The 144,179-nt window shown below is 44.3% G+C and overlaps 1 protein-coding gene, 1 long non-coding RNA gene and 1 pseudogene across 2 annotated transcripts; 1 reads left to right on the top strand and 2 right to left on the bottom strand.

The window, feature by feature from the left end:
• Positions 1 to 29,815: 29,815 nt before the first annotated feature.
• Positions 29,816 to 108,567, bottom strand: LOC120230818 (RING1 and YY1 binding protein). The gene is made up of 5 exons (XM_039230559.1): positions 108,437 to 108,567; positions 107,552 to 107,677; positions 34,429 to 34,605; positions 34,221 to 34,319; positions 29,816 to 33,784 (listed from the first exon to the last, which is right to left on the bottom strand). The coding sequence occupies exons 1-5, from the start codon at positions 108,466 to 108,468 to the stop codon at positions 33,532 to 33,534; spliced, it is 687 nt and encodes a 228-aa protein (XP_039086490.1). The 5' UTR covers positions 108,469 to 108,567; the 3' UTR covers positions 29,816 to 33,531.
• On the top strand, positions 98,801 to 104,412 carry LOC120230819. Its single transcript, XR_005528172.1, has 3 exons — positions 98,801 to 98,946; positions 103,133 to 103,310; positions 104,335 to 104,412. It is a non-coding gene; the product is annotated as an uncharacterized LOC120230819 (long non-coding RNA).
• Positions 108,568 to 122,210: 13,643 nt separating the features above from the next.
• Positions 122,211 to 123,085, bottom strand: LOC120230813 (annotated as a pseudogene).
• Positions 123,086 to 144,179: the final 21,094 nt, after the last annotated feature.

Below are 144,179 nucleotides of genomic sequence, written 5' to 3'. Positions count from 1 at the left end.
GGTGCTGAAGAGGTTGGCTGGCTGGCTGGTGGTCGCTGGCACTGACCGGACGCAGACTTTGGGAGCCCGAGACCAACCGCGACCGACTGCCTGACTGAAACGGCGCGGATGGACTGAGCCTGACTGTCGAGGTGACAGGCTGACCACGAGACTGACTCACTGGCTGCAAGTCTGACTCGCTGGCTGGTTGATAACAACGAGCTTGGTGGGTCGCCTCATTCGAACTGACTGGGTGACTGGGTGACTAACGATGGCTTCCTAACCAGTAGCCTTGACTGATGATCTTGCCTGGATGACCTTAGCTGGCTGTCTCCTTCACACTGACTAGATGACTGGATGTCTGGCCGCAGCCCCAGAGCCTCGACGGATGGCCTTTACTGCACACCTCATTCTCTGACACTGACCCACCGACTGGCTGGCTGTTGTCCCCTTGTGGCTGTGACGGACCAGGCCACACCGTAGCTGCCAGTGACTGACCAACAGGCAGAAAGTGACTGCCCAACTGACTGGCCTGACTGCCCGCCCTTACTCCATGAAAATCGGCTGTGGGGCTGCCCTGACTGCCACAGGCCGCCCGATGACCAGCTGCCTCAATGGCCGGTGTCAGGGAATCTCGCTGTAGGACGGCATCCTACCAAGAGACACACCTTAGTGTGCTGACTAGCTGACCGACTGGATGAGCTGTTGGGTGACAGGGGACTGCTAGGGGAGTGGCTGGCTGTTTGAGGGGGGCTGGCTGACCCCGCCGTGACTGACTGGCTGGCGAATAGACTGACACTGACCAGTTGGGGAGACCCGCCGGTCATGGCCGTGACTCACACCGTGAGTGGCCGAGTCTGACCGTGGAGCCCTGACTGTAGCACAGAGCCGGACTGTGAGACAATGAACAACTGATTGACTGGCGGGGACTGGCTGGCGGGCTGCGACTGTGACCCCCGGTGTGCACAGCTGTGACGGGGTGTAACGGAGCCCAGCTGTGAGTCAGCGGCCCACCGCCTGACTCGCGGGCTGGCTGAGGCTGGCCAGATGACTGGCTGACCGCAGCTGTGGCTCGTGTCGTGAGTGGCCCTGCCTCGCTGTGTGGCCCTGGCCGCGTGTCAGGCTCTGACTGTGAGACCTGGACAGACTGACTGACTTTTCCTGGCTGACTGCCTCGGGGTCAGCCTGTCGACACAGTCCCTACCTGTCCCAGAGCCATTCGCGGCCCTACAGGGAGCTAGCCTGGGCTGAGGGACAGGGAGGCTTCTGTGGAGCAGCTGGGGCGGGGAGAGATGCAGGAGCCGCCGGAGGGAGAACGGGAATGGGCCCTGCCCAGGGCCGGGCCAGATGGAAAGTTCTCCACCTCACCCTTGCGGGGGCTGGGTCACTGGCACGCAGACTCTGAGCTGTGTTTTTGGCTCTAGCCTTATGGCTCCTTTATTTGGGTGGGTGGGGGGAGCGCAGGGGTGGGAAGGGGGAAAGGGAGCTGGGGGAACCTATAAAAATATTGAGCCAATAACTCACCAACAGGACTCCAGTTACAGGAGCTGGTGTGGGGGAGGGGCGGGCTGGTGAGGGGGCTTGGACCGGGGGCAAACTCAGCCCTGGAAAATTCCAGCCTTGTACTGCGGGGCTGGGGAAGCCTGAGGAAGGAGCAATGTGTGTCTCCTCTTACTTCTTCCACTTCATAGCTGAGGACACACAGGCCCGCAGCCCTCAGGGCCCAGGGCATTTCCCAAAACCCAGCCCTCGGGGGGGCCTCCCCACCAGACCCAGGGAAATGGTGAACCCCTGTCCTCTCTGAACTGGCCCCCAAAGGCGCCGGGCAGCCGGTTTTCAGGGCTCAGAGCTGAGGACTCGGGGTGAGGCACTCCAGCCCTCGGAGCCTCAGTTTCCTCATCTGTTAAGCACGTTTCTAACAGGAGGGCATCTGGCTGAACTCGGGCTGGATTCAGCAGACGCCTCTGCCGTCTGCTCACTGTGTGGTTTCCTCACCCACCAACATGAATAATACCAATAATAATGGCTCTCACTTGATAAGCTTCTCGAGAGAGGGAAAAACAGAATCCAGATAAAGGCCTCAGCCCAGGGCCTGGGCCTCAGTAAACAACTAAGAAATGTGAACTTGCATAGTTATTAATACCGCTCTCGCGGGGGTATGTTGGGATTAGAGAATATCTTCCACGCAGGGGCTCCTGGGAAGGCACAAGGCTACGCTTCATGGCGACTAGAGGCAGCTGTCCCGCCTGGCGACCCCTCCTGCCCGGGCCTGGCCAGGCTGTCCCCAGCCACCCTGAAATGCCACCCCCTCCAAAGGATTCGACAGACTCTCTGGTGGTTTCAGCAGCTCCTGGAGCCTGGCCCCACAGAGACAGGGAGGTGAAAACAGGAAGAAATTCTCTGGGGTTCCCCTGGGAAGATCCACGGCCCCAGTTGTCACTAGTGAGCCCTGGTGGGGCCGAGGCCTGTTCTGGGAAGACCCAGGGTTTCAGGCCCACCAGGGCCACGAGAAAAGGCCAGCTCGGCTCTGAGCCAGGGCAGGCTGAGAGGCAGGATTTCCCCAGGAGCCTCAGAACCCAGGTACGGGCCCAGAAAAATCCCTCCCACACCAACCCCGCCGTGCTGTTCTCAAATTGCTGCTGAGGATGTGAGCTCATTTGACCTTCACAGCTAGCCCTATGTGCAGAGTAATACAAACCAGGTAATGAAGCATCCGCAAGGTCACGGCCGAAGAAGAGAAGGTCACCTCTGAGCTCATTCCCTCCTCACTCATTCCTTCCTAAGGCTTGAGACCTCAGGCAAGATGGCTTTAGGATCCCAGCTCAGCCAGTTGCTCGATCTGTGACCTTGGGCCAGGAACTTAGCTGCTCAGAGACTCGATTTTCCCATCTGTGAAATGGGGATGACTATGGCACCAATCTCACAGGTTCACGGTGAGCATTCAACACATGCTCAAGGAGCTGGGAGTGTCCGTCGTTGGCCCCACAAACTGCTTCCTCATCGAAAAATGGGTGCCGGGACCTACCACACAGGGTCACTGAGAAGAATTAACACGCACTTGGCATAGTTGCAGCCACCTGGCACAGCTCCAGGGGCCCGCTGCTCACATCCTAGGTGATCAGCCAGGGCCTTCACAGCTCTTCCCGGAGGCCCTGTCTGGCACGCCATCAGGGCTCAGTAAATAGAAACTATTTGTCTTACTCTTACTGGGTAAAGCAAAGAATGGAACAAGCATTTGAATATGAAGGGTGTGCTAAGGGCCGAGGGCGTGGGGAGAAGGCAGGAGAGGGGCCTCGGTTAATGGAGGAACGGTGAAGGAAGGAGGAAGGAATAGAAGGCCCCAGAGACTTCTAGGGCTAAGCAGAGGGCCAGACTGTATCAGCTGGGGGCCCCTGGCAGAGGGAAGCCCGTGCAAAGGCCTAGAGGCTGGAGAGGATGGGCACCCCAGATCCTAGTGGGGCTGGATTGAGAATCCCAGGGGTACACAGCAGGAAAAGACGCCCTGAACCCGTGTGCGGGGTGGGGTGGGGGCAGAAAGAAGGCTCTTATTCCTGACTCCCAGGAACACGAGCAGAGGATCCTTTGGGCTCTGGCCATGTTCTCAGCCAGTCCGAGCAGCTTTCCTGAGTGGGGCAGGGCCGCAGGGCTCCCTCCGCATCCCCACCCCCATCCCCTCGTGCTACAAGGTTCCAGTCAGGGGCTGTCACCGTCCCATTTCACACAAAAAGAAATGAGCCTGTATTCTTGTATTGGGTGTCTGTTGCGGCATTAGAAATTGCCAGAAACTTAATGGCTTCAAAAAGCACAAATGCACGGTCTTACAGTCCTGGAGGTCTGAAGGAGAAAATGTCGGGGGGTCGGCACCCCGTCTGAAGTCTCCAGCAGACACACTGGTTCCTTGCCTTTTCCAGCCTCCTTGGTGTGTGGTCTCTCCCTCTCATCACTCCAACCTCCTGCTTCCAAGTTCACGGGGCCTTCTGTCTCCCCGGTCTCGGGCATCTCTCTTAATACGGCCATCATGATTACACCAGACTCACCAGGATAATCTCCCATCTCTAGATCCTTAAATTAATCACATCTGCAAAGTACCTCCTGCCCCAGGGCCTTTTCACTTGCTTTTTTCATTGCTTGCAATGCTTTACCGCACACACACACACACACACCCTCCGCCAGTAATCCATGTGGATCATTCTTTTACCTCCCTCAAGGGTCTGCTCAAATGAAAGCCCTTATCCATATCCCGGTATTTCCCATTCCTCTGATGCCGCTTTATTTTTCTCCCTTCCACTCATGACCAACCGATGTATTAAAGATTTACGTATTTATTTTCTGTCTCCACCAAGAAAGTTAACTGCACAAAACTGAGATCTTAATTGTCTACCTTATTCGCTGCTTGTATCCTCAGCACCTACAATACCAAAATGAACAAATGGCTAAAGTTCAGAGAGGCACAGTTCAGAGAGGCTTATCCAAGGTCGCACAGCTAGGAAGTGACAAAGCTCGGGATGTGAACCCAAGAGGGTCTGACTCTCATACATTACTAGTTTGACTCAGTGGTGCCCGTCAGCCTCTTAAAAGTTACGTATCTGGGTACCAGGCCTCCAGGCCCTGCCCTCTGCCTTCTCCTGGTTGATGATGGGGTAATTGTGGGCTGCTGTGTGACTCACTCTAGAAAATAACCAGAAGAATAAAAATAGCTTCTGGCCCAGGGCATTAGATTTCACAACAGAATGAGGGCACGGCGAGAGCAGGGAGTGGGCCTGCTTCACTCGGCACTGCGTGGTCGGTGCAGACAAATGCCTGGCACACAGTTGGGGCTCATGAAATCTTTGATGACAGATGAATGGCGCTCGTGCAATCTTTGTTGATGAAGACTCTCTATCTCTCTCTCTCTCTGGACTCTGGACCACCAGCTTCCTGCCCTGAGGTCCTAGCCATAGTCCCTGCAACTCTGTACAGTCCTGTGGCTTCTGGGCTCTCTGGGTTTCATGACAGGGTCCCACCTGGCAAAGCTTCAGGAGGAGGCCCCACCCCTCCCCTGAGGTCCCCACTCTCAGACGTTAGTGCCCCTGACAGTGACCCCCTAACAACACGGTGGGAAAGGCCTCACGTTCGCCTTCCTGCTCTCAGCCTGGACTGGACCCTCAACACTGGCCAGAAGGTGAAGGCAAATGAGCTCTCTTAGACCCTTTCCACTTTTCTGTACCTTCTTCTCCCTTTCCCAGCCAAGAGTTTTCAAGAAAGACACACCCTTGGGGCACCTGGGTGCCTCAGTCGTTTAGGTTCCGACTTCGGCTCAGGTCATGATCTTATGGTCCGTGAGTTCCAGCCCCGCGTTGGGCTCTGTGCTGACAGCTCGGAGCCTGGAACCCGCTTCAGATTGTGTCTCCTTCTCTCTCTGCCCCTCCCCCGCTCATGCGCTGTCTCTGTCTCTCTCTCAAAAATAAACAAGCGTTAAAAAAAATTAAAGCTCAGCAATTTCACAGTGTTTCTGAGAGATAAGGTGTGTCCATTCTACACAGGAGGCTCAGACAGCCTGGGTCACCTGCTCAAGGACACAGTGTTCTTCTCATTTCCACTTTGGTTGCCCTGTAATAGGAATCTGCAAACCACTACCGAGAGGCCGAGCTAGCTGCTGCCTGTTTTTATAAAGTTTTATTGGAACACAGCCATCCCTGGCCACTTACGAATCGCTTCCGGCTACTTCTGTGCTATACGGCATCAGTCCTGATTAGTCACAGCAGAAACTACATGACCCTCAAGGCCAAAAACAGTTACTATCTGGACTTTTACAGAGAAATATTGCAACCCCTGTTCTATGATCTATTTGCTGCCTGTTCCCTAAAGGGATTCCTTGAAAAGCTACCTCAAGTCATGACACAGCCTGTTTAAAATTTTTTGAATAAAATCCACATCTCTTCCCACAGCCCACAGGGTTGGCAGGATTTGGTACCTGCTAACCTCTCCCCCTCTCAGCCTCAGTGACGGGTCCAACACCCTGCACGTTTTTCCATTTCTTTAATGTACAGGGCTCTTTCTAACCTCAGGCCCCTTGCACATGCTGTTCCCGTGTCTGGAATGATTTTCCCCCAGCTTTAAGTCTGAGTTCAAATACCATTTCCTCTGAGAGGCTTTCCCTGCTGTTATTCTGCATCCCCGTCCCCATTCTAGCAGCAATGACGGTCTGTCGTTACTGTGCCGATGCGTTCACTTTTTAAAAGTCTCTTTATGTACAATGTCTACACCCAGCATGAGCCTCGAGCTTATGACCCTGAGATTGCATGCATGCTCCAGCAACTGAGCCAGCCAGGCACCCCTGCATGTTCACTTTTCATCTCTCCTTTGCCCTTGGCTGCAAGCCTCGGGAGGGCAGGCACTGTCACCAAGTTGATCAGTGCTTTATCTTCTGCCTGGTACGTAGTAAGTAGATGCTCAGTGAATCTATCTACAGTTAGATTAGTGACTACACGGTGCCATCCAAGCCTGTGGGACTCCAAGCCACATCCTCAGGCAGGCACCCTGTCCCTTCTCCTTCCCATGAGCTCTCAGAACACAAGACTTGTGACAGTCGGCCGAGGAAGTGGACAGCTGGGCCCTGCCCTCAGAGTAATTCCCAGGGACCAAATCCTACGTCCTGAACCCCTTCCCTTCTTCCCAAATGGCTGGCCAGAGAAGAGAGACCCCCTGGAGGGGCGGTCCCCTTCCCAGGGAGAACATCGCTGCTCCACACTCAGGCCCCACCAAATGTCACCCAAGGTTCCCGTCTGCTGGGAGGCTTTGGGACATCACTGGGTTTCCCCCAGAGAAGGTGACACTTCACAGGGCTGAGTGGTGGCCACCAAAAAGGTATGTCCAAGTCCTAATGCCAGGAATTTGTGAATGTGACTGTATTTGGAACAGACGTAAATGAGGATCTCAAAATGGGATCGTCCTGGCATCCTGGGGTAGGTTCTCCATCAAATGACAACGGTCCTTTTAAGAGACAGAAAAGAAGAAGATGCCGACACAGGAGAAGGCCAGCATGGATAGAGATGGAGGCAGAGGGGGCGCCTGGGTGGCTTAGTCGGTTAAGCGTCCGACTTTCCGACTTTCGCTTAGGTCATGATCTCGCGGTTCGTGGGTTCGAGCCCCGCGTCGGGCTCTGTGCTGACTGCCAGCTCAGAGCCTGGGATCTGTTTCAGTCTGTGACTCCCTCTCTCTCTGACCCTCCCCTGCTCATGCTGTCTCTCTTTCCTAGAAATAAATAAAACATTTAAAAAAAAAAAAAAAGAGAGAGAGAGAGATGGAGGCAGAGACGGGGCCACATGCCCCAGAACACCGCACACCATCGGAAGCCAAAACTGGAAAGCAAGGATCCCTTTCCAGAGCCCTCAGAGGCAGTGCGACCCCTGCCGCCACCTCGCTTTTCAGATGCCTGAGCCCCAAACTGTGAGAGAACAGGTTTCTGGAACTATCAGCCACCCAGCGAGTGGCCAGTTTGTCAGCATAGCCCCAGGAAATGAAAACACCTGCGAAGGGCAGGTCACTTCTGGTCCAGCCCTTCAAGGACATGCTTCCCAGAACCACAGAATTCTCTGCTGGGAGGGACATCAGGGGCAATTCCCCAAAGCCAGGCACCCAACGGCTCCCCATGATGCTTTCCCTTCCACAACCAGCCGCTCTTCCTCCCTGACTAGTCGTCTTCATAGGGACCTATGTCTCCGCTCAGGCGTGTTTCCAGAGAGAACTTCCGTGCGTGGGGAGAAGCAGCATCCTCTGCAATTCGTCTCACCCCCCTCTATTCATGTATCCAGTCCACCACACAACTGTGAAGCCCCGACTCCACGCCGGACGGCATTCAGGGCTCTGGAAACACAGTAGGGGTGACACGGACCTGAGTCCCCATCCCCCTGGGCTCGGCGTTCTCCTGTGGGACAGGCTGGGGGATTCTTGCCCAAATAAATACGGAGCTGCGAAAAAATTCACAACCTGTATGGACACGTCCCCTAAGACTGTCTGTGACCCCCAAGTGGGGAAGTGCGGACAGAGCCCCGCCCTTCCCTCACAGGGGAGAGGAGGGTGGGGAGCAGGGCGGAGGCAGAGCCCAGGGTTTGAGTTCTGGGTGTGCCACTTCCTGGCTCTGTGCTCCGGGAGCCTCGGTCTCTCCCCCTCGACGAAAGCAGAAGGCGACCAGTTCCTGGGCCTCCTAGAGCTGTGTGGCCAAGAGCCTGGGCTCCCGTGAGAGGGGGGCCTCGCCCCGGGGCAGGGCGGTGCGCGGTGGGGCTGGCCCTTCCCAGGTGCTGAGCCCCCCGGGGCCCGGAGCCAGCTGGGAGGGCAGGGGAGAGCGGGGCTCTGGGGGAGAGAAGGTACAGCTCGCCAGAGCCCAGAGCCTGTGCCAACCCCGTCCTCCCACGGGCGACAGGAAGGGGTGTCGTGTGACTTGTGGGATCTGTGGGCAAACAAACCGTGAAGCTGGATGCTCGCCCAGGGAGGACAGGAAGCCGGCTTCGGCATCCTCTGGTTGTAATCAACACCACGCATCCAGTAGCTCCAACTTGGCCAGCCCAGGCGCCCCGGTTTAGATGCTCTCCGAGCACGCCGGTCGTCGGTTTCACAGACGAGATGGAGGCACGGCTAAGTGGCAAGGGCGGGATTTGAACCCAGGGCTGATCCTAGCCACCTCACCCTACTGTCTTTAGCTCTGTTTGTGAATCCGTAAGGTGTTTTTGACTGCAAGGGACAAACGAGGAATTGAAACCTAAGCCCACTTCTATCCCCAAAAAGGATTTATTGTAGAGTTTAGGGCTTTCAGGCACAGCTGGGTCTGGGTGCTCACACAGTGTTCCCACAATTCTGTCTCAGCCTTTGGCTTTGTTTTCCTCGCGATCAGCTTTATTTTACGGTAAGAGAGGCACAAAGACGGGACCTCTGAGACTAGGTTTCCACTCTGCTTTACAAACTCACAGGAAACCAGACCTCCTGCCCTGATTGTTGTAGCAAGCCCTGGGTATCATTTTCTTTTTTCTTTTCTTTTTCATGTTTATTTTTGAGAGACAGAGACAGAGCATGAGTGAGGGAGGAGCAGAGGGAGAGAGGGAGACACAGAATCCGAAGCAGGCTCCAGGCTCCGAGCTGTCAGCACAGAGCCAGATGCGGGGCTTGAACCCACGAACTGTGAGATCATGACCTGATCTGAAGCCGGACGCTTAGCCAACTGAGCCACCCAGGCGCCCCCGGGTATCATTTTCATTGGGCCAGGTCGGATCCCTTGACCAGTCATTCAGTCAAGGGGATGCAGCATTCCCACTGGCCAGAAATGAAGCAGGTGTCCCCCCTTGAAGCTGAGGACAGCAACCTCTCTCCCGACAGTCACAGAGAATGGAAACGGGAGGAGGTGATTCACCAACGGGAAATCAGGAATCATTTGCCAGCACAAGGGACTCTCGGCAAACAGAACCAACCGGCATCCGCTACAGCTTGTTTCTCCCTTCGGTCTTCAGTAAAGTTGCTTTGGAAAATCTCCAACTCGTCCTCATGGAAAGAAGAGGCCAAGCCTCCCCTCCCACCCCACCCCCACCCTCACCCCCGCCACCACCAGCAAGGCAAGATGGCCTTGGGGTGAGTTGCCTTTGTGTGGTAGACTGGACTGTAGACGAAGTGGTTGTACCTCTCCCTGAATCGCCGGTGCCCTTGGCCATGGGACGGCCTTTGGCCAACAGGGTGTGAGCGTGTGGGGACAGAACTGTTAGATGTGTTTGCTTTACTGAGTTCGGTCTCCTGCGCCTCTGCCTTTGGCCGTAGACACATCCTCAGAGTGAAGAAGCCCCTGGAACATACCTAGCCTAAACCAGATCTACCCCAGGTGACCCATGAACCCAAGAAGAAGACTCATAAAATGGTGGTTTTGGTTAAGTTCCTGAGATTCGGGGCAAGTTGCTTGTTATATGGCATTTTCACAGCAAAATCTGACTAGCGCGCTTGGAAAGTTTAGGAGGTTTTATGTTGAGGGAGACCACTATTCTCTGAAGTAAAGTCTTTCAGGAAGGCAGTGCTCTGGGCTGTGGCCAGTGTGTAGTCTACCACCATCCCTTGGGGACCCTGAAAGGCACAGCCGCCATAGCTTAACACAGCAGTCATATTTCCACTCTTACCCCAGGAAGGCTCCACAGACCAAAAAGAGTTTCGGCATCTTTTCTGGAGTCCTGCAATTTGCCTTACTCTCCATCTGGGGTCTTTCGGGATCTTTATCAGCTGTGTTACCTTGGGCAAATCACTTGCCCTCTCGGAGCCTTAGTTTCCTCACCTGCAAAAGGGAATAATACTAATCCTTGGCTTGAGGGAATTAATTGAGAGAATATATCTATAATATATATTGATATATTGATCAATATTGATTAATTGACATATACTGATTAATACATATAGTATATATTTTATGTATAAAACACAGGTATAGTGCCTGGTGCAGGGAAATTTTAGCTTTATATTTACTTGTTTAATTCTTTTTTTGTTTGTTTATTTTTTATTTTGAGAGAGAGCAAGCATGAGCAGGGGAGGAGCAGAGAGAGAGAGAGAGAGAGAGAGAGAGAGAGAGAGAGAAACCCAAGCAGGCTCTGTGTTGTCAGAGGGAGGCTGACTCAGGGCTCCGTCTCACGAACCGTAAGACATGACCCGAGCCAGTTAAGTGTTCAAGAGTCGAACACTTAACTGACTGAGGCACCCAAGTGCCCGTATATTTACTTGCTCTTGAATTACTAGGGAGTCCAGATGTATTTGAAGTGCAGTCTGTTCCTCTGAGCCTTGGGAGCATCAGGCAGTGTCTGAATCCCACCTCAACGGAGCTCTGGGGGCCCTGAACCTGGGGCCGGGGAGGCATCAGGAAACTGACAAGGCAGGGTTTTCTCCTGTTTTGTTTGGGTCTGTTTTGTTTCAGTCACTTGAAATCACCTAGCCAGTTTATTTATTTTGGTTGTTCATCTCACAAATAAAAATAAAACAGAGACATGTGCACAGCGACAGCATTTGCTGCCACTTGAACTTATGAGAAAGAACCATGGCTGGAAGAAAAGCCACAATTCCATTAATCGGGAGGACACGGAACGCCCACCCTCCATTTCAACTGGGAATTTACTGGGCGCTGGGACCTAAATGCCAGCTGGCTGACCCATCCCTGGTCCAGCCTTCTTTGGGCTCTGCGTCTCTTAGACTCCTGTCCCCAGCCCTTCCCGACTGCATGGCCGTGGGCCTCAGTTTGCCCATCTGTAAAACAGGAGCATACTGTTGGCTACGTGGTTTCCAGATGGAGGCGAGGACACCACTGGTGAACGCACAGGCAAGCGCTCCCGGGTCAAACCAAGGCTGGAGCAGCTGTTCCCCACGAGAGAGGTGGGGCCGGGCACGCCCAAGTCCTCGGGGCAACGCTCCTCACCTGGCTCATCCCCGAGGCACTGTCCAGCTCAGTCAGCATTCCGCGATTCTTGGATCTCAACACCTGCGCCCCAGAAAAGTCTCCCCAAAAGTGTTCATCAAGACCCTTGGGATCCAAGTGACAAGAACTCAGCTCAAACCAAGGGAAGCAAGACGGGGACTATACGGGCAGAGTCCCGAGAATTCCACGTCAGTTTGTTCCAACTTGGCAGGCTCTTGCGTAAAGCCTCCTTGAATGAATTTTGCAGCCTGGGCGGGCGGGGATGCAAATGCTTTCTGTTCGCCTCTAAGTCTGTGGCTGACCTGGGCCCTGACGCTTACCCCCTTATCCTGAACCTTCCTCTCCCTGCTCTGGGCCCTTGCACGTGCTGGGCCCTCCACCTGTGACACTTTTCTCCAAGCTTTTCCGCACCCAGCTCGTGCTCCCGTTCAGGCTTCACCTCGTGGGTCCCCTCTTCAGAGAGGCCTATCATGTCCACTCCAACTTAGGTGGCCCGCATTGCTCCCGTCGCCTCCCCTGGCCTTGTTTCCTTATCAGTCTGCAGTGGCCTCACCTGCGGGCGCCCTGGGCTGCTGTCCGTTAGAACGGCCACTGCATACGCCACTGTGAATCGCCTACTGGGGTCTCCCCGCCACCCGGCACGCCGCTCGCTGTGCACAAGCGCTCCATAAATACTTGCGGAATGGATGAAGAAACAGTTGGCGGCAACTCTTCACGCTTTATCAAGTCCAGATTCTTCGGCCTCAAAGTCAACATGTCTTTACACACCAGAGGCTCTTGCTTTCCTCAGCTGGGAGCCACACACCCCTGGCCAGGCCTGCAAGGTAGTGCACCTCGGCACCTCCCAGCCCCCTCCCACCAACCCATCTTCCCCCACCCCCACCCGCCCTGCCAAGTCTCCTCTTAATCTCCCCACGCCAACCACTTCGCCCCTCCCTACAATCCCCGTTGCAGCCAAGCTGCCGTTCGCCGTCCCCGCCAACCTCACCTCTGCAGTGCTGCTCTGATTGTGTCTCCCTCGGCTGAGAAGCTACCATAGCACCATGCGGAGGAAGCTCACTGCCCGCCTACAGGCCCCCCGCTCTGCATGGCTCGCCCCCCAGGGCCCATCGCGTGCCCTCCTGCCCCGCTCTGCTCCAGCCCCACGTTCACCAGACTCCTGCCCTCGGCTTCACAGAGCACTTCCCACTTCCCACGGTTGTTCACACCTGCTGCTTTGGCTCCTGGACCAAGTCTGCCTCCTCTGCCTCACTTTACACTCCAGGGGTGTAGACACTGCCTGGTTTTGCGTGCATAGCCCAGCCCTGCTCCTGGCATTGAGTGGTGCTTGGTAAATATTGGTAAATAAGTGGAGGAGTAAGCGCGGCTGAATACCTTCTGTATGCTAAATGTTAAGCTAAAAACGCAAATACGTTACCTAATTTTCCCAGCAATCTTGCAGACAAGGTCTGGTTATGTTTGTTGATTGAATACACGAGTGAGTGGACTAATAAATGAACTAAGGGGAGCAGAGCTGCATTCCCAAAGCATACAGAGGCCAGGAGGAAATATAATTTGTAAAAGGCACCCAACGGAAGGCCCTAGTGAGTAAAAGAGACCGTGGCAAAATGAAGCCCCATGGCATCTACAATAGGTTGAATTGTATTCCTCAAAATCCATAGGTTGAAGTGCTAACTCCCGTGGCCCAGAATGTGATCCTATTAGGCAATACAGTCTTTGCAGATTAAGATGAGATTGTTAGGAGGGGCCCTAATCTAATATGTCCAGTGTCCTTATAAAAAGAGGAAATTGAGACACAGAGACAAACACAGAGGGGAGGCCATGTGAAAGTGCACAGGGAGAAAATGGCCAAGGAGAGGGGTCCTGGGACAGAGCCTTTCCCCACAGCGCTCAGAAGGACCCTTGCCAACACCTTGATCTTGGACGTCCAGCCCCCAAACAGTGAAACCATGAATTCCTGCTGTGTAAGCCCCCGCTGTCTGGTACTTGTTTGCAGCTACCATAGCCGACGAACGCAGCCTCTGAAGGCGTTCACGTTTAAACACATTTTTCAACCCCGGTGGGGGCCAAATGAGATTTGTCCGGAGGCTGCGTTCTGCCCGAGAGGGTACAGGTGGCATTTCCAGCTGCCTCCTTGGGCCCAGCCGCACTCTGTCCCACCCCCCGCCCCGGGAATCAGCTCTGTGGGAAGCTGAGGTCAAGCAGATCAGATGGGAATTCAATTATGGTTTGGAGACAAGTCCTCGAGGTCACAGATTAAATGAGGGCAAGTACCGGAGCCCCAGTTTCAAGAAGCTGTGCAACGCCTCCAAGCAGAACCCAGCGAGGTCCAGCCTGTTTGTCAAGTACAGCAGAAAACCCGAGTTAAAAAGAAGAGGCAGATGGGCTTAGTTCAGACATGTGTGGACTGAGAGCCCCGGCTATGGTAATCAATGCTCTGTAAACCACATTGGAACTTCTGTTTACGCGTATCTGTTATTTGTAAAAAAAAAAAAAAAAATCTATTTTTTTTCCCCTCCATTTAATTCAGAAATCTCATGTTACACAGAAAGGTTAATTACGAACCGACTTCTAAGAACCTTTTGTTGGAAGCTTCTGTTTCATTTTCTCCAAGATGAGTCCTTGAACTCCATATTTGGGAATGCAGACTCGGGCTGGCTTAGCGAAATCATTTCCTCATTCTAGCAGCCCCCAGATGCAGCAAATCTCTCCGATGGCCTGACGGAGCTGGGATTAACCAGAAACCACTTCAAACCACCCCAAACCATCTAAAATGTGGTTTTGTTGCTTTTTCCATTTGGATTGAAGACCACCATCTTTTCAACATGTTGTCCCCATTGCAAAAGTAAGAGGGTCTCAAGTTCTGGGACCACAATGAGAGACATACAATATCCCAGTGGCTACACCAATTAGGTCAGTTCGCTCCCAGCTCTGGGGAAGGTAAATGGTCTATTCCTTGGCGGGTAATGCACACCACATGGCACGCCTCCGCCTCGAGGAAGCCTGAGAGGCCCTGTTTCTCTCGCTTGGTAACTACAGTGGCATGGTACAGAGTGGGGCCCCAGCACCCAGGCTCAGCCTGGTCCCCACCGTTAGCTGCGCCAAAAGCTTGCCACGGTCCCACTGCAGGCTTTCCAGAAAGTGTCTGTTCTCTCCAGCCATGCTTGGAAGCTTTCTAACCGTAGATGGGGGCAAGACTGGTTTTCATCTGCCCGAACACATGTTACTTCCTCTCGTATCTTCAACTCCATGTGACTCCCTGGGGTCTCAACAGGTGATCATGCTGGTACCCAGCCCCTGGGCAGCATGGCTGGGCACTCGGAGGATCGCATCCCCCTGGGTCAGGGAGGGGCACGTGACCCCCATTCCCTAGGACTTATAGCTAGTGTGTAAAGATAGTCCTCCTCTTTAAAAGAAACAAAACTGTATTCTGCCCTGTAGGAATGGACACCTAAGCTTCTAGGTGAATCAACATTCTTGGCTGATGGAGTGTTCCCGGCTGCAGCTGAAGCACAAAATAAATCCCAATGATAATAATCATAATAATTAAATACTTAGATATTACTGCCTCTGGCAAGCACTATTCTAAACACGTATATCACCTCCCTGAATCCTCACAACTTTCCTCGAGGTCAGTACTCTTATCACAACCCCATTCTACAGAGACTAGGAAAATGAGGCACAGGAAAGTTAAGTAACTTGCCCAAGGTCACAAAACAAGTGAGATGTGAATCCAGGTAATCTAGCTCCAAAGACTTCACTCTTAATGCTGCCATAGAGGGAACAACGGGAAAGACAGAGAGATGTCATCGGTTAAGCACCTGGATCTAGCCATGCCTGAAGCTATCCCTGGATTTCTTAGCATTACAAAGCAATTCATTCCCTTTGTTTGGTTACCTCCTGTGTTTTGTTGTCTGTCTTTTGCAACCAAAGGAGTCCTACTTCATGTATCCCTCCAGTATATTCTCCCTGGGTAGAAGACAGGCAAGAAGCATCCCAATATTGCTAGAGTCTATTTAACAGGGCTTTACCTACAAACATAAAATCCCTTCTTCTGGTTCTATTATTAATCTTAGTTCACCAACTAGGAAACCGAGGCTGGAAAAGGTCAAGTCACTCCTCCAAAACTGCATAGCTGGTAAGTAACAGGTATGCCTGAGTCCCCTCAGGTCTGCCTGACCCTATGTCCATGACCCCAACTACCTCTATCCCAATCCATAGTATCACAATGCTGATTTGTAATGCAACTACTTCCAACATCAACATAAAAGTTCATAATAGAAATGCAGATGCCAAGACAGTTAAAAGTGGGTGTTGTTAATTTTTTAAGTAATCTCTACCTCCCATGTGGGGCTTGAACTCACAACCCCTTGATTCTGAGATCAAGAATCACATGCTCTATCAACATAGCCAGGGGCCACTAAATTTGGTGCCCTTTTTTTTTTTGAGAGAGAGAGGGAGAGCAAGAGAGTGTGCGAATGCGGGAAAGGGGCAGAGGGAGAGAGAGAATCCCAAGCAGGCTCCATGTTCAGCACAGAACTCGACATGGGGCTCGATCTCACAACTGTAAGATCATGACCTAAGCTGGAATCAAGAGTTAGATGCTTAGCTGACTGAGCCATCCGGATGCCTCTAAATTTGGTGCTTTTTAACAATAATTTTATTTATAATACAATTCACATGTTACACAATTCAAACAGGAGAATGTATAACTCATTGATTTGTAGCATATTCACAGAGTTGTGTGGGCGCCAGCAAGATCAACTTCAGAACATTTCATCACCCAAAAAGAAACCCTGTAGTCATTCATAGTCACTTTCCATGTCTTTACAGATTTGCCAATTCTAGACATTTCATACCAGTAGAATCATAAAATATATGACATTTGTGTCTGGCTCCTTTCATTCCAGAATGTTTTCAAGGTTTATCCATGTTGTAGTGCATTATCAATACTTTGTTTCTTTTTATTGCTAACACTGGAAATTCTATGGATATGTTACATCTTATTTACCCATTCGTCAGTTGATGGATATTTGTGGGGGTTTTGTTCACTTTTTGGGTATGGTAAAAAAATCCTGCTATGCATATTTGTGCATGTTTTCCTGTTACCATTTCTTTGGTATGTACCTAGGAATTGCTGGGTTGGCTATAGAGTAACTCCATATTTAACCTTTTGAAGAACTTCCAGACTCTTCTCCAAAATTGCTACACAATTTTACATTCTCACCAACAAGGTATGAGAGTTCAAATTTCTCCACATCCTCGTCAACACTTTTTATTATCTATCTTTTTTATTCTAGCCATCCTAAGGGGTGTATCTTAACATGGTTTGATTTGCATTTCTCTGATGGTTATCGATGTGAGCATCATTTCACATGCTTAATGGCCATTTGTATGAATATATTGGAGAAATGTCTATTCAGATCCTTTGCCCAATTGTTAATTGTCTTGTCTTTTTATTATTGAGTTGTAAGACATCTTTATATATTCTGCAAATTCCCTTATCAAATATCATTTGTGAATTATTTTCTCTCATTCTATGAGTTGTCTTTTTACTTTAAAAAATTTTTTAAATGTTTATTTTTGAGAGAAAAAGAGGGTGGGGAAGGAGGGGCAGAGAGAGAGGGAGACAGAGGATCTAAAGCACAGAGCCCAACCTGAGATTCGAATCCATGAACTGTGAGATCCTGACGTGAGCTGAAGTTGGACGCTCAACTGACTGAGCCACCCAGGCGCCCTTCTTTTTGTTTTTTTGATGCTATCCTGTGAAGCATGAAAGGTTTTGATTTTTATGGAGTCCAACTGATCATTCTTTCTTTGGTTGCTTTCACGTTTGGCATCATATGTAAGAAATAATGACCTGATCCAAGGTTTATGAAGATTTATTCCTGTGTTTTCTTCTAAGGGTTTTATAGTTTTATCTCTTACATTCAGGTCTTTGATCCATTCTGAATTAACTGTGTATGTATATGGTGTGAGGTAGGGTGTCCAGCTTCATTCTTTTGCATGTGGTCACTCAGTTATCCCAGCAGCATCTGTCAAGAAGACTCTTCTTTCTCTGTTCAATTGTTTTGGCACAGTTGTCAAAAATCAGTTTACTGTAGGAGCGCCTGGGTGGTTCCATCGGTTAGGTTTTGGACTCTTGATTTTGGCTCAAGTCATGATCTCACGCGTTCATGAGTTTGAGCCCCATGTCAGGCTCTGCACTGTCACCGCATCTTGCTTGTCATTCTCCCTCTCTGCCTCTCACCCACGCTCTCTCTCTCTAAATAAATAAATAAATAAACTTGAAAAGCTGAATTGATGTAAATGTGAGGGTTTATTTCTGGATTCACAATTCTATTCCATTGATCACAATATCCTGATTATTGTTGCCCTGTATTAAGTTTTTAATATAAGAAGCATAAGTCCTTTGATTTTGTTGTTTTGTCAAAAGATTGTTTTAGCTATTCTGGGTCTTTTGCATTTCTCTGTGAATTTTAGGATCAGCTTGTCAACTTCTGCAAAGCAACCAACTGGGATTTTGATAGGGATTGCATTATGTCTGTAGATCATGGGGGAATCATTTAACAATATTAAGTTTCTGATCCATGGACATGGGATGTCTTTCCATTTATTTAGGCCTTCTTTTGCCTCTTTCAACACTATTTTATAGTTTTCAGAGTATAGGTTTTATATTTCTTTTGTTAAATGTATTCTTTCCAAGTATTTTCTTCTTTTTAATGCCTTTGTAAAACGAAATTTTCTAAATTTTAGTTTCAGATTGTTCTTGTTGGTAGATAGAACTAGTTGGTTTTTATGTATTGATCTTTTATTCTACAGTCTTGCAGAGCTTCACTGCAATAGCATTTTAGTGGATTCCTTAGGATTTTCTGTATATAAGATCATGCCAGCTGCAAATAAAGATAATTTTACTTATTTATGTCCAATCTGGATGCCTTTTATCTCATTTTCTTGCCTAATTAGCCTACCTATAAAGCATAGTATGATGCTGAATAAAAATGGTAAGAGCAGACATCTTTGTCTTGCTCCTGATCTAAGGGGGAAAGTATCTCGTCTTTCACTATGTAGTATGATGTGGGTTTTTCATAGATGCTTTTCATCGATTTGAGGAAGTTCTCTTCTATTCCTAGTTTATTGAGTGTTTTTATATCACAATGGTGAAAATTAGTCTTAAAAAGAGAACTTGAGGCTTTCAGATAAAGACAGAGCATTGAACACACATACCATTTGGTTCCCTCTTGGACATGGACACCATTTAATTTAAACTAGAGTAAAAGTTTTTTGTTTTATTTATTTATTTATTTATTTATTTATTTATTTATTTATTTATTTTGTAAAAAGCTACAGGTCTGAGAGAATGAAGAAGAGACAACAAAAGAAAATACTTTAAGTTGGGAAACAGATGGGGAGGTAGCCACTGCCTGGAGAAAGCCAAATCTAAGCCAACATGCAAATACCGACAACCAGCCAAATCCTCCAAAAGCCAGGAATCCATATTCATGTAATTCCAGAAGGGCAGCTGAAGGGTGGGGAGCACAGAATAAGGAAAATCAGTTAAAAGTCAGCAAAACAAAGGGGATGGCTTCCCACATCTGCTCCCTGGGTCACCCCTCACTCCAGGATGCAGGGCACCCATCCCTCCTCCACTGCTCTTAAGAAAGGAGGTTTCTTTACTGGAGAGTGTGATGCTGAGAGTGTGTGACTGTCCATGATGAAGGGTGAGGCCCCAGTCTGCTCCCTGCATGTCTCTACCTCCAGGCAGGAAGTTGGAAGGGTCTGACGAAGCCAAAATGGAAACACCTAAAGACATTTACATTCAGTGTTCCCCCCAAAAAAGTTCCCCCACAGTCCTTGGTGTTTTTAGCCTCTTAGCTCCCCTCTCTTGAACAGGAGATTTAGAGACACGTGAAAAGAGCCTTTAACAGGACATAAAACAAGGAATTTAACAACAGCAGATGAATCTGAGAAAGGAAAGCTTTGAATCATCATTAATTTTCTCTGATGAGAAAAGTACACTACAGACAAGAATTAAGAGGCAGAAATGACAAGACGGAAAAGTACAGAACAACAAAAGAATGGCTCCTGGAAACTGGAACCATGGTATAAGAAATGAAGAACTTAATAGAAGAAATGAAAGGCAAAGACGAGGTGTATTCGTTACCTAGGGCGGCTCTAACCAAGCACCACAGGCTGGGGTCCTTAAAGCAATAGAGATTTACTGTCTCACAGCTCTGGAGGCCAGAAGTCTAAAATCAAGGTAGTGGCAGAGATTAGTTCTCTCTGAGGACTCACAGGGACAATCTGTTCCTTACCTCTCTCCTCCCTTCTGGGGGGTTTGCTGGAAATTTTTGGCATCCCACGGCTTGTAGAAATATCACCCCAATCTCCGTCTTCATGTTCACCGGCCTTCTCTCAGTGTCTGTGTCCAAACTGCCCCTGCATAATGCTGCCAGCCATATTGGATTAGGACTTGCCCAGTTGATTTCACTTGCACTTGATTAGCTTTGCAAAGACCTGCAAATAAGGCCAGGTTCACAGACACTGGGGGTTAGGAGTTCAGTATCTTTTGGGGGACACAATTCAGCTCATAGCATGAGGTTGCTTCTAAAAAGAACGAAAGCATAAAAAGAACAGAAAACAGAAATCACAAGAAAATCAGAGGAGGTACAATATCTGGATAACAGAAGTTGTAGAAAGAAAAAGGAGAGAAAATGAACTCACCAGTGAAAAGGTTTAAGGAGATGTCCCAAAACTGAATGACTTGAATTTGGGGATTAAAAGTGTCCACTAGGCATTCAGCACAGTTGTGAAAAGAGACCCACGCCAAAGAGCATGGTCATGAAGTGTCAGTGTACGGGGGACACAGAAAAGCTTCTTGACTTTATTGTATTGTATTTTAGATTTTATTTTTAAGTAATCTCTGCATCCAACATGGGGCTCAAACTCAGAACCTTGGGACCAAGGGTCACATGTTCTACCAACTGAGCCAGCCAGAAGCCCCCAGAAAAGCTTCTTTAAATGGCTAGAGAGTAAAAAATATGTCCCGTGCACAGGCTCGGGGACCAGAAGGCTTTAGGCTTCTCAGCATCACCATATGTGAGGAGGGAAAATGGCTTCTGGGGGATTGTGCCACGGGGGTATGAAGGAAGAGAAAGACATTGCCAGTCTTGAAAAGTCTCAAAGGATAGAGACCCCCCCCACCCAACACACATCCTTTTGAGCTCCACCAAAATGAGGAAGTAAAAAACAACAAAGAGGAAAACCACGGTGACAGGAAACAGAAGATACAACAGAGAAGAGAAGGACATACCGGGATGGTGGTCAAGGGAGGTCCCACTGCGACAGCTGGGCCCCAGCCTGGATGGGGACAGGTCAGGAGACACTAGGAGAGATGTCTCTAAGAAGCTAAAATAAGACACCCGAAGCCAGTGAATCTGTCGGCAAGCAAAGAGCCAGCAGGCCAGTTAGTGTGCCGCTTAGCCGCCGTCTTCACCCTCCACCAGGTACTTCCGTTTTCTGACCAGCAGATTCAGGAGGCTATCCCTGTGGGTTGCCAACTCTGGCCTCCCTCGCCCTTGGCTTCCTGTTGGGTTGGCTAATGAGTAGCACTGGCAGGAGATGAGAGGGGATGAAGCAAGGGAGGTCAAGTGCATTTCACGCTCCTCCCTGCCTGCTTTGATGCCACCATTGTGGCAGTGGCTACATTATCCCTCCACAACCACAAATCCCACAAGACTTTCTCTCCTCCAGAGCTCTAAATCCACTGGGCTCCAGTAAGCGTCTTTCCCCTCTTTGCCCTTCAGGCCTGGCACTGGTAATGGCTTCCCACTGTTGCTAAAGTCTAGAGGGTACCTGTCCATCCCAGTCCACACCTCTCTCAATAGTTCATGCAGAGCCCTAGGGCTGAAACCTCTCAGTCACGTGCTCTGTATGACCAGGGACCTCACTTGGCCTATGTACGTTTGTTTTTGAATTGGTGACAAATGCATAGAGAAAGAAGCAGACAAAAAATAAGAACTCCAGAAAACAAATTGTGCAGAAAAGAAAAAGTCATCACAATTTTGCCATAAAACTCCCCTGTGATATACACTTCCATATATAGTCAAAATAATATACATACTGAAAGTGATCTCATCAAATATGATATATAGAAGGTGGGGCAGGGGTCAGGAAGAAGTTCACATTTGTAGATTGAAATGGGCAGAAGAAAAGAGAGTTAAAAAAATCTTCTCTCATAGTAGATGGAAAACAGGAAAGAGCCCACTGGGCATGATTCTTATGACATATGAAAAGAAATACCAAATAGTGATAAGGAATAAAAAGGAGTTTCCTCTCAGAAAAAGGAAATGGAAGAGAAGGGAGGCAGGACTGGAAGTCTGGATGGCTGTTACTCTTAATGTATTAGTCAGCTAGGGCTGCATAACAAAACACCACCAACTGGGTGGCCTAAAGAACAGATATTTATTTGTTCCCAGTTGTGGAGGCCAGAAGTCTAAGATCATGACATCTGCAGCAGAGGTGATCCCCATAGACAGCTGCCTTCTTGCTGTGGCCTCACGTGGCCTTTCCTCAGTGTGTGGGGAGAGACAGAGGTCTCTGCTGTCTCTGCCTCTTCTTATAAGGACATCAGTCCCCTTGAGGGACCCCACCCTTATGACCTCGCTTAACCTTGCTCTATCTCCAAATAGGTCACTTTGGGAGCTGGAGCTGCAACTTACAAACTTTGGGGGAACACAATTCAGGCCATAACACCTAACATGACCTGATCCAGGAGACTCTTTAGACTATGGGCATGTGGATTACCGTGTATCTAGGAAGCATCCACTGTGCGTTCAAGTGTCCTGATACAAAGGTCAGGATTAAGGGCCTGAAGACATAGGCTAATGTTATGCATATGCTTCTTACGAGTCCTGACTCTGGGTCACACGGAGACTTGGCATCAAGAGCCCCAGATAATGGACTAGACTCACACAAAGACCTTCCAGAGCAGAAGCAATTAAATGTGTAACTGAGACTTCATCCCTTCCCTAACCCACAACCTCAGGCCACAGAATTCCCCAGCTTTAGGAACATTTCCCAGGTTTCACTTTAGAGGAGGTGGCCTGGGAACAAAAAGATGACCGGGAACACAAAGTGAGGTTAATCTTCAGCCCGTCTCTCCCAGAGTCCCAAGTGCCTCTACCTGGCTTCAGTTCACTCCCAGCTTTAACAACACGGACAAAATGGGAAACCCGGTTTTTCTGATCAGAATCTCCCCTTGGAGATGGGAGGGTGAAGGGATTGGAATGGAGGAAGTGAAGTCGAAATTGGTTCTTTCTAATTCTTGGTCAATTTCTGTTTATGTTCTTACAGTCCAGTAAAATGGTGTGGTAGACTAGTTAATGCTCAAAATATTTGCTGCCCCTCCCCGTGGCACCCAGCCTGGAGGCGACGATACATCCCTAGCCTGTGTGCTCATGTGATTCTTTGGCTAATAAAAATGTGAGCAGAAGCTAAGCGGCGGCCGGAAGGCGCCAAGCCTGTTTTGCTGTCCCTTCTGCCTCCAGACAGACAACAATAGCTCAGAGCAAGCCTGGGTTCCAGAAGTAAAGAGGACAGGAAGTAAACCTGAGAGAGACGCATAGCCTGGGTAAGAAACCAACCTTTGCAGACCTGAAGTCGTGTTACAGCAGCAGAACACGGCCGGAGCTGCCTGATTCAGGAGGGGATTCCTTTGGCTTGAAGCCGTCCGGCAGCTGCCCACGAGCTCACGTGGCCATCACGCTTTCTGCCTAATACAGATCCTTTTTTCTTCAGGGAGAAAGTCGTTTATAGGAAGAGAAGTGAGAGTTGTGCCAAAATTGTCTGGGTCCTTCTTGGCCCGCAGTGGAGATATATACACGTCTCCTATGGTTCTTTATCTCTGGAGAGCCCTAACCAATACATAGTGGTTTAAATAAAAGAGAAGTTTATGTCTCACCTAGAGAGGTCAGGGGCTAGGCAGGGTGCCTGGGGATGACGTCAGGGACCCAGGCTCTATCTTTCAGCCCTTCTTATCCTCAGTAGGTAGCTTCTACCCTTAAGATGACCTCATGGCTCATGATGACCGACAGAGATCCAGCCATCACCTCAAGTTCCAAGCCAGAAGCCTGAGGCATCAGGCAAAATCAAAGCATGCTTGCCTCCCTCCCAGCATTCGAAGGCATTAAGAGTCTGGATTGCGTGATTGGAAGATGCCCTTGTTCTTACATTCAAACGTGGCCCTTCTAATCAGCCTCACTTCAGTCTGGCTGTACATTTCGCAACACTGGCAACTGGCTGTCAAGGTGTAAGGACTGTCGTGATTGCCTATGGTCTGTGGCGGTTGTTTCATGGGAGGGCAGGTCAGACTCATTTGCAGGGTGGACTCCTTGCAGGCAAAGACTCAGGGTGGGCAGAGTGAAGGCAAATATGCCGACATCTGACCAGCGACGAGAAAGCAGCCGAGCAGAGGCATACAAAACTCAGGAAACAAAAGGTTAAGCCCTCAGACGTCAAGCGTGGGGGGAGGCTGGCCCCCAACTGGGCTCCCCACAAAGGGCCTGCTGCCTCTTGGGATGCTGCCCCAGCTGCCTCGTGGCCCTGAAACGGGAGAGCCTGTTCTCCAAGAGTTGTAAGGCGAAGCCAGAATCTCCCATGTGGGGAGGACTCCGGGAAGGGGGTGAGGACCTCAGCCAGACTGCCATCGTGACAGGGCCTCCGGCTCGAGCTGCCAACTAACTGCTGGGGCCTGGGCACCGGCCTCTGCCAGATGTGCCTCCGTCCCTCCTCCATCCCGTCCCCAACTAGGCTGCAGCCAGGTCCCCCTCCTGCTCTTCAGGGGATGCGCGCCCGGCCAGGAAGGGGGGTGCGGTGAGTCCTGCCGTTGTGTTTCATTCTTAGCCACGCGGCAGGACTCGGCCACTCCACGTTTCTCGTAAGGACACTGTGGTCCAGCCGCTCCTGGAGCCGAGTGGCCCCCACCCCCGCCCCACCTCTCCAGCCCTTTCCCCGGCCCCCTTCCCCTTCTCCGTCCCCATTCCCACCCCCCCCCTTCTCGTCCCCCACCTTCTCCATCCCGGCTTCCCGTCCCTATCCCCTTCCTGCTGGCCCCCCTCCTTGACCCCGTCCCCGGGGCCTGTCCCCTCGCCAGTCCGGCCCAGGCCCCAGGGGCCCAGGAGCCTCCCCACAGGCCTGAGCCCCCACAGCCCTCCTCCGTGCAGCTGACTCTATTAAGCTTCATCTTCAGATGTCCGGGTTGCGGGCGGAGGGGACTTTCGCAGACACTGAAGCGGATGGTCACGTCCAGAGGCTGAAGCCTCACCTGCTGTCAGGAACAAAGGCGTGCGCGTCCGGGGAGTCCAGAACGACTCACTCAAGCGCAGGAGCGTGACTAAGATGAGAGCGGAATGCAGAGCCCAGCGGACAGCCGGGGCGCAGCGTTAGATCTGCTCTGAAAACCTACAAGGCGGAGCGCACGGGCTGGCCACGGCCACAGCCACGCTGCTGGCTCGCACTGCTGGAGCCTACTCTCCTGCCTGCTTCCCTCTCCCCCGGCGGGGGCTCCCGTTATGGCTCTGATGGTCCTATGCTTGTGACCAATGGGCATCTGAAGGTGACATAAGCTATCCCTTTGCAAAGCTACTGTGGTTCCACACTTGGCCTCAAAGGTAAGAAATGGCACGTGTGTCGGGTACCCGAGTTACCCTGTGGAGCCGGGAACTGGCATTTTGTACGTATCTAGGAGGACCCGGGAACTCATCAGCTCACTAAATCATTATGTTACCATTCTACAGAGAAAGAAACAAAGGTTCAGAGAGGCTCAATAATTTTCTAAGGGCCATGGAGAGGCCCAGTAAGTCTTACCTACAAATCTTTTCCACAAATGCTCCCCACAGAGTTCCATGAGCTGGTGGAATAAATTTTTAAAACACCGTATTAAAGGAAGTGAAGTGGGTTTCTTTCCAGCAGGACTTCTCAGAGCCTTTGATATACTAACGATCACTGTGAAACTCCAAGAGGGCTTCTATATTAAACGGGAATTCAACCAAAGTTATTTGGCCAGAGCTAGGCATCTGGCCTAACTCGAGTTCAAGGAACATACCTTGGAGGAAGCTGCCCATTCAGCCTCTTGGAGACTAAAAGCCAAGACTCTGGATCAGCCAGCCTTGATTCAAATCCCAATTCCTCCACTTACTAGCTGGGTGGCCTTGGGCAAGTTCCTTAAGATCTCCGTGCTCCTGTTTCCTCATTTGTAAAACAGGCAGGCAGCAGTTTCTTCATTCCACAACCATTTACCCAGCACAGACTGCCAGTAACCCTTCTAGCCACTGAGGGCTCTCTCGGTGCTCACCTCACAGAATGTGACAGACGGGAGTGTATTCTGGGGAGGAGTACATTTTTTTTCTCTGAGGGGCCAGATAATAAATATTTTAGGCGCCGTGGGCCACACGGTCTCCACTCCCAACAATTACACTCTGCCTTTGTACCAGGAAAGCAGCCACAGACAGTACATGAACCAATGGGCGTGGCTGTGTGCCAATAAAACTTTATTTATAGACACTGGAATCTGAATTTCATATATTTTTCACATTGCAAGTATTATTCTTTTAAAATTCCTTGCAACCACTTAAACATGTAAAATCCATTCTGAGCTCTCACGGGCTGTACAAAAACAGGCAGTGGGGAAGGATGTGACCCACAGGCTGCTGTCTGCCCATCCTGACTATATTCCATAGTGTTTCTGCGAGGATTCACTGAGTTCAAATAAGGCGCGAAACACAGTACCAAGAAAGTGGGCTGTTCTGGCTACTTAAGTATTTGCTGTGGTTATGTTGTTCTACATGGAGTAGAAGGGATTTACAGAGTCGGGATGAAATGCGGAATTGTCATAGAGCCAGGGACATAAAAAAGCGTCCTAGGTAACTGGTTCCTGGGACCGGCCCCTCACGCCCGCCATTCCGAGTTGACCGAGTGCTACTCGAGCGTAAGTCCCCACCAGGGATTTCTGGGAGAGCAGGGAGCCCAGGCAATGGTGCCCCTTTGTTTGCTGCTTCGTCTGCATCGTCAGGATGATCCCCGCACGCGGGAGTCACTTGGAACGTCACAGTAGAATTTACGAGAGGGTCTTGCCTCTTGGGAACGCCTCACAGTCACACGTTTTCCACCCTGGCAGATTGTTATAATTCCAGCCGATGAGATAACTCTCCTGTAAGACTTCTCCAAACGCGTACAAATTTCTTTAAATGTGAAGAGGCAATGAATACAATTTATAGATCTGCCTCGCTCTCCTGCACGGAGCTCTCCTCCTTCTGAGGCTGCTGTGATGGCTGAATGACTCAGGCTGGAAAAATGGTTCTTACGTACAACTCACTCTCCACGGGTGGATTTGTGGCCCATCTGATGGATTGTCGCTCAAACTTCTCTGTGCCAGGAGCTCGTGGCATTTATGCATGAATGAAAAATCCCACTGTCAATCAGGACACGTGCCCACATGCACCCATGACGTACACATACATACTGTACACACACATGCACATACATGTGCAGGTACAGTACATGTGAGTGTAATCCACAAGTAACACTTAGTAATCTACTGTGGACTGATGCCAGGTGCCCTGTTGACCTCTAATTCTCCCACTGACTCTAAACTTCTTCTTTGGTAATAATGACAGTGAACATCATTTTAAAAAAAAATCAACCTTTTAATGAAGAAAAGCCGTATTTATTGGAACACCATGTGTAGATACAGAAACACCAAGCAGCTGTCAAAAATACCACCGGACTTGATTTACATGTGACCTTCGCCCAACTGCTCTGGGCCAGGGGGAGGGGGAGGGGGGAATATATATAAAATGTAAGAACAAGATAAAACAATCACAAACCAAACCTTTCTCATTCCCACCGTTGACATGAGAAGCATTACAGTGAATGTTCAGGAAGTAAAGTTGGTACCTAGTATTAAAACCGGGACACTGGCCCATTGCCCCCCGGGGCAGCAGAGACGTGGGCAGAGTAGGGTTTGTTTCAGAGATGAAGAAAATGCACCTAGGGAGGCTGACTTGCCCAAGGTCCCCCAGTCAGGTAGAGGCGGGAGCCTCCCACAGGTCTGACTCCAAGAGTGTATCTCGCTGTTTTCAGGTATCACATCCGTTTGGTGTTTTGCCCTGTTATTTGAGAGTCCCTGGGGTTGGCAGAACCGGTGTGACAGCCTGGGCAGGGTCCGGTCTGGCCTACATGGCAACACCCATCACTGCCAGCAGGCCCGTGGTCTGGCATTTAAAGCTACAGAGCTTGGCACTGGCTTCCTCCTCTGGTCCCGTTTTAAAGAGGAAAGTGCAGCTTTTCGAAAAATTGTTGGATATTTAGTTTCCTTCTTTCCTGACTCCTTCAAGCCTCTCGGCCAGCCTTCCACTTAGAGCTCCGATGGCCCCAGGGGACGATGCTCCACAAGTGAAGAGCTGACTAAAGCAGCCTTGTAGGGTGCCCCGACTGCTCTGGATGGGTCGGGTCCAGGGAAGGGACGGCAGAGGAGTTTTGCCACACGGGAACACGGGGCCACCAAGACTGGAGAGCTGGGTGGAGGCTTTGGAGTCCGACTTCAGCTGAAGGAGAGAGGACTGGGACTGCTCGGTGATGTCTGGCAGCGCTCCACAGGTGCTGGGGGAACAGGTGTGGGTGTGGCCACCTGAAGGCCGGGTCTAGGTCAAAAGCACCTGCAGAAGGCGGGGGCCGCTTTCAGTCTGGATCCGCGTGCGCACGCCCGTTAGCTGAGTTCCGGCACGGCACTGGATCTGTCATCGGGACTAGACACACCCAGTCACCAGGTGCCCCAAGAGGGAGCCCCCGGTCGCAGCCTTGGGATTAACCCCTGGAGAGAAGGCAGGTTTCCCAGGCGGAACGGGTAACACCTGGGTATCTACTTTCGCTTCAGGGTCTGCCCTGACTTGAGCCCCTCCTCCCTCTTCCCAGACATGTTCTACGACCTCTTCTAGAAAAACCAGAGCCTCCCCTGTACTATTCAGTGGTCTGTTCCTATTGCCCTTAATAGAACTCTGACTGCCAGGGAGAAGATTGTGCCTTCCTGACAAACACTATTAGAAGCAGCCAGATTGGACTCTGGCTCCTGGGACGATTAGTAAACGGGACCTTTCAAGAGGACGGTTCGGAACCTTTCCGTGCTGGGATTGTGAGGCTTCGGGGGAGCTCCTCAGAACTGCTCGGAGGTCAGGGGCGAGACAGACCACGGGGCTCCCCGACACCCCGTCATCTTCTCGTCGCTGCCCCAGGCAGAGGCTGGCTGGCTGCTATGTCACAGCATTGTGAGAGCAGAGCAGAAGCGTGGGTACCTTCCGGCTTCAGAGACCATCCTATCCTCGCCCAGGATGAATCCTGGCAGCGTTTTTTACCATGTTGCTGTCACACCCCAGCCAGGCTCCTCAGCGGGGGTCTGGCTGTGTGTCAATGCGGGGTTTAGCCCAGGACAAGCCATTGCTTCCCCTCTTGTCCTCATGACCAGAAAGGCTCCAACTCCTTGCTGTAGGCCTTTATTTAGTGTGAGGCAGCTGCCATCGTCCTCAAAGTGTGGAGCCGGAGCCACCGGCAGTGGGGACCCTCACACAGGTCTCTTCCCGTACCAAAGCAAGCTGTGAGGTGGGGGGTACAACCAATCACCTGTAGCCACGATGGCCCCTGGGTAACAGGAGACGCCGCCATCTGATGCTTGCCCTTCCACCCTTCCAGAGACTTCTGAAGAGCCAGACGGGTTACAACTCCGCTCTGGAAACTAAGAACAAAGGAGAACGTAGCTTTAAGCTTCCTTTGACCAGGATGAGCCCGTTTTGCAGTTCGGGGTCCTGCACCATTTTACATCGTGTTCCTTTCAGTGCTAGTTCAAGTGCAGACTCAGGACAAAGGAGAGTAATCAGGGGTGGATCTTGAAGTGTCTCAAGTGATTTCCACAGCCTTTGGAAGGGTACAGCGACCGCCACGGCCACTCTCCGGCACGTGGCGGAAAGCGAGCTTTGTGTGTGTGGCGTTCAGGTCTGACACTGCGGTGAACTTACGTGGGACACACAGTTTACCTGAACGCAGCTGGACAGAAGCGGGTCGCCTTCCGAGAGTTTGCAGGCATCCACCGAACTAACTGTTGTCAGCCGCCATCTCCTTCTTTATAAATCGCTAGAACCGATCTCAAAGGATGAGCTCAGACGCACGAAGATGGTCTTCTTCCAAAATCTGGACATTCTTTTTTGTTCAATTAGGCTTGCTGCTGCAGCTCTGATCTGAGACACGTACACCTAAATCCACTTGCGCTCTTGGCCTCCTGTTCCCACCGCAAATAACCCACGAGCTAAAAATCCGCGTACAAAAAGGAACCATTTTCCTAAGGGCTAAAGTCTATACCCAAGGAAATAAAAGATTTCAGTGTAAATTTTACTATTTTATTTGTGAAAAAACTACAAGCAGAATTCATAAATAGACATTTCTATTTAAAGCAGGAAAATGATAAAGTGGCTTCTAATAACATAGTCGTGCACATGCCAGTAACAGGAATATATTAACATCTTTTATTTGCTAGACAAAGAGCAGTGTCCAATATAAATTTCCCCAAAACATTTAAGACCTGTGAATTTCTGACCAGTTCACAAAACCACCAACTGACACTTTAGCATGAAGAAAAAAACAAACCTAACAGACCGTCAGCTCTAAAGACGTTACAGAGCAGAAACTTCCAAAAGCGTTATACAAGCTGTCTTTCTGGGCAAATGAAAAATATAGCTCGTATAATACATTAACAAAAATTCACAAGATAAGATTATGTTTTGACATACTTAACAAGCATTCTCTATTTGTCTCCAACAAACAAAGCTAAGGAAATAATGTAACCATCTTTACACAGTAAATTAAGGTTACAAGTCATACACAAGAACAGAACTGCTTGCGCATTAAAAACTGTTCAGCTCCATTGTCATACTCTAAATGTTGGCTCTTAAACCATTTTCGGTTACATACAAGCAAAGGTTATTATATATTCAGCAATTAATAAATTTTCAATAATTTAAGATACGGTAGCTTAAAAAAGTAGACTGAGAATGGGTCCTGATAAGGCCGGTGAGACATCTTAGTGGAACTAAACTCACAGAAGCTTCTGCCAATGTTTTTAAATATCCAGATCGAAACGGAACGGTTTGATCAGAGTATTTTGTGGGTGTCGAGATGTCTTTCCCTTTTTTTTTTTTTAAACTGCATGACTCAAGCAAAGCACGTTGGGTAAGCTCTGTGTGTGTGCGCACGCACGAGTGTGACAGAGCGTGTGGGATGAAAACAAATGGAAACTTGCAAGCGTAACACTGTGCTTTTGTTTTTTTGTTTTGTTTTTATAACCTGCTTACTGTGCCACTGAATACCAAGTATTTCTGGTCCTCTTTTTAATGTATATCCTTATAAACTACACTAGTGTTTTTATGCGCTGCCTACGAATTTGTAGGGCAAACTGCAAATGCAGAAGGTAGAGGAATTCCATTTCCAGAATACACGCCTGAGGGAGGTCTTCAGTTTTGGAAATTCCAAGCGTAGAGTCCCTACCACCTCACTACCTCAACGCGACACTCCGCAGCGGCTGGAGGACTGGCCCAAAGGCACGGGACTGTCGAGGAGTCCCAGCGTCAGCTGCAGTTTCTAGCAAAATGGCAATCTCCTCTCACCTGTTCTAAAGCAACCCTCCCTTCCTTCGCCCCTCCCAATGCTTTCATGTGTTATCACGGAGGCAAAACTGAAAAACCGAGACATTGGCAATGAATTAATTAGCAGCCTATGAGTAGCTGGTTAATCAGCTTTTTCCACTAATCTAGGGGTCCAATCACTTTACATGAAACTGATTTTGAGAAAGTACACAGTGTTTCTGAACAAAGTGCATACCAACACTTATTGGTTCAAAAAGCAGTGCAACCCACGAGTTTGGTGGCATTTAAATTTTTTTTTAAAAAGTTAATTAAAAAACGTAGCAATTCCTTACATCTCTGGAAAATAAATATGGCTGACTAATTTACCCTCCCTGAGACCCTTAATAAAAGGAATATTAAAACTTTAGAAGGAATGTCTTTGCAATATCCCACTAATATTAAAACGTGGATTTAAAATTCATAGTCAAATCACTATGTATTATATATTCTGATGCTTACAGAAAGCATCTGATTTCCTTTGGTTCATTAATAAATACTTTAAAAATGTATTTAAAAAGATAGCATAGCTTGCATCCCAGATACAAGCCTTGTTTTAAAAAGAGGGGACAACTGTCCATGCATTTGAGAACAGGACCACAGCTACAAATGGCACTGCTTTATAGTCTATTACCTTTGAGGACAGAATTTAAATTACGGTACATCAGTGACTACAGAATAGTTTTAATGTAAATGTGAAAGGAACCTTTCCCCTTGGCTACTCAAATCAAGCTGTTAATTGTTTTTTTACTCGTTGCCTCCACAGACAGGTACTTCTGTTCTTAAGCAAACCAGGTTTTTCACACCAAAATGTGGCCGCCCTCCCGGGAGTCCCAGTATGATCGCATAAAGGAAGGTAACACCAAGTCCCCATGCTTGAAGTGGCTCTGAAAGCTACGAACCGTGTGGATATGAATCTAAGAGTCAGACGCCAGAGACCCTAAATCCAAACAAAGCAGAACACCACATCTGAGAAACAAGGAGGGGTGGAAGCATACTAGTGGTCTTTGTTTGTTTGTTTTTGCAAGACAGTGAAAAATGAGTGAACGGAAAAGTGAGAGAGACAAAGATCACACGCTCGCAGGAAGTAGGAGCTTCTCCCTGCAATTCTGGCCGCTAATGCTTAAACCATTCACCACTTGAGTTCCTTCCCACAGCAGGGAATCGAGAAATGTCTCTAAACACTGGAAATACTCCATGTCAGGACTGGATGTGCGTTTGATAACCTCGGTGCAGTAAAAAACAAAGAGTCGACTGTAAGAAAGAAAAAGAATTCTCATAAACTAAACTGGCAGGGGAAGGGGAGGGAGAGGACGCGAGGCAAACCAATTTCAATGACAAAACCCACGACTGCAATGTCACGTGCAAAGTGGGAAGAGGGAGTTGCTTCTTGAATGGACCAAAAACACAGTTTAGACAGTTTTAGTCCTAAGATTAAGAGATTTCCCTCAGACACGAGGGGAGGTCTGGAAGATGGATGGGATTCGAGTTACAGAATACCGTATTTTCATGAGTGCTTATGTACGAAGAGCAATGCTAACATGTAACCGGAACTTACACGAATACTTGGCATTCTGGAGCTAGGTTAGTGACTTCTGAAGCGTCCAGGCCCTCCCAACTAAGCCATGTGTGATTTGTCAGTTATTCCACTGCAAATGCAGGCTCTCTGGAGCAGTCTTGAAATTTGAGATCACATTGTGTAAAAAATATATATTTTTATATCGTCCAGTACTCTTTAGACAAATGAGAGCATCAAGTTCCCACGTGGGTTGGAACGTACTTCGTGTAGGACTGATTTTTATCTAATTTCAGCACTTTCCTAGAAGGGACTGTCCCAGATCTGTAACTGTTCAATGTTGTATTCACTTCACAGTGTATCAAGCACCAGCGTCGCCATGGATTGGTTTCAAATAACCCTTTATATATAATTTTATATTTATATATATATAGTTATATCAAAACTGATAGTACATAGTATAACTGGAAGAAAGAACTAAACTTAAATGGATATGCTGAAAGGATGGAGTCTGTGAACACAATAAATAAAAGTCCCCTCCCCCGCCCAGCCCCTCCCCCCGCCCAACAAAACAAGAACAAAAAACCAGTTGTCATGTACATGGAAAATTGTGCACAGCAGATTTTTTTTTTTTTTATAAAAAGTAGATTCAGGAGCACATCCAATTATAAATGATTGTTAGGAAAATCATATAAAACAATGGAATACATAAAAGTGTCAAGAGTAATCGTCAGGGTGCGAAATTCCTCGGTGGCCAGATGCCCATGGCAAGCAGCAATCATCCCGGCAGCTTCGCTAAGAGGCCGATGTCCACAGAAGATTCTCCAGGGGGGTGCAAGCAGCATGGGCAGGTGGAGGATTTGAATTTCAGACCCTGATTCATAGTTTTCACAATTCCATGTGCAATTTCAGAAAGATTCATCATTTACTGCTGACATGTCGCCCTTCGGCGTGGAGGAGCGCGAGGAGCTCTTGTCTGTGCTCTCCGAGCCCGAGCTGCTCTGGTTCTGCTGTTCGGACCCTGCACTGGAGGTCACTGTGGATGAGGACGTCGAGGAGGAGCGAGTCTTTTCCTTAAAGTCTGTGATAATGACGGTGACGTTGCCCACAGTCACTGCCAACTGCTGTGCGGTGCTCCTGTCCACGTTTTTCAGCCGGGGCCTGAAAGCAACACCCCGGGAACAGCCAATTAAATAAGCTATGGGTGCAAAGCGACTTGCCCGTCAATATACACACCGACCTCCTGCCGCCGTGGCAAGGAGTCGCCATCGCCACCACACACGCCAGAGCTTATGCCAGAGTCCGCTCATTAACTTTTAGCGCTAGAAGCCACCAGCAGTTACACAAAGCTTCTGGACCAACACAAAGTGATTATCAGTTGATCCTTCTCCTGTTCTGGCCACAGTGACAGAGAAGCCGCCCACATACATACCCGTGCGCTTTCCAGGAGAACAGGCCCGTACCTAGCTCTCCCCACCCCACCCCACCCCACCCCCTCTTGGCCTGCAAACCCCCAGGCACAAAACCACCCCCGGTTCTTGACTAGGACAAAGTCAAGCAGAGCAGCAGTGCTGCATTTCAATCTAGTTTCAAATACCTTGAGGTGTGATTCGTTTCACTGGTCTTTGTCGTAGCATTTGCGGACTGTATACTGTTTGCTTCGCTAGGAGGATCTTTCAGAATATCGGACTTTGGTCTGGGGGAGGGGGCGGAAACAAAAAGAGGCATTTAAACCACGGCTCGGATTCCCCAACCTCCCCCCCCCGGCAAACTAGCCTATTGTGTGGAGTTGGCTGGGCACTTACTTTGTTTTCTTGTTGGTGTTTTTCTTGGTAACACTAGGACTAATTTCCTTGTCCTTCTCAGGCTTCTCTTTGTCTGGCTTTTCCACTTTCTCCTTCTTCTCCTTCTTCGGGGGCGGCGGGGTGGCGTACTGCTGGGCCACCTGCTGCGCCACCAGCTGCGAATTGATCCGAGGTTTTCTAAAACGTTTAAGGAAAGACACATCACTATTTGCTTTATAGTATTTCTCTCGCTTTTTTCTCCCGCTTTTGGCTTATAATTTCTTAACGTATTTTATTACTGGCACCTCCAAACCCAATTGCTGGTCATGTCTACATTACCGTTCCCATGCAAAAGGTAGAGAACCCTGTTCTTCTTTCAAGTCCACCCCTGTACGTCTAGCTGTAACGACGTGCACACGTGTGCTCGCACCAACAGACACACCGCTCGCACGAGCAAAGCCTTGCAGCCCAGAAAACATGACAGTGTCTGTAAGAGTGCACAGAGCACTTCTCCTTGTGAGCTGTCAAGATTATACTGACTGACAGCTTTCAAATACTCCTGCTGCAGAGGGTTAATCTCATTTTATTAAATGGACACTAGTAATCCCCTGAAAGGAGAATGAAATTAGAAGTGTGACATTCACTCCTCAATCTAATTATTCCAACCTGGTCTGCTCCCCGCAGCTCTGTGATTGGCACGGACAACACACAGAGAGCAATGAAAGGTAACCAGGGTTCATACTAGCTCCCGGTGGGGGGGGGGGGGGGGGGGGGGGGGGATAGGACTGAAAATCACTATAAAAAACCTCAGACAAGTGATACATTCACTGTGCCATCAACCATTATGTCCGGGCCAATCTCCAACTGACACCGCCTCTTAACACTATTGTTTTCGAAATCTAAGTGCTGCCAAACACTGTGCACAATGCACGAGCATTCAGACCCAAATGGGAAAAGGAGAAAGAAGAGCCTATGCGTTATTTCTATACAGTATTAATTTTCAAAGATTTCTCATCTAAAGCGCCATCTATAATATGAGATCACCATTTATAATATAATAAAGTCTCCGGGAACACAGTAGGAAACAAATCCCCCAAACGGGTCGTTAATAAGGTGAAATGAGTGGCTGCCACATCGCAAGCATCACCTTCAGATCCTACAGCTCCTTCTCATTGTCAAGCGGGCTGGGGAAAAAGAACCGGCCACACCGGGTCTGGCTCATCACTGGGAAGCCCAGAGGGGGAACACTGGGGGGAGAGGGATGGGGGGAGTGAAACAAATGTGGGCGGGGGGAGCTTCCTTCTTAAATAATCCTGCCATTTTGGGACAAGAAAACAAACAGTGGCTAGATACATGACATGCTGAATCCCGAAGCTAACCCCTAAGTTCTTGGAGCTTCTGAGAGCAGGTGCCTCACTCCTGTGTGTTCCCCAAGGTGAGCCTGAGCGTGGAAGGCACTGGTTTGCTCTGAGCGTTTCAGTACTTGTACAGGGGTAGGGTGGCTTTGCCAGAAAACCTATCAACGAAGGTGTAAGTAATCTCAGAGCCAATTTCTTATTGGTCTCCAGCAACAGAGGCCTTGGTCATGGGGTGGTCACCAAGAAACCCAGTCACAGGTACACGTCAGCCTGGACCACAGTTTATTGTCACTGGTAAGAGAGTCAAACACAGACGTGAAGTCCCTCTAGAGAAAGGGAGGAAGGTACTTGCTGTAAGCCCCCAGAGGACCCCATATGAAAGGTGCCTTTGTTTTCCCACAGGTTCTGAGAAAGGCAGCAGCAGCCATTCTAAAGCATTCTACTCCTTCAAAGAGGAAGCACGAATGTGTTCACGCTTACAAGGCAGATAATCACCACTACAAAGATTTCATAAGCACTTGCTGGGGGGGCAAAGAGATCAGCCGTCTAAAGGGATTATCAGTTTAAATCAGTTAAAACAAAATGCCATATACTACACAATATGCAAGTATCAAAATGAAAGAAGTCAGCCAGAGTTAACACTGCGAATAAACCACAAAAACTTTATGAAAAAACTACACCTTGGGACGCCTGGGTGGCTTAGTCGGTTAAGCGTCCGACTTTCGCTTAGGTCATGATCTCACGGTTCGTGGGTTCGAGCCCCGCATCAGGCTCTGTGCTGGCTGCCAGCTCAGAGCCTGGAGCCTGTTTCAGTCTGTGACTCCCTCTCTCTCTGACCCTCCCCTGCTCACGCTGTCTCTCTCTCTCCTAGAAATAAATAAAACATTTAAAAAAAAAAAAAGAAAAAACTACACCTTGAGGGAGAATTTCATTTAAGCCAGCATGTGCAGTTGACTCCAGGGAAATGGGATGCGCAACAGGAGAGAGACCTTCCGCAGACAAGGAATCCAAGGCTAACTGCCAGCCGGATCGCCAGGCCCACCCAATCCGAGTCAGAGGTGCCTGTCTCTCACTCCAGGACACCCTAGAGAGTTCAGTCACTTACAACGGCTGTACTGTAACTGCCAGTCAACGGTACGCTCCTCAGTGGCAACCTCACATCTTAATCACTCCTGTCGCCGTGTCATTCAGCACAGTGGCAGGTGCTCAATAAAGTTATCTGCTGGATGAAGAAACGAACAGAGCAGACAAAGACAAAGTAAAATGAGGACGAACAAGAGGGCTCAAGCTTTGATGATCAGGAGGTCAACGCCGACCTCCATGAGAGCAGGCCACGTGGGATCAGCGGCTGCGATGACTGACGGACTGTCAGAGCACGAGTTCTGAGACAGCAAACAGGAGCCTTCTGAGGACTGTGGTGTGAAGGCGAGCGCGGCCCTGGCTATTGTGGGAAAGGGGTGAGCAGGGTGTGAGGCTGCTATAGGAAAAGAGGACTTAATGACGCTGTCTGCTGAAACGGACCGGAGGCGGGCCCCAGAGTTAATTCATGGGGTAAAGGGGAGACTGTGCAATCAAGACAAGTCCATGGAAAGGAATGGGGACACTTTCTTCTGAGGCAGGAGATGGATGCTAGGTAAAGGGGGGTTATGGGCAAAATCTGGGGAAGAGAAGTCAGAGAAGAGATTCAGAAGCCATGTCCGGTTCAGTGAGTAGCAGGCACTAGCATTAGCAGCAATGAGAGCTACCGATGAGCAGAGAGAAAAGGAAATTGCTTCTTTCGCGTATAGCTGACATACCAGTTACATGAGTTTCAGGTAACTCAATAACTCTATATGCTATGCTCACCCAAGTGTAGCTACCGTCAAAAAGGAAGCTACCTGTATCTCACGAATGGCCCATAAGGGTACGAGCGTGGGGACCATAAAGAAGCCATGAGCCAGCCAGACATGACGCGCCGCCCAGGACGGAGTGCTCCCCAACAGGGCCGGCCTGCCATGGCTCCGGGCAGACTGGATAACGGGCGAGGTGCCCGCGGTGTTTCTGCACCTGATGATCGTCCCCTAACACTTCAGCACGTGCGCCAGGACCCACTCTCCATGGACAGAAGGTGAAACCAGCCGTGACTCCTAATACGTGGCACACGCGCCCAGCCATGCGATGGCTTGTACCTGCTCCTAAGAACATGAACGTTGGACTAGGAGAGGGAATGCCGCTCTCTGCCAGGGGTTAAGCAAGCCTAGTACCTAAAGGACAAGGACCCAAGGCTACCTGGGAGCGGATAATAAGCAAATCAGCAAAGAGTAGGGGATGTCTGCTAAAAACATCGTGTTGTTTCAGAGGGGTTACTCGGTTTCATGTTATGTATTGCCAAAGTCACAACCTAACTCCTCAGTCATTACTTGACCCCTCCTCACAAAAAACCCTCCAAAACAACCGAGGAACATTTATTATTTAAATTATCATCGCAGAAAAAAAATTACTATCGCAGCTTTTTCAAACTCTCTCTCCTTGCAACAAGCCCTGTAGAATTCCTAGGATCAGGGTACAGAGAATGAAGTAGGAAATAAACCTAGCCAATTTTTTTTTTTTTAAAGATTTTAAGTAATCTCTACACCCAACATGGGGGTCCAACTCACAACCCCGAGCCCAAGAGTCGCACGCTCTTCTGAGTCGGCCAGGTGCCCCAAACCTATCCAAATTTTACAAGCCGCACAGTGTTTTTCTCAATAAAGTGCACACCAATACTTACTGGTTCAAGAAGCAAAGCGAACTTTTTGGAAGGGGAAGGTTAAGAAGTCTAGAAGGCCCACTGGTGTGAACCCGCCAAATCAAAGTGCCGCCGTGTCAGCACAGCACTGTTCAGGCGGCTCCCGCCATCTGTCCCCTGCTGCTTCCTAGGCTCAGTTCTGAACGCAGGCGGGAGAATGGGAATGTCCCCTCTCCAAGAGAGCTGCACACACTTCATGCCAGTGTTCGGCAACAGGACTACTTGGTTGTCCCCAAGGGCAATCGGGACTTCCCACAGATCGACACCGCTGACTACGTCTTCTAAGTGTCATATGCCACCGTGGAGACAGCACATTTAGTGGGCAGAACCTCCAACAGGTTGCAAAAAGTCGATCCTTCAGTATGCAGCTGCAGAGTCTGGGCCCTTCAAAATGATCTGTTTTCCAACGATCAACGTTGCAATATGTTAGATAGTACATGGGTTGGGGGTGGGGGTGCCTGGCTAGTTTCCTTAAGAAGAGTAAAGGTGACACCGAACAAGTTTTCTGTTATCTTACTCAAGATTTTTTTATAATAAAAAAAAAGTCGTCTTAAATTACTCTATGGGTTTACGGTTTCTGCCTCAGTAACATTTACAAATGAAACTCTGCTGTGAAATTCCGTCAGGAAAACTTGTGTTTTTATTTGCATTTAAAACAGCTTAATATTTCAGGGGCATCTGGGTGGCTCAGTGAGTTAAGCACCTAACTCTTGATTTCAGATCCGGCTGGGCGTGGAGCCTGCTTAAGATTCTCTCTCCCTCTCTCGGAGGCTTGCACACGCACTCTCTCAAAAACAAAAAACAAAACCCAGCTAATATTTCAGAAAAGTCTATTCCATAAAAAGTGAAGCAAGTCTTCATCTAGGGACAGCCTTAATTTTAGAGAAGGAAAATTTCAGAGTTTGAACACACACAAACGAATGAACACAGAGCACAAAACAATCTTTCTGATTGGTTTCTGTTAGGTGTACTCATGCCACCTAGGTGAGCACTGGTAGACCTCTCTCACCCCCTCCCTCCCTCCTTCCTTCCTTAAAAGGCAAACCGTATTTTAAGAGGTGTTTCTACCATATACCCTTTCCCTGGTCTGTCTGCGTACTCAGGGGAACCTGAGGTCTTACCATTCACTTCTCAAGTGCTTCTCTATATCTAAGCTACCAAACATGCAACAGGACAAACCACTTTCTTGAGGTTCAGGCAACAAAGAGCAAGAAGAATCTCTAACAAATTGTATCTTTCCCTTGATTATCTTCAGCTTCTCCTAAATTATCATTTGTACATTTTGCCAACTTAGAGAATTCCATCTGGTGTTTCACTTTTCAATTAAAATACCCTAAAGGCTCTGGAATCAGACAATCAACTCAGCCATTAAAAAAAAAAGCGCGCTTTACAAACTTGCAAAATCATCTTCACTAAGTCAGCTTATACTGTCCTTGAGTTCTCTAGCCATTTACATCTCCAAAACCTTCTCCTTGCCTTGGCAATCTAGTAGTTGAAGAACTACCAACCTCTAGGATTTAACTGCTCTGAGAATACTTTTCACTTAGCTCACTTCTATCAGGAGCCCAAGATTCTTCATGATAGACCACATGGCAATATAAAAGGAATGTTCACATGACCGATTTTCCTGCCCCTACATGCAGAAGATCATCCTATACACACTGTTAGGTCAGCTAGGATAGATTCTACCCAACCCAACAGTGACTGCATTTTTGTATTCATGATGCGCGCCCTCCTCCCCCCGCCCCGAAATACACCAGCTGGGAACACAGCAAGGTCTGTATTTATGTCAAAGGAAATATACACGTGGGGTCAACACTGGCCACTATACACTAATGGCCCCTGGCTTTGAGGACTAGTATAGAAAGGAGGCCCTACAAGAACAACCTGTTTTCTGTTCATTTTCCCTACCGGCTCCTGATCCATTGTATTTTTTTCAAATACCAAAGATAACCCAAAGTAGAAATGATGCAAACAGAACACAAGTCAGAACTCCAGTTCTAACATGATGACCACAAAAACTTAAAAGGTGATACAAAACTTTTAAAATCTAGAAATATATAGAAAAGATTTAAGGTTAACAGGCTACCGTTAGGGTTCTTCCCCCTCTGCAGATACTTATATTTTTTAACTGTTGCCTCACTTTGTATTTTCAAGTTCTAAAAGGTAAGTTAGAGAGAGAGTTAAGATTCTCAGTTTTAAAAAAATGAGAGGGTTAACAACTAGACCAAAGAGAAGTGTAATCTCCCAATTATTCATGTGGGCATCTTTCGGGCACATCATGTGAGGTTTTTTTTTTTTTTAAATACAAGGTTTTAATCTCTTAAAAATTTCTGTACTTTTTCGTATTTGTCTCACTGTTATAGAACAGTATTACCAAGAACCACCAATGTGATCAATGGGCCCAATGAAGAACAATGGGTGAGGAAACAGAGCAGATAATCTGGTTTAAAAGTTAACTCCCCAGGGAATTTCTAGGTATGTACTTTCTTTGCCACTATTTTAAAGACTGATTGTCTTAAGACCACTGGACAAATATTCGTATGTTCAGCTACAGGAAATGAAGCCAAGCTCCAACCTCATTCCTCCCTGATGCAGGACATCCACCAAGGAAGGTGCCCTTTCAGCTGGCTTCTTCACTGCTTAGACCTAGCTGGCTCTGCTCACAAAGATCAGTGTTCCTAGCTTCCCCCTGGGCTGCTCTGGTCACAACCTCCAGCCATGCCACGCCAGGATGAAAAGAAACCTATATGACCTGTGACCTACACTGAAGCCAACCATAATAATAAGGATAATTTTAATATATCTTTTTTGGAAAAAAAGTTTATTTTTGAGAGGGTGGGGTACAAGTGGGGGTGTGGGGGTGGGGGGGAGGTGCCAGAGGATCCCAAGCAGGCTCTGTATTGACAGCACAGAACCTGGTGCGAGACTCGAACTCACAAACCATGAGATCATGTCCAGAGCTGAAGTTGGTCAGCTCAATCAACCGAGCCACCCAGTTGACCCATAATACGGATGATTATAAAAGTCAACTATCACTTTACTTTGCTAGGATCACAGACGGCATGGCATTATTAACTTCTCCCTGCTTCCCAAACAGGGAAGCTTCTTCTTGCTGTTCTTTTTCTCCCACACCATTCTTTCCTCTCTCGTGTACATACCTGACTTCATGAAATTTCTCAAATCCTTTGGCTCATCTTTTAGAATGAGCCAGTACGTGACCCAAGGGGTCTTAGTTATCATTTTGGGTTGCTCCTTCCCAACAGTCCACATCCTTGACTCAGAGTAACCACTCTACTCTGTACCAGAAAACGAAGACGTTCAATTCTGACTCCAACAATCTTTTTTCTTTTCTTTTTTTTTTTAAAAACCAAACCATCCCCTTTGTCTCACTGTCTTTCCTTCTGCCATCTTTACTGTTGAGAAGGAGAGCATGGACTTTGGAGTTAGGAGAGCCTTTAAACTTTATATAGGGCCTGCTACTGAGAGCTCAGGAGTAGCAGTTACTCAAAAAGGGAATGGGGCTGTATCGAATTTAATACTGCTGAAGTGAAGATTAAACGAGGTGAAGTTCACTTTGCTTGTCATAGTACATGGACACTTGTAGAGACACTTAACAAAATAACTGCCCTTGAAAGTCATACATACGCTACCTTCCCAGCTGCAGATGTATCTACCCCCTTCCTCAGATACTGGGAGAAGTTGGCAAGCCTTGCCCTGAAAGAATTCTAGAGACCTATCTCCTTCACATATGCTGGCGTCCCAAAGCTCATCATGCCGTCTAGCTGCAAGAGCAGTGCTGAGGATCCTCACCAACACAGCTACCGACACTGCTGTGTGTTTCGGCGACCACTGTGGCTTCAGACACCCCTTTTAAAAGGGAGCATCTTTCCGGGAGGCTCCCAGGCTTCAACTGTACAAGATCTACGGCGTTACACAAACTCTCACCAGACACGACCTGGTCAGGGACAACAGGTTCCAAGAGAACTAACGTAAGCACCATCAATAAACAGCAGGCTCACCAATGTTCTATTCCAGATTTAAAATTGGCATTGTGAATGCTCAAACGTCTCTTAGGCCCTGAAAACACACTTACTTTACAAACAACCACCACCAAGTACAGGTGCTAGAACTTTCCTAGAATGTAGAAACATATTCAGTAGGTAAAAAGAGCAACAGGTGGTTTAGAGTCTCAAAAGCAAAACGTATATTTTCTAAACAAACCTGTGATCAGTGATTACCTTAGCCCCATGGTTCTCCAGCGTGGCCCAGAGACTGTGGGCGTCCTCCAGAACCTTTCGAGGAGGGTCTACCTGTGAAGGCCAAAACTATTCCCAAAAGACTTCTCTGTAATAATTACTTCCACAATCATTCTAAGACATGACGTGCTTTTTCACTTTCCGAAGATTACATGACACGTAATATCGCTGCTCTGACAGCTCGCGAAATGTACGTCTGTACAACTGCCCCTTGAACAACACAGGTGTAAACCACAGAGGCCCACTTACGCACAGATCTCCTGTGATACAGCACGAAACTTTAAGTGCATTTCCTTTTCCTTATGATTTTAATAATGTTTCTTCTCCAGCGTACTCTACCGTAGGAATACAGTATGAAACGTAAAATGTGCTAACTATTCATGTTACAGTAAGAGATGGTAACAGCAGGCTATTAGTAGGTCATCACTTTTGCGGGGGGAGCAATAGTCATATACAGATCTGACTGCAGGGGTGAGGGACTGGTGCCTCCGACCTCTGTGTTTTTCAAGGGTCAACTGTATAGCTTTGTGTTTTAAACTTTTCTCAGTTTTAATTTCTAAACATCTATAGGTACAACCAACAGGAGTGAAGGCTCCTGGGGACCCATAATACTTCATCAACAATGCAAGAGACCCACTGGCCAAAAACCGTGAGAAGCGCTATGCAAGGACCACGCCAAGTTATTTTTTTTTATTGCGCAAGTCTGCTTCATTATAGGCAAAGAAAGGAGAGACTTCCTCTAGATGGCAACTTCTAAAATAACTCAAGCTTAAATTCTTCCTCAGCAAAACTTCAAAAAAGAAACATGAATTACCTCCAAGTGCAGGTTAAAAAAATAGTTTGAAAATAAAGACAAATTTTAAACTTATTAAACATCAGTCAAGAAGTGGGCTTAAAAGTATTTCAACCATAGACTACAATAAATCTGGCTTCCTTCCATTTCCCCTCCCCTGTGGTGCCTAAAATAACAGAATATCATTGTGCTCATTCAGATATTGTAAGTCAATGTCCCATAATAAATATGCCCTACAGATCTCCCACAGCCATCTCTCCCACTGACAAAGAAGGTGTGAGCTAACTTTATATAAGGAAAAATGTTTCCTAAACTGTTTTTCAACTGGACCTTCTTTGAAGATAGCTGAACTCTTTTTATGTTTATTTATTTTGAGAGAGAAAGAAAACACCAGTGGGGGAGGGACAGAGAGAGAGAGAGGAAGAGAGAATCCCAAGCAGGCTCTGGGCGGTCAGCAGATCCTGATGCGGGGCTCAATCGCAAGAGCAGAGATTATGACCTGAGCCCAAATCAAGGGTAAGATGCTCAAGTGACTGAGTCCCCCAGGGTCCTCTAACTCAATTTCTTTTTGATACCTCCATTCATTATTTTCAACATGAATTTTATTCTACAGCAAAAGACCAGTGTTCAGACTGAAAAGCATCTTTTGCTTGTTGAGGATTTGGTGTGAATAGTGTTTCAGGGACTACTACTCACACTGGAGGCAGCCAATCACCGAAGCCGTTGGCCACGTGACTACAGGTGTGGGAGCCACAAACTTCTCTTCACCAGCTTGGTTTAGTGGAAGGCCCACAGGGGCATCCAATCCCTCTGTCCTGAGCCAGCATCCTTTCTATCTCTCAAACTTCATCTGAATAAAGGGGTGGGGACCTGGCATGCCTTGTGCTGTCTCCTTTCCCAGTAACTAACCTCTGGCGTTCTGGCTTTGTTTTGAAATTCACTGACTGTGTTTCTCCCTGCGCCTACCACTGGCTGAGGCAGGGTGCTGTGCACTTGGGATGTGGGTGGATATGTGCTCATTCTCCAAGGAGTTGGTAAGATATGACATAATAGTTACCAATGGCCCAGGTCGCTGGTGAGGGGCCCTCTGTGTCTTATGGGGCGCTCTGTCACACAAGCTGGATCACAGGACTCAGCAGGCATCTCACTTCTGAGCTTTGCCCTTCCTTGCTCTCTGTACTTATTTTGGAACCTAACTCAGTGACTTTGGATGAGTTACATACTTTCTCCAAACTTCAGTTTCTTTACTGGCAAAGGAGATTAGAGGTAAGTGATCTCTAAAGTTCCTTTAGCTGAGACACCTGTATTCAATATTTAATAAAGACAACTATACAGAGTACTGGTTCACAAGGAAGAGGCCGGTTTTCAGTTTACGCTGTTAGTAATTCATGTAGCCTTTTTTTTTTTTTTTTATGTTTTATTTATTTCTGAGAGGGGCGGGGGACAGTGTGAGCAGGGGAGGGTCAGAGAGAGAGGGAGATACAGAATCCGAAACAGGCTCCAGGCTCTGAGCTGGCTGTCAGCACAGAGCCTGACACGGGGCTTGAACCCATGAAGCGCAAGACCATGACCTGAGCCGAAGTCAGATGCTTAGACTAAGCCACCTGGGCACCCCTGTAGCCTCTTTTTTTAAACAGGATTAAACATCATGGGGTACATTCTACAAACTATACTGTTGGTCTAGTGACTATGATATGACCTCTCTCTCCTCTTGCCAAAGACATACGAAATTACCTTAAAAATCATGTCAATAATTTAAAATGAATCACGGAAACTACTAATCTCTAAGCAAACCACATTTTCAGATGCAAATAAATCCAATGATGAACCAAGTCTTTCTCCTAGAAATACTATCACTATGGCAATCGAATCTACTCTGCAAATTACTTTATAGCTGTCAAAGATCCCATTAAAAATGCATTTAAGCACTTCGAAATTACAGTTCACGTCACAGAACTGGGCACTAGCAAAGCACACAAAAGAATTACTAAACCTTCAGAGGGAAAAAGAAAGCAATTAGAGAACTCAAAAGAATCTGAGGTCTAACAAGTCGTCTTCAGGTCTTGGGTTTCCTCACCTGCAAAATTAAACCCCTGGGCTTCATTAAGGTAATCGTTAAGGATTCCTTCAAATCTAATCCTTAAAAAAACAAAAACGTACATGCTAGAAAACAATAGTTCTAACAAACAAATCTGGTTCCTGGTCAAATTATCATGTCATAATGGGCTTCCTTCATCACTGGGAATCAAAACTTGAGGCCCGCCATCACTTCGGAAAGCGGTCCGCCGCACGCTTCTCAGCCTCAGCACCGGGGATCTTGGGGACCTCGCACCTCTTTGCGGCAGGGGCCGTACTGAAGTGCTGAGGAAGACTTGGCAGCATCGATGCCAGCAGCGCCCCCATCCCCGAGTCACGACAGTCAGAAATTTCTCCAGACACGGCCAATGTTCTCCAGGAGGCAAAATCACTCCCAGGTGAAAACCACTGTTCTGCACAAGATTATAATATAGAGAAGCAGAAACATCTACAAATATGGGAAAGCAGCCCAGAATACAACAGCGCTTCTGTTAAAATGTTATCAAAAGATATCCACGAGAAACATCTGTGAAAAGTTCATCATCCCAACTGCTGGAGGTTACCAGACAGTGTGATTTAGGAAGAAGAATCTGGAGAACTCTGAATATATTAACACTGATTTTTTTTTTTAAATGAAATTGTATGAACGGTCTTCTCAAACCTCTTGCAATACTTTTCTTAAAGGTCTCTACCACAGAGCAACACAAGGGTTTACCCATAATAAGATGTATCATTTACACTGACAGTAAACAGAAGTCTTTGGTAATTTCATATATAGCCAAGCATCACACATTTGGTCAGGAACACACCAGTCGCTGAGATCTGAGTAACAGTGTTTTAATGCGTGGAACCTATTCTAAGGGGGGGAAAACCCAAGGTAAAATGTAAAGCGACTTCGGCATATTAATAACCACGAGACCAGTCTGACCAATCACCAAAGAGAAGACAGAGGAAGGACTATTTGACGGTCTCTACACAATTTCAACTCTATTAAGACCATTTAGATTTCAGGCATTTCAGGCGAATCACGGTTTTTTATTTCCAGTAAGGGAAGGGAAGTTTTAGGGTACCTCATTACAAACGGTTGAAAAGTTCGATGTGAATGAGGTGAGAACTCTGAAGTCACCAGCAGCTCTCAGCTAGAGAAACTAGCACTGGAGTTTGAGAACTCCTTCAACTCCATGAATACAATCTTGTTTTGCTCGGACAGTGTGGCAGAGGCTGGACGGGGATTCAGAGAGCAACTCCAACTGTACAGTAAATCTGTGAAGGAACTGTTGGTCCTACTAGTTATACAGGGATGAAACTTTTCTCAGAACCAGAAAATAATGGAAATTATCTGAATACGAACAGAAGTTTCAATAAAGACGAGAATATTCTGAGATACACTGTCAGCAGTCACGTATCACGCCCAAACAGGTCCGAGCATGCACCTTACCTCAGCGCCTAAGAAATTGGTGATGCAAGGATCAAAATCTGCGTTAGGTAAAGAAAAAAACTTGTGTTGGAAAATGCTGATAGCTCCTTTTTCTAGAAGGAAGCCTTTTAATTCTGAGGGAACCGAAGGAAGTGTTTAGGACACTGCATTAACAAACATTTCTATATAACAAGTTAATTCTGTGCACAGCCCCTACCCTTGAGTACTTATTTTCCTTGAGCAAAATTCTCAGAACAACTTTCCTAGCAATTAAGTGCGGTCACCTGAAGGGCACTGCCTAATGCTTTCAGGGTCGAGCATTTGTTAGCACTACGGTGAGAACACGTTCCTGGGAAGGCACCTTCTCTCCCGTCCTCATCTGAGCGCGCCGCCATTAACTCAGAACGGGGCCTGCTCACCTCGGTCTAGCCTCTCCCCACTCCTAAAGCTTCACGGTCCTCCCGCGATCTAGCTCAGGGCCCGAGCACCTTCCTCCTCGTGTCGCACCTGCAGCGCTCAGCCTTCCCTCCAGTTCATCTCACAGGACACTACTGAGATCGAGGGTGTGAAAAACAAAGTGTAACTGCCTAGTTCTCTGCTGACAACGTGCCCCCGCCTGTGGCTGACAGAAGTAAATCTTAACTCCCTAACTTGGCGTGGGGGGGCTCCTCGCAACTTGGTTCCAACAATCCTCTCCGGCTCGCCATGCCTCCACCACATAGGCCACCTAGGCTTGCTCCTGGGTTCTAGCTGAAGCCACACAAACTTGAACTCATCTTTTCCAGAAGCCATCTTTCACCACTTGCTGCACTCGCTCACCACCACTGATCCCTTAGCTTCTGGAATGCCCTTCCCCATAACTGAGGTGCGAGGCCCACACCTACTTAAGACCTCAAATGCTGCCGCTCTCCCCAGTTCTCCTGGCGAATCCTGGCTTCCCAAACACCCCTGGATCTACCCCTACTACTTATGACTCTGTACTATCATCCCTCTGTCTCTTCGTACTAGATTATGAACACCTGAGGCAGTGCCGACATTTTACATCTTGTCATACTCCCCAAACCTTCTTCACAGCAACCGGTGGCAGCTCAGTTAAGGCTGCAAGAACGCGGGTCCTCTGCACACTGTGGTGCAGACAGCAGGTGCCGGATCAGCACGCGACACAAGACTGTATTATTATCAAGCTGTACATAACCGTCTCTCTGGGACCCAGAACTGAGGGACTTTGTACAACTCGTCTTTCAAACTGCCATTCCCCAGCAAAGGCCTAGGACACAGGGGATTCTCAAAGAATATCAATACCTACCCCAGAGGCAGAAGAGCTCCCAGCTTAAAAGAGGGGAAGAAAGGAGGAAGAAAATGAACGGGTAAGGCAATGCGCCCTGTGAAGAGGCACTGTGTCGCGTGTCCTGCGTGCATTATCTCACAACCCTCACAACTTTTTGAAGTCACTGAAGGGACCAAAGCCTGAAGGTCCAACAGTAAACAGAAGGCTAGAGCCCGGAGAGTCTGATCCAAGTTTATGTGCTTTTCACTAACCCACAACCCGCCTGCCTAGTGAACCTCAAGAAGAAGGAAAAGAAGTGAACTGAAGCCAGTGAAAGTGAGAACAAAAGAGAAGAGCGTATCACGAGAGACACAGAGTCAGAGGGGGACGGGAGGGGGGAAAGGGAGGGAGATGGAGATGGACCCCAAGAAAGAATAGCCAATAGTATTTAAAGCTGCAGTAAACGAGGACAGATAAAACAGGTCTCCAAATCTGCTAATCAAGGAGGTGTATTTGCGAAAGGACTGTTTCTCTTCTATTCCTTCACTACATAACCTGTATGACCCTTCACCTCTCCTCCGACCTCAAATATCCCAACTATTTCAACACATCCAACCTACACTCACAACTAGATAGGTACGGAAAAAGCAGACTCTGACACTGTTGTATAGTGCCTGTATTTTTAAATATCTGGAGCCCAGGAATTGGTACAAAATTCTTGGCAAGTCTAAGGAACGCTCTTAATCTTTTCTGTTTCTCTAGTGAAGTAAAAAGATTTATGGATAGTAACAAATGACATCTCGAAGCATCGCACAGTTACTACTAAGTCTGCTTACTTAACCTTACAGTAAGTACATTATTCTCAGGAGTAATCATGATGGCATCAGGTGGGATCCTCATACTACCAGCAAGCCCTCCAATTACACAGCTTTATCTAAATCCCAGGCCTGTAAGAAAGGACATTTGGATAAACGGAGAGGACGGCAGGGTGCATACACGCAGGGCCCCGCCGCAGCACCCCGAGAAGAGCTGCCCAGCCTGGCACTCCGCTCCACATCAAGGATCTGCCTCTGGCATCAGAGTAAGCCACCCCACACGCCTCGTAGTAAGGGAAGGCTCCTAGGTAACGTAAGGCTCCTGAAGGTTCCAAAAATGACTCTTCAAGGTCTATTTGAAATGGGCTTTTTTCCCTTGTGAAAGCAAATTGCAACAACTGTGCTGTGTTCAAAGGTTTGCTGAAAATCTGATTCAGTAACTGGCAAAGATAAAATAGAGGTTTTTCAAATGCTTTGTTTTAGAAGTCTGAAAATACAAATGTTTCGTTTTTACCTAATTTGAGAGTTGTAAAAATGGTACTCAGTTAGCATCTACCCTTCCCCCAGCCTCTCCTAATGTTAGCTTTTTATATAAACATAATCCTTAAAACCTGAAAATTAACACCGGGTACAAGACTATTACCCAACCAGACACTTTGTTTTTATTTTCACCACTTGTCCCACCGAGGTCCTTCTCCTTCAGCACCCTGTCCGGGCTCCCGCACCGCAGCCCACTGCCAGCCCTCCGGAGCTCCTCGGCCTCCCGCTCTGCGACGGCCCTGAACCCTTTGAAGAGTTCAGGTCACTTATGTTGTGGAAATGTCCTTCAATTTGGGTTTGTTCCATGAGTTCTCATGAAGAAATGAAGTTATCCATTTTCACAACACCAGAGCCAAGATGTGTGTCCTCCTGTGTGCCTTTTATCAAAAGGTTTGTGTTTTCACGTCTTTGTTGTGTTGTTAACCATAACCACTTGGCTAAGGAGGCGCCTGTCAGGTTTCTCTAAAGTTACTGTCTTTTAAATAAACATCTTCAAAGAGGTATCTTGAGACTATATATAAAAATGTGTTGTTTCCCCTCAAACTTTCACCTGTTAACTTCTGCATCAAACTGTGGCCTGTGCAAAAATTACCATTTTGTTTTGGTTTTGCCCAGTAGTGGCTTTCTGGCTCCCTCTTTCTTTCTATACTTATTAACTGGAACTCTCCTGGAGGTAAGAGCTGTCTCTTCTCTCCCATTTATTTATGCAATTAGTTCTATCAGTAGGAATTCATGGATATTTACTTTATCCTTAGTGGTTAAGATCCAATAGTACCATTATTTATTTTGTGTCTCAAGTCACTCCAGCTTTGGCCATCAGGAGCTCTTTCTTCAGGCTCAGTTGTTCTGACAAGCCCTCATCCTTTGCTGAGGCCATCAAAGTCTAGAAGGTTTTGGGATCAATTGTTCTTAGGACTATTTTACATTCCTAAGCACTATACGCAAAGCCATTACAGCCCAGCCAGAAAGGAATAAAACACTCTGAACTTACCAGTCACGGAAAGGGATAAATCACTACATCCTACCCCAACCAGCATCATATTCCAGACAGCACAGCTATTCACAAAAATGGGTGACGTCCAAGCAAGCGGGAGCTGCAGGTATCCTCAGGAGTACACTTTCTCCGAAGGCACTCACTATTCTACTGCCTTTTCGAACAGAAGACTGCTGTGTTCTAAAAACACACTTGATCATCAAACATTTTGCGGCCAGAGGTAAAAACGCCAGATGGAACAATGATGGATTCCAGTTAGCTTGAAGTGTTCTCGAGAACACATTGGGGGAGTGGGGTTGGGGGAGTGGGGTTGGGGGAAGGGACAGACTTCAAACTCTGAAAGAAACTGGAAATATTCTGACCAGGAACAGGAAAGAGCACAAAAGGCAGAACGGAGCGCAGGCTCCAAAGAGCAAACAGCCTCTGGCAGAGCAAACAGAGAGGCCGCCCCTGCCCACTTTGTGAGGCCCTGTCCGTGGCCTTGGAGAAATAACCCGCGGTGCCTCGGAGGTAACTCCCCGCGTGCTTCCAGGTATATGACTGCCTGCCACCCAAGCAAACCCCAAGGAGGCAGGGAGGAAGAGTGACAGGTGCTGTGGTCTGCTAACCAGCACAACTTCTGCCGAGGATCCATTTTAAGAAGGCACAATTTACATAAAACAAAATGCACATAGTTGGAACAGTATGGTTTTAAGTTTTGACAAATGTATACAGCAGTCATCATCACCCCCAATCCGGATTCCTTTGCGTCCACCTTCCCAGACACCAGCCACTGCCAGCTCCATGAGGCTACCAATTCGTTTTTGTCACTACGGATTAAATCTGCCTTTGAGTTTCACGTAAGTGAAAGTATACGGCATCTTTGTTTGTACATAGCTACTTTGGCTGAACATATTATTTAAAAAATATTTTTCAATGTTTTATTTATTTCTGAGAGAGAGAGACAACGTGAGCAGGGGAGGGTAAAGAGAGAGGGAGACGCGGAATTTGAAACAGGCTCCAGGCTCTGAGCTGGCCGTCAGCACAGAGCCCGATGCAGAGCTCGAACCCATGAACCACGACATCGTGACCTAAGGTGAAGACGGACGCTTAATTGACTGAGTCAACCAGGCGCCCCTGAACATAATATTTCTGAGATTCACCCACGGTGCTGTATTTTGCTTATCCAGTCTCCTAATGACGGACATTTGGGCTGTTGCCAATTTTTAGCTATCACGAACAAGGCTGCCATTAACATTCAATGTACAAGCCTTTGTGTGAACATGTTTTCATTCCTCTTGGCTAAAATTCCTATGGCAAGTATATATTTAACTTTATGGCAAGCATATATTTAACTTTATAAGAAATCGTCAAACAGTTTTTCAAAGGGAACTGTGCCGTGTTACATTTTCTCCAGCCAAGTATGGTCATTCCAACTGCTCCACATCTTCAACAACCCCCGGTACTGTCAGTCTTTTTCATCTGAGTAGTGCTAGTGGGGGTATGGTAGTATCTCAGTGTGGGTTTAAGAGGCAACTTCCCAATGACTAATGCTGTTCAGCCAACTTTTTGCCTAGGATGTACTTTGATATGATGCAGTCGACGACTTACCAGAAACAGTAAGATTTTACAGTATTTGTGAAGATCAAGAAGCTTTCCAATACAGTAACTTGAAGCTGGGTGATGGATAGAGAGACTGTTGTCTCTACCTTTGTGTCTAAATTATGTTTATTAAAAATAAATAAACTAGAAGCCTGCTGGGTTGCTTGCTCAGAGAATGTCTTAATGTTTTAACTGAGGCACAAGAACTCAGAAGAGAATGAGGTAAAGACAATTACTTGTCTGATTCTGGCACAGAGTAATGAAAATAAAGCATTTCTGATCCTGAATTAAACAGCTTTAAGAAACTACTATGAACAAACTCCTGAAAACTACCCACTTGACCCAGAGGATTTAGCGGGTATGTACCACATATAAAGGTTTGGATAAATCAGCGAATGAGACGCAGACACACAGGAGGCAGGTGACAAGACGGGCAAGGAGAGCTACACTTCAGAGGACAGCACGAAATTCTGAAGAGGTTCAGCAAACTGCAATAATAGACTTGAGATCAGACCATAAGATTTCACAGGAGAGCAGTATTCATGGAGATTATCTGCTTCTTCTATTTCTTAATCTGAATGTGACTAGTCCAGTGAAAAGAGTCACAGATGTTAAGAAAATGGAATTTCAGCTCTGGTTCTTGTATCAGTTTGCAGAATAACAAGTAGGAACCACAGCCTTCCGCCTCGGTTTTCCCAGGTTTTGAAGAGAAAAGACCTGTCCTCCGTTCCTTCCATAAGGTTGAGGAGAACATGTTGGACCAGGTACACAAACACTTGGGAAGACAAGTGCCGGAGACCTATTTTGGTTTTCACATTCACACACACCTGTGCACACATGTTCAAGTTTAAAAACTTTAATTTTAGTAAAAATGGAAGAATATGCACCCACATTTCATAACAGTATATGCCTCAGAGGGCGGACGCTACATAAATACCCCAGCAAGAACATTTAACTCTTTTCTGATTATTTTAAGCGATTACAGAGAGAGTCCCTGGAAAAGGACAAAAGGTGGCTCCAGCTCCCTAGAGCCCACGCCACCGTTTCCATCACGTATGTCAATGATGGTGCCGCGGGAGTGCCACCTCTGCTACCGCAGCAGCTGTCCACTGTCCCCGCGGTTAACAAGGAGCCACGCACACTGACACGCAGGCAGCCTGGAACGCACCGACCAAGGAACAGGCTAGAACCGAGAATACACGGTTTTCAGAAGCAGATTACAATGCTCTCCACTCCTGACTGCGCATCTGGAATCTTCCCCAAATGACTTTTTCAACAAACTTGTTCTCTTAATTGAGTTATTACTGCACTAAATCCAGCAAACAAAAAATACATTTAAAACTTCCTCTTATACTTAACTGTTCTTACTAACAAGTCACAGCCATGTTATCTCACTGTGCACACACATCCCAAACCTAAGAAAAACTTGAAAAAGACAAAAACACACCAGTAGCCATCTTCATTCTAGAAGTATAAAGCACTATCTCACAAGAATGACAAATATGGTAAATTAAGTCCAAAGCTGTTCCCTTCAAACAGCAACATTTTTTTTTTTGAGAGCAGGGTGGGGGTGGTATTCTATTTTCCTAAAGGAAGTTGTGATTCGTTTCCTTCTTTTCTAATAATAAAAGTTAACTCCAAAAAGTGCTAAGTGTCTGTGACAAAAGTATGGATTAGTAGCCAACAGGGTAAGGAGTTTAAACATTTCACACATTACAATCCCCAGGGTAATCTTACTGTAGTTACAGGATTATAAATGCCTTCCAAAAATGTTAATGGGTAGGAGAATACGTACAGAGACTGCAGGAGTACACGCAACAGCCACTCTCTTGCTTCGTTTTGAAGAATGGCAGGACGTGATGGTGGGAAAGCAATGCGTGATCAGAAGAGGCCATCCTTCCTATTTTGAGAGTGGGTCTTTTCCCAGGCCGGGGGCAGGCGGGATGATCCTCTCCCGTGAGGCTGGGCACCTGTGCTTGCAGCTCCCAGTCAGCCCAGTGATCACAAGGGTAAAAACCGATACGCAGACAACCATTCTACTATTCACTTTCAGTACAGTATTCAATAAATTACATGAGATATTACTATAAAATATGCACATCCCCATAAAAAAGGCATTGTATTAGATGACTGTGCCCAACTACAGGCTAATCTAAATGCTGAGAGCACGTTTAAGGTAGGCCAGGCCAAACCATGATATGTCCTTGCAGGTTAGGTGTTATTACATGCACTGTAGATTTAAGATATTTTCAACTCATGGGGTGCCTGGGTGGCTCAGTCGGTTAAGTGACTTCGGCTCAGGTCAGATCTCACAGATCGTGGGTTCGAGCCCTGCATCAGGCTCTATGCTGACAGCTCAGAGCCTGGAGCCTGTTTCAGATTCTGTGTCTCCCTCTCTCTCCGCCCCTCCCCCACTCAAGCTCTGTTTCTCTCCGTCTCAAAATAAATAAACTATAAAAAAATTAAAAAAAAAATATTTCAACTCACAATGAGCTCATGAACATAACTCCTTCCTACATCAAGGAAGATCTATTAATTGTTTTTTCATAAAAGTAAGTAATTTCCTTTACTTTACAGATGGGAAAAGAGGCTTAGAGATAGCTAGTAATTTGGTCAAGAATCTGAGTGTGATTCACCACACAGTAACAGCCAAGCACTAACCAAGGCTCCTAACCATTTCCCCCAGTTTATAATAGAAGGGGGTCACTGCCTACCTAAAACTCTTGTTCATCTACTCCAAACCCCAAGTGATGTCATGTTTTCTTCATCTAACCAGGTATCAAAGGGAGATTTTTACACTTCCACTTTCTAACATCAACCGAGATGTCAACAATTTTAATATGTGTTACTATTTTAAAAAGATTAAAATATGGAAGGTGACATATCAGAATGGGCAAAACAGGGTATGATTTGATTTACCCCTATGGATCACTTAACTAGAACAGTTACCACTGCAGTGCATACGGTCCTTAAAAATTAAACTGCATTTACTTAAAAATACTCTAATAGTCTAGTTCTAAAGTCAGAATGGACCCCTCCCTCTCAATTCCAAAACAGTCAGTTCTTGTAACCTAAAGCTTCACTTCAGGGAAGTGGCTTATGTTACCACATGTCTATCAACAGGTATTTAAAAAAAAAAAGTACCTTAAAAAAATAAGTTTCACAATGATCCAGGACAAGTACTCTCCTTAAAACTGCATTTTATTCTGCTGTGCTGGGGCCCAAAGAAAAAAAATAAGAGTATGCGTTAGTGGATGGAATTACCGGACATCTACAATAATAAATTTTCGGGGGGGGGGAGGGACGACAAAAAAACAGACTTCTGTTCCGGAGATAGATTTATTCAGGGTGCTAAGTGCTAAGGAGACAAATGAACACTACCTCAAATCTCAAATTCTTCAGTACTTAACATCGGTTTTTGGATGGGGTCTTCTATGGAAGCTTTTGTGAATATGATGAAAAGTATTAACCTATTCGGAAAAAAGTGCACAAACAAGTAAATGTCTGTGCACAATTTCAGATTTATAGATCACAGTTATGGTTAGTACAACAAATATTAATTTATTTATATAAACAAGAACAACAGGGATGACAGGCCAAGATTCCATCTGGAACATGCACAATCTCCAAATGTTACCGTTCACACCGACTGATTCTTCTCTTATCTATGAGGAGAACTACAAATTCAGCATTTAAGGTAGACCATGCCTTTAACAGTATCCAAAAACTTGGCTAATTAAAATGACTGAAAATGGCCACACGCAAATGCCATCCTACCTTTTTTTTTGGTCATCCTTTTTCTGGTAAGATATAGTCACCTGTATTATTTCCATTAACGTGCAATTTAATCCTTCCGTCTTTTCCTTTCCCCAGCCCTGTCACTGCTATGGACTACAGAGAAATTAACAGAGTTTATATTCTTACACTCACTCATCTATTCTTGAGTTTTTGCCTGTGTGCTTAACTGCCCTCACTAAATTTTAAATATTTTGTGGTCAATCATTCACTTACTCTTTTCTGAAATGTGAGCCTGTGTAAAACATTGTCTTGAAGATGATTACCAACATCTAGTATTTCTGGACTGAAGATTTATTTCTTTTCTCCTATGACACCTTGAACATTAGCCCTGAATTCAAAATGTGCACTTTAAAGTTCTCTCAGAATAGAAATATTTTGGAATATGTTCGAACACAAGGGAGTAAGTCTTTATACAAAGGTTTAGTCAGTCTCCTTCACAGCTGAATCCACTGGGCCCACTTTGAAAATGTGAATATTAAAGGAATTTGGCAATACCTCAGCCAGATGCTTGAGTGAGTTGATGGGGGCCGACTAAAATGGGGTGGGCTAGGGTAAGGGGACGTCCACAGGCCTACGTAGCAAAACCAACCATATGGAATTCATGTGTGTATGTGCGCGTGCGTACGTCCAAATGAAATTTCAACCTGCCAGGTAACAGCCTAGTCTTTCCCACCAAACAGCCTTCTTTCTTCCAGGTAAAACAGTATCTAGGGTTAACTGCCTCTTGTTCTTGGCCATGGACGATAGCTAACAAACAGAAAATGACTTAAGTGACTTCTACCCAGAATATAAAAAAGTGTGGCTTCTCCCTTGATCTCTCTTGGACCATAGTGAAAAGCCTGCAGTCATGGTCATGAAGACTCTTACAAAGCCTTAAGGAGAGGTTCCTATGGTGAGCAACCAAGAACTCCTGTGCCATATGCCTGCCAACAGCCTGCAAGGAACTGACGTCTTCAGCAAAGTCATGTAAGCAAGTCATTTTGAGAAGCAGAACCCCCAACCCCAGTCAAGCCTCCAGATGACTGCAGCCCTGACCAACATCTTGCTACATACAACCTCATTAGGGACCTTGGGCCAGAACCACCGAGATAAACCATTCCTACATTCCCAACTCTTAAGAGAAGGTATGACAATTGGATAAAGGTGGTTAAAAACTACAAACTTCCACCTGTTAAGATTAAATAAGTAGTGGGGATGTAATGTACAACATGAAGAATATAGCAGTACTGCTCTATGGTATATCTAAATTACTAACGGAGTAAATTCTAAAAGTTCTTTTCACAAGAGAAAAACCTTCCTCCTCATTTTTCTTAAACTATATGAATTATTACATGTTAATTAACTTATTGTGGTAATCATTTCACAATATATGTAAGTCAAATCATGCTATACGCCTTAAACTTATGCAGTGCTGTATGTCAATTGTATCTCAATGAAATTTGAAAGGAAAAAAGGTGTGAGATAGTATATTTAAGATGCTATGTGGGGGTTAATTTGTTACACAGCCATAGATAATGCATACACACACACATTTCTCATATATACAGTAAATTTTTTTATGAAGTCAAAAAAAGATTATAAAACATCTACTATTTTCTACAAAACCTTTAAAGGTTATACACCCTAATGAGAGAGAATAAGGGTTAATCTGAGGAAGCCAGAAGTGAATCTTAATTAATATAAGTAACCCAGCTGACCTCATAGTCAAGTCCTCAGCTATTCAATCAAATACTGTCAGTAGTTACTGTATTCCTTTAGAATAGGGATCAGTGAACTTTTGTTGTAAAAGGCCAGATAGTGACTATTTTTGGCTTTGTAAACCAAGAGACAAAATTAGAGATTATGGACACACTTATATAACCACAATTTAAAAAGGTTAAGAGCTCCCATATCCTACAAATACAGGTGGTCAGCTTCATAGTCTAGACTACAGAAAGTACATGGTCTCTCATATTAAAGCAATCCAAAATTTTCAGGGTCTGTATTTCAAAGGACTTCCCCAGAGACTGCACATTATGCAAATATTGGTAAACCAACAACAAAGCTTGTAAGTAGAATGGCTGCTTTTTCACAAGATGGTAAGGCCTGCCATTGCAAAGTTAACAGTATCTCAATACCAGAGTCAGAAGAATAAAGATACTTTCCTGTCAAACTGGAAGATGCAAATGTGTTTCAGTAAGAATATTAAGGGCAAGAAAGCGGTAAGAGTAATATTGCCAGCAAATAAATTTATCATTAAACAAGGGATCTGAGTAGCAAAAATGACATACTGGCTGGCTAGCAAATACAACAAAGAAATCACACAACTTGGCCTCAACAATTCCCATTATCACATCGTCTGGCTTTAAAACTCATCAGGTTACAGACAGACAGACACATACACACACAGCTTTGTAAACTCAACTTCTGTGGATCAGTGGGTGCCTGGAATAAGGTTAACTGTATTAAATTACCCCTCATCACACTGTAAGAGTCAAGGGCTCTCCAGCATCTAGTGCTTATGCTTTGTGACAAGCTGCTCAATCTCTGCCCCGACATTTAGTTTCTCTGGGATTCATATTCCACATGATGGAACCAGAATTTATTATATCTCTAAATCTTGTGAATGGCAAAAATCCATGACTGGTGTATCTATTTATAACAAATAAAAAGAAACCTAAAATAACTTAATTCTGTCTCCTTAAGTGACTTAAGGCAGTTAGCAGGTGTTCTTCTACTAAAAAGAGGCAAAAAAATACTCCATTTGCTTAAGTTCTTAGAATTCTCTAAGCCAATGAAATGTTTTCTAAAGAGAATGCCCATCTCCTTGTTCATCTGTGTTAAAACAGTGTTTTGTCCCTGTCTCTAGCGCTACAGACCCATTAATCTTCTCCAATACCCACCCCCCCCATAAAAGCTTCCTGTTAAAAGCACTCTCTTAAGGAAAATATCACTAAAGAACTTGAAATCAGTGTGGCAGGCCAATCAAAGAGCCTGAAAACCCCCACAGGAAAATAACAGGATCAAGCTACATCTGCCACAGGACAGCCAGGTACTTACTAGGAAATTAGAGTCTTGCACTCAACCTGGCTACATGGGATCCTGCCTGGTGGCTGAAAGCACTGAGGGGAAGAGCTACTCTATGTTTAGCAGATGGTGACAGCAAGGATCCAGTTTGAATCCAAGCAGAAACTGTTCAAAGTCTTCAATATTTTAGATATACTTAGCATAAAGTTGTGAATGTACTTTAAAGAGTGTATACCGAAGTACAATTTTTTTAAAAACCTGAAAAATAATTAAGAACTTTAGGAAAATTGGATGTTTTTAGAAAACTTCTATTTCCTTACATTTTCTTTCTTCATAAATTTAGTGTTGTACCATGGCTAATCATCTTCTGGCTAATTAAATCTATTCCATATATTACTTTAATGAGGGTCAAAGAGAGGGAACAGAAAGACCTAAATGTTTCAAAGAGTGGAAATGAAACTAATATTTATTTATTATTAACAAAATGTTTTCAATGTTTGTCTTTTGGGGGTGGAGGGACGGAAGGAAACAGGGAAGGAGGGGCAGAAAGAGAGGGAGACACAGAATCCAAACTAGGCTCCAGGCTCCGAGCCGTCAGCACACAGCCTGACGTGGGGCTCGAACCCACGAACCATGAGATCATGACCTGAGCCAAAGTCAGACGCTTACCCAACTGAGTCACACAGGCGTCCCAAAACTAGTATTTTGATGAGCAGATTTGGGACTTGGGGGGAAAAAAAAACCCTAACCATTATTCTCCTTCCTCTGTGTTCTACAAAGGATGAGATGGCTTACAATTTTTTTAAGTCACAGATTAAATACTTACATATACAAAATCAATGCTAAATGAAAAACAAAAGCAGAAGAGGACGAGGAAAAAGAAGATAGTACAATGTTGCTATACAGTTAATCAAACTTCAAATTCTGTCTCCCAGTCTTCCAGGGCTCTTGGGCACATTTGAAAACCAGTGAGTCACCGACTCCGCGTGGAGCCACATGGTCCTTAAGGAAGGGTTTAGAAGCAAATACACTAAGGAGTCTCTCTAATCTTCCTGTAGTATCAGTAATTGTTTTTGCCAACCTCTGAGAGAAGCAAAACAGAATCTACTGCAAGAGATATTTTTGGCCAGGGCCTAGCTACTAACCAGCTAGAAGGGAAGTGCTGAGGCAGACAAGCACCAGGCTCTCCACCCACTTGGGGAGCGAACAGCAGAGACAGCTATAGGCAAAGTGTCGTTTTCCTGGTATGTGGCTGGCCCAGCTCGGCCCATGTACAAGTTAGGAAGCTGACCTCCCTCAAGTTCTGCATCACAGCCACATAAGGTGATCCTCACTTGGAAAATTTTCACAAGGGGCGCCCCCACTAGGATCACAGAAAGGTCTTCAGGATCAGGCCATAGATATTCCAGCTGTGCCAATGCTTTCCCAGGAGTTTAACCACTAAACAAGCATGAGCTGCTGCCAAAGCCAGTCATTAGCAAGGAACATTCATAAAGCTGTGATTTCATTCCCTGGACAATGAAAACCGGGGATAATTAAAAAAAAAAAAAAAAAAAAAGCACCAACCATGATTATCATTTTTTCCATAGTTTATATTTTAGAATGTGTCTTATTTTAAGCTGAGGTAAATCCAGACAAAAAACAGTAGGCAACCGTGTTCTATTGGTTCTTCACCATTAGAAAATATTGACACCAAATTCTTTTGTTTTATAGATAACAAAAAAGAAATGCAGGTACTTGTCATTTGCCAAATGTTTTGCTGCTATTTTGTTTCTCCTAACTGGTGGGGACAGTGGTCTTGCTTTTTCTATTCCATAGCACTACCTTTCTTATAAAATTCACATACATACCTGGAGTTTTTATAGATAGGTGAAAATACATTCTTAAGTATCAGAAATGTGTCCCAAAGATTCATGTGCTATCAACAAGCATCAAAACATTAACAAACAATCGGTCTGCCTGTGAAGTCTGGACTTAACAAAGGTATGGATGATCTCCATCTCTTACAAAACAACAACAAACAACAACAAAAACCCTCAACCATTCCCTGAAGTCACAAATACCTTATTTAAGTCAGTAAGTTTTGTGAACCATTTGCCTGTGGTTCTACTAAAAAATAACCGCTCGAATACTACTCCACAAGTGTTCGTACCATCCATCCCACAAAGTCCAAGAAGGACAAACGGCCAGCACCAATTCTTACTCTTCCAAACCCAGAGCAAACATGGCAGAGCCCAAATGAGTCTCCAGATTTCCTCAAAACTACATTCCAGAAAGCTGTAAGATCAAACCCATAACCTACTCTATTCTCCCACCTACTACTTCCAGTTCCTTTCTCTTCCACTTTAGCCTCTACACTAATGCCCAAATCATCTTTTAAAATACACCTCTGATCCTGCCTCTAAGGTCTTGACTGTCTTAACTACCTAGAAAGTAAATCCTAAAGCCCACAATGTAACACACAGTGTAAATTTAAAGACTGCCTTTCCCCAGCCTGACTGCTACGTGCTTAACAAACAGGTCTGGCTAATGACCCTGTTCACACCCCAAATTGACCACTATTCCCTGTCCTACCTCCTACCTCTGTTCCAAACCTTTCCTGACTGCTCCTGTCCACGACACGGTCTCCAGCCTCGGCAGTCTTCGAGTTCTCATTAGCTCTCCTATTCTTTACTTGGTTCTATAGGCACATGGCTAATAGAATTTTTGTCCAATTACTCTGCACTTTCATTTATTCTTTCATTCAACATATGCAGTAACTCAAGCACTGTGCTAGATGCCAGAAATACAATGATGGATAAAAACAGGCTGATCCCTGCTCTTTAAGAGCTTCATCTAAATAGATAGTCAAACCAGCATATAATCACACACAAATAGAAAATTACGAAGGAGGAAAGAGCTCAAAAGAAACATCACGAGTATATTAAAAAAACAAACAAACTGGTTTTGGGGTGAGGGAGTTAATGAGGGATGGGGGAGGTGAATGTCAAGGACAGCAGTCTCGGGTAGGAGAAGTCATGGAAAATAGCACTGTGGTAGGAAACAAAGTCTTTCGGTGTCAGGGAATACTCAAAGACCAAGGTGGCAAATTTGCAGAGACCAGGCAGCAAATGATAAGGCAGGAAGGGTAGGCAGGGAGCCAAAATGTCACTATTATTTAAGGGTCATGTATTCTGTTCACTACAAATTCCCTGTACTGTCTACTCTAGTATTATATAGTCAAAAACTTAACATTTACTTCCTGAATGGACTTAAATACACAGAAATGTGCTGAAATATTAAACAAAATAGGCACACTGCTAAAGAAATGAGCAGTCTGGTAGCCAATCCTATCAAATTTCTATCACTGATTCCCAACCATGCTTGCCCTTACAGATCCTCAATTTTCAAATCTAACTGCACCTTAGAATCAACTGGGGAGCCTTTAAAGAACAATTATGCTCCGGCCTCACCAACAGGAATACTGATTTAATCGATGAGAGATGGGGCCCATCTAAGCAAATTTTACTTTTTTATTTATTACTGAAGTATAATTGGCTTATAATATCATACTAGTTTCAGGTGTACAACATATTGATTTAACAATTTTATACATTACTCAGTGCTCACAATAAGTGTAGTCACCATATAATGTTATTACAATATTACTGACCATATTCCCCAAACTGTACTTTTCTTCTCCATGACTTATTATTTTATAACTAGAAGTGTGCACCTCTCAATCCCCTTCATCTGTTTTGCCCATTTCCCCACCTACCTCCCCTCTGGCAACCCCCAGTTTGTTCTATTTAAGTGTCTGGTTTTTGGTTCCATATACAACCATATCTTCTTTATCTATTCATCTATTAATGGACACTTGGCTTGCTTCCATATCTGGGCTACTGCAAATAATGCTGCAATAAACATAGAGGTGCACATATCATTTCCAATTAGTGTTTTTGTACGGGAACCCTTCTTGCACTGTTGGTGGGAATACAAACTGGTGCAGCTGTGCTAGAAAACAGTGTGGAGGTTCCTCAAAAATTAACAACAGAACTCCCCTGTGACCCAGCAATAGCACTGCTAGGAATTTACCCAAGGGATACAGGAGTGCTGATGCATGGGGCACATGGACCCCTATGTTTATAGCAGTACTATCAACAATATCCAAATTATGGAAAGAGCACACGTGTCCGTCAAATGATGACTGGATAAAGACAATATGGTTTCTATACACAATGGAATACTACTTGGCAATGATAAAGAATGAAATCTTGCCATTTGCAACAACATGGATGGAACTAGAGGGTATTATCCCAAGTGAAATAAATCAGTCAGAAAAAGACAGCTATCAAATGTTTTCACTCATATGTGGAATTTGAGAAACTTAAAAGAGGACCATGGGGGAAGGGTGGGGGAAAAAAAGAGTTTCAAAGAGAGAAGGAAATAAACCATAAGAGACTCTTAAATACAGAGAACAAACTGAGGGTTGATGGGGCAGGGGGAGGACAGGGAAAATGGGTGATGGGCACTGAGGAGGGCACTTGTTGGGATGAGCACTGGGTGTTGTATGTAAGTGATGAGTCATGGGAATCTATTTCCAAAGCCAAGAGCACACTGCATATCCTGTATGTTAGCTAACTTGGCAATAAATTGTATTAAAAAATATATAAATTTTTTTAAAATATTTTTATTTATTTCTAGGAGAGAGAGAGAGAGAGACAGCGTGAGCAGGGGAGGGTCAGAGAGAGAGGGAGTGACAGACTGAAACAGGCTCCAGGCTCTGAGATGGCAGTCAGCACAGAGCCCGACGCGGGGCTCGAACCCACGAACCGCGAGATCATGACCTAAGCGAAAGTCGGACGCTTAACCGACTAAGCCACCCAGGTGCACCAAAAATATATAAATATAATTGAAACAATGTATAAAAAATGAATTAGTGTTTTTGTTTCTTTGGGTAAGTACTCAGTAGCAGAATTAATAGATTCTATGGTATTTTTAATTTTTGAGAAACCTCCATACTGTTTTCCATAGTGGTTGCACCAATTTACATGAGGGTTCGTTCCCTTTTCTCCATATCCAACACTTGTTATTTCTTGTCCTTGATTCTAACCATCCAAACAGGGATACAGTGATATCTCATTGTGGTTTTAATTTGCATTTCTCTGATGAGTTATGCTTAACATCTTTTCATGTGCTTGTTCGCCATCTGTATGTCTTCTGTGATCTTATTCAGGTCCTCCGTTCATTTTTAAAATTGGACTGCTCTTTGGTCATGAGTCTTTATATATTTTGGATATTATCCCTTATCAGATACACCATTTGCAAACATTTTCTATTTATGAGGTTGCCTTTTTACTTTGTTGAACATTTCCTTTGCTGCACAGACTTTTTATTTTGGTGTAGTCCCAATAGCTTATTTTTGCTTTCGTATCCCTTGCTTGAGGAGATGTATCTATTGAGGAGATGTATCTAGAAAAATGTTGCTATGGCCAATGCTATGGCGATTGCTGCCAATGTTGTAGTTTTATGGATTCAGGTCTCACATTTAGGTTCTTAATTCATTTTTAGTTTACTTTGCATAAAAGGTATAAGAAAGTAAGTGGTCTGGTTTCATTCTAAAAAATTGTCTTTCCCCAACTGGGTATTCTAGCCTCCTCTGTCACAGGTTAATTGACCAGAGAGGTATGGGTTTATTTCTGGGTTCTCTATCCTGTTCCACTGATCTGTTATCTTTTTTTTATGCCAGTGCCACACTGTTCTGGGTACTGTGTAGGCTTTTTTTTTTTTTTTACGTTTACTTATTTATTTTTGAAAGGAGGGGAGGGGCAGACACAGAGGGAGAGAGAAAATCCTGAGCAGGGTCAGTGCTAAGAGCAAGAGCCCGGATGTGGGGCTCCAACTCGTGAACTGTGAGCTCATGACCTGATCTGAAATCAAAGGTCGGACACTTAACCGGGCCCCTCTGCTTATTGTAGCTTTGTACTATTTCTTCAAGTCTGGGATTGTGATACCTCCAGTTTTGTTCTTATTCAAGATTATTTTGGCTAGTCGAGGTCTTTTGTACTACTACACCTATTTTGCAATTGTTTTAGGTCTAAGAAAATCGCTATTGGCAGTTTGATAGGGCTACACCTAATCTGTAGACTGCTTTGGGTAGTATGGATATTTTAACAATTTTAATTCTTCTAATCCATGAGCATGGTATACTCCTCTCTGTATCTGTACCGTCTTCAGTTTCTTCCATAAATGTCTTAAACAGCTTTTGGGGTTATGAGGTTTTTTTAATCTCCTTGGTTAAAATTTATTCCTATGTATTTTACTGGGCAAAAGTATTTTATATCGCTTCCCAGGAGACACTAATGTGATCTCTGGGTAGAGAGCCATTTGTCTAGAGAGCCATTTGTCTTAGGAATAGTTCCCTTAACAAATTGTTCAGAAATAGCTTTACATTAAACACCAGATTGCCTCAAGTTGCAGGCATGTAACAGTTACAAGAACTCAAATACAAGTCAAATGTAGGTCGACTCTTAAGCTAAAATTGCCTGACTTTAAGGAGAGAGATTTTGGCTATTGCTTTTGTTTTTTAATATAAGAAAATTGCTAACTGAGGTCACCTGTAATAGTAAGTAGGGTTCTATCCCTAATGCTGGTTATATACAAATGTAATATTTAAAATAATTCAGGAGCACCTGAGTGGCTCAGTCGGTTAAGTGTTTGACTTTGGCTCAGATCCTGATCTCACAGTTCCTGGGTTCGAGCCCGGTGTCGGCTATGTGCTACGGCTTGGAGGCTGGAGCCTGTTTCGGATTCTGTCTCCATCTCTCTCTGTCCCTCCCCAACTCATGCTCGCTCGCTCGCTCTCTCTCAAAAATAAATAAAACATAACAAAATAATTCAAAATTAAATACAGTTTATGGACAATTTTAGATTCACCGGCTACTACGGATTATCTGTGCAGGTCATGGTCTTCAGTATCAGGCGTATGTGAAAGCACAAGAGAGATTTCAACCATTATGTAGGTAGCTTTACATATAGAAAAAAAACCATAGGATTTGTTTGCTGAAATCTATCTCAAAAGATGTAAGCCGGGGCGCCTGGGTGGCTTAGTCGGTTAAGCGTCCGACTTTCGCTTAGGTCACGATCTCGCGGTTCGTGAGTTCGAGCCCCGCGTCGGGCTCTGTCCTGACTGCCAGCTCAGAGCCTGGAGCCTATTTCAGAGTCTGTATCTCCCTCTCTCTGACCCTCCCCTGCTCACGCTGGCTCTCTCTCTCTCCTAGAAATAAATAAAAAAATATAAAAAAAAAAAAAAAGATGTAAGCCAATTTCACCTTTTCTAATTTAAAACTAAACCCATTCTAAGAATAATTACAAGTGACACAATGAGAAAAATTAGCTCTCTCCAAGAACTTTCCGTTTTAAGATGAACCTGGGCCAACTGTAAATCACACCATCCTGGCACCATTATTTGATGTCATTTTCCATTTAAAGAGTCTCACATCAATGGCAGAAGTGCCTTTCATTACCCATCCCTCTTAATGGCCACAATCTCTCCCAGATTCCACTGACTGGACTATATAGAGCTGATGTGAGAATGCATTACTGGGCTTCTTAAGGCCTGTACTTTCTGTTAGCTAAAGGTTGAACAGTTGGCAAAGCATCTGAACTATGTAACATGTGGAAATGCCTAACAATGTTGTAAGGAGGGTCTTGAATGAATGAAATAAACAACGTCTGCTCAGCAAATGCCTCCTACCTCCAAACTTTCAAATTTCAACATACATAAAATGTTTTTTTTCTTTAAATCCAGGAACAAGAACATTCAATTTCACCTTTTGAGGACATAATTTAAAACACATTTCAATCAGATTTTTCTTTCCCCAAACATGATTACACTCTGAAACAAAGGGTAACTGAAAAATGTCAACCAGTGTTAAGTCTTTCTTTTAACAATGGCTGAATTCTTGGAAATGTGTTCTATTTTATCATCACTATTAAAGACAACGGTATGTGTTTGTATTTAAAATAGTAACGTAATATAAATCTTAGGACTGGCTGCTGGTCACGCAGCAGGCAGCATTTTCAAATATATTCCTCTTCATGTGGTACGTAAAAGTTTTGTCTCTAATCTCAGCAATACGCCCCAAAACCACTACCTCTACCTTTAGTATTTTATCCAATTATAGATGAAAACATATGAAACATTAAACTACCACTTCTTACTAAAACTATTTTTAAAGTAATGAGCCTGTTCACACTGGACTAAGTTCAATGCCAAACAAAGAAAAGATACTCTGATTCTCTTTTGGAGATTATGATCTAAACCTATAGAAAACACAAAATATTCAGGGCATCCAAGAAATATCTGATGCAAGCTAAAAGGTTCATCCAGTGGACTGGTGAATATCCAGGCATAAGATTAATAGCGGTATGCTGCAATAAATCCTTAAGACTTTCTAGAGAACACATGAACATTTCTTGATATTATAGAAACTTACATGACTCAAATCTCTGGGGTTACTGAAGGGAAGAAGGAGACAAGCTGATACAAGACATGTCCGAAAGAAGTGCAATTAGAAGGCCAGAAAAGAAAACAAATGAGGTGGGCTGCTGTGCATAAATCTATATGGTCTCTAGAAAGCAAAGAAGTGTGAAGAAATGAAAGGGAAAAAATGTAATGCGGTCAAGAATGGGGGTTTGGAATAAAAAGCAACTGATACGGTGTGCTCAGCCAAGTAACTGAATAGTAAAAATCGTATTTTCATTTCTTCTTTGGGTACCTAACATAGATAACTAAGTTACTCAAAGTGGGAAATTAACTACTGGATAGAGATCTTAGTTTTACTTTCAAAAGTCTGTATTTGTTATTTTCCTTCCCAAATTCATAACTTGTAATAAATTCCCCATTGTATCAGATAATCCTTTATAAAAGGGTATTATGCATTTTCAAAGTGGTTAAAGATCCTCACAGTAAGACTGATGTCCATCCAATGTTACAGTGCCAACTTAAAGGTCTTATTGAAAAAAAATCACTAAATAATTTGAAAACAAGTTATGTTTCTAAAGAAATCAAAACCAACTTCACCCTAGTTCTCCACCGATTTGGAAAGGCAAAGCCTGAAGAGGTGGGTCCGCAGTTAAAAGCGATCCTTCACAACAAGACAACTACCACTCCATTCCCCACTTTTCTCCTCCATCTAACTCCTTCCTCTGCAACTCAAGTTAGTGTGTTATACTGACCACATGTATGCTCGGGGTGGGTTATGGCTATCTTCATTCACCTTTACTTATTTATTTTAAGAGAGACAGCACCAGTCAGGGAGGGGCTGGGGGTGGGGGGAGCGGGGAGGAGAATCCCAAGCAAGCTCTGAGCTGCCAGCGCAGAGTGGACGCAGGGTTCAAAATCACAAAACTAGGAGATCATACCTGAACTGAAACCAAGAGTCAGACGCTTAGCTGACTGAGCCACCCAGGCATCCCAACTATCCTCATCTTTAAAATGAGTGAAACTAGGGGCTTTGATGGCTGTTGTAAAGAGAATCACCTAAAAATGTAACAGACCTGGGAAACTTTTACTAGAGATTTACTGGTCACTCAATAATCATTATTATCTCACCTCCTGCTGTAGACCAAAGTACAGTTCACCTGAGCTACTTACGATTAGTACAAGTACGCGGTACTTAGTACAACCCCACTGGCATTGTACTTGATACAAACCTCTTCCCCGGCCACTGATTATAAACCACTCCTTTCCCCCAAAGTGCCGGCCTGCGTTCCCACATGCACTATGGGGCAAAACCCAACCTGTTCACTTCATGACCCACTCCTCAGGAGCACAGGCATTTCTGGACGTTCTCCAGAAGTACCTATTCCCAGACTGCTCTTTCTGCTGCACAATTCAACTGACTGTGCTGTTCTTGTTCCTTATGCCTTGAAACTCATTTCTTTTATGGACTCAACAAATATGCATTTACCAATTATCTGCTATATGTGAGGCCCAATGTATTCATCTCTGATCTACAGAAGAACCAATGGCTAGAAACCTCTCCACAATTCAAATCTAAAATTTTCAGTTTTGCTACACTTCACACTTGTACTTTGTTGCTTCCTCACTTTCAACAGAATTGTTCCTACATTCAATTCTCACAAAACAACACTTTCCCAAATAAGAAACCTATTAAGAGCCCAGTAATGGTACTGACCTTTTAAGACCTAACCAGTGACAAGGCAGCCAATCTCATTTAAGTATTCTGGGTACACCCCTCCTTCAAAGCTCTATTTACTTATTTTTTATCCTTATTTATTTTGAGAGAGACAGAGACAGAGACAGCAAGCAGGGGAGGGGCAGACAGACAAAAACAAAGAATCACAAGGAGACTCCACACTGTCAGGGTAGAGCCTGACACAAGGCTCGAACTCATGACCTGAGCCAAAATCAAAGCCTTGGATGCTTAACGAGCTGAACCACCCAGGCAGCCCTGCTCATTTTTTAAAGACCCGCCGGCTGATTCTCCACCACAAACTATGTACCTGTGTTTGATGCACTGTAGTTTTACATCACTCTGGCCACTGACTTAACGTTCTTATGCTCCTGGCAGGCGGCAGCAGTAGTACGGGCGCGAGGGGTTTGAGCGTGGTGTTTATACAGAGGCCAACACTGAACTTCTATCTTCGTGTAGACCAAGGTGTTACATTGGGTGCCCAGATACACTGCTGCCGTCACTGCGGCACGACCTTCCGGTCAATGACTACCATTACCCAGAGCCGGGGAGTGTCAGCCAGCACACATCAGGTGCTGCCCAGTCCCTCACTTGTGGGGACGGGCAGGGAAGCGGGGTGGGAGACGGCTCGGTGCAACATCCCTACTGACTGTGAAACACAGTGAGGATGCAGGGCACGGTGGCACAAAGAAGAGCGGGAATAGCGCCTGTGCCTCGGAGACGAGTGAAGGAAAGGATCCCGGAGTCCTCATTCAGGGAACCCCGCGAACAAAGGGAGCGCCTGGGGTGGGGAGGGGGAGAGGCCTGTGTGAGGGGAGAGAGCCAGATGAGGGAGGGTGGCACACCGCCGAAGCGCGTTCTCACTGACGACGGGAGAGGACTGCAGGTGCCCGCCGGGTGCTCGCGGTCCCGGGGAACCAAGGGCACACGTCTGGCGGCGGCCGCACAAGTACGAAGAGCGCCTGCGCCGCCGGCTCTGCTCTGCATCTGTCCGGCTGCAGGACAAGGGGCTCTGGCACTGCGCCTCCGCGCACCTGCACGGCCGTTCTCGGCCTCACCCGCACGGCTCAGAACACCACTTCGGCGATGGTCACCGTTCTCCCAACGATTCGCATCGCCAGTACGATTTCAAACGCAGAGACGCTACCCCACGGAAGCCTTCGAGCGGCAGGGCGGATTCTCTTCAGAACCGATTCAGGGACTGCCGGGCTTGCGAACACCGTGTCTGCGCTTCTCTTGGGAGCGAACACGGAAAGGATGCATAACTCAACCTGAGGTCTGGCCTCTCATCTGAAAGCGAGGAAATGGTAAGGAGTTTCCAGGGCTGTTCTGTTTTGTTCTCAGAGGCGAGAGGGGAAAAAAGCGGTAGGTAGGATGCACTATTTTCCCTAGTCCGCGAGGTATCTGCCAACAATGCAATTGTTAAGCCTGTCAGATGGAGTATTTATTTAAAACAAAGCTCTGTAACACACACACAACACACCCCACAAAACCACAGCCTGCAAAGTGGAGGATTTAGAACTGGAAAGCACTGCTGAGCTCTAATAAGTAGAAACGTTTCGTTTTAGAAACTAGAAAACAAAAGGTGGAGAAGACGCGTGACTTGCCCTGAGTCACACGCGGCGCTCAGGCACAGGCCACACTGAAGTCCAGACTTCCCAGGTGCTCTCCTTCACTACCTGTCCTCCTTTCAAGCAACACACCCCACTTCAAAACTTTAAAATCGAGTAGTAATTAGGAACAGCAATGATGGGGAACAACAAGGTGTACCTTATAATGCTTCCCAAACTCAGTACTTCTAGTCACTTGAACATATACTATAATGACTAAGCTTATCTGGTCGTGTTTCAGTGTCAACCTTTTAAGTCTAAAAACACTTTTAAATGTGCTTATTCCTGACATTGTTGTTCTAGTCAGTGAGAAACTGATTACGATCAGGACAAGTATTTTCTAATGTGCTAAGAACATCTAACATAGACACCAATTTGCAGTAATTTAAAAAAAAAAAACTACATCATTAAAATTTCTATAAGGAGGTATTTTACAAATACAACTACAGTAACATCGTGTGTCTCGTTTAACTCTTGCCTTACCAGAACAAAGAATCAAAGTCTGAATTTACCTGACCCAGGCCAGAGGAATTTATTCTCACGGTTTCATTCAACAGTGGTGACTACCTACCTTTTGGGGTGATGTATTTAGAAACTTTATACAATGTAAACTACATAGATACCTCAGCACACAAACCCAAGTACATCTTACATATAAAGAGAATGAGTCATCAATCAACTTTAGCCCAAATGACAAATCCTAGAACAAGTAGTAAAAATTAAGGATAATTCAGCCAATCTGTAAATCTGATGAAAAGACCTCTGAGTATTTATCACAGAAACCAATGAGAAAAGAGGATTCCCTCATGTGCCATGAAACCAATTCATATGGTTCCTGGATGAAACACACAGCTCGGAAATTTAAAAAAAAAATTTTTTTAAATGTTTATTTTTGAAAGAGAGAAAGAGAGGGAGACACAGAATCCGAAGCAGGCTCCAGGCTCTGTGCTGACAGCTCAGACACAGGGCTCGAACCCACGGACTGTGAGATCATGACCTGAGCCGAAGTTGAACGCTTAACAGACTGAGCCACCCAGGCGCCCCCACAACTTGGCAATTTTAAATGAGGGAGGTAAAAATAAGGTTGGTTTCACTCTTCTTCTTGTCAATAGATTCAGAAGGATTCCAATCAATCCTTATGCAACTGTACTAATGATGTAAGAAACAATACACAATATTTTGTTTGTGTATTGGGGTTCCAGTATTTGTTAGCAGATTTATAACACATTCATCCTTAATTACAGTAGAGCTGCCCAGAGATCAGGGCAAGTGTACTGGTTAAAGCAAATTCCTTCCTCAAACACCGTCCCTCCTCCCCAAGACACTGACAAACAAGTTGCTATCAGAGAATAGTCTTCAAAAACAGAAAAATAAAATCCATCACCAGCTCTAACTGAATGCTGTGAAGAAAAACCTAATTAACTCACACAGTGACAATGTAGCCAGGAAGCAAAACCGTAATGCTTGGGAAGAAAATTAAAGCAAGGAGGTTAAGTCTAGTCACCCGCTTGTTAACTACCCACCTTTACTTCAAAAGTCTTCATACAGGCTTCCTGGTTTATAACTGAGGGAAAGCATCCACATCACCTGGGGGTGGGGGTGGGGGGCGGGGCGCGGGCAGGGAGGGGCTGCGCCCTGCCCACTCCGTTTCCCAGGCTGGACTGCCTATCAGCTAGGTGCCGTCTGCTAACTGCAGCCTAACCAAAAGCCTGGGGTTGACAACAGGACCCATCACCAGAGAAGACTTGAACGCTGTTACCTGAGATCGGTTTCTAACAAATTCCAAGAAAGGAGAGGTTTAAAAGATTACAGCGTGCTTATTAGTAAAGTAACACTCCCCCTTATTTTCTGTGCATCAAAGACGTTGGAAAAAACTGTTGCATGTCTGCAGGGGCAGACATGCCGTATCTGTGAGATGAGCCTCCGCACGACTGTGTGCCACGTAAAGCAGAGGAGACACCTGCCAAAAAGACACAGCAAAGTCTCTGGGTGGCAACGATCTTGTCCACAAGCTTAACGTGCTACTTCACCAACACTCCAAATGCCACACTTTCTCCCTCACAGAATTCTCTCCTTTAAGAAGCTTTTCTTTCAGTGAAGCAGCAACTAAATTCCTACTGACTGTCCCATCTTTTCGTCAACTTTAGAGATGCTGTTTTACTCCTTAGCAACAAGAAAAATCTGTACTTTTGCAAGCAAAAATCTGCCTGTGAACCAAGAAGTGTACACTCCTGAGATGCTGTCTCAGGCTCCTCTGGCTTCTCACTTTCATTGTCAGAGTCACTTACACGGCTTGAGTCCACACGTGTTTATACAATGCCCAAAGCAGAACTGTTCTGTAGAGACCAGATGCAGGAAAGACGGCTGACAGAGGGCACCACTAAGTATATGGAAGAGGTGCTCAGGTAGCTCTTTCATGGGTCCCAATCTTAAAATGCACCTGAACAGTTTAACTGTAATTATCACCATGCTGACTTCTGCGTATGAAAATGCTGAGTGGGTAAGAAGTCCAACTCTAATGCCATAATTAGGCATATAGTTTGCATTTCTTCCCTTATCAGATTTTCCTTCTTAACGAAATTTACTCAGTCTGCCTCTGCATTTCAATAATTTTACTAGTAAGCTGATGATGGCAAACTAAGATAAAATTGAGGCACAGAGGTAGGAAGGGAGGAAAAAAGAGGACAAAAATCTAGTATCTCTCAAGCCAGAATTACACTGCTGCAATTTATAGAGGACAGTTTTTAAAAAGCTTGTTGTAGCAATAAAGTCTATATTAAAAAGTTGCAAAAGGAGAAACTGAGGAAGAACCTTTCTACTTCTGCTCTGAGTTCCAAAAAGGGTGAGGAAAGACAACAGAGCTTGAATAGACTCTGGTTCTCCATTAGCCTGCATTTCTAATACTCAGATGGCACTTGGCATTCATTTTAGCGTGTATGTGTGTGTGTATACACATACACATATACATAGTACATCTCAATCAAGATCAATTACTTTTATTGAAGAAAATGTCCTGAACAGACCTAGGGTGAAAAGTATTTATTGCTTTTTCACTGTAAACAAATGATTAAAACCAAACTGTTCACACAAAATTTACAATATATTCAGAAGGTTCTGGGGCAAAAATATACACACTATAAGCTGTTTTTCCATTGTTGGGTAAGAAAACTAAAAACCAAGAAACGAATCAAGGCAGTAACCCAACATCATTTTAGAAACAATAATAAAAGCTCATCATGTACATCTATCATTCTTTTGCTGGTAATATTGACTTCTTAAAATATGTATTTCTGTAAGACAAAAAAATGTGATAAGTGGACTTTATCAAAACTAAAAACTTTTGCTCTTTAAAAGATATAGGTAAGAAAATTAAAAGGCATATACACTTGATAAAGGACATAGTATATCCAGGATGTAGAAAGAAATCTTCCACACTTTAAGCAGACAAACAACCCAATTTAAAAAATGGGCGCAAAATATCTGAATAGACAGTTGACCAAAGAAGATATACAAATGGCTAACAAGCATAAGAAAAGATGCTCAATACCATTAGTCATTTGAAAGATGCAAATTAAAACCACAATGAGGTTCCACAATACATCCACTGAAAAGGCTACAATCAAAAGTGTTGGTGAGGACACGAAGAAACTAGAACACTCATACGCTGTTGGTGTAATGTCAGAGTGCAACTGCTAACAAAAACAGTTCAACAGTTTCTTCCAAGATTAAGCACAAAATTACCATACAAGCCAGCAATCCACCTATGTTATCTACTCAATAGAAACGCTTGTCCATGCAAATGTTTATAGGAGCACAATTCTTAACAGCCACAAAGTGGAAACAATCCTAATCCATTAAGTGGTGAATACAGAAAATGTGGTTTATCCAAGCAATGAAATACTACCCGGCAATGAGACGTACAAACCTCAGAGATGATGGCAAGCGAAAGAAGCCAGATGTAAAAGAGAGTACACACAGTTATTCCACAGAGAATTTCTATAGAGACTAAAAGCATATCGATGGCTGCCTGCAGAGTAAGGACTGACTGCAACAGGCACCAGGGAACTTTGTGAGGTGATGTAAGCGTCCCTGAACTGCACTACGGCAATGGCTGTACAGCTAAGTTCACTAAAACTCACTGAACTGTTTGACAACAGTTTATTGACATAAATTATAATGGAATAAAAGCTGTAAAAGTAGAAAGTTTAACAACCCAATCCTCCAAATGTTTTAATAAAGAAGCTGCTTTAATTTTCAAAATATTCTCACGTTTATTTACCAAAGACAACATACTATGTTTTCAAACACAAACTATTAGGAGTAAAAGGAACTCAAGATGATAGCAGTCTCCCATTTAAGGTATACTGTTTAGAAACTTCTAACATGGCAGATATTTCATTCTTCCCTATAGGTTTCAAATAAAACAATCAGTGCACTGCTTAGGAAATGTACTCTCGCACATTTACTCTAGAGAAAGGAAACCTTACATTCATGTAACAAACTGTACATGAATGTTCACAGCAGCTTTATCTGTTCACAGCCCAACTGAAAACAACCCAAATGTCCTTCAATGGGTGAATGGTACAGCTGTAGTATATTCTTACCACGGAATACCACTTAACAATAAAAAGAGATGAATAAAAATAGATGATATATGCTATTTGAATGGACATTAAAAGAATTAAGTGAAAAAAAAACCAATCTTAAAGGGTAACGTATGTATGATTCCATTTACAAAACATTCCTGAAATGAAGAAATTATTGAGATGGAGAATAGGTAAGTAGTTGCCAGAGAGGCTAGGAGCAGAGGAGGGGACTGCGGCTCTAGGAGAGGAGCCTATGGTATTTCTGTGATGGGCCTGTTCTGCACAGAGCTTTGCTGGGACAGCGGCCATACACACTACATGTACGGTAACATTACCTCTAACTCAATATGCATGCACGCGCACGCGCGCACACACACACACACGCTCTCTCAGCACCACACACAGGTCCAAGGAAAACCAGAGGAATTTGAATAACGTTTGGATTGTGTGTCAATTTTCCAGATGTGATATTGTCACATCAGTCATTCAAGATGTTATCATTGGGAAAAACAGGATAGAGGGTATATGAGATTTCTCCGCAGTATTTCTTACAACTGTACATATATCTACAATTATTGCAAGATAAAGCTTTTTTAATAGTTAAAAAAATACTCCTACCATGGAAAAGCAATATACCACATATTCTGAGGCTGCACTACATTTAAGTCTTGCAATATATTACTCTTTTTTATGGGGTATAAACCTTCTCGTGAACAGAAGGCTTACAAAGAAAAATGATTAAAATCCATCATTAACTACTGATTTTTAAACACCAAAGAACAAGAGGAAAGAAATTTAGCACTTACAACTTCTATACCAAAGCTGCATAAAACAATCTCTAGAAGGAGATTTAAATTTTTCACAAAAAACAGGGAGCCTCTTTGATTAGAAAGGTATTTTCTAGGGACGTCTGGGGAGCTCAGCTGGTTAAGCCTCTGGCTCTTGATTTCAGCTCAGGTTGGCTCAGGTCATGATCTCAGGGTTTGTGGAATTGAGCCCCATGTGGGGCTCATGCTGATGGCAGGGAGCCTGCTTGGGGATTCTCTTCCTTCCCTCTCTCTGCCCCTTCCCCGTGTATGCAATGCAAGGGCTTGCACGTGAGCTCTCTCAAAATAAACTTGAGACAAAGAAGGATATATTATACAGTACTGTGCTACAGATGAAACCATGCCTTCAAGACTACAAGATGCAAAAAAGGGCACATCTTTCATTATGAATTACAAGTCTACCAAGTTAAATTCAAATCACTAACCTGGGTTCTTAGCACCTTGACACCTTAAACAGCATCTGACAGGATACCTGGTTACTGGAAAGAAGGGTCACAATCAACATTCTGCTAATACTTCAGTCTTTTGGATCCCGATTTCATCTTCATCTCTCCACTCCACATAAAGCATGCAAAGCTAAACCCCTTCAATATGGTGACCTACTGATGGCACCCAGCAAATCTTCCAATGCTGGACAGTGGACAGGAAAGGGAGAGCTGCAAGTGAAGGTGGGGAAGCCTTCCTCTCCATTTCAAAGTAAAGAGCAAGAGTAAAGGAGCCATTTGAAAACTGTACCATTACCTGATAGAACAACAGAAAGAAAAGCAAGATGGGCACATACTGTAGTCCTTTTGGCACCCTGAAATAAACAGTTAACTAAAGACTAAAGACAGAAAAACGAGAAGAGACTATAAAGGAACCAAAGGAAAGGGAACAACAAAGTTCAAATTCAAAATTCAAAACTAAGGGACCATCTTAACATTCCAACACAGTTAACAAATAGAGCAAGACTTCAAAAAGTTAACATACAAAGAGAAGTTTACACTTCTGGATAAGGGAAATGTAAATTAAAACAAGGAAAAATCATTTCCAACCCTCTGCCTTCCACTCTCTTTTCTGAATTTGAAATCTAATTATCCCACCTGTTGGTATTATACATGAAATCTGGAATTCTGCTCTGAGCAAAAACACTTTGGAGACCAATTTAATAATTCTTAAACGCTGAAGAAGCCCTATCCTATGAACCAGCAATTCCACTTAAAGAAAGATCTCCAACCTAAAGAAATTTCTGTACTGGTCACAAGATGTGTACAAAGATGCTCACAACAGTGCTATCTGTAATAAAGGCAAGAAGAGGCTACCTAAGAATAGATAAGCTGCACCTTACCCAAGGAAATAGTACATTAACAGTTAAAGCATGTAAGCCAGATCCAGCATCAACATGGCATCTAAGACAATGCTAAGTGGGGGCAGGGAGGGTACCCAAGGTGCAAAAGGATATGTACAGTACACGACTTAGGTAGATTTGTAGAATGATCTACATCTCCTTCAGTAAAAGTGGTTGGGGAAAGGCACCAACGGAGAAAAAGTCCGAGAGAAGAGGTGTTCACTGTTTACATTCCTGTTAAATGTTCACTGTTTAAACATTTTAATCACAACTATCCAAATCAAATGCAGAAAAAATGTTAACACTTACTAATAAGCAGTGGCTGATGAGTATGTAATGCTTTTGTGTCTTCTTCTATCAAAGGATTATATTTTTTTCTAAAGTTTTAGAAGGAGGTAGTGTATTAAGTCAAAGGAAAAAAGATGCAAATTCTTTGTATAAGCAATCAAAGAAGAGAGACATCATTACAAGTCTTACAGATATTAAAAGAATAAGGGAAACTAATGAACAATTTCTGTGTAAGTCTGACAGCTTAGATGTCTCCAAGAATTTTTCCAAATTACCAAAGCTTACGTAAGAAGAGGTAACACAAACAGACCTATACATATTAATTAAACTGATGTGTACTTGAAACAACAAAACCAAAAGAATCCTCCTCCCATCTCCAATCAAGGACTTCACTGGTGAATTTCTACCAAAAATACAAGAACGAACTCAACACACACACTCTTGCAAAAGCAAAACATCACTTTTCAGTTCAGTATTATACAGCCAGCACTGCCAAAACACCAAAATTAAAGACAACACAAGAAAACTATAGATCAATCTCTCAAGGATATTGAACCAAAACTCCTTAGCTAATTATTAGAAAATTGAATCCAGCAGTACCTAAAAAGGATAATAGAGAATGACCAAGTCTATACCATGAGTGCAAAATTGTTTCAATATCTGAAAAATGAAAATAATTCACCATGTCAACATATTTAAGAAAAACTATACATCATAATAATAGATAAGGTAAAAAAGTATTAATAAAATTCAGCATCCATTTAAAATAATAATTTTTAAACACCCAGCAAACAAAGTCTTCTGGTCAACATCTGGTGGTCCAGGAGTATGGAGTAAGTGGGGAAAACAATACATAAAAACTAGACAGGAAAAAACAAAAGTGGTCTTTGTTTTACACAACTGTCTTTGCAGAAAACCCCAAAGAACATATAAAAAATTACTAAAATGCAATTTTACTGAATTACTAGTAACAAACAATAAGAAATTAAAAATAAAGTACCATTGCAAGAGAATAAAAAAATGAACTATTCAGGGATAAATCCAACAAAATATATACAAGATCTGTATGCTACATTCTATAAAACACTGACAAGAGAATCAAAGATGTAACTGAATATGAAATATCCCATGCTTGTGGGTTAGAAAACTCATTATTCTTAAGTCAATTTTCCTTCAAAGATCTATAGTTATGGTACTCAATACAGTAGACACTTGTAACAGGACTATTTACATTTGAGTTTAATTAAAATTCAATAAAATTTAGAATTCATTTCCTCAGTCTAACTACTTCTCAAATAGCCAAGCCAACTTGCTGTTAGTGACTACCACACACCGGACAGCAGATAGAACACAAAGTTCTGTTGTTATTGAACAGTGCTGATCTACAAATTCAATGCAATCCAATAAAAACCTCAGCAAATATCACAGAAATGAAGATGGAAAAAGACGACCTAGTATACTCAAAAACAAAAAGAAATCTGAGAAAGAAGTACCAAGTTTAAGGACAAATTTTAAGATTTTATGTTGATTTACAGTATTTACAAAATGTGGTATTGGCAAAAGGAGAGTCCAGAAATATATACACACGTATGATCATCTAATTTTAAACAAAGACACCAATGTAATTTGAGAAAGGAGAGCCTTTCAACAAATGATATAGAAAAAAGTGGGATGCCCATAGGTAACAATTAAGGACCTTAATCTATACTTTATCCATATATAAGAATTAACTCAAAAAAGCAAACACATAATTGAAAGATCTCAAAGTTATTATGAAACTTTTGAGAAAATAAAGGAAAATCTTGAAGACCCCCATCTATGCAAAGATTCCTCGGATAAAACATAAAAAACAAAAACTGCAAGAGAAAAACAAATATTGAGTTACAAAAAGTTGAAAATACAGATTCTTGAAAGACATTTCCTCAGTTTTGAGAACATAAGTTTAAGGTGTGTAGCATAATAGTTTGATTTACACTTATTATAAAATGACTGCCACAAGTTTAGTTAATACCCATCATCTCATAGATACAATAAAATGAAAAAAACCTTCTCCTCATGGTGAGAACTCTCAGAATCCACTCTTAACTTTGCTATATGCCATACAGTGGTGTTAATTATGGTCATCAAGCTGTACTTACAGCCTTGGTACTTGTGTTATAACTGGACATATTTCTACCTTTGGACCACCTTCCTAATTCTCCCCCCCCCCCCGCCCCTCCACCACCCTGAAAGATACCATTAAGAACATGAAAAGCCACAGACTAGGAGAAAAAACACACAAAATACACATCTAATAAAAAAATTGTTATTCAGACTATATGAAAACCTCTAAAAACTGAGTAATAAATAAACAACACAATTTAAAAATGGGCCAAAAAATTTTGAAAGTCATTTCCCCAGAGATATGTGCATGACTTAAACACATGAAAAGAGATTTATCATTAGTCATTAAGGCAATACAAATTAAAACTACAATGAGATAACCACTAAGATCTATACTGGCTATTAAAAAAGGAAAAAACAACTGAAAATGCTGAGTCCTGAGGATGCAGAGACAGGAATTTCTACAGTGTTGATGATGAAAAGCAAAATGGTATTTCTGGGGATGATGGGAATATTGTTCTTCTTGATTGTAATTACAAGTCTAAATACATAAACATTCACAGACCTATACGCTAAAAAGGGTTAAACTTACTGTTTATGAATTACCTCAGTAAACCTGACCTGAAAAAAATTCTCACATATTTTAAGTATTTTCTTTGAAATATTTCAACACTTCAGTTTTTCAAACTGAATTCACACTTTTCTAACTCCTCTCATCATGCATTTTTTTTTTAATTTTTTAATGTTTTATTTATTTTTGAGAGAGACAGACACAGTGTGAGCAGGGGAGGGTCAGAGAGAGAGGGAGATACAGAATCAGAAGACAGGCTCCAGGCTCTGAGCTGGCTGTCAGCAGAGCCTGACACGGGGCTTGAACCCACGAACTGTGAGATTATGACCTGAGTTGAAGATGGACGCTGAGCCGACTCAGCCACCCAGGTGCCCCTCATCATGCACTTCTAAATGCCCTTCTGAAAGCTTCATATAAACAGTTTGATCAAACCTCAATTCCAAATGGCAACCGAATGTTCCATATGACTAGACCATCTGTTCCCAATATCCAATGTCCAAAAGGATCAGATAAGCTTCAAAAAGGAAAAAGCCATGTAAAGCACTCCACCTGTGCGGAGGACTACAGGTGCTCCACAGTCAACTATAAAGAAAACCATCAAGAGGAATAATCAAAGGAAAGGACTCTAAAAACAAAAGCAATCTTACAAAGGGAAAGGCAGTGCTCTGGATGCAATGGTCACAACAACAAATCACTAACCCACACTCAGACATACTTCCCACTGGGAGAAAAGAGGTGAGCAGACGAACAGAAACAAGAAAGCTAATTCTCACCCTGAATCCCCTCATAGCAAATTTCCCTGTCATGCAAACTGAATCACAGGACGTCCAGTGACAACACACAAGCACTGGAAGTCTCAGAGAGTTCAAACAGTTTATGGACTATGCCAGGGAGAATTTCACAGACGTGTTTATGCAGAGAAAAATGAGAGCCGAACTTGGAGGAAAAAAACCAGTTCTTACTTCATTACGAAATGCACATGTGCCTGCCATAGTTCTGAATCTTTAAAAAAAATATTTTTTAATGTTTTATTTATTTCTGAGAGAGAGAGAGAGGCAGCATGAGCAGGGCAGGGTCAGAAAGAGAGGGAGATACAGAATCCGAAGAAGGCTCCAGGCTCTGAGCTGTCAGCACAGAGCCCAATGCGGGGCTCAAACCCACGAACTGTGAGATCATGACCAGAGCCAAAGTTGGACGCTTAACTGACTGAGTCACCCAGGTGCCCCAGAGTCTTAAATGTAAAGAAACCCTGAAATACTAAGCACTTAATAGTGCACAGAATTAGAGGAATACCTCTAATCATCTTCTTAATGCTTGGTTTGTCACAAAGATGGTACCATTTGTTGGGAAAAGGACAAATCTGGTCCGGAAGTTTAGGCCAGGCTCTATTACAACTAACCTGTTTCAGAACTCAGGGCCAGTCACTGAATCTCAGAGGATTCTAGATTTCCTGGATATAATGGCTGGATAGAATGATCTCAAAGAGTCCCATTCCAGAGAAATTTTTCCAAGGAGCAAGAACAGTAGTGTGGGGCAATCCAAAGAATTTTAGCTCTTTTTGCAGAAAGGGAGAGAGACACAGAATCCAAAGGAGGCTTCAGGCTCCGAGCTGTCAGCACAGAGCCCAATGCAGGGCTTGAACTCCCCAACAATAAGATCATGACCTGAGCCGAAGTCAGATGCTTAACTGACTGAACCACCCAGGTGCCCCCAGAATTCTAGCTCTTCTTGGCCAGATATGGAGCCATATGAATGTGGAATTAACACTATCTTTTTATAAAACATTATACACTTACCAATAGTATATGGGCTTAAGTAGAAAGCAAAATGCTTCTCTACAAACTCTACGCACGATAAACGTGCAGAAAGCAACACCAAGGCCCATCACAATGAAACTGCTAAAAAGCCAGTGATAAAGGGAAATCTTAAAAGCAGCTAAAAACACTTTACAGAGAAACAAAGAAAGAAAAAAGAATGGCAGATTACTCATCAGAAATGATGCAACCCAGAAGACAATGGGACAACACACTTAGGTACGTAAAGAAATAAACCCATGGGGGTGGCGGGGGGGGGGGGGGGGGGCGGGGGGAGGCTGCCTGGGTTGCTCAGTTGGTGAGCATGGGACTCTGGCTTAGATGCTTAGATCCTGATCTCCAGGTTCATGAGTTTGAGCCCCACTTCGGACTCACTGCTGTCAGCTGTCAGCGTGGAGACCACTTCAGATCCTCTGCCCCTGCCTCACTGCTGCTCTCTCTCAAAAATAAGTTTTAAAAAAGAACATGAAAAAAATAAATAAGTAAACTGAACCTAGAATTCTGTATCCACCGAAAACATCTTTTAAAACAAGCACAAGAAATTGGAGGCCTCATACACTGTTAGTGGTAATATAAAACGGTGCAGCCACTTTAGAGAACAGTATGGTAAACTCCTGTGAATGTATTAAACACCAATGAACTGCACGCTTTCAACAGATGAACTGTATGATACAGGAGTTGTATTTTTTAAAAAGCTGTTATAAGAAAAGCAAAACAAAAACTTCTGAGAAATAAAACACAAATCAATCAATCACCAGCAGACCTCAACTACAAGGAATGTTACACTAAGTCTTTCAGGCAGAAGAAAAATATGACCACATGGAAATCTGGACCCAAACAAAGAAATGAGGAGCACCAGAAATGATAAATACATAGAAAAATACAGAAGACTTCTTCTGTTCTACTTTGCAATCTTTTTAAAAGATAACTGACTACATAAAAATTTTAATATACTGTGGGAGATTATAACATTAATAACAGCAGAAAGGCAAGGTATAAAAGAATGGCAGCATACTACTCAAAGGTTCTTAAATTACAGATGAACTTCAACACCACCGGTTTGAAATGCATTGAGTTCAATTACAAGTGAGTTTTTTTCAAAAACTAAAGTACTGTAAATGTATTTTCTCTTGCTATGATTTTAATATTTTTTCTCTAGCTTATTGCAAGAATACGCTATATAATACATATACAAAATCTGTGTTGACAGTTCATGTTATTTGTGAGGCTTCCTATTCCTATAAATAGTAGGCTATCAGTAGTTAAGTTTTAGGGAAATAGGAAGATATATTGGGATTTCAATTCCATATGGAGTGAACACCTCTAACCCCCATGTTGTTCAAAAGTCAACTGTAGAGGTAAAAAAGTCTTATCAGGGGCACCTGGGTGGTTTATTTAGTAGGTTAAGCATCTTACGTACTCATGATCTCACTCCAGGTCATGATCTCATGGTTTGTGAGTTCCGAACCCCACATCAGGCTCTACACTGACAGTGGGGAGCCTCCTTGGGATTCTCTTTCTCTGCTCCTCCCCAGCTTGAGTGCACATGTGCTTTCTCTCTCTCTCAAAATAAAGATGTATAATAAAGCAACAACTTAAACCAAAAAATTATAGGTGAAAAGGAATGATATAAACTGAACTTATAAAAAAAAAACAACAACACCCAACTAAGCCACAGACAGAACAAGAAAAAGGGAAGAGGACAGGTGGGAAAACAGAAAACAAAAAGCAAAACATTAGACTTAAAACCAATCATCAAAAACCACAGTAAATATAAATGATCTTTATTTAACTACAAAAATGAAATTATATCTGCCTGCCTAGGAGAAATCCATTTCAAAGATAAAGATACAAGGGTGTTTGCATGGCTCAGTCAGTTAAGTATGTGACACTTGAGTTTGGCTCAGGTCATGATCTCATCATCTGGGGGTTTGAGCCCCACAATGGGCTTCCTGCTGACAGTGAGAAGCCTGCTTGGTATTCTATTTCCCTCTCTCTCTACCCCTTCCCCACCTGCGCGCGCGCACACACACACACGCTCTCTCTCAAAATAAAGCTGAAAAAAGATACACAATTATGGAAAAATATATGTCATAAAAACTCTACTCATTTATTAAATCACCTTGATATATGACAGAGTAGTATCAGAGCAAAAAGCTTATAAGCGATAAATAAGGTGATCTCATAATGAGAAGGACTCAATTTCTCAAGAAGACACATTCCAATTGTTTACATACTAATAAAGTGGACATAATTAAAAGTCAAAACCAGAAGGATAACTGAAAAATGCTAACAGATTTGGAAACAAGGTGACAACTCAAAATAAAGCATCAGCCAAAGACAAAGGAAAAATTAGCAAACATTTTGAACGGAATGAAAACAAAATACAAAATTATCAAATTTTATGGATTATAACTAAGGCAGTACTCAAGAGGGAAATTTATAGCATCAAATACCTATACTTGAAAAACTAAGTTCTCGAATCAATGACTTCAACTGATACCTTAGGAAACTATGAACAGAAGAGGAAACGAAACTCAAAATACACAAAAGACCAGATCAGGAATCAGTGAAAAACAAGAGAAACAAAGAAAAACAATGAAATCAAAATCTTGTTGAGATTAATAAAATTCTCATAAGCCAGACTCATCAGAAAGACACAAGTCACCAATAAGGAATAAGATGACATCTTGATAGCTGCTACAGATATTCAAAAGATAATATGGGAATATTATCAACTGCTTTGTTTAGATAAAATGGACAAATTCCTACATTCCTTGAAAGGCATAAACTGCCAAAGCTCTTACTCAAGAAGAAACAAGTAATCTAAACATTCCTATAAATTTTAAAGAAATTTAACTTGTATTTTAAACCTCCATAAAGAAAACGCTACGCTCTCTGAGGTGGTATTCTCTGAGGCTCCGTGGTGAAATCTACCAAACATTTAAGAATAATACCAATTCTATAGAAATTCCTCCAGAAAAATGAAAAGGAAGAAGCATTCCCAACTTGTTCTATGAGATCCACCTTAGTCTGAATACAAAACCAACTACATCAAAAGATAAGAAAACCACAATCCAATGTCCTTTGTAAGTGTAGATGTAAATATTCTTAAAAAAAAAAAAAAAAATCTAGGGGCGCCTGGGTGGCTCAGTTAAACATCCAACTTTGGCTCAGGTCATGATCTCACAGTTTGTGGGTTCAAGCCCTGCATCGGGCTCTGTGCTGACATTTCAGAGCCTGGAGTCTGCTTCAGATTCTCTGTGTATGTCTCTCTCTGCCCCTCCCCTGCTCACAACTCTGTCTCTATCTCTCTAAAAAACAAATACTTAAAAAATTTTTTTTAGAAATCTAACAAGGATTATTGCCAAGAGAATAAATGTAGCATGACAAAGTGGGATTTTTCCCAGGAATGCAAGGTTGGTTTAAAATTCCAAAAAGCAACCAATGTAATTTGGCATTAAACATGAAAAACTCTATGATCATCTTAATAACTGCTGGAGATGCAGAGCAGGGAAATGTACTTGACAAATTCAATGTTCATTCCTTAAAACTCTTGGCATATGAAAAAAGAACTTTCTCAACCCACAAAAAACCACAGCTAATACCATGCTGAAGGATAAAAGACTGAATTTTATGCCCTTAAAACTCAACTATAATGTAGTCCACTCTTTACAACTTCTATTCAACACTGTTCTGAAGAATTAGTGTAGCAGGCAAGTAAAGAAAAAGAAAAGACATCAAAATTGGGAAAGTAAAACTGCCTTAAGTTACTGATAAGATAGGAAAAACTGCAAAATCCACAGAAAAGCCACTAGAATCTGTAAGTTTAGCAAAGATCCAGAATTCAAGACATACAAAAATAACTATTTGTAAAAACCAGCTAAAAACAACCAGAAATTAAAATCTTTAAAGTAGAAACATTTATATAGCATCAAAAATTTGAAACACTTTATGATGAATTTGACAAAAAACAAACAAGAATGAAACCCACGGAACACCGCTAAGAGACGAACTAAATAGGAAACCCAAACCATTTTCAGGGATTGGAATACTGAATCCAATGTGGTTTAGATGTGTTTTCTACAAATTCAATGCATTCCAATAAAAATCCTAGCAGGCTTTTTTGTAGCAACTGACAAGGTGATTCTAGAATTTATATGCAAATACAAAGGACCTAGAATAGCCAAAATAACTTTGAAACTGAGCAAAATTATGTCTTAGACTCCTCAATTTCAAGAGCCTTAAAAAAAACGTTAAGACAACATAGTACCAGTGTCAAGACTAAAACACTGAGGGAACAAAACAGAGAATCCAGGAGGTGACATACACATAGTCCACTGATTTTCACCAAGATGGCAAACCAATTCAGTGAAGATATCATCTTCTTAATACATAATCCTAGAATAACAGGATGGCCATAAGTAAAAAACAACAACAACAACAATTCACTTAACTCATTCTTACAAGTATATATAAAAATATCAACTCAAAACAGACTGAAGACAAATTAGGGTTGAAACTATAAAACTCCTAGAAGACTTGAGAAAATCTTGGTGACATTGAGTTTGGCAAAGACATCTTAAATAGGACAAAAAGTAAAAGTTATAAGAGAAAAAAAATCACAAATTGGACTTCATCTAAACTAGTGTTCTTCTAAAGACTTTTAACACATACACCTGAGGGACACTTGGGTGGCTCAGTCGGTTGGGCGTCTGACTTCGGCTCAGGTCATGATCTCACAGCTCGTGGGTTCAAACCCCACATCGGGCTCTGTGCTGACAGTTCAGAGCCTGGAGCCTGCTTCAGATTCTGTGCCTCCCTCTCTCTCTCTGACTCTCCCCTTCTCACACTCTCTGTCTTTCATAAATGAATGAATGAATGAATGAATGAAACATACACCTGAACCTAGAATAAAGAAGTGTCACAATTCAGTAAGTCAAACAACTCAATTTAAAAATGGGTAAAGGATTTTGGAAAAAAAGAAAAGAGAACTTAAAGAAAACATACAGATGCCAAATAAGCACAGAAAAACATTGGTCAACGTTACTGGTTATCAGGAAAATACAAAACCACAAGAGACCTTCAGGCACCCTCTATCACCTAAAATTAAAAAGACACACATCAGGGTTGACAAAATATGTGGGGCAAGTTAAACTCTCACACACTGCTTTGGGAATTTAAAATACAAAATCACTGTGAAAAAAGTTTGGCAGTTTGTTAAAACATTAAATACATCCAATGAGTCCAGTGCTTTACCCAGCTGAAATGGAAGCGGGTCTACACCAGGGCTCACTGGGAAATGTACAGGGCAGCTGTATTTGTACTGGCTGGAAACTGGAAACACAAATCATCAACAGGTGGATAAATAAGTACAGCAGGTGCACAATGGAATATTATTCAGCAATAAAAAGGAATATATACGGACAAATCACAAAATAAGCACGCTGATTCAAAGAAACCAAAGGAAAACCAAAAAGCGTATGTTGTAGGATCACATGTATACAAAATGCAAGAAAATGCAAACTAATGTGTAGTTGCAGAAAGCAGATTAGTGGCTGACTGGGAACAGAAAAGGTAGCAGGAATTACCACGGGGCAAGAGAAAACTCTGAGGGGTGACAGATAATGATAATTTTATCTGTGGTGGTATCCCCAGGTTCTTCTTTAAATGTGAAGTTTCTTACAGGCTAATTATACTTTAATCAAGCTAAAAAAATTAAACCCAGATAACAAGATGTTGTGCTTTTTCTCCTGATTACAGTACAATACTTTTTAGTTTTCTTAAATGATAGAGGATTTTAGTAATACAGAGATTAATAGAGAAATTATGCATTAGTGTATAAATTAATCTGTTTTACTGTTCATCATTTTTTAAAATCAGGAAATCAAATCTGGTTGTTTGGTACTATTTGATATTATACAAATGCTACAAATACATCTTTTCTTTTGTAAAGTGTTTTCTCACTAGCTTGTAAGTATTTTCAAAATGCTCTATCTTCCTTCCCAGTAATTTTAATTGGCAAATAAACCTAACATTTTAGCTGTAAATTTAGTATCAATACCATCATTACCATTACACAAACTCACCCCATAAATTGTACCATGCACCTCTTCAGAAACAATCTGTACCACCACGGTTTCATCAAGGCATAAAGTGGTTTTCCTGATGGCTGGAAGAGTGCATAAATCTAGCTTGTTTACAACTTCCTGTAATTTGGGGGTCACTATGTTATTTCTTATATTCCCTGTAGTAAAGTAAAACACTATTCTTCTTCCCGATCTCCACAGCAGTATCTGGTCCTAAAGTTTTTATGTCCAGCCCAAGAAAAGATACGAAAGGCAAAAATCACAGCCAGGCTAAGTCAATTACCTAGTTAGGTCTTTCAGGCTTCATAGCATCTAAGTTTTTGTGGGGCTAGACACAAGGAGAGGTGGGACTTCTACTACGTTTGAATCCGAGTCTTGAAAAGCCAGAGGTAAGGAAAGAAATGTAAACCAACTCTTATTTACCAGAAGGCTTTCTTTTTTAAATTCCAGGGCTAGGGTTTGTTTGTTTGTTTGGGGGCGTTGGGGTAGGATGGTGGTAAAAAGCTTTAAGCTACTAATTAAAATCAATTTCCAGGTTAGATGAGGAAAATCCAAATCATGTAAGACAAGTGGAAATGGCACTAACTGCTCTGCATTCATCATTCTTAGGCTGTTCTTTGCTGCAAAGCAGATGCAGAGGAAGCCAACAAGATTGCTTTCTTGAGCCTAAATACAGGCAGCCACAAGAATGCAAAATATGTTCATTCATATACAATAAATAGTATTCCATAACTTAAAACAAATACTTACAAACTTAAGATCCAATTATAATCCTCAAGAACGGACGTGTAGAAAAAGCCTGATTTACCTGCAAACTACAGGTATTCTAACTCTAAACGGCAATCCATCAGTCCAAAAGCCTGTTCTTGGAAAAGTGTGTATATATATAATGTATATGTATATTTATGTATATATATGTGTGTGTATATGTGTGTGTATATGTGTGTGTATACATATATGTATACATATAAACACATACGAAGACCACAGTCTGTATCTTACTTTGTACAGTCCAGATAGGTTTACTTTATTACATCAAGGTAAGAGTTTTACAATGAAAACTTAAGTAGCAGACACCACCAGGAAGCCAAAGTTTAGCTCACACCTCTTTCCTCAAAAATCTGATTCATTAGCACCAGAGTTAGAAAAGTTAAAATGATACAGAAATATCCAAGATATCTTTGTCATTATGTCAGAATTTGAAAGATTTTTACACTTCACCACACTGCCTATTACGAAGACTTTGGAAAAACTACTATGAATTAAATCTCACTATATAGATAAGACACTTGAAAAAAGTAAAGAGTTACCGAAATAAATAAACAAGTAAATAAAAGTAAAGAGTTACAAATAAAACTCTCATTTCTAAAGCACTATTTCATCTAAAACTAGAGGGCCTGGATAAAGGAAAGAGGAAAAGATAACTACTTGACAAGATCAACGACCTGGAAACAGAACAAACTTCCAGTGATTGCAAAACATAATTAAAAGAGTGAAGAGTATACTGGTCACTGAGAAAAACAAAGCAATATCCTTATACAAGTATTTTTCTCTGTATGTTATGAATAAAATTACATCTGAAAATACACCTTTCACACAAGAGGGTGACAAAGATTCATCAAGTTACCATTAGCTGGTTTAACTAAGAGGATTAAGCCAAACACTAAATTTAGCAAAAGTTCCTCAGTTAGGGATCAACATGGTTGCTGTGTACTAAATTTTTTCATGTTTGTATAGGACATTTCCTGTTTGCAAATGCTTTTAAAACTAGGTATGGATTTTCTATGTTTGCATGTAACATCTTTTTAGAAGACAACTTTGCAGTTAGGCATTAGTCTCTATTTTCACTGAGAATTTATTTATTCCCAAAGTTGTGTTCCAGTAATTAAATACATATTAATAGCTAATAGGTTAATTTAAAATGTAAAATTTTTTTACAAAAACATTCCAATTCATCAAGAGAAGTATCTTCTACAAAATTCATTATTAGGTCAATGAGTTTTGAAAATATTGATAAACAATTAAGAGGCTTCATTTATAAAATAGGACCAGCTGAAAGGGAAAGATCACCTAAGACTTCCATTCTGAAAATAATAGATAAAATACCAATATCTAAATTACATTAACCAGTTCAAAAAATTCTCCAGCCCACCTTTTGAAAATCCCTTGCTAAGAGAACTCCACCCTTCTGAGTCCTACTGAGCTGCAAAATTTCTAAGTAGACTTCATGACCTCGTCAATTTTAATCTTTTCTTCCTCAAAGCCATACTGCATCTAGACCACTCGAGCCACTGTTTTACAAACCTTTCAAGATAGCTGTTTCTAAAACCTTAAGCCAGCAAGCAGAGAAGAGAATGGAATTTAAGAGAAAGGCATTTTTTAATTCTGAGGGAGAACCTTTTTAAAACAGATACTGGTTCAGAAGAATTCTATTTTGGGGCACCTGGGTGGCTTGGTCAGTTTAAGCATCCAACTCTTGCTTTCAGCCCAGGTCATGGTCTCCAGGTACGTAAGTTGGAGCCTCATATCTGGCTCTTTGCTGACAGTGCAGTGCCTGCTTGGGATTCTCTCTCTTTCTGCCCCTTCCACAACTCTCTCTCTCAAAATAAATAAATAAACTTAAAGAAAATTCTATTTTGTAATAAACTATAGTCTCAGCTGTGAACAGAAAAGCAGGTATGAGTTTGAAAGGGAGATAATAAAGGGACCTATCTTAAGAATAACAGACAACGCAGAGTAAAATTCGAAGGAAACTAAAGAGAAAGTAAACATGTGGGCAGTATTTCCAAGTCACTTACCGAGTGTTTTTTTTTTTTAATGGACATAACTTATTTGCACAAAGGGTTAACCAATATAGGATATTATTTTAAAAAGGCAACATTTTAAACTAGAGACTGGAGAGTGGATTACACTTTAAAGGTACACCTTGGAGGACAAAAGCAGCACAGTAGGACCCTGCCTCTGAAGACTGAATATGTCACTGTCCCTGCCCATGAGGGCTTCAGATTTCAACTTGTGGCAACAAACGTAAACAAGAAATTACAGCACCAAATGATGATGTGCTGCTAGGGAAATCCACAAAGTTCTTCTACAATCACAGAAAAAAAAGAATCAAGAGAGGTTTCCCCGAAGAGTTGGCTGGAGCTGGTCCTGCCATCCAAGGGTGGTGTTTACCACGTCACCATAAGGAGCAGGGTCTTCAGGCACAGTGACAGGGAGAACATGCTGAAGAACACTTAAGTTTGACCAGAAGGTACACGGTTAGAAGTGGCACAGACTAGCCAGCAGGTAGGCAAGTGGCAGCCCAGGCTGGGCCTCGCATGTCAGGTTTAAGGAGTCAAGACCACACCTCCTTGGGCAATAAGGCAGCAACCAAGGATTCTAAGCAGAGAAGCTGCATGATCTAGGTGTTTTCCAGAGACACCACTGAGAACGTCACTTTGGTCAAGGTTACTTCAAATGTCCCCGGGTGCAGGTCTGGACCTGAGAGGCTTGCAATTAAGTTCACACTGAAATAACGAGGGCCTAAAGTGAGGTGGTAGCAACAGGAATACAGGAGAAATAAAGCAACTGTGCTATGTAAACTTGGGATCAGAATGTAAAACTCTAAGCCTCATTTTGTTATCTGTAAAATGAAGATATATAATAGCCTTAAAAGGATTAAATGAGACAATGCATGAAATTAGCTTAACATAGTGCCTGCTGTACATTAAGTGTTGGTCCTTATCAGCTTAATTATTAGGTGGGGGCCAGGTTACTGACGAAGCCTTCGATGAGCTGTGTCCCACTGTCTTCCTGTTACTAATGAAACTCGTTCTAGGTCTTACGGTTACAGTACCCACCTCATTCAATTATGATTGTTCAATAAATGCTAAGCACAAAAAAGTGAAAATTACACCTGTTGTATTAGCCTTGGGGCAGGACACAGGATTAACTGTTGCAGAAATACAAACTTTGCAAAAATAAGAGAGAGAGAGAGAGAAGCATCAGAGTCACTCTTTTAATTAAAGGATATAACAAAGGCTAAGAATACCACTAGGACTGGAGTACACCTGTTTGTACTTAAAATACCTTCCATATCAGTGTTGTGACAGAAAGCCCTTATCTTAAAGATTCATAATAGGAGATTAACTGAATCTAGTGTTTTGGTCAGTCTGAAAGAAGTTTAATTTCTTAGGCTGGGAAAAAGAGGAACAAAGATTTTTAAGTCCATAAATGAAGGATTTCAAAATAAAAATAGTAACTGTAACTTAAACAAGGAAAACTTCATCTATACATACTCTTGCCAGAAAGTTTTAACACATAAAGCCTTCCTATTCAAATTCTGAAATATATAAATATCTACTGACATTATCCGGGGGTGGAGGAGTGAGACATTACAAATAAATTATTTTCAATACACTTTTAGACAAGGAATTCAGCATCATGGTATTTAAGAGTCATTTCATTATTATAAACTGCCAAAAGTGACATAAATCACAGTATTTTACAACTGAAGGAGACACAGAAATCATCTAGTTCCATGAATTTCAGGGCCTTCAATTAATTGTGACTCACAGTTTAAAATCCCAGCCTGGCATCTGTATGTATATAATGTCTTAAAATGTGATTATTTCTAAAGCTTCCATTCACAGTATAATTGCAGTAAGCAGAAACTGTGTACAGTAAAACTTTTTAAGACATCGTAAGCACTGAAAAAACCAACTCTTTGAAACATAACTCCATTGAATTTCAGTCTGTCTGGACAGCCCAATTCTACAATCCTCCTGACCCTCCAATAAAGGGAAAAAAAAAACCCCCACTAACTGCAGAATTCCGTGTTGGTAAGATTCACCTAGATCAGAAATAAGTTCTTCGTATAGAATTCTGACAAGTTCTTTGCTTAAGATTTATAGGTTGGGTAGACAAGAGAGGCACTGTCAGGAACATCGTGACAGGCCAAAAAAAAAGGGGCGGGGGGCAGAGAGAAAATTAGGGGCAAAGAACACTACCTACACACCACCCTCTGTTATCTATCACTCCTGTCTTGAGCACCAAAATGTAACTCCCCTTCTTATAAATTCACTTCAGTGACACACACCAAAAGTACATGTGAGGATAAGCTGACAGTTTATGGTCTTACACTTTGCCCCAGAGTACACAACAAATTAGATGTCCTGTGAGTGACTTCCTCAATTTTCTTAACCAGAGGGAAACAACCACCAATAAAGACAGCAATGCATACCGTGAGAGCGGAATGTACCTAACAGCACACAGAGACCGAACACCTAGTAAGTGCTCCATCAGACCCTGCTCAGGAGACAGGCACCTTCCACGGCACCACTGCCTTGGGAGATTCTGTAATTCACAAACTCACTGCTGCTTCTGACCACTGATTTTAATGGGGGCATGCCATGTTCTTTCAAAGAATTGTGTAATTTTCTGAATGAGTCAAGTGATGAACAGACTTTACAGGTGATTTTATTGCAGTCAGCACATACTGCATATTCTCAGCCTATTTTTATGGGTCTATCTGATCAAGAGACAGACTGAAAAACACCACAACAAGCAAAATAAATCACCTAATATATGCAGGCTTACGTTAACATTTTACATCACAGGTTAATATGATTAAGCTAATAATTTCAGGATAAATCTAAGCAAAATAGCTACTCGGCAAACATTCTATTATTGCTCCTCTCTGATTTCAATGGCCTTGGAAAAGGGTGATGGGTTCTCCTCTGAGATGGCAAAGGTGAAGGGAAGGAATTATAAGAAAGCAGTTAAAATACTTTGGTACTATATTAATTTCTCCATTTAATTATGTCACACTTCTAGTTCTTCCATTCTACTAACTGGGTAGGAAGTCAAGTAAGTTACTTGTCTTTTCTGAGCTCCAACTTCCTTAACGGTGGAAGTTGGAAAAACAACTATCTCAGCGGTGCTTTGAGTATTACATTGGGAAAACAGACATAAAACTGGTAAGGAAAATGTAAAGTGCTACGCAAATATAAAGTATTTGATATATCATAAGATTTACAGTCTAAATGTTCAAGTGCCTGGTGCAATACATTGCCCATGAGTGCTCAAATATTTGTCCATTTATTCAATCACCATTTAAAACTCAGGTCCCAAAAATTCAATTCCGGAACACAAAACCAACTCATGTACTACTCCTGCATTTTTCACTAGTAACATTATTAAGAAACCAGTTGTGCCTTTAGAATGATGAGTCATTCAATCCAATCCAAATCAACAGTTTTATTATTTTTTTTTTCAATTTGTATTCTGTGCTAGGTCCTGTTCCAGTTGCTACATACAGTAATACGCTCATTTAATACTTCGAATACCGGGTGGAAGAGTTATTATCCACAAATGAAAAACTAAAGCACAAGTTTAAGTAACATGCCCAAGGACACAAGGCTAGCAAATGACAGACCTGGTGTTGCTCGAACTGAGGTATGACACCAAAACCGTGGCTCTCCACTACTACTACTCACTCTGCAATATGGTAGCCCGCCACATGTGACTACTGGGCACTTGAAGGCTGGCTAGTCTGAACGTAACTGTGCTGTAATTATACAATGCACACCACACTGCAAAGACTTAGTACGATAAAAACAACATAAAGAAGTCTTACTGCCATTTTATATTGATTACAGGTTGAAATGACAGTATTTTAGATAAAACCGATTAAACAAAATAAATTCTTGAAATTAACTTCACCTGCTTTTTACTCGCTCACTGTGGCTAACAAAGTTTTAAATTTCATGTGCCTCGCAAAGCATATACTAACTTTGGACGGTACTGATGTAGAACATCATACAAAACACTTCTAATACAAAGAGCACAAAAGAGCTTCAAATTTATAAACACATGCTTTGGAGTACAAATATACTCTCCAATCTCAGCTAATAACTGTTTTTAATACTAAATTAGTGTAACCAACATTAAAAAAAGTATAATCTCTTCATGTAAAATATTATTTTTTATTCCAGAATTAGATTTTTTAAATTTCCCATTAGGAAAATTGGTTTTTCCAACTATAAAAGTGCTATCAACTAATCTACACTACAGGAATTACAGAAAAGCACACACACAAAAGAATCCATCACCCTACCAGTCAGAATATTTTAATCATTCAATAGTTCTGGGTATATATATATCCACTGATATAAATTATTAATGTGTGACCATATTGTTTTATCATTTTGAAACTTGCTTTTTTTCCCTAATATATTACGAACATTTCCTTTTATTACAAATTCTAAAAATTAACTTTTTATTTTGAAATAATTACAGATACACAGAATGTTGCAAAAATAGTATGAGGTCCCATATAACTTTCATCCAGTTTCCCATTCAGGGTTGCACCTTCTGGTAACAGGGCATTGGTGCCGCGCATGCGTGTGTGTGTGTGTGTGTATGTGTGTGTGTAGTTCTATGCCACCTGATTACAAGTGTAGATTCATGTAACAACCACCACCACAATCCAGATTAGGTTTCATCAATACACAACTTTCCATCTTGCTACCCCTTTACCCATCTCCCTTCCACCCCATCAGTCCTAACCCTAATCTGTTCTAATTTTGTTATTACAAAAATGTTAATGGCCTCCTACAGTATGTGACCTTCAGAGACTGGCTTTTCCACTCAGCATCAGGCACTTGAAATTGGTGCCAGCTGTTCTATGTATCAAGAATTTGTTTTTCCTTAATGGCTGAATAGTATTCCACATTGAATGAATGTACCTATCATTCGCCTACTGAAGGATATGCAGGTTACTTCCAGTTTTAGGCTGTTCAAATAAATCTGCCGTGAACATTTGTGAATAGGTTTTATGTGAACTTAAGTTTACATTTCTCGCGGATAAATCCCCAGAAATGCAACTAGTAGGTCATACAAGTAAGTATATGGTTAATTTTGCAATAAACTGCCAAACTACTTTTCAGCGTGGTTTTATCTTCTTACATTCCCACAACAAATGTATAAAAGACCTCAAAACACTTTTTGAGCTACAAAATATTTACTGCTATTCCAGAGTTTTGTTTTTTTTAAACAATTCCCAGCTGATTCCTATGTAGGTAATTTAATTTTCTTTTCTTTTCTTTTTAGTTTAACTTGTAGCAAGAATTACTATCAAACTCCACTTCCTGGGACAGAGACCCCTGTGGTGTTAGGGGAAGACCTGGCCCTCAGGTAGCACACTACCTACATCTGTGAGTTTATCATCTAGACAATCATTTTGGACAACTATTTTGTTATAATAATGGACACTTACTATAATTTGGGTAATTATTTTGTTAAAATAATGATGTAATATATTTACAGAAAAATTTTTACATGCAGATCACACAAAATCCTACAAGTTGAATTGTTTGGTCTCAGGGTACAAATATTAAAGGCATTCGATACCAAAGGCCATAATGGCCTTCCAAAAACTTAAATCGACTTACTCAGTCACGGAGTATCCGTGAGAATACCCTATTCTTCCTAGACTTGCCACAAAATTTGTATTCTTGAAATGAGATTTTCCAAAAATGCTTCTTTGTATTTATTTAACTAATGCGAAGGTTACACATTTCTCATGTTTCCAGACTTAATTTGTAATTCTTTTATAAACTACCTATTCGTGTTCTTTGCCAACTTTTTACTGAAATGTTGGTTTATTGTAAAACTTAGTTCTAACATATGCTGCAAGGAAATAGCTTTTTAAAATACATATATCTGAAATCCAAGCCACATATTAATACTGTAAGACAGCATCTGATTTTATAATGTAAAAATGATACAACTTTAGTTGATATGATTCTCCAGTTTATTTGTGAGTATTCCTATATTACACACAATGTACTGGTTAAAAAAAAAAAATCACCTCTAATGCCAGCACTAGATTAAAAACATGAATGTTGGGGGTGCCTGGGTGGCTCAGCCAGTTAAGCATCCAACTCTTGGTCTCACGGTTTGTCAGTTCAAGCCCCCCCTCAGGTTCTGCATGGACAGTGCAGAGCCTGCTTGGAATTCATTCTTTCTCTCCCCTTCCCTTGCATGTGCACACACGTGCTTTCTCTCTCTCTCAAAATAAAGAATTAATTAATTAATAAAATAGTATGGAACTGTGGTCTTCTAATAAAAATTAAATACATAAAAAACATGAATGTTGATCAATATTCTTAAATTCACTTTGAAATGCCAAGACATAAATTTTCCATAAGCAAAACATCAAAAACTATCTCCAGCTTCACTAAGAAACATGGCTGACTTCTCTTCAGGCGAATTTAGGGTCATCCATCCAGGACTTCTCAAAAGTGTGCTTCCCAGACCAGCACCAGCAGTTATCAACACCACCTAGGAACTTCTAAGAAATGCTAAGGCACATGCCCTACCCCAGACCCATTCAATATAAAACCAGGGGGTGAGGGAAGGAACAGGAAATCAAGCAATGTGTTTCAACAAGTTTTCAGGTGATTCTGATACATACTGAAGTTTGAGAACCACCATTCTCAACAAATTTAATATCAAAACATGAAATCTCAATTGCCTTGTATACTTAGTTGTTCTTTTAAACGGAGGACTTGGGCGAAGTTAATCATGCCACAAATATTACAAATTCAATGACATTTTCATTCTCCAAATTAAAACAATCCAGAAAGAAAACTGGAAACTGGATGTTAGCTTTATTTCCTGTAAAAAAGAATCCTAAAAACCATGAAGTGTCCACAAAAAATCTCCCTTGGAAGAAAAATCTAAAATGAACCATATAAACTACCAGGTCAGAATACGTGTCTTTCAAACCAGAAACTCAACTAGTTTTGTACCACACACCGCCTGATCTTCCCACTCCTACATGAACTAAGTACCCCCTACCACACTTCGACAATTGAATGAACTAGCATATCCGACAGCACTTGGAAAACTAGTTACTCAACTATTTGTGGTCCAGTGAACAAATAAACAAATTGGTCAATACATAATAATTCTGCATGGCAGTATATGGGTGACCCTTGTTTATGTTTTTCTCTTTTGCCCCCAAAGTTTCTGTAACAAGCATGTATTACCACCTTCACAACTAAAATAAAGGAGAATCAAGACCGTATGTCATGATACAGGAGATGAACCTACAAAACACCAGTATTTTTCAATCTGACCAATGTACTGATAATCTTTCTTTCCTTTATCTGAATGATAAAAATTTACACGATGCTGGTACACAAAATTCCAGCCTTCAAGTTTATTACGGTTTGAAATTAGAACCGCGTATGTCATGACTATTAACCCAGTTACAAAAGTTGTGTTACTATGGTAACTAGTTTCTATCTACCTGGCTAAGTGTCCCATCTCCCTTCAAGTTAAGATTGCAGATGTATTAGGCCTGGACAATCCAAGTATCCCAACCTCCAGGCAACAAAGAACAGTCCAAGGGCTGGGCAAGTAACAGGGGTCTTGATTCCTGCAGTTGATTCCAAGTTCAAATGGTAGGTATCTTTCTCCTTAGTGGTTATGTAAGCCAGCAAAATTGTTTTTGACTTCAGGTAATTTGAGGCAAATTCTTATTTCTTGAAAACTTGAATATTCTGGCACCACTTAGGCCATTAAACAACTTTTAAAGGACTGTTTTGTTAAAAAAAAAAAAAAGAAGAGTGCATAAACCTTATAACCCACATATGAAATCTGATCTTTTCTTAGAAAGCAGTAACCAAGTTTGTTGTCTCCTTGACTAACCACCATGTACTGAGTATAAAAGTTCTAAGATCCAATCCATACTGATGAAACTGGCATTCTGTAACACCTTAAATTTCTTGTCCCTCCCAAAGGCTACTTCATCTTAAATTGTACTGTTAATGCCCTTCAATGATAAAGTTTCGAGTAAGATTTTTTTTTAACATATCCCTTCCACTGGTTTATTTCCTAACTAAAGGATAATTTAAACAGTTTTCTACATGGACGGGAGAGGGAAAAGATAGTAATATCCAATCCTATTTAAAAATAAAAATTTCACCTATTTACCTTGTGATTGTAACTATTCATGATTTCCGAATAACACTGTAGTTTATTTGCATTGCATTTACTGAGAATTCATCTTTGGCACAAGAGTCTGTGTCAAACACTGCATGCAACTGAAATTGAAGCTGAATAAATGAAGTGAATGAGTCAAGACTTCAACAGAATTAGCCCAAATTACTCAACAGAATAGTAATATACACTATGCACAAGGTGCAACTACCAACTTACAGATATGTTAACACAACAGAACTTATACAAGGAATAGCATAACATCAACAAGACCCAATATGTTTTGTGTCTGTTTTTAAACTGCTTTTCGGTGCCAGCTTACATGCATACCCACCTAGTTCCTTAAAACTGGTTGTGCACAACATGACTGATCCTCGGCCATATTATCAGGCTTTTATGACTTCTGGCTGCCTAAATAACCAAATGGGCAACCAAAAAAAAACAAACCAAACAAACAAACAAACGCTTAAGAATTGCCAGTTATTATTTAGGTAAATGCGCTAATGTTCTGAAGCTCCAAACCACACCAGGAAGTACTTTAAATGAACTGCCTACAGCCTCCAATGTTGAAGTCCTGTGTTTAATTTCTAGTACACATTTAGAAAAACAAAACCAGAAAAACAGGAATACTACTTTTAAGGATACACTTTATGAAGACAAGTTTCCCCTAAACTAGTAACATTACACACACAAGATGCAAGCCCTGATATTAAAGCATATTTGTTAGACAGAACTCATCGCTGAAACACTTTTAAAGGGAACTGCTATCGAAAGTCCTAGTCTTCATTCATCCTATATACATTTACTGAACCTTGCCAAGTGCCAGGCGCTGGACTAGATTTTTAAAGAATAGAGAGCTGTGAAAAGAAAGGCCCTGCCCTCAAAATAGGTGAAAACCTAACAGAGGTGATCAAATAAAAATTCTGTCCAAGTGTGACAATGAGGTATAATGATTTGGAGGGTGAGGCAATCAAATAAAAACACAGTTCAAGTGTTACGATGAGGTGCACCTGATTGGAAGGCGATGGAAAGTCTTCCTGAGACACCTAGAAAGACAAACAGGAGACAGGGAGGACGCAGAAGGAAGGATATGCATTGCAGAAGAAAATCCAGAGGAAAGGAATGTGTGAAGGTATGGAAATGAACTATCACTGCCCACGCTCGGAAAAGCAGCAGTTTGGCATGAAACACACACATGCTGTATGTGGAGGGCAGATGGGTGTGAGGTGACAGGCAGTCGCTTCTAGAAATCCTAAAGGAACACGAAAAGACTAAACCCGAGGCCCTCCGTAATGATCGGCATTTACACTCAGCGTAAAGGCAATGAAAACTAGGAGTGACTTTTAAGTTCTACCAAGTGGAATGGCCTCAAAACAAGGTGGATTTGGTTGTCAAGGGTATGCATGCATGAGGCCAGTGATGTATACGGTTAATATAGTATCTGGGAATTACCAGCCTTTGGGGAGAAGTGGAAAGGCTTGGATGGCATCTGAAGTGAGAAAAGAGCTAAAAAGGATGAAGAGGGAGCAAAGAAGTACTTTCAGCTTGTACAACAAACTCCGCCTCAATCACAGAATCATAAAGGCCTCGTTTAAATCCGGATTCAGTGAGGCCTTCCCCGATGTACCACACAGTGACGGTCTCTACCATGGACGCATTCATTCCACTCATACCGTCACTGGTGCTTTATACCACTGGAGATCCTTTTACCTTAACTTTCCAACATGGCTGTTGGATTCCCTGAAAGGACGAGTTTTCTGTTTGCTCCATGTATGAGCTGTAGGAAGTTCCACACAGCAGGTGGTATCCTTTCACCTCATGTGTGAATTTATACCACAGCTGCAGGAAGACAGCGGTGTTCAAGTCTGCAGGAAACAGAAATCAAGAAGAGACCCTATCTCTAGAACGCCTAAGTGTCCACACACAACAAGTGGAGTTCCAAGATCTTCTTAGGATAAAACAGCACTGGTAAAATAAACTGCTGGTTCCAGCTCAGGTCATGATCTCCTGGTTTCATGGGTCCAAGCCCCGCACCCGGCTCTGTGCTGGTAGCGCGGAAGTGCACAAAACCATAGGACACCGCTCATACAAAGTGGAGAAACATGCAGAACTCATCTGCAGCATTAGAAGTCAGGAAGGTGGCTAAAGTGACAGTCAAGGGTGTAAAATGGGCTCTGGGGTCCTGGCAATCTTCTGCTTCTGGGTGCAAGTTACATGGTGTGTTCGCCTTGTGAAAAGTTCCTCAAGCCTTATAATTATGATTTGTGAGCTTCTTTTTGAACTACAGTTCAAAAAGCTTACTTAAAAATACACAGGAAAGGAGATCCTGGCTGACTTAGTAGGTGGAGTACGCGACTTCATCTTGGAGTTGTGAGTTCGAGCCCCAAGTTGGGTGTGACCGCTTAAAACAAAATCTTAAACAGGTGTTAAAAAAAAAAAATGAGGAACACACTTGTGATGGGGAGGATAAAGGAAGATGTCACAAAGAAAAAAGGCCCTGGCAATGGAACAGAAGAGAAAAATGAGAGCCAGAAAGACTAGAATGTTTCAGTTCAAGCCGTAAAGGGGACATTTAGAGATCCACTATTACCTAAAGTACTAATGAACTGAATTAGTGCCAACAACTTCCGCAAGTAGCTGCAGTTTACCAAAATAGCTTTTATTAATCTTGGAATTTCGTCAGCATTTACAGAGGCACAGGACAAACGTATGCCACATGAATAATACATAACTGAATCCATTCAAACCTCGTATCCCAGTAACTAACAGGATATACTGACAAGTTTGCTGGCCGGGCTTCAATATGTGACACGCAACTAAGGAAAAGTTGAGCAGCTGTGCACAAAGGTTCCAACTCTAAATTGTCCCCAACCCAATGAGCTAAATGGCACAGGCTACAGAAATAACTAGCCCCTTGCTCCAAAAGAAAGCAGCGTGTATGTTGCCTAAAAAGACAAATGTGTATCTCAACACTGTCTAGAAAGCAGTCACCACCCTGGAGCTCATCACTCCATACTTCTATCCATACCCTGCTCTAATTTCTCCCAAACACTTGACACAGGCCGAAATTATATTTTAGTTTTCTGTTTGTTTGCTGATTTTCTCTTCCTCTCCATAGTATTTTAAACTCCATGAAAACAAGGACCTTGTCTGTCTTTTCACTACTGTACACCCAGAGCCCGTTTGGCTGTGTGCTCAATAAAAACTTGTCAAATAACCACAACTACCCAGGTAATTTACTTTAAGGTCACCAAGTATACACAAGATCAAGTCAGTACCAATAAATCAGTAAGTCCAATGTAATAGCAAATACAAAATAAATTATCACTGTTTCTGGGTAAGAGTGATCGTTAAAACTCTACCAGCTTCGAGGCTGAAAGGTTTCCTAAGGTTTGATGGTTTGGAAGACAGGTAATTTTTCCATGTATTTTATGGAGAAATTTTATGAAAGACAAATACTACAGTAAAACCAATGTGACCTAAGAAGCAAAACCACTGTGGTGGTTGAAAGCATAGGGAAGTTAGGTACACCCCACCCCTGCTTTCCGGGAGTTTTCCTATCAGAAACTATCTCAGGGCGATGCAGTTTTGAAGATCAGAACTTTTCGCTTGTCACTAACTATGTGTGTTTTCCCCTAAAACTCCTAGTACTACGCAACTATTCAAGAGGTGTTGAGAAAACGTCCACACTTAGAACCGTGAAGAATGCGGGAGCTCCTACATAAGGAGACCATTTTGCAAACAACACAACTGAGTACCAACCTCTAATTCAATATCCGGAGTACCGACTTTTTTTTTAAGGACATAATCTTATTACACCTCAAAAGTAAGTTCCTCACTTCTGCTCGCCTATAAAAGCTCTAAAAAGAGCAAGCACACTTTTCAGAGGGATGGTATTAAAATAAACGGGATTTGAACTCAACATCATGATGCAATCTGGCACTGAAGACTAGCAAAGTTCTAAATCGACGGTAACTACCCAAAGCAAAAGTTTACCAACTTTCAAGTGAGTGTGATTTAAAGAGTAGCTGAAGGTCAAAAAGCAGCACAATGATAAAAAAATAAAAAAATAAAAAAATAAATAAAGCACTGATCAGCAAGAGTTGCGGCAGGGTCCTGGCAATCTGTATTTTCCAACCAAGACATCGCTGCATTCCGAGAAATAGTAAGACCGGAGCAAAACACATTTCATTTAACACCAAGTCTAGGAAGTTACTGTGCTCAACATTCAAGAAATTCCACTTTAGAGAACAGTTAGGTAAATGCATTAATTTGCAGGGTTTTCTCCTTCTAAAAGCTGATGGTATCATCTTTCATGAGACTGGCAAAGTAGGCCGGGAAATCCTACTTTGTCTACCTGCTATTTACCACCTAGGAAAGGGATAGTGTTTCCTCCCCACCCATGGTCCCCTTACAGACACACTCTTCCTGCCTTGTGTTGGAAGGCATAAATAAGCCCTGAGAGCGCTTGGCATGGTGAGGAGGAAGAAACTTCCAGGGTGCAGGTGACCCCTCTCTGTGCTCTCATGATATATCGTGGAATAGGCAGAAGAAAATCGTATGACGTGATGAAAATCAACAACTAGTTTGTGGTGATGGTTGCAGAACTCTTTTAAAACAACTAAAGTTCAATGAATCATACACTTCCGATTAGTGAATTTTATAGTACGCCAATTATACCCAGTAAAGCTATAAACACGGGATAGAGCGTGTGACGATACGGTTAGAAAAAGGAGTATATACTGAGACCTTCCATATACCTGCGATATCCAAAATATAGATCTCTACTGCCCGCTGAATTTCCAAGCAGCCTACTAAGCATCTCCTCTTCCTTCCTGTACGTTCCTTAGGAGCACCTGGTCCTGCGTCCATTCTGCTCTATGCTGCTCCAATAAGAAGACAATCCTATGAATCACTTTCATGAATCTACCTGCAGAATTCAACATATCTGGTACACATGGCAATAACAATAAAAAGTTGGCTGGTGATTTTGTAGGAATCAATTCTCCTTGTCCAAAGAAATGGGGAGGTGGAGGAGAAATCCTTCTAATTGATTCCTCACGCCAGACTGCCCCAATCTCCCATAGCATTTTTTAAATCACTCTTAAGGCCTTTATAACTTGGATTCTGATCATCCCTGTACATGCCTAACCAGCCCACCCTCCCGACCAATGTCTTGAACAGTATCTTTCACATCCTGGTAATTTAATAAATGTTCTTTGGATGAGAGTCAGTATTTTTCTTATCAAACGGAGTAACACCAATTCTACCTTGAAGGGTAAATGCAGTTCTGTGTCCTACTGGACCGACTACTAATTAAAACCTGACTTCTACAGTTGACAGTAGATGATGGTGACAGTGACAAAAATAATGAACTCCAAAATGACCAGTGGCTAGGCCACTAGGTAGGCTGTTGTTACAAAATGTGTAAGAAACACCAGCTCAGAGCAATAACAATTTCTATACCAGTCAACAGGTTCACAAAGCCCTTTTTTTATTATTTAAGTTATTCTAATTTTTTTTAAAAAAATTTTTTATTTATTTCTGAGAGAGACAGGCAGCGTGAGCAGGGGAGGAGCAGAGAGAGAGGTAGATACAGAATCCGAAGGAGGCTCCAGGCCCTGAGCTGTCAGCGCAGAGCCTGACACAGGCCTCGAACCCATGAACGGTGAGATCATGACCTGAACCGAAGTCGGACACTTTAACCGACTGAGCCACCCAGGTGCCCCTATTTAAGTTATTCTAAAATCAATTTCTGCCTATTACTCAGCATTCAAAACCCAAAAACTTTCTACTGTCATCAATACCAGGTATGATTAAAACAATGCAGGGCAAAATTTTAAACCTTTGAGGTACCAAGAAAATGTCAAGAAAAAGGCCAGGGAAACCACACAGCAGTGAGGAGTAGTAGCACCAAGAAATTAATCGACAGTTGCTAGGCAGGAGAAGCCTGGAAGAAGAGCCGTGAAATTCACCCATCCACATGAAACCCATTCATAGCATAAGAAAGCCAAAATGTCATTCCCCTTCCAAATAATGACGACTTTGAGAACAGATCTAAAACACCAAAATACTGGCAATAACCAAGATGAAACAAACTCTGGCTACGTAAGCATATCTATCGTGACTTGGTAAAAGTTTAAGTCCTCAGATCTCAGAAACCCGTGTTCAAATCCGACTCAACCAGAGACCTCAAAAAATTACACAAAAACCCTTAAAGGTTAGGAAGGAGTATTCTATTCCTAAAATAGTTCATCTTTAATGATTTAATGTATTTGTTAAAAAAAAAAAACTGTATTTCGCTGTCATCATCTGGAACCCTGAAAAAAACTAAACACTTCTATTGCTTTTAAAATCAAACCTCCTACATGCTTTCAAAACGTTTGATAAGTCAGATTTTTTTTAAATACACGTAGAAACTGAAATGCATTTCATTATAAGATAATTATTCCCAGCAATACATCAGATGTAATCTTGAATTTGGTTTTTGCTCTTCACCAGTAAAGTTCTCAAGTTCTTAGGAGTTTCCTAGTCATTTACTTGAACATCATCTACGGTAACACTCAAAGCAAAACCACAATAAAGAGGTTTGGCCTCTGAGGGATTCTACGTGTAAAAAAACATTACTCATAAATAAAATACAATCACTATTGCTTTAAATAACAAATACATTTCTAAACTTTCATCCCATCTGATGGAATTCCCTGTTTCATAGAGCAAAGCCAAATTAAGCTCCCAACAAGTGCTTTTTATTTTAACTAAACCTGTTCGACGGTAATACAAAAACTGACATATGAGTTTGCTGTAAAAACTTCTGGAGAAATATTTTTAGTACTTGAATACTTTTACTCAAAGCACTCATTATTTAAAGAGTTAGTGGAAGTCACACAACTGCTCCACCAGTAATTGGACCAATTCATCCCAGAATTATATTCTGTAGATTACCCAATATCCTAGGTAATCCCAGGTATAAATAAAGCACTAAAACCCTAACAGGACACACTCATTTAGTCCAAGAAAGATATCCAGTTAGAACTATGCAGTACTACTACACAGGCATACTGGAACACCACCAATTCAAAAACGAGTACCTGATGAAATGAGACTTCTGGCAATCAACTGAAGTCTTCAAGGATTCACTAGAACTCACTCCTTCTCCCTGGCCTTCAGGCACACATCCCCCAGTGTCTGCCCGTTAAGCGACATGGAGGACAGTTTAACTTCAAACTCTAAGATCCCCTGAACCAAATTCCAGATACAATTTAAAAAATGACCAGAAAACTACAAAACCAGCTTTGACATTTTATCCGAATATACCTAACTGTTAAAAGTGGAGAGTCGTTCGGCTCATTTTGATACCAGATGCGATTTACTACCTGCACAAAAGCGAAAAGGAATTCTTTCAACATCCTTTTCACTGTAATAAAGCTTTAAACACACTCTTCAATATATTCCTTGCACCATTTTGCCAGATCGTCCTCCGTCACCGCTCTGCATAAGCTCATCAGGAAAAACACAAATTGACGGCTCAGCTCTCCAAAAACGACACTTTACCAAACCCCATTTATTTTCACAGTGCAAGAAAATAACACACATTTGCAGCTCAAAGACAAGCAGAGCACAACCAGTCTAAATGTACATCCACCGTTAAATCTCTCGGAAAAGAAAAAAAAAATTTAATTCAGGACAGGCAAATTAAAAACACTCTACACATGGCAAAAATAAAAGGTCTCAAGTCCTACAATGCATAGCAAAAGCACTGCTTCCTCTCTTTCCGAGCCAATACCAATAAGCCAATGGATACAAGTGTCAAAGAAATCCAGCCTGTTGGAAATAAGACGAAAACCTGGAAAAATTCCCTCCCATAAATCATTCAGTGAATAGGAAGCTTTGCACCCACCACGAAATACACACAACCAAAACCACTCATCACCCACCCCCCCAAATGCAAAAAAGCCGTAATCAACAAGTTTGAAAGAGGGCAGCAAGTAGAGCTCTCGACCCGATCTCCCACCTTAAAAAAAGGAAAAAAAAGTCCTTCCACAAAAGCTAACACACATCAAGTACCTGGTAGAGGTGCCTTTCCTCACATCGCAGATGCTGCATTTAAAGGCTTCAGCGCTGTTTCTGAAGGTGCAGACGCTACAATCCCAAAAGCCTTCGTCTGCGGCAGGTTTCGCTTGTCTTTTTGGCCTTCGGAGGAGTGAGGAGTGGGGGAAAGGGGAGGGAAGAGACAGGGAGCAGGAAAGAGGGGGAGAAACAGCAAAACACAGGCGCTGGTGAGCCGTCGCAATTTCGCAGGAATCCAGTGCTGGAAACTTCGCTCGGGCGACCACCCACCCACCCTTTTCGGGGACTGAAAGAGGGACCGAGGGAGGGCACGGGGCGCCCCTACCGGCACCCCGCAACCTCCGGGCGCGGGCCGTACAGCCTCGCACAGCAGGAGGCGGCGGCGGCGGCTGCGCCCCGGGAAGGGCCGCGGCGGGCGCAGGAAGCGGGCGGACTTGTGGACTTGAGCGTGGGGCTGGGGGGGCCGGCAGGGGAGCCGCGGGCCGGATCTGGAGGGGGCGCACAGGGGCAGCCCGAGGCCGGCGGCGGGGAGTGGGCCGGCTCCTTCCCTCTCCCCTCCCATGCTCGCGCCCTCCCTCCCTCCCCACCTGGTTAAATCTCCCTTTGTCTGGGAGGAGTGGCGGCGGCGGCGGCGGCGGAGGGCGGCTGAGGAGGAGCCGCCATGGCTGCGGCGCGCACGGCCGCCGGCCCCGAGCGGGAGCGACACCGCCTCCCGCCGCCGCCGCCGCCACCGCCCGCCGCCGCCACCTCCCCCCGCCCCCGGATCTCCATCTTAGCAGCGCCTCCCCCCCGCCCCGGGTGGCTCCGGGGCCTAGTCGTCGCCGGCCCCCGCCCGCCCCCAACCCTCCCTCCCCTTCCGCCCCCTCAGCTCGGAGCAGGTACCTGGTCGGGCTCTTCTTGTCGCCCATGGTCATGGATGGGCTGTACCCCCGCCCCCCCCAAAGCCGAAATCGGCGCCGCTCGGAGAAGAAACGCCGTCCGGGGAGTCGTCGCGGACCGGCCCCCCTCCCTCCCCCGCGCCCGCCCGCCCTCAGCCGCTGGGGCTCGAGCTCCGGCCGCCGCCGCCGCCGCCGCCGCCGCCGCCGCCGCCGCTGCCAGTCTCCGGACGAGACTAGTCCCCGCCAGCGCCGCCTCCGCCGAGTGACTGACGAGGGGCGGGGCCGGGCGCCGCGCGTCACGCGCCGTGTGGCCAATCGGAAGACCGCGGCCTGCGCCGCGAGGGCGAGGGCGGGGCGCGGGGGAGGGCGGGGCGTGGCGGACGTGGGCTGGGCCGTCGGTGTGCGTGCCTGGGAGTGTGTGCGCGCTGGGGGCGCGCGTGCCTGCTGGTGGCCCGGCGGCCCGGCGCGGCGGAGCGTGCGAGCCCGGCGGGGCGCACGTGGCCGCGCCCGGGAAGCGGCGGTGGCGTCCGGATCCCTCGCTCCCGCTCTGTGGGGCTGTCGCGTGGACCCCGGCCCCGAAGCCGCCCCGGGGGAAGTAGTTCCGCGCAGTTTGCGCGCGCCACTGGGGCTGGCAACTGCCTTGCCGCTTGCAACGCCTCGAGGCTTGTGGTGCCCCGGGAGGCGGCAGGGCCTCTTTTGGCCCGGTTCCCCCGCGCCCCTCTGCTTCCCTGCCACGCGGAGCTTTGTATCTGCCTCTCATAAAGTCCTGGCCGCCTGCGGCTACTCCAGCCCCAAGCCCCCTCGCTGGCCCCTGATGCGGGAGAGAACTGTGCATTAAGGGTGTGGCACAACTCACGGTTCCCCAAGGCCTGATTCGGAACTCCGGTGCAGCAACTCCCCCGTGAGACACCCCCCCCCGCCCCCCACCAGCCTAAATAGGGCGTTTCCCTCGGGAAGTCGCTGTTCAAATCCTGGCTGCCACATGCCAGCAGCCTAACCTTGTGCTTCAGCCTCTTCGACTCCAAGGTGAGGCTAACAGCTCTCCTCGCGGGGTTGTTTGGGAAATTCAGAGTCGGTGCCTAACCCTAGAGAAGGACCAGTACGAAGTATTAAGCACTATTCTAACTGGGTCTGGGTTGAGCACCATTTCCCCCGCTTTGGAAGATTCTCGAAGGCGAGAATGGGCAGTACCCTTTACCTTCCGCCCTGCTCGGAGAATGCCTGCCAAATTGCCTTGAACGTGACTCAGTCCCCTTTGCCCTCGAGGAGTCAGGACCCTAGATGATTAGATAACTTGGCTGGGCTGCAGCTCTGGCTGGGGGGTAGGGACCTGGTCAAAGAATGATGCTAGAAGGTGGGAGGTGGGGGTAGGGGTGTGGAGGGAAGATAAGACAGGCCAGCAGCATCTACTGAGATATGTTTATATGCAAACACAAAGCGGGTTATCAGGACTGCCCCGTGGAAGGGAAACATAAGGAAGCCTGAGCCTGGGGAAGCTCTCCCAGACTGAATGCCCAAGGAGCAGGAAGTCCTAGGATCGTTCCAGGGAACAGAAGGGAGAGAATAAAAGAGGGAGGGAACGTGTCAGTGATAAGCTTGATCAGCACATGCTGTCCTTCGCTGGCAGGCACACCCTGGAGGGCCAGGAGGGACAGCATTATTTAGCAAGGGTCAGCAACTTTCCGAGCCTCCCTGGCTTTCACTCCCCTGCCTTCTGAGGAAAGGAGAGAGAAGGAGGAAGAAGAGGGAGGCGGAGGGCCAAAGGGGCCAGAGAATGCCAAGGGGCATGCACACAAGCCATGGCCCAGTGCCCACAGCCTTGGCCTCTGGTGTCTGCCTGGCTTCCTCCCAGGACTCCACCCCTGGTATGAAGGTACTGAAAGAAAAGGGGCATTAGGAAACCCCAGCTGGAGGAGTGGCCTCTGGGTAGGGAAGCTGGGTAGCTGGGAACTACAGAGAGTGGAAAGGACATTGACTTGATTATTTATGTGGAATAAAATGCACAAATCCTTTTGCATCTCCATGAATTTTTATGGATCCCTGCTATGCTTTTGTATCCACCATCCCAATCAAGATATAGAATATTTTCATCTCCCCAGTGAGTAATTAACTACCCTCTCCGCAGGTAGCCACGATTCTCACTTGAGTCACCACAGATCAGTTTTGCCTGTTGGTGAATGTCATATAAATATGGGTCACATAGTATGTATCCGTGTGTCTGCTCAAAATTATTTGTGTGATATTCGTCTATATTGTTGCCTCTTATCGGTAGTTCCTTTCCATTTGCTTGCTTAACTGTGTGGAATTCCATTGCAAATACACAGGAATTTAGTTGTCCGTGGGAAACAAGCTTTTTAGTGCTGCTTCTCTTTAATCGTTGACCTATTTGACTTTTTCAAAACAACAAAAAAGCGTTTAACAAATGTTTTTAAGGAAAAAGAAGTTTCCTAGAACTAATTTCTGGGAATATATCAGACCCACACATCACCATGGGGTTGTAACTGCAGAAACTAATCTCGTTCCCTTGTTGGGGGTAAATATCTTCCGAAAGTCTCACAGGTACAGAAGCCAGACAAGCATGCTTCTGGAGCAGTGGCTACAGAAGAGCTGGCTCTAGGTAGAGCATCAGATTATCATTCTGGGGTGGTTTTTTGCACCTGAGCTACTTGGGGAACAAATCTTCCTCCATGGTGTTGCCTTGAACCACTGTGCGTGCAGGGATGAGTGGGATTTCACAGCCAGCCCCTCCTTGGCTCCTCTGTTTCCTATTTGAACTTCCATTTCAAGTTTCATTTGAAGGAAGGGTTCTTTTACTTTAAAAATTATTTGAAATCCATGGTCTTTAGAATAGATGCTGGTCAGAAGCATCCCCCAAGAAGCGGCTGATGTAAATGATGACGAAGACACATGGAACAGATTAAAAGAGCACATTCTTTCTCCCTTCCCACCATTCACGCTACTTGAGTCACATTGGCTTCTTTGCCATTCCTGGAGCACTCCTGCTGCCACCTCAGGGCCTTTGCACCTGCTGTTCTGGCTGCCTAGAATGTTCTATCCCTAGAGAATCACATTCTTAGCTGCCTCCCTTTTTCAGGTCTTTGTTCCAAAGTCACATTCTCAGCGAGGTTTTTCCTGAGCAGCCCATTTAAAGTTGTCACACGCCAACCCATAACCCAATGCCTTAACTACTTTACTTTTCTCCCCTTTAGCTACTTTTACATTTTTCTCCTTTGCACTTATCACCATCTATGTACCATGTAGTTTACTTATCTTGTTTAGCAGATCATTGCCCAGTAGACTGTAAGTTATGTAACAATGAGGATTTTCTCTCTTTTTTTTTTCCTTCCCAATGTTATATATAAGTGCCCTGAGCAGTGTCTGGTAAGCATGCATTGAAGAGAATTTTTTTTTTTTCATTTAACAGTAATTTATAGAGTACAAGTAGGTGCCATGCCCCATGCCAGGGACTGGAAGATCAGATGTCCGTAACAGACTTCATTCCTACTCTTCTGGAGTTTACATTCTAGTTGAGCGGGCAGACTTTATACCGGTAATTAATTACGATTGTGCCAGTTGCTACAAAGACAAACGAAAGGACGCACTCGGGTACTAAGGGAGGAGGGAAGTTGATACGCTGGGGGGTGGGGGGGGGTGGGGCATGTCCCTGAAAAAGTAAAGATCACCCAGAAGAAGAGAAGAGCAGTCAGGGACATGGTACTCTACAGGAGAGGAAGACAAGCAGCTGTGGGCAGAGCCCTACAGGACAGGGGAGATGGGGCTGGTGAGGTAGTGCCTGGCTGGATCCCCTATATGGGAGGTCGGGCTTGGGATTGGTGGCTTTATCCTGAGGGCCATAGAAGCCACTGATGAGTTTACCAAGACTATCTGTTGGGGCACCTGGGTGGCTCACATTGGTTAAGCATCTGCCTCTTGATCTCAGGTCTCAATCTCAGTCAGGGTCATGAGTTCAAGCTCTGCATTGGGCTCCATGCTGGGTGTGAAGTCTACTCAAAAAAAAAAAAAAATATATATATATATATGTATTTGTCTACCTGTCTGTGGTCTGCCTTAACAAATGAGGTGCGGGGAGAAAGCAGACCACTTGGAGCGGGGAGGTAGGAGGGCAGCTGCAGCAGGCTTCCTTTCTTTTCCTCAAGAAAGAAGCAAAAATTGGGGCGCCTGGGTGCCTCAATCGGTTAAGCATCTGACTTCAGCTCAGGTCATGATCTCATGGTTCATAGGTTTGAGCCCTGCGTCTGGCTCTGTGCTGACAGCTCAGAGCCTAGAGCCTGCTTCAGAGTCAGTCTGTCTGTCTGTCTCTTTCTCCCCTTCCCCGCTCATGCATATATATATGTATGTATGTATACACACACACACTCTCTCTCTCAAAACTAAATAATAAACATTAAAAAATTTTTTTAAAAAGAAGCAAAAATTTTTGCTTCTTTCTTGAGCAAAAGAAGGGTCTGGAATGTTATCAACTCTGCCTCCTCCTGCCTTTAAATTTGCAAGTGCTATTCCTAAACAGCAAACCTAAATACTCATGAAGACTAGGACTTTGACCCTTAGAAATGTACAGTAAAGCTATTAGAAACAAGTGAGAGAAAAAAGTCTTTCTCCAAATATGTCATGATTTATCCCACCCCACCCATGTTATACCTTCTTGTGGTCCGAGCCTCAAACTGATTTGGTGTGAGGTTTTCACCAGTCTCCAGTGAGATGGAATGAGAAAACTTAAGAGTAAATGTATGAACACCTTCCTACACCCAAGTAAATTACTAACAATTGATTCTTGGGAAAGAGTATTTTTTATTCTGAGATTATATTCTTCCAACTTTTTTCTTTTCTTGGAAGTTTGGATAATTTAATGCCCCCCCCTTTTTTTATTTCTAGGTTTATTAACTTTTTGACCTTCAAGATATTCTGGTGTACATTTGAGTAAGAGCATCAGATTCACACACTAGACCAATGTAATAAATAATTTGATATTAATATCTCGAGTTAAAGACATGATACTCTTCTAGAAATAGTGCCAGACCCTTTTAGATACTCTTTTTCTGCCTCATCATTCTTGATGGAATAAATAAATACCTTTTGAATAAAAGCAAGAGTAGACATTAGCTGTCTTTCTTACAATGTTCTCAACTAGCCACATCACAAAGTGACAACTCCATATTGACTTATTTTTTTGTTTTGTTTTTTAAGTAATCTCTACACCCCACGTGGGGCTCAAACTTACAACCCTGATATGAGGAGCCACATGCTCTCTACTCCTAGAGCCAGCTGGGCACCCCATGGTGACTTTCTAACCTTTTCTCCTTGCTGATTTTCTTCTTGACATTTTAAGCACAGCCCAATCTAAATGATTTTCATGCAACTTCCAGTGGAAGTGTTATCGAGGAGAGGAGGCAGGAGAAAACAGTATGATCTGGTGACTAGAAAAGCCACTGAGCAGGACAGAAACTCGGAAGGTTAAGATCTCCACCCTAATTGCTAAGATTTAATGCCCTGCTTTGCACTGAATGTTCCTTCAGTGGTTTAAGAGAGAACACTGTTTCTCGAAGCAACTAACCACATGGAGTGTTTTAGGAACTGGGGAGAGCCTAACTCATTTCACAGAAGGACTCAGGCTTGTGCTGGGATCACGGAGGACATCTGCGGAGCAATACTGAGGACAGGATTAACATCTGAAGAAACAGCCCTGGAGGCACGGAGGTGGAGCTGCCCTGACCACCTGCGTTTGAACCGTAACCACATTTTGCAACCAGCCAGTGTCACCTGTGCACGTGCTTATCGGCGCTATGAAGTTTTATCGATCTGCTTCTGGCACAGTAGGAAAAATCGCCAGTCAAAATTGTCCTGGGTTATACCTCATGCCATTTACCAGAATTAATTCTGAATCGATCATAGACCTGAGCATAAAACCTATAACTATAAAACTTAAGAAAATACAGGAGAGAACCTCTGTGTCCCTTGTTAGACAATGATTTCTTAGACATGATACAAAAAATGTGACCCATAGAAGAAAATGTTGAAAGTGTGGACTTGGCCAAAATTCAAATCTGATCTTGGGGAGCCTAGGGGGTTCAGTCCTTTGAGCATCTGCCTCTGATTTCAGTTCTGGTTATGATCCCAGAGTTGTGGGATAAAACCTCCCATTGGGCTCTGAGCTGAGCGTGGAACCTGCTTGACATTCTCATTCTCTCTCTCTCTCTCCCCCTCCCCTCCCTCCCCCATACACATGCTCCCTCCTTCCCTTCCTCTCTCTTTCAAAAGAAAAAAAAAACTTGCTTTTAGCAAGACACTGTGAAGAAATTAAAAAGACAAGTCAAAGACTGGGAGAAAATATTTGCAGAGCACCTATCTGATAAACGAATCATATACAAAATGTATGTAGAACTTCCACTATACATGAAAAGACAAACCACCTAATGACAGCAAAAGATGTGAATGGACATTTTGCTTAAAAGGATTCATGAATGGCTAATAAACACATGAAAAGACACTCAAAATCATTATTCATTTGGAAGATGCGAATGAAAACTGCACATTAGAATGGCTTAAATCAAAAAAAACCCTGACAACCCTGAGTATTGGGGAGGAGGTACGGGGACCCTCACGCAATGCCAGTGGGAGTGCAATATGGTGCAGTTACTCCAAGAAAACGGTCTGGCAGTTTCTTAGAAAGTTAAACATACACTTACCATATGAGCCAACAATCCCACTTCTAGAAAGTTACTAAAAGAAATAAAGACATATGTTCACACAAAAACCTGTGTTCAGATATTTATAGCAGTTTTATTCATATCACTAAAATCTGGAAGCAACCCAAATGCCCTTCAGCTGGTGAATGAGAAACGAAGAGTGGGTCCATCCCTACCATGGAGTACTACTCAGCAAGAAAAAGGAACACACTACTGACATAATGCAACACAGATGAATCTCAAATACATTATCCCAAGTGACAGAAGTCGGTCTCCAAAGGTGACATGCTGTGTGATTCTTTTTTATTTGTTTTGTTTTTAGAGCGAGCACAAGGAGGGGAAAGGGGCACAGGGAGAGAGAGAATCTTTTTTTTTTTTTTTTTTTTTGAGAGAGAGAATCTTAAACAGGCTCCATGCTCAGTGCGGAGCCTGATGCAGGGCTTGATCCCACAACCCTGGAATCATGACCTGAGCAGAAATCAAATCTGACACTCAGCCAACTGAACCCCCAAGCATCCCTGTGTGACTCTATTTATACAACATTCTGAAAAACGCAGAAGTATAGGGATGGGGAACATACCAGTGGGTGCCAGTGTTTGGGTTGGAAAGAGGGTTTGACCAAGGGGGGGGGCAGCAAAAGGGGATGAGACGGAAGTAATTTACATCTTGATTGGAGAGGTAGTTACTAGACCAAATGCCTTTGTCCAAACTCAGACCTATACGCCAAAAAGAGTCTTATTATCTATGAATTACCCTTCAGTAAATCTGACTTGTGATCGTTCTGTCATTCGAGCATGGAAAATTCCTCACGCCTCTAACATTCCATACTGCCTGCCCATGATAGTATTAACCACCAGAGCTGGCATTCTGTGACTTAGCTGTGTGCCTAGCACTGAGGGGAGCCCTGTGCTTTCCTGACTGCTCTTCTTTTCAGTGATTCACCCAGTTACTCAGGCCATGATTCGTGGAATCATCCTTGATGCCTCTATTTCCCTTATGCCCTACATCCAGCCCATCAGCAAATCCTTTGCACTTGGCCTTCACTACACGTCCGGCATCTGATCACTTCTCATTATGTTTATTGCTATCACTCCAATCCAAGCTAGGATCACTTTTCGGCCACCTAAATGGCCTCCCTAAGCTCTCCCCTTGCTCCTCGCACCTGTCTGGTTTATGCTATAATTTTGACTCCCGAGTCTTTGTGATTTATCTCTGAAAGGTGGATTTCTCCCAGAAGTGACATGCCCACTGCAGGCAAGCTGGAACTCTGCCCCACATCCCCTCCCTCTAGAACCCAGGTTGACGGAGCAGCATCCAGCCTGAACCCTGCTGGTCACGGAGATGGTGGGGGGAGGTGGGGAGGAGGTTTCTAGACAGACTTGCAGTGTTAATGAAGTTACAGCTTGGCCTATAAGTGATACTTCTGACTTTCACTCATTGGTCACAGCTCCTGCCCTCACTCAGCAACAGGAAGCGCAGTCTACCATGTGTCCAGGAGCTAGAAAGCAGGAAGTGTGTGTTCATCAGCTTTGTGACGACCATGATTCTTTAAACTCTCTTCTCCAAACAGTAGTCAGAGGGATGTGCACGACCAAGGCAATCTCCCGCTCAGAATCCTCTAATGGCTTCGCATGACACTTAGATTATAAATCACGATCTTGGGGCACCTGGGTGACTCAGTCGGTTACACGTCCAACTTCAGCTCAGGTCATGGTCTCGCAGTTCGTGGGTTTGAGCCATGCGTCGCGCTCTGTGCTGACAGCTAGCTCAGAGCCTGGAGCCTACTTCGGATTCTGTCTCTGTCTCTGTCTGTCTGTCTGTCTCTCTCTCTGCCCCTCTCCTGCTTACGCGCCCTCTCTCTCAAAAATAAATAAACATTAAAAAAATTAAATATATAAATCATTCAGCCTTGACTGTGGCCTTGAAGGCTTACTGACTTCATTTACTTCCAACTGAGCTCTAGGCGTACACGGACTTCTTGTGGTTTCCTGCCAGGCCCCGACGCTTCTTAGGGCCTTTCTAACTGTTCTCCCCCAGATGTTGCCACGTCTCTGTCTTTCTCACTGTCCAGGAGTCGGCTAAATGCCCCTCTTCAGAGAGGACCTCCTGGCTGAAATATCATACATGGCATTAGCCCCGGTCAGTGCTACCCCCTTATCCTACTTTCTCTTTCCATCCTTATTATGCCCTGGCATTACCTGATGTGTTACTTGTTTTTGCCTGACTCTTGCACTAGAATTTAATTTCTATCAGGGCAATGACTTTGCTTTGTCCCAACTCTGTATCCCCGGTGCCTAGAACAGTGTAGAAAATGTTCCTCCACATAGAAGGAACTCAAAAATTAGTTGTGGAATGAATGAAGCACTTTTATTTTTTATTTTCTTAAATGTCTATTTTGGGGAGAGTGCAAGTTGGGGAGAAGCAAAGAGGACAGAGGATTTGAAGTGGGCTCCATGCCAACAGGCTGACAGCAGCAAGTCCAGTGTGGGACTCCAACTCATGAACTGCAAGATCGTGACGGGAGCAAAAGTCGGACCCTCAACCAACTGAGCCACCCAGGTACCCTGAATGAAGCATTTTTATATTCATTACCCCCATGGAAACCCCAAATGACCCAGTGAGATAAGAACTTGTATAGCCCTGTTTGACAGATGGAAAACCAGAGTCAGGGAAGCGATTTGCCTAGAGCCACGGACAGGGTTTGAATTCACACTCAGCATCTGACTTTTTAGCTCCATCTCTTCAATTTCTCTTTTCACCAGGCTGCTTATGAAGCATTGCTTTCACTGACAAAGAGCCAGCCAGTTTGGGGAGGTGCCTGAGGAGGAAGGGCAGACATGGAAGTTCAAGTGGTCCTTTCTGACTGGAGATCCCAGGGTCTTCTTAAAGACAGAGAGGTTTTCCGGTGCTGGCACATCTAGTTTATGGGCCCATGTTACTGTGAGTTCTGGCCAAATCAGACAAAACATGCATGCCAGAACCCAGCAAATGAATGATGCCCTTTGGCTCCATTTGGGGCCTTAAGAATATGTGCAGTGGGGGTTCCCTGCGATGCTATGACTTCCATCATTGATTCAACATTATCTATTGCTACCTTGGATCTAGAAACTGCTTCCGTAGAAGCTTGTTCTTGATACTTTCTACCTTTAGGATCAGAGGCACAGAATTTTGATGGTGGAAAGGAGATATTCAATCCATCTACTTGTGTCCTTTAAGTTCAAGGGCAAACCTCCCCCAGGAGGAGGTAGTGCGGAGATTACAGAAGGCTTTTACATACATAGTTGCCCTCGAGCCTCGCTGAACCCCTCATATGAGTTACCATCATTCTCCTCTTTAGAATGGAGATGTGCACACTGAGGCTGGGGCAGGGCTCTTCTGATAGCAGGTTCTCTCTACTGCATGACAAACAGAATCCACAGACACAAACATCCTGGGATTCGTTAAGAATTGGATTAAGAAAGAGGCTCCCCCACAGGAACCACTAATGTTGTGGTCGGTTTGTGCATCATCAAGGACTGGACTGCATCCCTTCTCAGATGCATATAGAAAGCACTAACCCCCAGCAGGTCAGTATATGGCTGTATTTGGTGATAGGGCTTCTTAAAATCATGACAAAGCTAAAGTGAGGCCCTTCCAGTGGGAGCTAATCCAATGTGACTGGCCTTCCTGTATGACAGGAGGAGACATAAGGCACAGACACAGTGACATGGGAGCCATCTGCAAGTCAAGGAGAGGCCCCCGCAGACACCTTCATGTCTGACTTCCAACCTCCACTATGGGAGACAACAAATGTCTGTTGTTTAAGTCACCCAGTGTGTTGTATTTTGTTACAGCTGCACCAGCACACTAATAATACGCGGGTCATGAGTCTGTTGGGGGCTAAAGAGTGGCTGCCCATGGGGCAGGAATAGCCAACCCGGGTAGAGTGTTTACTCAGGTGCTAAAACCTTCAGGTGTTTTAATGAAATGAATGCTAACAACAACCCCATGCAGTAGATTCTATGATGACGCCCCTTTTATAAATAAGGAAAGTAAGACAAAGAAACATCACCTGCTCTGAGCTGCATGTTTGTAGAGTGGCATGGCCAGGATTTGAATCCAGGCAGCCTGGGCTCCCAAGGCCTTGTTCTGAAGGATCCAATTGAGTTAGTTATCATCATCCCTATCTCCCAGACGAGTAATTGAGACTCACACAGTTGTTCAACATCCCAGAGCCAGGGCGTGGTGGAACCACAATTCCAAATTCTTTGTATTTCATCACAAACTGAATGGCTGGAACTTAGGGATCCTGGAAGTCACTCACTGGAGGAAGGGAAGGGGCCCATCTGAAAGAATAGGAGCAAAAATCTGTGTATACACAAAATGAATTTGTTGGGGGAGAGGAATGTGATATAGAAGTTTGGGCCCGTTGAAGGGTGAGTGGAGAGGATACCGTGGAAGCAGAATCTTGGAAGGCTCGGAAGAGGGGAACACGCAAACCAGAGACCTCTGAGGAGCACGGAGTCCCCCAGTCCCTCTTTGTGTCCTCTCCTACCTGTTGCTACTGCCCATGGACAGAGAAGCGAGGTAACTTGTCCCCGGCCACACAGCTAGGCAGGCAGCAGACAGGATTCATTTCAGGTGTCCTTCCCTCTCAAGTCCACTCTCCTCTTACTATTTTTTAGCTTTGACGGGTATTTACAAGGCACCTACTATGGGTCTGATATCAGAGGCCGACCACACTGGGATATAGGATGTGGCAGGCCTTGGCCTTTGGAAGCCACAGTCTGGATGAAACGGGCACACACACACACCATTTCCAGGTGGTGAGGGCCATGGGGGCCAGGTGATCAAAATTATCCATGTTCTTTGGTTTCATGGTATCGTCTTCCTTTCCCAAGCAGTTGATTGGGCCTGTGCTCTCTGTCTTAAGGAAGAAATCTGACAGAGCAGAAAAAAAAAAAAAAAAAAAAAGACCTGTTAGTCTCTGCTTCTTGTGTCCATAATTCTAAACTCTCAAAGGTCCCCCTGGGGCAATCCAGGGCAGGTAAGGGGTAAACGAATGTTCCAAAGAAGGAAGTAGAGGGGAGTGCTTTTTCAGGATAGGAAAACACTTCAAAGGTGTTGATAGAGGGAGAAGAGACAGTAAGTACATTAGAGAAAGCTGAGGGCCAGAGAGCAGGAGGGTCTGTCCATAAAGGGGGCCTGGGAAGGGGGCCTGGGAAGGTGACAAGACCTCAAAGCAGGCGTGGAGGTGGTGGTATCTATGCAGACAAAGCCTAGGCCACCCTGCAGAGATTCTAGGGGCCCAGCACGGAGTGGGCATTGCCCACATGAGCCCTAGACTTGAAGGGGCCGTGAGGAGAAAACCAGGGATGACTTTATGGGAACCTGGGATGAACAGATGCCCCGAGACCAGGCGGACACGTCCGTCAGCACGGTGACACTAGGAAGTCTAGAACTTAGATACAACACTGGAGAGACGGGAAACACCAAAATGGTGGCGACTGAGTTGGGAAGGGGGTTCAAAATACAAATTGAGAAGGGAGAGATGACAATAAGGAAAGATATTCGTGGCGTGCCTGAAATGCACACCTATGTCGCACGAGAGGCAAACCAAGCTGCATGAGAGCTCGTGCTGGCCAGCCACGGTTGTCCAGGGGGGCCCCAGGGCGGGCAGCCCAGGCCCAGGGAACCACCCATGCAGACACAGGAAAATCAGTGTGCTGGAACTATGAGGGTGCGGAACAGTGGAGGTGCCAGAGAGGTATGGCTGCTCTTGACGCACCTTACAAGCCCTGCGCATCAGCTGGAGTTTATGTTGAAGATTAAGGCAGGGTGTCAACACGTTGTAATCAAGGAAGTTATAGGATTAGTATCAAGTTTTTCAAATCTCTTTGGAAGTGGGGTGCCTGGGTGGCTCAGTCAGTTAGGTGTCTGACTTCAGTTCAGGTCACCATCTTGTAGTTTGTGAGTTCAAGCCCCATGTCAGGCTCTGTGCTGACAGCTCAGAGCCTGGAGCCTGCTTTGGATTCTGTGTCCCCCTCTCTCTCTGTCTGTCCCCTGCTTGTATCTCTCTCCCTCTCAAAAATAAATAAAAATTAAAAAATTTCTTTAAATAAAATCTTTTTGCAAGCAATACAGATGGTGGTGGTTGGATCAAAATGGAAAAGGGCTCAGAAGAACACTAAAAGTGGCAAAGAATTGAAAAGAACAAGGAAAGGATTAATGGAAAGAAAGAATGAGAGATTTTCCCCGCAGTAGAATTTCCTGGACTTTTTTTTTTTTAAAGAATAACAGAGATTTACTTTCCAATACATTTTTATTTGGACCTCTCCACCCCCACCCCTGCTGACTGAGCTCACTTCCCATTAGTCCAGAAGGATGACGCTCTCCACCAGGCATTATAGCACACCACACCACCAGCCTCCTCAGTTCAGAGGAAATAGTGTTTGGCCCGTGGCTCAACGATCTTTGCCCTAATCTGGCCCCAGCCTCAGGTGTACAGGCACATACCTTTGGTCACTTGAAACTTTCAAGCAACACCAGCCAGTTCTCTAGCTGATCTGCACCTTAAATGCCACTACCCACCAGAGAGAAGGCTCCGACTAGATTCCAAGTCTGTTCTTTAAATTCTTTTTCAAAAATATTTTTTGAGGGGCACCTGGGTGGCGTCCGACTTTTGCTTAGGTCATGATCTTGCGGTTCGTGGGTTCAAGCCCCGTGTCGGGCTCTGTGCTGACTGCCAGCTCAGAGCCTGGAGCCTATTTCAGAGTCTGTGTTTCCCTCTCTCTCTGACCCTCCCCTGCTCACGCTGTCTCTCTCTCTCTCTCTCTCCTAGAAATAAATTAAAAAAATATATATTTTTTGAAAAGCAACTTAGTAGAACAAAGCCATCCTAGGAAGGTTCTCAAATTAAGTCTCTAGTCAGCTTTTGACTGATAGATGAAATTACAGATAATAAAGAAGACCTCCCTCACCAGGTGTGGGACCAAACCAGCAGCTTCGGGGGCCTGGTCAGAAAGACACGTTGGCTTAAAGAGATAGACTAGTGAGACTATAGCCACTGCAGCCTCTGTAAATGAAGCCTCCCAGTCACCAGTGGACAGAGACACGGTGTCCCGCATGAGTGCTTGGGCCCTCCCTTATCCTGAGATTCACGACCACGGTCTGTGTGAGGGAGAACAGCCCATACTTCTGTTGAACGATGGATGTAATACTTGCCAGGGCCCAGCCTGGATAAATGATGCCAAACTTTTCAAGTGCAGACAAGTCAACCACAGTTGAGCCCAAGCAATACTCAGGGCTTGGTCCCTCCCCATTTGGTCCTCCATCAATGACCAGGGATAACTGAGGCCAGAAGGTACTGGAATTCCTTGATATGTGGAGAACTGGCCCAAGAGCTAAGGTTGGTACAGATGAGAGCAAGTGGTTCCCCATATACCTGGGCCAAATCTTGCATGAAGGAATCCAGGTGCTTACAAGATGAGTAAAGGGGTTCAGGTCTTTCCTGAGTTCTTGGGAGCTTTCCAACACCAGGGTCACTTGTTCTGATAGTAAGTCTTTCAGGAGCACCTCAGGCATGCTCAACATAGCAGTATCTGTAGACATTGGCCACATGGCCCAGATAGATGGCCAGTAGTTTGGCCTTGCTATGGGGTACACAGCGCCCAGTGCCACTGAGCAGCTTGGTGAGCAGGCCAGGCCCTACAGCGTGTGGGTGGGGATCACCATCATGGCGGGCGCCTACACGCAGCTCAGCCATGGAGGCCCAAACACCTTGGTCCAGCTGGCAAGGCCATGCTCCCGGGGAGCCACGACAGCCAAGCCCTTGGCGCTGCCAGAGTGGGGCTCAGAAGGCGGAGGAGGTGGCCACTGTGGACAAAGCACCACCCCCATCCCTCGCTCAACCTGAGGCTGGCAGCCACCATGGCTCTCAGCAGCCTGCAAATCTCCTGGACTGAACTCATGATTGGACTTTGGGGGTGAGGCAGAGGGAGGAGTTCCTGATGTGGGTTAATGAGTCAATCATGGTGATATTAACAGAGCTAGAGTTATAGGAGGGGAGGCCGTTTGGGAGAAGATATTGAGTGGAGCTATAGATAAAATGAAGCCGATGTATCACTTAGGATAATTTTGGCTGCAAGTAACAACAAAACAAAACAAAATAAAATAAAAACCCATGCAAACAATAAGGAACTACATTGCTTAACATAGTTGGGAGCCCCTCTCCCAGATAAGATTCAATCAGCTGGTCATTAAGGACTCAGTTTCCACTCTTGTTGGATTTGACCTATTCCTCATGGTTACAGATGGCTGTCATGACTCCAACATTAGAAGACACAGCAGTATAAGGAGAAAAGAAGCCACCATTCATGTGTCTATTTGAGAGAAAATTTCCCTAGACATTCCCAGCAATCTCCTCTGTCTTCGTCCTATGCCCACTGTTTAAGCAATCACAGGCTTCAGCCAATCTTCAGGAAAGGATTGGCAGCTGAGGAGTCGTCCACCACCACGGCCAATGGCTCTCCAAGGTGACTGTGGCACACACGAAGAGAGATAGCTTAGAGACAGCTGGAAATAAGGAACAGAGGATTTCGGCTAAAGGTACCATAGAGGTGCTATGAGGAAAGCTTGCCCTGTGGGGACAGGGGCAGAGAGAGAAAAAAAAGGGGTCAAACACACAACTCCAGAGAACACCTCTATCTAAGGGGTTTCCAAGGAAGAAAAATTGCATTGTAATGGTTGAGAACTTGACTCTGGATTCAGACAGACCTAGATGGGAATCCCGGTCCTGCTGCATATAAGCCATTGATCCACAAGGCGAAGGTCCCTTCATCACTCAGAGCTTTACCTTCCTTTTCTGTAAAAGGGAACCGGTAAATCCCACCTCCCAGGGCTGCTGTGATGAGTCGATAAGAAAATGCACACAAAGCCTCCGCCTGACCTCACCCCATGGCAGCTGCTCCCAGCCAATGGTGAAAAAGAACAGCCCAGAGTGTCTGAAAAGTGAAGGGGGAAGCTGGTGAATAACCAGGATGAGATGGTGTCATTGAAGGCGCAGGGTGAGAGGATTTCAAGGAGGAAAGAGTGGGCAATTATGTCATCTGCTGAAGAGAGGTCGGGTCAGAAGTGGACTGAAAACTGCCCTTTGGATTTAGCAATTAGAAGGTCACTGGTACCCTTGACAAGAGCACTCTCAGTGGAGTGCTGGGGTTGGGAGCCAGGAAGCGGGGGTCAGCAGTCAAGACCAGAATTCAAATCGCCTGGCTGCCAACCAACAGTAACGTTCTTTGCACGGTGCCAGGAGCGGCGTGGTTTAGAAAACTCCCCTTTTAAGTCATGCCTCAAAACTACTCATTCAAAGAGCAGTAAACAGTAGGATTCCACAGTCTGCGAACGAAACGGCCCCTCTTCATCATCTTTAATTTTTGTGTGTGTGGATAAAGAGAAGGTGGTTGTTTCCTTTCATTAGAAATATGTTGCATCCTTTTGGAGGATTTGTGTTTACAGTACCATTTTATTGCTATATGGTTCTTTTTTATATAGCATATTTCACAACCATAAAAACAAACAAACACAACAAACAAAACCCAAACAACATATGTGCTTTGCATTAAATTCAGAGAGTTCAAACCCCTCGCTCTGTGCACGTTGTCGAGGCAAAGTGTGGGACTAGGAAAACCCTCCAAGAAACACCCAATTCGGCAAATCTTCCTTTAAGAAATGATAGAAGTTGCTTTTGAGACCAATTTGTTCCGTACGGATCATGTTTGTCAGGGCTGTCATTAAAAGCGTAATATTTTTCCCATTGCAGAATGTCTCCCAGTGACTCAAACGTGGGCAGAGGCTAAGCACGGTCAATTTCATGACTGCTCGTGTGCTACCCATCCCACCCCACACCCCCACCCTGGCTATCTCCACTCCCCAGTGGATAATCTCTTATCCCTAGCAACAACTGTAGTTGCTACTGTTTCTTGACTCTGGCGAGGAAAGTGGGCTTAGGGCCAAGTCTACTGGCCAGGGCTCCCCGTGGAAGATGCTAGAAGAGCACTACACATTCTCGCACCATCAGTGACCCAAGTTCATCACCTCTGCCGAACATCTGGATTGCAACACACAGAGTTCAAAGGTCCAGCATGTGTGTCTGCACCTGGCCTGGCTGTTGAAACAGAACTGACCTCAGACCAAACACCGGCCTCTCTGCTGTTATTTAGGCAGAGGGTTGGATGCCAGATATAAATATTAACCTCGGCATCTTCTCCCCACGGGACTTGGTGATTAAAGGATGCACATAAACCGTCCACCGTGCAAAAAAAAGCACCTCTACTTTTCTCGGCATCCTGAACTCTTCTCGAAAGAAAGCTGATTCCCTTTCCAACCATTGTGAATGTGCTTTGGTTTACTTTAATAATATCACAGCTCCCAGGGCGCCTGGGTGGCTTAGTCGGTTAAGCGTCCGACTTTCGCTTAGGTCATGATCTCGCGGTCCGTGGGTTCGAGCCCCGCGTCGGGCTCTGTGCTGACTGCTGGCTCAGAGCCTGGAGCCTGTTTCAGAGTCTGTCACTCCCTCTCTCTCTGACCCACCCCTGCTCATGCTGTCTCTCTCTCTCTCCTAGAAATAAATTAAAAAAAATTAAAAAATTAAAAAAAATAATAATATCACAGCTCCTTTCCACTGTGGGGTTCATGGTAACCTCTTGCATTTGAAGTCTTTGGGTGGTGGGCAGGCTGCAGATGTGGTGCATCCCAGCCCTGGGAGATGCTTGCAAGCAAGCACTGTGGGTTATTAAGACCTCCCAAAATTCATTGCCATTGCTGGGAGCACAGTCAGGGAAGAGAGAGGCAAAAGGCGGCCGTGAAGCAGACGTGGGTCCTCAGTGCCCAGGAGCTCTGAGCCATTCCTCCTCTTTGACGTCAGTTAAGGAAGATGGATGAGTTGGGGGGGGAGGGCAGGTGTGGCTGAGAGCATCCAGGGGCAGGACGGGTGTGGTAGTTTAAGGAAAAGGTAGATCATGAGATTCCAGGGCACAGGAATGGACCTAGTTTTTCTGTTTCTAGAAAGAGACCTGAAGACACAGAGAGAATGATTTAATTTCCACAAACATGTTAGCAAACGGATGATGATATCCAGTGTAGTAATGCTGGGTGACAAGGACATGCACAAAATACTATGGGGTTAAGGGTGGGGAGGGGGAGAACACTCTCCACTTGACTGGGAAACTAAAAAAATTTCACAAGGAAGCCTTTGAATGAATGATGGAATCACTCCTTCAGCACATGTTTATTGAGCCCTTTCAGGTGCCAGCGCCATCCTGGGGGCTCCGCAGATGACCCACAAGGTTGCTGAGCTCACTCTTCCATGAAGCGAGACTGCAGGCCTACTGGGTGCCCAGCCCTGGCAGACGCCCTCTTGGAGATTAACATTCTGTTGAAACAGATGAGTCACTTCGAAACTGTGCCATGGGTGTTACACTCAGAGCAGGACAGGAAGCCATGGGATGATAAGAAGGGGACTTGGTTTAGTCCAATGGTTTGCAACCCAGGGTGGGGGCAATTCTCTCCCCCAGGGAAAATCTCCCAGTGTCGGGGCACATTTGTGGTTGTGGAAACTTGGGGGAGGAGGCGCTGGCATCTAGCAGGGAGAGGCCAGCAGTGCTGCCATCCACCCTACGATGCTCGGGGCAGCCTCCATGACAGAGAATGAACCAACCCGAATGTCAATAGGGCTGAGGTTGAGGAACTCTGGCCTAGTCCTAGGCTCAGGGAATGCTTTGGGGAAGTGCAGTTTGCTCTGAGAACTAGCAGATGCTAGAAGTTCAGAATGCCACGGAATGAATAGGAGTCCAGCATCGAAGCTGAGGAAATAGTGAAGAGAAAGATTGAGTGCTGAGAAGCTCCAGCTGAGAACGTAAGGGAGGTGGAGGGGACGTGGTTGGAGACAAAACACAAAATCCAGTCCTTTTCAGAGTGACTAGAAGGTCTTCCATGCCATGTTATGAAGTGTAGACTTTATGTGCAGAGCATTATGGCTAATACAAGCCCCCCTACAATGCCCTCCCTCACATCTACCCCATTGGAAAATTTTAAATCCAGTGACATGATTCCATTTGTTTTTAGAAAATCCATTCTGGGGCGCCTGGGTGGCTTAGTCGGTTAAGCGTCCGACTTTCTCTTAGGTCATGATCTCACGGTTCGTGGGTTCGAGCCCCCGTGTCGGGCTCTGTGCTGACTGCCAGCTCAGAGCCTGGAGCCTGTTTCAGAGTCTGTGTCTCCCTCTCTCTCTGACCCTCCCCTACTCACACTGTCTCTCTCTCTCTCCTAGAAATAAATAAAAAAAATATTAAAAAAAAAAAAAGAAAGAAAGAAAATCCATTCTAGCAACAATGCAGGTGGTTGTTGGGGAGCGCGGGAGATCAGAGGCACCTGAGAGACTTGTGCAATGCAGAAATGATGGCCGGAGGCCATGGCAGTGAACATGGGGGGAAGCTGCAGCAGACTACTGAGAATAAATTTTTATACTTGATGATTAACTGGGTGTTGGGAAAGAAGGAATTCCTTAGGACAACTCTGAGGTCTCTAGCTGAGGGCTAGTGTGAGTGGTCAGGTGTGTGACAGGGAAGGCATGTGTAGGGGACACAGTTCAGTTTACAGATACGGTGTTGATGGTCCTGTGGGGACAGTCAAGTGGACGCATCCTGTTCACAGAGAGAAAAGGAGATCTGGTGCCGAGAAAGAGGCGTCCTGGAGACGTGGACGTGGGACTCACAAAGGCCCACCGGTGGTAACCAAAGCCTTGAACGTGGAGAAGGCACTCCAGGGAAGAACCTGGTGACAGACAAGTAGGCAAAGGGCAGAACGCTGGGGTTCATTCAGAGTTGAAGGGCAGAAAGAGAAGGAACTGCAGAGGACGGACCAGAGACCTGAAAAGAGAGGTGACACACACCAAGAGAGGGACTCACTTTAAGAATAAGAAAGTGGTCAAGCTGTCGAATGCAGCAGAAGTTAAGCAGGATGTGAAATTAGATGAAGCTCTTCGACATGCCAATCAAGAGGTCATGGGTGACCTTTTCAAGAGGAGTTTCACTACAATGGTGGGTGAGGAATTTATTTAAAAACACTTGATTACTCAAATCAAGAGGAAGAAAATGGGAACCGAATGTCTTTATATCTGTGCAGAATTTGAATAGCGGTCATTCTGCCGGCTTGGCAAGCAGGAAAGGAGTAAATCAGTGAGACAGAAAACCAGATTAACAATAGGCCCAATCATAAAAACAGTTATGGTATACCAAAAAGACGTTTAGAGGCAAATAGCCTCAGAGTCGATTTGGCAGCTTAGCAATGTCTTTAAGAATCTAGACTCTATCTTTCTGCTCTGGCGCTCTGACACTAGTTACCACGTGGTCACAAAATGCCAGCTGCCGCTCCAAGCATCCCAAACCCACGTGACAGTACCTAAGGCAAGGAGGAAGGTGCCAGGGACCCAAATGAGGCTCACCTCACACTCCTCTCTCTGTTTATTGGGAGACTTCCCCTTATATCTTATCACATGCTTCTCTTAGCCCAGTTAAGATAAAGGTAAATGGGACACCCGGGTGGCTCAGTCGGTTAAGCGTCCGACTTCAGCTCAGGTCATGATCTCACAGTTCATGGGTTCAAGCCCCGCGTCGAGCTCTGACAGCTAGCTCAGAGCCTGGAGCCTGTTTCGGATTCTGTACCTCCCTCTCTCTCTGACCCTCCCCTGCTCATGTTCTCTCTCTCTCAGAAATAAGTAAAACATTTTAAAAAATTTTTTAAAAAAAGATAAAGGTAAATGGGACCGGTCTAAGTAGCCTGCACCAATCATGATTCTTCCCCTGGGGCTAGGCGCACAGCTCCTTGAACAGAATTGGTGTTCTGTTCGCAAGAAGAAGGGGCACTGGCAGTTGAGGTGACAGCCTGTAGTTTCTACCATAGGAAACCATCCTTTCATGGGGTGAGGGGAACACATCAGAGACCCTACAGAATGGGACAAACTCTTGGGATGCTTTAAAAAGAGTGACTAGCACTCTTAAATTTTTTAAAATTTATTTCTGAGAGAAAGAGAGACAGCATGAGCAGGGGAGGGTCAGAGAGAAAGGGAGATACAGAACTGGAAGCAGGCTCCAGGCTCTGAGCTAGCTGTCAGCACAGAACCCGATGCAGGGCTCGAACCCATGAACGGTGAGATCATGACCTGAGCCAAAGTCAGACGCTTAACCAACTGAGCTGCCCAGGCACCCCAAGAGTGACTAGCTTTTAAAGTGAGATGTGAGATGGATAGATGCTATTCATATGTCCATTTTATTTTATTATTTTTTTTACATTTATTAATTTTTGAGAGACAGATAGAGACAGAATGTGAGTAAGGAGGGGCAGAGAGAGAGGGAGGGAGACACAGAATCAGAATCAGGCTCCAGGCTCTGAGCTGCCAGCAGAGAGAGCCCGATGTGGGGCTCGAACTCATGAACCGTGAGATCATGACCTGAGCCAGACGCTTAACCGACTGAGCCACCCAGGCGTCCCTCTATGTCCATGTTATAGAGGTGAAAACTGAGGCGGGTGGAGGTTCAATAACTTGCCTGAAGCCCCTAAGCTAGCAGCAGCCAACCCGGGACCACCCCATCCCAAAGTCAGTGCACGGGCTGATGACATTCTCCCACCGTCTTTGAGGAAAACAAGCCCCTGGGAAGTTTGGCTACACCCTGGAGGTGGAAGCAGTTGTATGTGAGCATGGAAAAATGTGCTGCCAGGAGCTTTCTCTCCTTTCCCAGTGCCCTTAGATTTCAGCCTTTCATTTTTCCACACAACTATGCTCACGGGCTAGGGCTAGGTGCACATCAGGGTAACCAGAACTTCTTCCTGGCGGGTGCAGCATCGCAGCATCGCAGATGAGGTTTGGGGAGTAGGATTAAATTCTGAGGTCATTTATATGGAGTAAAAGGGAACCTCCAATCAAAAAAGGACAGAAACTCTCGGGTGTTCAACAGGTTTTCAGGCAGAATTTGGGTTCATGTCTTGAGATGAGCAGAGAACGGTAGCTGACATTGCGAGCTGTGTTCTCGGCTCTGTGCCCAGCCTTCCATGTGCATCATCTCACTGAACCTCACCGTAAGGTTAGAGAAGAAACTTTTATTGTCTCCGTTTTATAGATGGAGGCTTGGAACATTTAAGCAATTTGCTTTGGGGTCTACAACTAGTGAGTGGCAGAGAGGAGATTGAACCCACTCAGATATGTCCCTGCGGACTCATCGTCTATGACCACTACCCTTTACTGCCCAGGGACTTCCTAGGTACTGCCTGTGAATCCACAGCTCCAGGCACTCAGTGAACCTGGGGTAGGGGCAGGAGGAAGGGGTTCTTGGAACTCACAAGCTTTCTGTTTCTTTAAAATCCTATTTATTTTTTTTACAAAGAATTCTTTTTTTAAATTTATTTTTTAAATTCATGTTCAAGATAGTTAGCATACAGTGCAATAATGATTTCAAGACTAGATTCCTTAATGCCCCTTACCCATTTAACCCATCCCTCCTCCCACAACCCCTCTACTAAACCTCTGTTTGTGCTCAATATTTAAGAGTGTCTTATGTTTTTGTCCCCCTCCCTGTTTCTGTATTATTTTTGCTTCCCTTCCCTTATGTTCATTTGTTCTGTGTCTTAAAGTCCTCATATGAGTGAAGCCATATGATATTTGTCTTTCTCTGACTAATTTAGCTTAGCATGATATCCTCTAGTTCCAGCCATGTAGTTGTAAATGGCAAGATTTCATTCTTTTTGATTGCCGAGTAATACTCCATTGTGTATATATATATATATATATATATATACCACATCTTCTTTATCCATCCATCCACTGATGGACATTTGGGCTCTTTCCATACCCTGGCTATTGTCCACAGCGCTGCTATAAACGTTAGGGTGCATGTGCCCCTTCGAAACAGCATACCTGCATCCCTTGGATAAATACCTAGTAGTGCAATTGCTGGGTCATAGAGTTGTTCTATTTTTAATTTTTTAAGGAACCTGCATACTGTTCTCCAGAATGGCTGCACCAGTTTGCATTCCCACCCAGCAGTGCAAAAGAGATCCGCTTCCTCCGCATCCTCACCAACGTCTGTTGTTGCCTGCGTTGTTGATGTTAGCCATCCTGACAAGTGTGAGGAGGTAACTCATTGTGGTTTTGATTTGTATTTCCCTGATGATGAGCGATGTTGAGCGTTTTTTCATGTGTCAGTTGGCCACCTGGATGTCTTCCTTGGAGATCTGTCTATTCATGTCTTTTGCCCATTTCTTCACTGGATTGTTTGTTTTCTGGGTGTTGAGTTTGATAAGTTCTCTATAGATTTTGGATACAAACCCTTTATCCGGTATGTCGTTTGCAAATATCTTCTCCCATTCCATCAGTTGTCTTTTAGTTTTGCTGATTGTTTCCTTCCCTGGGCAGAAGCTTTTCATTTTGATGAGGTCCCAATAGTTCATTTTTGCTTTTGTTTCCCTTGCTTCTGGAGATGTATTGAGTTGTTGCAGGCAAGGTCAAAGGGATTTTTGCCTGCTTTCTCCTCGAGGATTTTGATGGCTTCCTATCTTACATTTAGGTCTTTCATCCATTTTGAGTTTATTTTTGTGTATGGTGTAAGAAACGGGTCCAGGTTCATTTCTCTGCATGTCGCAGTCCAGTTTTCCCAGCACCACTTGCTGAAGAGACTGTCTTTATTTCCTTGGATAGTCTTTCCTGCTTTGTCAAAGATTAGTTGGCTATATGTTTGTGGGTCCGTTTCTGGGTTCTCTGTTCTGTTCCATTGATCTGAGTGTCTGTTTTGGTGCTATAAAATCCTGTTTCTGTTCCAAATACATTCCAAAGCGTGTATATTTCAGGATGAGTACACATACATAATTTAAATCATGGCAGCATGTTGGGAAGGCATTTTAACAGTACTACAAATAAAAGTAAAGAGACCCTAAATACTATATAACCCCTTAGCTAGGCCTATAGTGCTGTAGGGGTTGGGTGAAAGGGCTTTGCGTTTTCTCAGAGAGTCCTAAGGCATGCCGGCCTTTCTCAGGGTTAACATAGGCACCCACTCTATATGGGGATTTTAGCGGGTTGTTCTGCTAACCAGGTTCCAGTTTCTTCCCTCACCATTCTCAAGACTGCTAAGATTGCCCCTTGTGATTTGGATCAGGGGTGGTGTGTAGAGAGCTAGGAGACCAGCTGGAAAGTGGCAAGAAGACCCCACCCATCCACCAACAGGCGGAAACCCAGTCCCAGACACCAATGTCAACCCTTCTTTCCCTTGAAAATGACCAACAGAATTTGGATTCCTCTTGCCAGTACACACACTAGAGGTATGATCCAGAAATGGTATTATCGCAAGTCATAGTCAAAGTTTAAAGCAGGGGAAATATGAAACAATGTTATACCCATCCAATGCTCCCCTGACCCACAGGGCACCCGTAGGGTGCCCTAAGATGTGCATTAGAACACAGCACATCGTCTGGGCCGTACAAGCTGGTGCCAGTGTACAAGACGTAGTGGGTGAAGAGTGGCCTGGATTTGAGCCCTCACTATGCAAAGCACAATAAAAAAAAAATGGCAGCACTGACCCAGGTCCTGTCTCAGATTCCCAGAATGTTTTCCAGTGTTTAAAAGCAGAAAGCTGGTGGACACATTCTCACCCAGCTTAAAGGGGGAGAAGGAAACTGAGAACTCTTTTTTTGTTGAATTACTTAAATCCTGCAGCTTAGCCTGGAAAGACTCAATTAAGAGGAGTTGTTGGAAAACCTCAGAACCATGAAAGGCCCAAGGCCACATTCAAAAGCTTTCAAAAACTGTTAGCACGGAACAATTTTGTTTAGTTCGCAAAATTGGCATTGACCCAATACCTCTCCTCTTAGCTTCATCTCTCAGCCTCATTCCCAACTCCTCATGGCAGAGGAGGAAGGAAAATAGAAGGTTTTGGAGGGTAGCCTCTGGATTTAGGTTTAGAATTGGCCATAGTACTTTAGAGCTGTGTGACCCTGAGCAAGTTACTTAACTTTTCTGAACAATTTTCTCACAGGGTTATCATAGTGGATAAGTAGGTTAGTGATGCATAAAGTACTTTATATTATGCGCCTTGGAAAATGGAGAATACATAATAGTTATTATTAATGCAAGCAATGCTGGAAGAAAGAACTGGGAGTGTTCAGCCCATCTGATACCTCTTTTTTTTTTCTTGCCTCATCACCCACGTGGATGTGGCCAGTGTGGTAAGAGCCATGTATGTACAACTGGAAATGGGCATGACCAGCTTTATCTTTTTTTACTTATCGAACATCTGTAGATGAGGCACTGGCCTAAGAATGGTGGTGAAGATAAGGATTAAAAAAAATCCTCTGCCCTTAAAAGTTTGCAGATTGGCAAGAAAAGAAGTGATAAAGGGGCATCTGCTACTATCAGTTCAGGAGAAAATTCTGGAGGTGCCTGTCACTACTTCCACCCTGCTCCATCCATCACCTGGAGGGGCCAGCCCCTCCTTCATGTCTTGTGACACCTGACTCATCCTGGGTACAGCTGATGGCCTCAGAGCTAGTCACCTGGCCATACCAGGCTAATCAAATTCTTCCCTGGGAATTTAAAATGGAGGGGATTCAAATTCAGACTCACGATGAGGTTAATCATGGTGGTAGGTACAAAGGTAGCAAAGGTGATATAAACTCAAGGCTGCTGGGATCCTCGGCCTTGGGTACACCAATGAGTAAGTAGAGAATTTCAGAGGAAAACAGTGATGTGAGGCCAGGTGGCTCTAGGCAGACGTGAGAGAGAAAGAGATGGAAGGGGCATCCTTTTTTGTTACTAATGGCTTTTCAGTTCCGCCCAGGCTCAGCTATACTTTCTTCGATGGGACTTCATGAGCCTTCTCTTCCGGTTAGCGTTGATCTCCCCTAGTTCCACAGAGAAGCGAAATGTGTGTGGGACCCACTGCCTGGAGATAAGCAGCTGCCAAAGGCCACTCAGATATGAGTCTTTTAATCAAAATAACTGCCTCTTGAAAGCCTGATTAAATTAACCATTTGGTTTTAATCCAAATAACCGTTTGGCAATTGATCTCATTTGAACAGATCCAGGGAAACAGGAGTATCATCTCCTTTTACTCAGAGCGCCATGATGTCATGTGATGGTGGATCACTAGGAAGAATTCCTGAAGAATACCTACATCTGGGGAAAGAACATTCCAGATTTGAGGATGAAAATGAAGTGCAATTAAGGTTATTTTAGGCTGTTGTAGGCCTATCATGCGATGTCTAAGGGGCGCCAACCACTTGTTTTCAAGTCTTGGCCTTCTAGGTGTGTAGGCATTTCCACGGCAGGCTTAAGGGACACCCGATGCCCACACCACCCGTTCTGCAGAAGACAAGGTCAGCCGGTCAACAATCCAAGCACAGTGCCCATTCAAAAGGTGTTTTTAAAAAGCATAAAGACAATTCCTTTTATCCAGGCATCCTTTCCGAACATCTTGGGCTTGCCCGTACATCAGCAACATTATTTTGCCATCACTGAAGCCTCTAAAATTTAATTCAGGGAAGTCTATGAAAGGGGTATTGCATTTGAGGAATATGTATATTGCCTGTACATCAATTGGCATCTTGGGACTGCTCTGGGCCACTGAGGTCAAAGTTTAGTGATGCATGGAGTCATCCTCCTAATGTAAGTATTGATCAGTAGCCTCAGAAAAAAACAGCACACACTCAGTCTTTCCCCAGCCAGACGCCAGGCTCCCGAAAAAGGAGTGTCTTTCCCAGAGAGCCTGAGGACACAATGCACGGAACACTCAAGCCTGCAATACAGAGACGCACTAAGATAGTGAATGACTGCTTCAGCAGGATAAGTGGAAAATGATAAATAACACTGTGCACCATCTGCATAGCTATGATACCTGGTAGGAAGGGACTGAAAACCAATAAATGCCATATCCACATAAATATGTTCGTTTTCTGTGGCTGCCTTAACAAATTACCCCAAACCTTGTAACTGAAAATAATACAGATAATCCCACACCTCTGTAGATCCGAAATTCCAGTTAGCTGGACTGGTTTTTCTGCTCTGGTTTCACAAGGCCAAAATCAAGCTGTCAGCAGAGCTGCATTCCTTTCTGGAAACTTCAGGATAAATCACTTCCAAGCTCATTCAAGTTGGGGTTGAATTCCGTTCCTTACAGCTGGAGAGTTGAGGTCCCTGTTGCCTTGGTGGCTGTCAGCTGGGTGCTGGCCTGTGCCCTAGAGGCTGCCCACATTCACTCTCATGCTTTGCACATTGCCCCTCCAGCAGTGGCGGGGTCCCTCTCTTACTTAGAATCTCTCCAGCTTCTGCCTCTGCCAAATTTCTCCTACCTCTGGCCAGAGAAAGTTCTCTGCATTTAAAGGTTCACATGATTAGACTGGGCCCACTTGCATCAACCAGGATAATCTATTTTAAAGGTTGTAACCTGAGGGCGCCTAGGTGGCTCAGTTGGTTAAGTGTCCAACTCTTGATTTCGGTCCATGTCATGGGATCGAACCCTTTTGGGATCAAACCCTGTGTCAGGCTCTGTGCTGGACGTGAGACCTGCTTAAGATTTTCTATTTCCCTCCCATCTGCCCCTCCCACTCCTACACTCCTGCTTTGGCTTTCTAAATAAATGAATGAATAAAGTTTATAAGTGTAATTACATAATTACATGGGCAAAGTCCATTTTGCCATGGGACATAATGTATTCACACATTGCAGGGATTGGGATATGAACAATTTGAAGGGCCCATTATTGGCTCTACCAAAAAATATACATACAATTTTATATCCCGGAAAGCAGGATTGCAGCCCATGCCCTGGTGTGGTCTGCAGCACTGTAATCTGACTAACTGAGTAAAATGCATCGGATGATGTATTAGTTATCTATTGCTGCAAAACAAATGACCCCAGAAGTTAGCAGTTTAAAACAACAAATCATCAGTATGCCACAACTTCAATGTGTCAAAATCAGGTGTGGCTCAACTGAGTGCTTCTACCCCAAAGACGCTCAGGAGGTTGCAGTCAAGCTGTTTGCCAGGGCTACAGGTTTATCTGAAGGCTCAACTGGGGGGTTAAAGATCCACTTCCAAGTGTAATCACATGTTGGCAAGAATCAGAAGACTTAAGTCCAAGTTCACCCAGGTGTTACTGGCAGGGCTCTGTTCCTCACCTCATGGGTCCCTCCGCAGGCTGCCCGAGTGTCCTCCTAACCTGACAGCTGGGGAAAGACAGCCTGGGCTGGAGGGCAACAGAGAGGGGGCGTACCAAGAGAGAGCTTGCAATGGAAGCCAAACCCTTTTTTCTTTTTAATCATCTTAACCATTTCTAAGTGTACAGTGTTAAGTATATTCACATTGTGTATCTGATCTCCAGAACTTTTCCATCTTCCAAAACCAGCACTCTCTTCTCATTGAACCCCCATTCCCCTCTACCCCTCTACCCTGCCAACCACCATTCTACTTTCTGTCTTGACAAATTTGACTTCTCGAGGTGCCTCACATAAGTGGAACCATATGGTATTTGTCTTTTGGTGACTGGGTCATTTCACTAAGCACAATGCCTTCCAGTTCATCCATGTAGTAGTAGGTAATAGGAGTTCCTCTTTTTTTTTTTTAATGTTTTATTTATTTCTAGGAGAGAGAGAGAGACAGTGTGAGCAGGGGAGGGTCAGAGAGAGAAGGAGACACAGACTCTGAAACAGGCTCCAGGCTCTGAGCTGGCAGTCAGCACAGAGCCCGACGCGGGGCTCGAACCCATGAACTGTGAGGTCATGACCTAAGAGAAAGTCGGACGCTTAACCAACTAAGCCACCCAGGTGCCCCGGATTTCCTCTTTTTTTTAAGACTGCATGATATCCAGTCATAAGTATTATATCACATTTTCTTTATCCGTTCATCTGTCAATGGGCATTTGAGTTGTTTTTGCCCCTTAGCTATTGTTAAGAGTATTGGAATGAAGAGTACTGGAGGGTGTGCAAATATCTCTTTAAGACCCTGCTTTCAGTTCTTTTGGGCATATACGCAATAGTAGTATTGCTGGATCTGATGGTAATCCTATTTTTAAAAAGTTTTTTTTAATATTTATTTTTGTGAGAGAGAGAGAGACACACAGAATGAGGGTGGGGGAGGGGCAGAGAGACAGGGAGACACAGGATTGGAAGCAGGCTCCAGGCTCTGAGCTGTCAGCACAAAGCCCGACGAGATACTCAAACTCACAAACTGTGAGTTCATGACTTGAGCCGAAGTCAGACACTTAACCGACTGAGCCACCCGGGTGCCCTGGTAATTCTATTTTTAATTTGTGAGGACCATCTATACTGTTCTCCATAGCGGCTGCACGTGTTCTAATTTCTCCACATCCTCACCATCACATGTTATTTTCTATTGTTTTGTTTGGTTTTATGGTGGCCATCCTACTGGGTGTGAGGTGACACCTCACTGTGGCTTGGATTTGCATTTCCCTACTGATGAGTGACAGTGGGTATCTTTCATACACTGTTGGTCATTTGTGTACATTATTTGGATGGGAGCCACGATCTTTTAAAAACCTAATACTGAAAGTACTTCGTCTCACTTTGGTTGTATTCTATTCATTAGGAGTGAGTCAACAAGCCCCGTCCACAAGCGACAGGAGCAGAATACCAGGAGGTGGGGATCATGAGGACCATCCTAGAGGCTGCCACCCTCGGACAGAGAGTCAAGAGTCTGTGCAGAAAGGTGACTCAGGCCTTCAGTGTACCAAGGACCTTTCCTAAACTTCCCTCGTGTTAAGAATCACTTGGAGCATTTATTAAAATCAGATTCTTAGGTTCTTCCCTAGAGGGGCTAACTCAGTGGATCTTAGGTAGCGCTTGGGAATCTGCTTTTTTAAACACTGCCCAGGTTTTTGTCTTTGTTTCTTTTTCCTTCTTTCTTTAAAGATTTTTTTTTTTTAAGTAATCTCTACACCCAACGTGGGGCTTGAACTCACAGCCCCGAGATCAAGAGTTGAGTGCTCTATTGACTGAGCCAGCCAGGTGCCCTCGTTTTTCTTTTTAAAGATACAATTCATGTCATAAAATTCGCCCTTTTAAAGTATACAATTCAGGGGTGCCTGGGTGGCTCAGTCGGTTGTGTCCGACTTCGGCTCAGGTCATGATCTCGCGGTTCACGGGTTCAAGCCCCGCCTTGGGTTATGTGCTGGCAGCTCAGAGCCTGGAGCCTGTTTCAGATTCTGTTTCTCCCTCTCTCTGCCCCTCCCTCGCTCATGCTCTGTCTCTCTCTGTCTCAAAAATAAGTAAAATCTATTAAAAAAAAAACTTTTAAGTATACAATTCAATGATTTTTAATATATTCACAAAGTTGTGTAACCGTCACCACTTTCTGAGGACATTTCATCACCCCTTAAAGAAACCCCTGTCCACTAGCACTCACTCGGCATTCCTCTCTCCTCTAAACCCCTGACAACCACTGACCAACTTCCTGTCTCTGTGGATTGGCCTATTCCGGACATTTCATATGAGTGGAATTGTACCCTCTGTGGCCTCTTGAATCTGACTTATTTCACGTAGGATAATGTTTTCAAGGCCCATCCACTGTGGCAGCAAGAATCAGTACTTCACTGCTCTTTATGGCCCAGTATTATTGCATTGTATGGCTATGTCACATGTTATCCATTCATTTGTCTATGGACTCAGGAGATTCTTATCATAGAGGAAGCCCGAGAAAGGCTGCAGGCAAAGTTTTATAGGGGGATCAAAAGCAGTTCAGATGCCTTGGGTGCTTGTAAGAATGCAGGTTTCTGGGCTCAACCAAAATCTCTTTATTACAATCAGGGAAAAGCCCAGGAACCTGTTTTTTGGTTTTTGTTTGTTTGTTTGTTTTTTGTTTGTTTGTTTTTGAGTAAGCTCTAGGCCCAACGAGAGGCTTGAACTCACAACCTCAAGATCAGGAGTCACACGCTGTACCGACTGAGCCAGCCAGGCGCCCCATCACCTGTATTTACACAAACATGACAGAAAGATATTTTTGCACTGTGAGACTCAGACTTGGAGGAGAAGCAAGGTGAGGTGGGCAGCAGGAAAAGATGAACATTGTTCTAAGAACATTATTCCCAAGAAGCACCTTTGTAACCATTTTTTAAAGGTAATGGGACAAGATGGCAATTCAACACTTAGCAATACGACTCTTAACAGAAAGACCTGGGCAGAAGCTTACAAACACAGAATCTTGAGACTCGTGCAGGAAGGAGTCAAAGATGACACTTCTTGTTGTGTGTCTTCTGTTTTTATCCCTCTGCGGACCCCCCCTCTGGCCAGGCCCTGTCCCCAGACAGGTTCTTCTGATAGAGGAATTTATCCAACTAGGTCTAATGTAGATTTGTAAGGCAGAGAAGGACTTAAGAGCTTATCTTGTTCAATGGCTCACAAACACAGCTGATTTTCCCATCAATTTTAGGATTCTTTCAAAAAGCCTGCTTTCCAAAAAACAAAACAAAACAAAACAAAACAACCAAAAAAACACCCAAAGAACAAAAAACCCAAAACCAAAGAATCCTACTTTCCAACACTGCCCACTGCCCCCTTCCCCACCCCATATACACACACTCCAGAAGTTTCAACTGGTAGCTCTGCGGCCTTGAAATCTGAGGATTTGCAAAGCTCTCCAGGTGAATCTGATGGTCAGCCAGATTCTATAGCCACTGGTCCAACACCCTCGCTTTTCCCAGCAGGAAAACGACCCAACATCAGACAACTCCAGGAAGAACATTGCCTAGAGCTTAGGTCTCCTCAGTCTTCACCCGTATTCTTTGAAATCCGTGTCAGTGAAATGTCTAATCACTGGATCAAAAACCATACAGAAATTTGGTTTTTGACACTGGGGTACAGGCCCGTACACAAATATGCTGTCGGGACTGAGGTCAGTCCTTGGCGCCGTGATGGCTGGCCCATGTTGAATGATAAGAGAATAAAGGATGAACCAAATTGTCATTACCGAGTTAAGACTGTTTGGAATCAGCCATTAGTATTTCAATTTGAGGGGTAGCTCCCGGTGGTTGGATCATCATTAGATATTTAGAAATTACAAAATTTGGACTTTAGCCATATCATAAATATGGATAAAATGCGCGCTCACATTTATTTACCGTAAACCTGGCAATAGCAACTTTCCAGTTCAGTGGTTCTCCAATCTCACTGTGTATGAGAATCATCTGGGAGTGTTCAAAAACGTCAAGACCTCAAGAAACAGAATCAAGGGCCAAGCCCAGTCTTATTTTTATTTTTATTTATTTATTTTTTAGGCTTATGTATTTCTGAAATCAATCTCCTAAAAAAAGCTCCCCCAAGTTATTGTGATGCATAGCCAGGGTTCACAACCACTCTCGTACCCCTTAAGTGTCTAACAAAATAAGAATAATTAGAAAACAGTAAGTTTCACGTTATATTCCTGAGAAACACTTTCACCCTGAACGGGCCAGTGAAGGATCACATTCCGGGATCCTTGGGAATTATAATCAGTAACATTTGTGCACCGCTTTATAATTTACTAAGCGCTTTCACATACATGTCGCCACCCAGTTATGATTATTTATAAAGTGACTGTCGTACCTTTTCGGGGAGAAGTTCGAGGCGATGGATTCTCCTGCCCATTCTTAAAAGAACTCCATTAGTGAGGCTTTTCTTTTTAGAATTTTAAATAAGGCAAAGGAAAAAAGTGTCAGAAAACGGGGGCCCGAGATCTCACCGGAAAACTGTGTTTTATGTAATGACACCGGGGCTCCTTGAACATTATATGCGGAGATTGGGCTAAATTCAGCCTCAGAGGTTCATGGACCCTCGGGGTGGAAGTAATGATGAGAAAGGAAATGGGGAAAATGTGAGTTCTAAACCAGTGCCTTTCAGATTCCAAACTGCATACGAATCAACTGGGATCTTGTTAAAATGCAGATTCTGTTGCGCTGGGCCTCCTCTGGATTTGACATTGTGCATTTTTAACGAGCCTCGAGGTGACACGGTGCCGCCAGTCTGCAGATTACATACTGAGTGGAAAGAGTCTAGAATTAGGGACAGGCAGAGGGAAAGAGCTCAGGAGACTTGTCCCCCACTCCTGTTCCCCCAGGTTCTGCGACAAATTTAGAGTTCTCATTCATAAAAGGGGCCGGGAGGTTGGTCTAGATCAGAGAGAAATACACACTTAGCCCTTAGGACCACCCTCCCAGATGCCATGGAATGAGAAGGTCCTGGAGACCGAATGGGCAGGATTTCTAGTCCTAGAGCCCAGAAAGCGCAGGCGGCATCTTCAAGAAGCATCGAGTTAATTTGTCACATATTGCACTGTCTTTCACACAGATCTGACCGTCAAAGCTGTTAGGTGCAGAGAGTTGCTCCAAGTATGGTTAAGTTTTGATGGGGAAAGAAGTTGGCGTAGTGAGAAAGCTCGATGCACCGAAAGCCTTTTTGACAAGAAAGACACCAAAAGGGAGGGCAGGAGTCCAGCAGGAGGGGGGCAAGAGAGTCGCAGGGGACCCACTTAGCCCGCTCCCTAACGTCCTGGTCCTCGAATTATCATCTGGGGCCTTGGTCTTCCTAGGCTTTCCACTTCAGCCCCCAAACTCTGGCCCATCCCAAGCAGAAGGAAAAAGACCCCTATGGGAGAGCCTGCCCACATTCTCCATTAGAACCCGGGAGGTTCAGTCGGTTAACGGTCTGACTTTGGCCCGGGTCATGATCTCACAGTCCTTGAGTTCGAGGCCCGTATCTGGCCCTTTACTGACACCTTGGAGCCTGGAGCCTGCTTCTGATTCTGTGTCTCTCTCTCTCTCTCTGCCTTTGCCCCGCTTTGGCGGTCTCTCTCTCTGTCTCTGTCTCTCTTTCTCTCTCTCTCTCTCTCTCTCTGAAAAATTAAAATTAAAATAGAACCCAGGTATCCTTTCCAATCTTGATTAGTCCTGCCTGGTGCTGGGAGTGTGTTCCTGGGAGTCCTGAATGGCCCTCTCTGCCTCACTGCCTGGAGTTTGGCTCTAGCATCTCCTGATCTCATAGGAAGATGATTTTATGCCAATTGATCAGAGACATTGCTCAGTGGGCAGTGTCCATGGGCAGAATTTATCAACACATTCCTTGGGCAATACCTTAGGGATTGCATGGCTGGTAATGCTTTTAGACTTTCAAGGTTAAGGGAGGTATTCCCAGTGGGGAGAATATATATGCTTAAGAGACAGACAATGTGCCAAAACAGCTTTAACTTTTATCTCATTTAAGCAGTGCAACACTACAAACTTAATGTTGTTATTCCCAATTCACAGATGAGGAAACTGAGGTTCAGAGAGGGTCAACAAAACTCCCACAGCTCACAAAGCTGAAAAGTACATGACCTGGTGTTTGATTCCCGGTTCATCAGACTGCAAGCCCGGTGCTCTTACCCCTCCTCACCTCACTGCCTCCTAGACACTGCACTTGAAGGGAGCAATCTTTAAAAGCTTGAGACTGAGTACGAATGATGAGGTAGAGTCCATTTCCTTCTGTCTTCCTAATTTGAAGAATTAGAAGACCTGGCTCTTCTGTTCCCAGGTGCTGGCAACCTCATTTCAGGGGTCCTGAGTTACATACAGATGACACAGAGAAAGTGCTTGAGACTTTGACTACCCGCTTGAGTCGGGTCTAGTTCCTTCTATATACAAAGTAAGGATGTCCTGAGCAACTATCTTGTGCATACCCAAAACTCTGCAATCAATTCAAACATGTTTTGAGTACTACGACCTGCCAGACAGTGACACAGGCGCTGCGAGGTAGATGTGGGTGAGCAAGGCAGATGACCTCCCTCTGGGGGCTGACCGTCTGGTTGGAGGAGGGCCGGGGGAGACAGTCACAAATAAGACATTTCATGTGTAAGGAAAATGACAAAAGGGGACATTGCATTATCCTGGGGCCACACAGGGACCTCATCTCTTAGCAGAAGCCCCAATGGATTGAATTAAACTTGATTGACCGTCCCCTGCCTACAGGAACTTGAACCAAGCTAGAGGGCAGGCCACTTTTGTCACCTGCACTCATGGCTTCTCTGTGTCGCATCTGAAGAATCACTCTCTATGAAGCTGAAACAAATTCCCTGCCGACTTGGCTAACTGCTGACGTGCCAAGCCCTCCCTTGGTCGGGGCAGAGAAGTGCCAGGCATGAACACACATGTTCACACCAGCACACACTCACACACATGCGCACGCACACAGCCTGCTGCACTCATGACTTACCCATTCCACATCCTTCCTCCTCTCGGGTGAAGCCTGAGGATTGGATTTCCTTCACAGCTTGCCCTGGAGACGCCGTGAATGCAACATATTTTAAAACTATTTGCTTTGTTCTTAGGGGAACACACGAAGATATTAACTGTGGTAGGTTCGGGTGGGTAGTATTAAGGGGGGATGTCTTTTCTTCTTTTTTTTTTAAGTTATTTTTACTGGGGCACTTGGGAGGCTCAGTTGGTTGGGAGTCCGATGTTGGCTCAGGTCATGATCTCACAGTTTGTGAGTTCAAGCCCCACATCGGGCTCTGAGCTGACAGCTCAGAATCTCAAGCCTGCTTCACATTCTCTGCTCCGACCAAGAGAGGGCTTGACACGTCAGCGGTTAGCCAAGTCGGCAGGGAATTTGTTTCAACTTCGTAGAGAGTGTTTCTTCAGATGCGACACAGAGAAGCCATGAGTGCAGGTGACAAAAGTGGCCTGCCCTCTAGCTTGGTTCAAGTTTCTGTAGGCAGGGGACGGTCAATCAAGTTTAATTCAATCCATTGGGGCTTCTGCTGAGAGATGAGGTCCCTGTGTGGCCCCAGGACAATGCAACGTCCCCTTTCTTCGTGTCTCCCTCTCTCTCTGCCCCTCTCTTGCACGCACTCTGTCTCTCTCTCTCTCTCTCTCTCAAAAATAAATAAACATTAAAAAAATTAAAGTTATTTTTATTTTGTAGCCTTTTCACAATGAACACGAATCACCTGTGTACTCAATTTTCTTAAAGGAAGATGACATCTTCTTTGCTTCAATTGCTTTCG

The sequence above is a fragment of the Hyaena hyaena genome, unplaced genomic scaffold, assembly GCF_003009895.1.
Source record: "Hyaena hyaena isolate Hyena2069 unplaced genomic scaffold, ASM300989v1 scaffold_48, whole genome shotgun sequence".
Taxonomy (NCBI): Eukaryota; Metazoa; Chordata; class Mammalia; order Carnivora; family Hyaenidae; genus Hyaena; species Hyaena hyaena.
The sequence above is the reverse complement of the archived record's forward strand: the minus strand, read 5'-3'. Positions and strand labels throughout refer to the sequence as shown.

Coding starts and splice junctions, on each gene's coding strand:
- LOC120230818 (XM_039230559.1), bottom strand. CDS start 108,468: ATGACCATGGGCGACAAGAAGAGCCCGACCAG. Junction 107,678..108,436: donor GACAAGAAGAGCCCGACCAG/GTACCTGCTCCG, acceptor ACTCCTCCGAAG/GCCAAAAAGACAAGCGAAAC. Junction 33,785..34,220: donor GAAACGAATCACACCTCAAG/GTATTTGAAACT, acceptor TGTTGCTTTCAG/GCCCCGGCTGAAAAACGTGG.